Source organism: Myripristis murdjan, chromosome 2 (assembly GCF_902150065.1).
Source record: "Myripristis murdjan chromosome 2, fMyrMur1.1, whole genome shotgun sequence".
NCBI lineage: Eukaryota > Metazoa > Chordata > Actinopteri > Holocentriformes > Holocentridae > Myripristis > Myripristis murdjan.
In genome coordinates, this window is record NC_043981.1 from 3116720 (window position 1) to 3260898 (window position 144179).

Here is a 144179-nt window from a genome sequence, read left to right on the forward strand (position 1 = left end):
ATAGAATTTTTCTTGCCTCCTCCTCTTCTCTTCATTTTTAACACAATGACACTCAAATGATCAGATTATTTTCTGTGATTGTCTGTTTTGTATTATGAATTTGAAATAAAGAATTGCTATAAAAAACTTTTGCTATCAGCTGAAGTTTCACCTTATATTTAATGTGATGATTCCACCGAGCAATTTCCTAATTTTCATATTATAAACATTGTAACACAGATTTTTTTTTTTTTTTTTTTTTTTTTTTAAAGAATTTAGTATAATTTCGAAGGCAACACGGCCTCACTTCCTGTATTACTCTGGCTGGTTGTGTGTAGCTTGGCGCAGCTGTATCTTTCCAGCCCAGGCTCAGGAGCCCGTTCAAACACTTTTCCAACTCTTCTTCCTCGCTGCCTTCCTCCCTGCATCACCACACCTGGAGCCTCCTGTCAGCACCGAGCGGCTCCGTGCGCACACACTCAAAGTGTCCGCAAAACTATTCAACCAGCTCAGAGTCTCAGAGACTGGAGGCAAACAACAGAGGAGACGCGACTAAAGGTTGCAGTACATATTGGAACGGATCCCAAGGCAAATCATGGCTGTCTGGACAGAGACAGAGCCTATTGGAGGCTAGGTGTCACGTGCTCTGAATACGCTTCCGGATCTGAATATCAACAATGATTTCAGCAAATTATCACTGATCACTGACGCATGGCACAGAGTGATCGATTACTGAAGAAAAATAGTAGAGCAGTCACTGGGAAAAAAGGAAAAATTAAAATTAATAAAGTGATGTTTTTAGAAAATTATCCATCAGACAGAGAGAGATGTCTAGAAAGCTACATTTGGAATTATTATAATTATTATAATTATATATTTAAAATTATATTCTTACTCATTTTTGGGTGGGTCATTTCTTGTCAAGTGAATCTTCTGAGGTTTCGAAGGGTTAAAAATTAAAGATAATAATGATAATGATTATGTTAATAAAAGGTCTTTTATGTTGCCCTTTGTTTGCTCTATTCAATATTATTGTATGAAATAAACATCATCTACATTAAACTGCCCTTCAGTCAGGCTGTTTGCATTTGAACTTCCCAAAATGCATAGTAAAAAAATGTTTTAGCTCAAATTCATCCGTGGAAGAAAGGCTGGAAAAAAGGAAAAAAGCAACGTAAGAGGAAACCATCTCTGACTTTATTAAAGCTGCTTTTCATATTACATACAATTGAGAATTACATATTTACAGAAATATACACAGATATGTAGGCATATCTCATTGTCATTATAATATCTTTATATCGACACAATACTCAGTAGGTACAGTAGGAAAATAAAGAGGGTAGGTGCTGCAATGTGCTGCATAACATGAAGAACAAAAAAATACAACCATCTCTCCAGCCTCCGAGCCAAAAGTACAAATAATCCAATAAGCTTAATTGTGTGATTGTGATCAGGCGCTGACAATTTTAGTGCCCGTGTTGGCTTCCAGAAGGGGGCAGAGAGGAAACTCTTAGAATATATAACAGGGCCTGTTAAAAAAAAGGCCTTTCTTAGGGCTTTACGTTGAAGATTTGGGGCTTATGAGGAACATGCCACAAACAGTGAGTAAAATCCTACACAGAGAAGACAAAGATTCACAGAAAGCAGATGATCCGCTTCACGATACACACGTCCTGACAGGATAACAATGTGAGGTATAGCGGGGGAACATCTGTACACATGGAACATACATTTTGCAGTCTTACACTTCAACTTACACTGATGGACAGGGAGTGCCGTCCACAGCATGCGCTCTGCTGCAGCTCACAGTCTGATACCAGAGGAGGCCTGTGAGGCAGGAGGACTTGTGATAAACTGGATTTGACCCGGAATACCTGAAAGTGGTTCTCAGTGTTCAATCACTCAGGAAGTTAAGGCGACAAAACAGGAAACAACCAGGAGCGCTGGTCATGGTTAAAAGGAGTTCACTCATTTTCAAAAGGTTGATAATTCACGTCCTGTAGCTGCTATGTAGGACAGTAGTGGGGGTTGTTTTTGAGAACGTTAGCCGGGGGGAAGTCAAGCTCAATGGCAGGAGGCTAACAGTTAGCATTTGGAGCATCCAGCCAGTATCCAGCACTCAGTAACAATGAAAGGAAGATAGCACTACTACTGTCCTACAGAACAGCTAAATAGTTAAATAATATCATTTAAAATGGGTGAAGTACCCCTTTAAGAGGACTTTGACTTCCAACATGATGATGATGGTACACACAGTTTTGTTTGAGTTTGGGGAGGGTTTTAGTGCAACAGTGCATATACTGTGATCATTATTTCCCCGTTCCATAATACGTGTACGACATTAACCCTTTGAAACCTGGATGGGACGTCAGATTTCTTCTGTTTAAATTCTTGGTAAAGGAACGCAGCCTGAGGCGCTTCGGAACCGGAGCAAACTGGCTTGATTTCTTGCAAAAGCATGCATGAGGAAAAAAGGTGAGGTGCTGCACAGCCAGAGATGACCAGGAAATTGGCAGAAAATTTGTAAGATGACATGCAAATTAGCTCAAATGAAAAAGGGGTAAATTTCTTGTAATGTTTTTCTGATTTCTCACAATGTTTTGGGTCACTGCTTATTGCCTTTTTCCCCACATTTTTAAAAGAAACCAAATGCATCTGCTCAGGTTTCAAAGGGTTAAACATTAAGGATGGAAAAGGGAAGAGCTCATTTGTCAGTGCACCTTCTGGATACAGTACAAATGTAAAAAAAAAAAAAAAAAACATTTGTGAAAAGAAGTGACGCCCAGGATTCAGAACAGCAGAGATTCACTGTGCGTGTGTGTGTGTGTGTGTGTGTGTGTGTGTGTGTGTGTGTTTTGTCCAGCCTCCAGTAAACAACATAGTGCAGGTAGCATCTGTTGTTCCATGGCCTGACACGGCTCCCCAGGTTTGGCTTTATTCCTCATCATCCCCATGAGCTTAATTCACGCTCAAATGACGTTTTTCTCTCATTTTGGCCGCTCTCCAGCAGACGGCCACCATCTCCCCGCTACATTTAGGTGTCAAATAAACAGGTAGTGCTGTCAGGCTGGTGATATAAACATGTCGAGCAGGTCTGCCTGTAGAGAAGTGGCTATTGTCACATGTCTGAGTGGGGCTGGGAGCGCGCTGGCAGAACAAAGCCTGCTTTTGTTCACACACCACAGATAGGTGAGCACGGGGCAACAACTGTCTACCTAGATCTACATGGGAGGTTGTTGCTTTGGCTGAAAACACAGGTCCCGGGATCCTCCAGAGACCGGGATCCAGCAAAAGCTGCATTTTAATGACTTGAAAGAAGTCATTTAAATGTATAAATGTTTCATTCTGACCATTATTCAAATCCCAATACAAAAAAACAAAACAAAAAAAAAAAACATCCCATATAGATCCCAAGGAGAAAGCTTCACCAAATGGGGGTGTGTAGCCTATTTTGGGTGTCCGTGGTGGAGACACACCCACACACATATGCAAGAATGCGCACACACACACACAAACACACACACACAGTTGTTTGCAAGCAGGCATGCAGTCACACCCGCATACCCGCACAACTTCTTGGAGTTCCTGAGAGATAAGTCCATGATGGATCAGTCCTAAAAAGAAGCCTCCCTCTTACAGGAAGGTAGTTTGCTCTGTTCCAAGATTCTCCACTGTCTGCCACCTCAGATGTTTGTGTGTGTGTGTGTGTGTGTGTAGTTTGAGGTGCGGGTTGTTGTGAGGACATATGACCACCAGGTAGTGCTTTAGGTTACAGTGCAGGTCTGGATTCATCTAATTAAAAAAAAAAAAAAAAACACACACACACGGCTGTTATGTTGCATTCAGGTCATACGGTTTAAAAGATTTTCCAGTGCACGCACGTCCAAAAACATTGGCAAATATAAAAGTGCCATGACTGCAGTTTTTGTGTTCGCTCTGGTGTTTTCACTTGGAATACATTTCCACTTCCAGCCAGATTCACTTTTTACAGTAACCCAAATAGTGCAGCAAGTGGCTGCGTCCTGCTGTGGCATTTAAAGACCTGCAATTGTGTGACAAAAAGCCAGACTCCTAAGGAGGTGAAAGCTGAGGTAAAGAGTATTTCCCAACAGGAAGCTCACCATTACCATTTTTCCGGTATGACCTGAACGCAGCATTATGTCAGCATGCTTGAACAGGGGAAATGAAAAGCCGGCCACAGAGTGATGCCGCTCTGTGAAACAGAATCGAGTCAGAATCACCTGCGTGCTGGACGTGTCGGACCACGGGAACGCTTTAGGATTTCCAGGCTGATGCCCTGCACGTTTGCCCGCTAACGCTGCAGGGCGTGCTCCAAGTGGCTGTTGTTGCAGCCGGCTGCCACATTTCACAGCGTCCCATTAATATTTGACACGAAAGCCGATGCAGCATGTGAAATACCATGTCTGATATCTGCAGGATGCTTCACACTCCAGTCTGTCACTGGGCTGAAACTCTGAGCGGGGCTCCAATCTTTTTTTTTTTCCAGGGTTGGTAGTTGGAGAGGAGGGCACGCTGTTTGGGACGGGGGTGCACATACAGGTAGGGTTGGACTGATAGATGCTTTTGACAGTCAATAAAAAAACAGACATTTTTATATTATAGGAAGCTGCCTTCAACTGATAATATTTAGCTTCGACAGTCTCCAAATTTGACCATTTTGATGCAAAACATTTATTTTAAAAAAAATCATTCACTGTCTAATTATTTACTGTTTTGATATGTTTTTGTTGTGTAGTGGATTTCATTTTTGGATATTACCTTGTGTTATTGTCTGGAAAAAAAAACAAACAAAACAAAACAAAAAATAATAATAATAATAATTAAAAATAATAATAATGATAATACTAGAGAGTCCTAATTCTACTGAAAGAGTTTTCAGTAGGATTCAACAGGATTACAGTGAGGATACACCAAAAGTTAGTTGACTGATAAAATTTTGGATTTAAGTCGACAGTATCTGATCTCAAGTATCTCTTTAATCTGATCATTAAAAAATAATAATAATAATAGAACAGCATTAAGGCCATCATGTAAAAGTGATCTGTCAGTCTAACCCTGGCACACCCTGGTGCAGAGGGGAGCTGGATTTCATGTGGGATCAGGCTGACTGTGACTGTCCAGGAAAAGATGGGTGTGGTTAACACTGGAAGATAAAACGCCGGGGGCTCCGGCAGGTAACACTGTGGACGCTGTGGGACGGGCACAGTGCTGCCATGTCACCGTCCTGGTCGGGTTCAGCTGCAGGGGCGTCCTGCTCAGTTCAGCTCGTGGGTTTCCATTTGAGTGACGGAGCTCGATGGGAGCCGGGGTCAGGGTTTGATATCGGAGAAGCTGGTGTAGGTCTCGCTGCAGCTGGAGGAAGTGCTGAGGTTCCCGGACACACTGCCATCTACAGGACAAACATACAAACAACAGCAAGCTCACGTCACAGCTAATTTTTATATATAACTGAATTTAAGATTTTAATGGTCTTCCATAAACCAAACCTGCACCTGTATTATTTGATTAACTGTGCCATATTTAACTAAATGCTTTTTATTATGCAATTAACCAAATGTTTTATTCTGTATTTAACAAATTGAAGCCTATTTATTATTATTTTTGTTATTCTTCCTTTCTTTTTACTATATGTACTTGTGTGGATGTGTGGATGACTATGTTTTTTGGTTGTTTGCGTTTTAACATTTTTATTCATTTTCTCATGACAATGCTTACATATCTTCACACAAGGCAAAGCAAACAACCCAAACTTATTCAAACAAAAAAAAAAAAAAAAAAGAAAAGAAAACAATGTATAGATTTTACAATTTTTACTATGCACTATCTCAGCTACTCTCTGCTGTTTGCACACAGGGAAAGAGAGTACCAAACTCTCCTCAGGCCACCTTGTATCCACCTTATTTTGGAATGCGGAAGGAAACCAGTTGGTCGAACTTGTAAATGAGTTAGCTAGCCAATGACTTGAAGTACCTGACCAGATGTCTACCACAAAATTTAAAAAAAAAAAAAAAAAACTGAGGTGGCTGCATCTGTATTTCTATTAAAAATAAGGTGAATAAATAAAAGTTAACTAAAATAAAAATAAATAAACGGGGTCAAGGGATGTTGTAAGATAGTAAGCCAGCCTTTTTTTTTTTTTTTAGCCTGACATGAATCTTTATGAAATGTATAAAGGTATTGCATGACACTAACTCATTTCAAACTCATGCATGTTAGATGAAGATAACGTAATCCAATTCAGTCAATTATGCCCTCCTTTTTGTTTACATCACTGATTGCAATCTGTAGAATTGTGATACTCACTACAGGGAAAGTAATATTACTCAAATGCATTTTTGAGGAAAACATCCCCAACCATCAGTGTTGAGGACCTTATGTAAATATGCCCAAACATTTACATGTCCAGGTAAGTTGTGATTTGTATCGTCCCAGTGTCGTGGGTCATGTGACCAACCTGAGCTGCTGAGGGACTGGGAGGACTTGGACTCAGAGATGAGGGTGAGGAGGTTTGCTGCTGCCACCCAGCCTTCCTTGGTGGTCCGAAGGTTCTTCACAAACCTAGAGGGAATCATACACAACGCAACATTGCCAGAAATAATCAATAAAAACATATTCAGAGGTTATTTATGAATCACATGCAGTTTTTGTTGAATTCTGTTAGATGGAACAAAGACGTTTTCAAATCCTATTGGCCTCCTAAAAGCATGGTCCCCATGTGTCCCTGATGTCAAATGTTCCATGACTTTCTGTGACTACGTTGGTTTGCTTCCATGACTGACAAATGCTCTTCACTTCTGGTTTGTTAATGTTGTTTTTCTTCATGAATTAACAGTCTGGTTCCCACTGCAGGCAGACTCAAAACCTCAATCTAATGCAATGAATGTGTGAAATAAATTCTAAAAGACATCTGTTATGTTCTTGTAAAGGGATCCATTTCTAAAATTCCAAGATATCCTCTAACTCCTCCCAGAATGAATCAAAGTCCTTGGCTTTCCCTGCCTGGTCAGGAACACACTGTGTAACTGTTTTTGCCTAGAGAAAGAAAGATGTTTACCACTGTCCATCCTCTCCTTCTTTGATTAGCTGAACCATGTCTCCACTCTTGACGGACAGCTCCTGAGGCCCGGCCTTCTCACAGTCCGCTACCACTGTGTACTTTCCTGGAGCCTGGAGGGGGTCAAAGGTCAAAGCAGTCAGGTGGCATATGTCACCGTAGGCATCCTGGTAATACTTAGGATGTTGTTATTTGATGTTAGTGTTGGTCTTTGAGGAACTCATAGGAAACTTTAATGAATCGTGTGGAGAAATTAGGCTGTTGCATGAGCAAATACTGATAGGACACAGTAAAAGTAAAACTAGAATATAAAACAAAACAGGGGCATGTAAACATCCACAATTGACAACTGTAACACCTCAAAAAGAATATATGAACGAAAAGTTTGCATTACAGCATTTTGAAGGTGTCAGATACACCAAAAATCATAAGTATAACAGTATAGAATATAGGAAAAAACATAATCAAACAGCCCTGCAGTGCTGCTAGTAATTGAAAAAAAAAAAAAAAAAAATACAGTCTTGCCATTGGAACACTGTTTTGGAGCACCACAAAAGATATCACCATGTTTCTTCCATGTCGGTCATCTTTAGTCTGTGACAGCCCAAAATCGGCTTTAGGTACTCTTTCAGATTAATGGTTTGTTAATTAACTTAAGCCCTGATAATCTGTGGTTCTTTGGCTCTGCCCATTGAGAATCAATTAGAGTACCAATAAGAGAACCAGTGAGAGTACCTTTGCCTATAGTGCAGCTCTGGAAAAGCGATGTATGGCAAAAACTACACTCCAACACAGAAAAATACAAACTACAGCAATTGAGAATCCACATATCCACAGCTATATCTAGAATCCTTCATTTTCAGGCTCACCAGCTTCTTTCCTGCCTCGTCCTCAGGGTCAGAGTTCATGGGGTCCTCGCCACTGGAGTACCCATCATGCTCCTCTGAGGCATCCACTGAGAGAGATGCCTTGTTCCAGCCTGGCAGTGAGTGGGTGGTGGGGAAAGGGTTTTGAAGCAAGAGGTTGTAGAGGAGAGGGTAGAGAGACGAGAGGGTTAACATGTAATTATGTGGAGGAAGTGTGACAAACATAGCACTTGCATAGTCCCCTTCCCAAGTGGCATTAAAATGCATTTGTGGTGACTCCATGAAATTCCACTGTAAATGAGCCTAAAATATACTGAAAATGGCATCATTCAACCTCAGAAGCAACAACGTCCCTCCAACCCACATACACACACAATGAAAACAGAAATCTACTTGGGTGTGCAGAGCTAATCAGGAGGTCATGTCAGTGAAAAGGTGACATGGAATAAATCTTTAATGTGTAATGTAGATGCATTTTTTTGCCCAAGGAAAATCTGGTGCAGCTACATCCTATCTACACACAACAGAGACACATGAGATGCATCTTAATGCCAGGCGGAAAGGGGGTCACAGTCATGCATGGTAAATCTCTCATTAAGACCACAACACTAAAAGACCTGCTGTGAAAGCAGATTTGGGAGGGATTGTCTGACAAATGGACACATTTATGCCAGCGCACATGCACACAACCCAAACTCCTCCAAAATCCCAGCGAAGGCTGATTAGGAGAGCAGACAGACTTGAGAGTCTGAATGAAGAAGAGCAGTAACTCCACATGACTGGAAATCAAACCCAAAGACACAATTAAGGTCAGAAACAGTGATTGGTCATAGTCCCTGGAAAAATATGTCAAGGACACAAAACCAAGCCCAGGGTTGATGATCAAACACTACAGTGATCTGAATCACCCAGATCCAAGATTCAAGGCTATAGTCTAGACTACATAGTGTCTAATATTCAATTTACCAAAGTCAAGTCAAAAGCCCCCAACAGTGTAAGCAGAAAAAATACACTGATTCCAGGTAGAGAGGGTACCGTGCAAAACCATCTTAACAGTTATTTTAGTCTAATGTTGAAGTTTAAAGTTGTTTCTCTTACTGCAAAGGGAAAATTGGACAATGGGATGAAACCGTGACATGAATCCCATGCAATTAATCTCTTTACCAAAATGTTATTGAAGCAATGTTCTTGAAGTGTTCTTCAAGTGATTTATCTGCCTTTTGAGGGATTGTCACTTGTTTCAAGATGATTCAAATTTCATTTGAGTCACCCCACTGGCAGATATTCTCACGTTTTGAAAATAGTTTTTCAAGAATCAATACTAGACTGAAAGGCTTATTAAGATGGATTTTTTTTGCAAAGTGGTACACAATACTAGACTTTACCTCTAGCCAAATAAAGAGCAAACCAAGACCACACCAAACCACAGCAAACACCCACAGTGGCTGATCCTCAGAGTGGCTCTGTACCTCGCCTCTTACTTTGTAACAGGCTAGAGGTACTCATCCATTTGACCCTGCTCAAAGTGACATGAGGACCAGGTTCTAGACAGGGAGACACAGCCAGCAAGTCAGTAAGTCAACCTGTCCTGAAGTCAGTCAGCTGTTTGGCAAGTCAGTCAGTAAGGGTGTGCTCACACCAACCATGTTCAGAGCAATTTACAACAACTCTGCAGTGTTTCCTTCTTTATTTTGGTTCATTTGGCCAGGAAAGAACAATGCTCTCTAAACTCAGGTCGCACCATATGATGGCACTGAAACACCTGACAATGGCATATCATTTCTTGTCCAAAAGAACAGCGGTGCAGTGTGTTAGGTGTGAGGAAGTAACTCCAACCAACTACAGCAAATGACCCCAAAACCCAAGGTATTATGGATGTATGGAGACAATAACTAAATCCCAAACCAAAATCTGTGTGAAGCTGGACCTGTACTGATGAAAAGTGGGTTGTCTGGTCTTTAGTGGCAGGTGATGCCACCTCCTGTTGTACCCTATGGGTGGTGACATCACTTGCCACCAATGTTGTACTAGGGGAGACTGAATCTGAATGAACCATGGACAAAAATGCAAAAAAGTAAATAGTTCAATTACGATGTGGATCAAAGAAAATCAACTGTAGGTGTGATCACACCCATAGCCATCAGCATTAGTTACCCACAGAAAATCTTCAGTCTGACAGGTAGAGAATGACCAGTCCTTAAGTAATCAGAAAACTGGTTGGTTAGTACATCAGCCATTCATTCATTCATTCATTCATTCATTTGCTCCCAGTAAAAGTCTGCTATAAAGAGGGACACAATGGCTCCACAAGTCAAAAGTACAAAACTGTCAGTCGATGATGATGATGTCACATCTGTGGATGAAAGCAAACACTTGTCATTCAAGACGTTACGGACAACAATACAGGATGGGCACTCTACATCTGATGAAAACGCATTCACTCTTCATGTGTGTGTCAGCACAAACTGAATGAGAACGTTTGAACTGATAAACCGCATGGTGAACAGAGGATGGGATGGATAATGGATTTTAAGCCTTAAATAAAACAAGTCACTTGAATGATCTGCAGATACCCTTTATGAGGACTATGCATTTTCCCCTTACACAACACTGAATAGACAGGGTGATTATCAGCTTCTACTGGTGAGATCTACACACTGAAAACACCCAAATCCTCAATATCTACTACAGGATTATGGTGGGGTGGTGAGATGAATTATGATCTGATAGGGTGATCTGAGCCCCACAGAGTTAAATGGCTTCTATGATGGCAGTACATTGTACCTTTGAACCCAAACGGTGTAGGGTCACTCTTGACCAAATGGCGTTTGGAGCAGTGCTCGGGGCTCAGGACTGAGCCTGGCCACAGATGCAGAAACACGAAAGAGAAGAACAAAGACGGAAGTTAGGTGAGAGAGGAGAAGAGGGGGAAGAAATGCAGAGAAGTAAGCTTTAAAAGCAGCTATGCGATTTAAAATACCACCTTAAATAATATCCTAATAGCTTGCATGAGTTTTATACTGCTTACTATAATGTATACTGTGAAATTCATATCCTGAAACTATTCCATAAATATATAAATAAATATTAAAAGTTGGGTACAGATGGATTGGGTAGGCTCACCTTTCTCTTCACCCCTGGTCTACCCTCATGCTTAGGTCATTCTTATTCCCAGACTTTGAATCTTTCAGGAAACTACAATATTTCAATTACAAAGACAGAGGGAGAATGTTTGGCGAAGGCTTTGGTTTTAACACCAAAACCTTTGGGGAATTTGCAACCAATGCAATCGCCAGACAGTGGGTGGATAAGAGTACAACATGAACTAGCTCTAGCTAAATGTGAGAAACTCTCTGGCTGTGATGTACCTGGGGGGCAGACCATGACCAGGGGCAATGTTAGACTTTTGCCACCAGGAGGCAGAGAGTCTGCAAAACACAAACAGGGATTGGTTCACCTCACAGTCAAAGCAGATTGTATTGCATTGGATTCTTAGTAGGGTCAGACTAATTTATTGATATGTACAAGACTACTATTGGTCTTCTATGAAAATGGGATATCAGCTAATCTTTGTGGTACACCTCCAGTATGATGGCTGAAATGATTGATTACAGTTTATTAAATACTATATTGGCTTTTTAAGTGAACTGGTTCAAATGTAAAATTTTGTTTCAGCTTAGAAATACTGATTTTAGTTTTGGCCCTTCAAAACTGTCAAACCTGAGCTGTAGGAGTCAATACACTTTTTTTCTTATAATCTTGTTGTGACTGATAAGAGCCCCACTCTATATGCACTCTATATGCAAATCTAAATGCCAGTGAACTACATCTACAGCATGATGCGCCTTTTCTAAGAAACTCCTCCAGTCTGCGAATGTTACCTTTCTGACTCTTGAGATTGCTGAAGCCCTGCAAAGTAAAGCGCTTTTTAGCCACTGAGGACCTGTCAGTGGTCGGACTGGTCACTGGTTCATCTGGAAGCCATGGTTTGAAATGCAGAGAGAGGGGAGAGAGAGAGAAAGAGAAAGAGAGAGGGAAGAGAAAGGAGTCGAGGCATCATGGATGTGGAGAAAACGAGAGCTGAGATTAGGAAAAGCAGGAAATACTGGCACACTCTTCATTAAAACTGCTAATCAGCTCACTTCTGGTGGGAGAGGAATTTGATAAGGAATTTTAATTTGGTCCATGTGATAGTTTTTTGGTCTCACAGTTCAGCTTTGATCAAGCACTCACCTTTGTGTTTTGGTGAGGAGTTGGGGTCAGAGACTGGGCTTGGCTCCGCCTTCTTCTCCTCTTGTTTCTTCTGGTTCTTCTGATTGCTACTACGGAATGGGCTGGGGAAGACAAGAAGGAGAACAAGAAGAAGAAGAAGAAGCAGAAGAAGAAGAAGGAGAAGGAGAAGAAGACGAAGGCGAAGATGAAGACGAAGAACAAGAAAAAGTGGAGGAAGGAGGAGGAGGAGAAGGAGGAGGACAATGAAAGAGAAGCACTGCAATATAAAAAACACTTACATCACATAAAATATCAGACTAATTGCATATTTATTGAAGACTTGACACATGAATAAGTTTATTATAATTCATTGTTTTGACTTATAATAGAGAGTCTAACTGTCCCATGATGGTCTACATGCTAAATGCATGAGTGACTGGAACCTCCACTCCTCCCTGTTAGATTCATTGTATTTTTCAATAATTTAAGCTGATTATTTTCATCCTTTTTGTAACATATATTAATGAAACCTATCTGGTGTACACAATAATGATTTATCATTTAAAATATGGTTATTTGTGCGACACATTTTCAAGTGTTTTTAACCAGTAGATAACAGGTATACTTACCATCAAATAAAACATGCAACCCGACTCTAGGAGCTTCCAAACCAATTCTGGACTTTGGCTACAGACTAGCAGCCGTGCAAAAATCTACAGTAAACAATAAGCTAAGCATGTATATATCTCTCTTGCCTACAAAATGCCTAAAAAAATCAATTTTCTCAAAAAGTATAAAAAGTAAATAAAACTTTGAATGGGACGGTATCAAAGACAAGATTTTTGCGGAATACGTGTAATATGTAAAGATGAAGTAATTTCATTGCAAAGATACGGCAAAAAATTCAACTGACACAAGTCATTTTTGACACATTTATGCATCTAAGGGGACTTAAAAATGTCAAATTCTAATTTAGTTGAACACGGGCACAAAATGTCTATTTTCTGCTGCTCTTGTCCAAAACATGTCAGTATTGGCCATCAAAAACTAAGCAAAAAGACCAGTAATTATAGTAAAAATTACAAGGTACAAATTTAAAGATATTGGTTGTTTATCAGCAGAACAGTATCAATTAGTGTGTGTGTTGGGTCATGCATAGGTGTGTTTTTGTGAGTGTATGACACCAACCTGAGGGAGATGGTGGTATTGTTGCTGGTGGGACTGGGGGAAACAGAGTCTGAGCTCTTCTGTTGACTGGCTTCTGAAACAAATGCACAGTTAAAAACAGTTAAACAATTAAAAAGACTCACAGAGACAAATAAATGTGTGTGCGCGCACGCACGCGTGTGTGTGTCTGCATGTGTATTCCTACCTCTGCATGCTTTGAGCTGTTCTGTCAGAACTTTGCGGATCTCGTTCACCCAAGCCGATTTAATCTCCGGTGTTGCAGCCTAGATAAAACAAAAGATAATATTTTTGAAAACAATCTAACTCAAAAATGACAGTCATTGATAAAATAATCCTGTCTGTTTGTTTCTACAGAGATCATTGGACTGCCAAGAAGAAAAAAGTGAGGCACATCCTAAAAAATGCAGATTTTTACTTGGGCTTGTTACCAGTCTGAAAAACATCATTAAACTCAATTAAGCATAACAAACACACAAATACAGCTTATTAAGTTCTCTGAGACAATCAGATTAGTGTCTGCTCTCGACTACAATGGATCCCTTTTGTTTGCTAGGGCTGTATTTCTGTTGGTGCATTTGTGTATAAGGGGAAAGAAGAGAGAGGACATGAGATTGAACATGACAGTTAAATAACATGAGCTTATAAAAAAGACTTTAAGTTTCATTCCAACCTAGAGTACATCAAATATATGGTATTTTCCATAAAGGTGTGACAGTTAAACATCAATAAATCATTGTTACATTAACATTAGCATCATTACCATGAGCGAACAAAGTCATAAGTGAGAAGACTGCCAGTTTCTACATTGCATTTATACTGTGAGCCACCAGGTTTGGATTTGGAGGAAATCTACAGGATTGATTTGTGGCACAAAACAGGACGAGGACACTGTTGTTCCAGAGCTAATGGAGCTAAGGACTTCAGAGTTTAAAGGTCAAGAGGGAAAAGGACGGGAGACAGGAACCAACAGAGTTTATGGGAAATGTGGTTTTAATTCTGTGAAACACTACCATGAACAAAACCACTGGTGTCTGTTTGACTGATAAATTACTTTATTCGCTCTTTCAAAAATTCTTTTTGTGCCTTACTGCAGTCACTTTACACAACATGACGAAGACAGCAACAAGATAGCACATTTATGCATTTAGCAACATCATTATGTAGAAGGTGGCATAATTACAGATAGAAGCTACAAACTGTCTATGGCACTGTGTCACCAGTGTAGGTTGAATATGGGACCGGAGCATCACTGCGTGATGACACAGTGGCAGTGCTGTGGCAGAAAATAGTTCCATCATTTTGGAAGCCAGTGGGCTAGAAAGAGCGTTGAAAGTTAAACCAAAATAAGCACGTGTTGATGTGCCTCCTTCAAAACAATGTTTCAGCTTTGTGTCGCTGCTCATCGTGTTGTTTTCGCGTCTGTATCTACTTCATTCATTTTGGAGCAGCACACTCCCAGTGTAGCTCTCATTCTTGTGACACAGAAGGTCTTAAAGGACCAGATGTGTTGGATGTAGTAGACTCACCTAAATAACACTATTTAGGCAAGAATCTTAACTATCACTTTATAGTGATTACATCTGTAGACTGAGTTGCTGATTATCAACACCGATTCACTCCTGGCTCAGCAACCTTACCTGAACAATAAAAACCTCTTCTCTGGAGTTGCACCAGATTTCAAACTTCTTGTTGTCTCCTTTCGCATTCTCGGTAATGCCCACCGCACTCATCTGAGAGACAGGGAGGAGGAAGAGAGAGAGCTGAACCACTCCTTCAAGGCAGTACAGGCATCTTATAAGCAGCCCTTAATTGCTGCCACAGGAATACTCTGGAAAATTCTGCTCAGTTGATGAAGGATTGGTGGAGAACTTCATTACTACATTCATTCAAGTGCTGTTTCGCGGCACAGGCACTTCACTCAAGTATTAACATTTTGTGAATTTTTAAAATGTTGACCACATGCAGCATTCTAACCATATTCTCTACCATAGGTTCCCTTCCCCATCCACCCTCCCCCCTCTCTGAACTTACACTGAGGGAGTGTTTGAAGCTGTAGGACGGGGCTTTCTCGTAGCCCTCGCCATTCTCTTCTCTCCTCTTACAGAAGAGCAGGGCCTTCTCGTGCAGGAACAAGTGCCTCTGCATGGGTTTGAACCTAGCCAAGTCCTTGACCTTGGCATGACCTTTCTTGTGCTCCGTCCACACACTGAAGGAGCCCTGCATCAGCAGGCGACCAAGCTCAGACAGGTTACCCTGAGAAAAGGAAAAGAAAGCCAGTTATTTAGCATAAATACACATGCAAGTGTAATTCAGGTATGCATTCTATATAGTTTTCGGGTTTTTATCTTCACATTTCTGAGTTGGACACTGTGTGTGTATGTAGAGATATACTTATATTGATACACTTTTCTCAGCATTGCTTTTATGTCACATAATGAGTGAGCCTCTCTTAAATCAAATATTTAATCTACAGACACATCTGAGAACAGAAAAGCCAAACTGAGGGCAACACAGCGCTGCATGTGTGGCAACTTACTCTGTCACATCTGTTAGTCAGCTTTCACAGATTTTCAAGCTTGAAATACACATGAATACATGAATAACAAAGTGTGAAAAAGGGAGATTACAGTGTGTGTGCAGGTGTGACTTTCATTCAAGCGAGTAAGAAGTGTAGTGTGCTATCGTGGTGATAGTGACATATTCAAATGCTTCTTCCTAGTGGAAAATGTATATAATTAATATGTAACTGCAACAACACAAGAACGCACAATGGGTCTTCACTGCGCAAATGCTATAGATATGATTTCTCTAACCTCATATCCTGTGATGGCGATGAGGTGCATGGAGTCATTAACGGCCTTCAAGATCCCCAGAATGGAGGAAAGTGCTGCCTGTAGGTCATCACAGCCATCACAGCCTCTACTGTACTTCAGTAACTCCTGGGAAGACACATGACAAGAGAGAGAAAAAGAGTAAGCAGTCCCTCTTTCTCACACACACACACACCAACACACACAACACACAAACACAAATATACCTCACCTTGAGCAGTAGCTGGTACTTGGTTATTCTCTGGACAGGTTTAAGGAGGTAGGAGTCCAAGCCCAGTTTATGTTCCAGCTTCTTCTGGCACTCCTGATACACACCAACACAATCTCATAAGCATACTGATGATTCAGTACTGCAAACTAGATTATTACAGGACCATACCAGCAATTTTGAATGTTTGCACATTTGACACTGCAACAAACCATTTTGCAGATGTTGTGAAAGTACTAAAGATTTAAGAGCATATAATCAAAATTCCGCAATTCTCAAATTTGAACCTTTGCTTGAAACACCAACCATATAAAGTTGTTGCCATTCATAAACCATAGAACTGACACTTGGCTGTAGAAAGCAAACCTTTCCACTGGGGACTTTATTCCTAATCTAATGTGGACGACTTTATTACGGTGATGGAATACTGGTGTGAAGAAAGTTAGGAGTCTCTGAAACGTCATTTTTCATATCGTAGTGGGATGAATGGAAATAATGGCTGGATAAAAGGGATCGGAATTCTAAAATACAAAAGCTTGCTTTGGGAAAACATTAGCAGAAACATGAAGTGCATACATTTCGTAGACATTAGGATAAACATGCAAAAATTACTGGTATGGTCCTTTAAAAGAGAGACAATGTAATGTTTTGGGTCTGTTAGGTCCTTGTGTCAGAAATCATTAAGAGAAGTACAAGTAAAGAAAAAGGGTAAAAAAAAATCACAACACTTAATCACAAATAATTCCTGGAACCCACTGAGCCTCCAAACTGATGAGATCTAACAGTGGAGGAGTATTTGCAAATGAATTTTTCCTGTAATAGGCTCATCTGTTATCAAAGCAACAATGGTAACAATGTTGCCTTTTTCACACCTATTTAGTGTTGCTCTAATTCACTGCCAGAAACTGCTCTCTTTCTAGAAATCAAAAAACATTATCTTTTATCTTAAAAAAAAAAAAAAAAAATCATGTTGATCTAGCAAATACGTAAAGTGTGACTTCTGCCCTGAGGAGAGTGAGATGTTAGGGTAAAGGTCAAAGGTGAAAGTTAAGAGGTCAACCTGGAAGAAGGCACAGTCAGAGCACTGTCTCCATAGGCTCTCGGAGCGAGGTTTGTTCTGGCAGTATGCCTCGTAGATCTGCAGGTCATTCATCTACACAGAGAAGGAGGGAAATAAGGAAATAAGGAAAAGCATCAGCAAATCACTTCATTAACAGCAGTGTCTAGTTCTGGAATTTTTTTTCCAAAACTTTTCATGCCACAGAATGAGCGCTTTTATTACCTAAATCTTTGTTTGGTTAGTGTCCAAACCACGCATTGGCGTTCAGGCCGCACATACAACCAGCGGATTGATACAATGGCAGCGATATGACAGAAAATATTTCCACTATTTTGGAAGTCAGGAGATTGAAAAGAGCATTAAAAGTGAAACCAAAATAAGAATGGGTTGTTTTTCAACTTTATATCACTGCTCAAAATGTTTATTGGTCTTTATGTACTTCATTCATTTTGGAGCAGTACACTCCCAGTCAAGGGTGGGTAGAGTACAGAAAAATTCTACTTGAGGAAGAATGCATGTACCCATCCAAAGTTGTACTTGTACAGTATGAGTAAAAGCAAGAGTAAGAGAGTATTCAGTCAAAAACACTGCTTTGAGTAGTGAGTACTAATTATATTTTTAGTTCTATTTAGGTCTGTTTTCACGCCATGTTATAAAATAAATAGTGGCTGTAATTCAAAAAGAACATTAAACCTCATTTATATTTGGTGTACAGACTATTCATCGACTGTCAGATACAGGTGTGGCCAGGGGTTACTCTCAGCAGCCCCTGATTTGAACCTCCATTGCCTTTTATTACACCAACAACAACAGACAAGATGGTGTATCATTTCCAAGGCAATGACTCTATGTCAGTGTTTCTGGACCAAACTTGGTGGATCTATTACACTCAAATGGAGCAAAAATAACACTGTATGGGTAAGATTCTTAACAGTGATCAAAAATGCTTTTAACTGCAGGACTGAGCCACCAGCACACATCAGGCAGTACACATGAGGCAGTACTGTAAAATACGCTTTGGTCTCGCCCAGCTTTTTTCCAGTGATGCCAGTAATTCACAGTTTGGTGTGAATTTTCATCCGTGCTTACCCTTTCTAAGAAGCAGCGGCCCACCAGTTCAGGGCAGTCAGTGTACGCTTCCAGTTCCTTCAAAAATGTCCTGCAGACAAACAGCACAAAACAGCTGTTTACATCCCAGAAATAAAATGCACCGGTTTTATTTGCTGTGTTTGTCCGACATAAGAAGCCTGACCTCTTGTGAAACTGGTAGATCTCAGGCATGTTGCCAAACAGGACGTCTTTCTTGGCAAGCAGGGTGCTGGGGATGAGATGAGCCATGGCTGGGTTGTCCATCTCTGCTGCATAACCCTGGAGTTTAATATTAGACAAGATATTACATAATGCAGACTATATTGTAAGCCCCCAAACAGACAGACAGATTTAGTCCTATGGTCTTCTGTAGTGGGGGTTTTCAAACTTTTTCATGTTCTGGAGCACAAAGTAAATGAGGAACAAGACACACACACAGAGAAACATTACCCATTATGACAGACTATATGCACTAGCTCTGTTTCTAGTTATTATAGACTAAAGTTAAACATCTGCACACAATATGAACACGTAGTAAAAGTATCATACCCTACAGAGATCCTGTCCTGAGGTGAGTAATAAACACACTCAGTGAAATTAAATAATAAAACTAAATAGCTACATATGATTCATAATGCATCTATCTGCTCTTCTTCTGTGTGTTATGTGTGGCATGAAGTTTACACAGGTTCACTGGGACGCTGGCAGCCAGTGAAGATGACACTCACCTCCAGCACACACAGCAGCTCCTCCACATACGCTCTCTCTGTCTCCAGCAGCTCATTCATCACATGGCTGCAGCGTGCACACACACACACACACACACACACACACACACACGCACACACACACACCACCACCAAAACAAAATTATTTAATATCCCGTATTTTCCAGCTTAAATTTAACACTGACAGTGTAAACTGACACACTTAATAATGTCAAACTGTTCATTGTTTTATCTATGGCTCTGGGTTTGACCTTTGACCCCTTACCGTCGGAGGACTGCCAGGTTTTCTTCTTCTTCTGAGAGGGAAGCATGTCTGGTGCCGCCGTTGTGCAAAGGAGACTCAGCCTGGATAGGCACATATACATATGCAAATTTCTATATATGACATATACATTACATATGTGACGTGCATATTTACACACAGTATGTATACATGAACAAACACACATGAATACATGTACACTCATTTTGATTGTCTCACTTTGACTATTAGATCATTGATTGTTATTGATGATTATGCATACAGTGACGATTAACCACTGTAAATAAATAAATAAATAAATAGCTTCATAATGTTTATTGCATTTGATAACATTCACTCATAATCAGTCAGTATCTTTTGATGCATTACCTTTTTGCAGATTCCATTCAACACATTGTCCTCAGAGTATCTCCTCTCTTTTCTCCTTTGATCTGAAGGGCAGAGAAGAAATCTAACTAGAATTGGCTAAAGTTTCTAAAGAAACTTTAAATCTCTGTGCCGAAATTGTGACCATGTTTTGAAACGTTACGCCTTTGTTTTGCTACGCACTGAAATTTGGTGGAATAATAATCATACAAGAGAATAAGATGTGTTGCCAAAGACAAGCACATAATTGTTATTTTCTTTATTCAATTTTGTCCTTTTTACTCTGCACTGAAGCATCTCTCCTTCCTATCATTCGTCCATGCAACTTCTCACAGACACCAGCACTATCTAGTTGCCCTGCTTACCAGGAGAGGAGAGCGGGGACTTGATCTCAGGCCTCGGTGCTACTGGTTGGACTGGTCTGGTCTGCTTGGCGGCCAGTTTCTTCAGGCTGACCCGTCTCTTCTCAAACATCTCCTGGACAGAGCCCTGCTTCTGGAAAACTTTCTCCACCTGGTCCTGATAGAAGAGCAAACACAAACAGTGATGTGGTGCTGAATTAAACGCTGCATCAGCTATGACACTGGTCGTCATCAGGGTTTGAATTTCACATCTGCCAAATCTGGGGACAATTAAATCCAGTAGTTAACTTTGTGAAATTACCACCATTATTTCTTGAAGGCTAGGTTCAGATGCTTTCACAAGCATCTAATCCTTTGAAACCTGAGCAAATTGGCTTGATTTCTTTCAAAAGCATAAAGGACAATGAGCGCTTTACAAAAAATAACCTGAAAATTAAAAAAAAAAAATGAAATAAAAATAAAAGATAAGCAATCAAGCAACCGAAAAATGAAACAACAAGAAAATCACATGAAAATTAAAAATTAGCAGCTTTCAGATCATTTCGTTTCTTTTCGTTTCCTTTTTTTTTTTGCCTTATTTACTGGTCATTTTCTTGTAACTTTTTACTAATTTCTTGAATTTTTTCACATAATTTCCTGCCAAGTTACTCTTTTCCTTTTTGCCATGTATTTGAAAGAAATCAAGCCAATTTGCTCAGGTTTCAAAGAGTTAATTATAAAGGTTATGACTATCACAACATCATTTTACACAGGGTGAGGCCACATTCTTTCATAGGATATAATGGGGTGGAAAATACAGATTTTCAGTTACTCGTTGTTTTATGGCTGCAGCATCATATCAAATAGAAGAGATCTTCATGTCTTGTGCATCATTTTATAGACATTTTCCCTGGAATTCAGCAGTGCATGTATGAGATCTTTGGAAACCTTGGGATCTCTAAATATAATAAAGCTCTGTGGGTGTGAACAAAGCTTGTGCACACAGCATGCATTTGCAATAAAGAGCCCACTTTTGGAAGCGGTAGAACTGATTAAATTAGACTGAATTTGTTACTGACCCTGAGCTGAGGGGTGAGCACCGCCTCGTACTGGCAGCAGATGGCGCTGAGGTCAGTGAGGGTGTGCAGCGGCCCGGTGTCCAGGTAACGCTCCAGCTCCTGCAGGGCCGCCTCCGCTCCATCCTGAGACTGGCAGCGGTCCACCGGCTGGCAGGCCAACAGGTAGATGCCCTCCTCACACCACCGCAACGCCTGGGGACAGGAACCAATCACAGCAACCAAGGATCAGAAAAAATATATGATCAGTTCATTTTATTAATGTCCCAAAGGGCAATTTGGTGTGCAGCGGCATAGAGGCACAAAAACAAATATAAACAAGGAGGACAACACATAACATTAAAAACAACACAGGTAACATCTACAAAAGTTAGCAATTACAGAATAAACATGTTAGTGTGCACCAAAACATAACCCTAGTGACTTCAGGCAAGTTGATGCTACCTGAATTGATATTACGCTCGGTCACATGACTGCAATCTGGCTCCAATTATAAGAGTATAATAGTTAAACTATTGAGATAAAAAAATGATTGATTAAAAGTAATATACACATCTCTCTATAGATATCTATATACACACACACCTTCTCCAGAGCATGGTGGAGCTCCATTGCTTTGAGGAGGAGGTTCTTCTTGCTCCTCAGAGTGGAGCTGATCTCCTCACACACTCCTCTCAGCTCACTGCACTTTGGCCTGATGCAGTCCTCAGCGTAGTGGGAGTTTTCTATAAGACTGTCACCTTCACTGGCCAGGGACAGGGCACGGTCCAACACATCCTGCAAACACACACACACACACACACACGTCACAAACACATACTGCACAAATGTGTACAGCACTTAAAAGAAACCCTTAACATTTTAAGCTGATATTGGTTATTGCATTGAGTATTTTTTATATTCTTCTGCCCATTGCTATTTATTCTGAAACCCCAATAGTCTGACACATGTCCCATTAGACCAAAGGCCCATTAGTCCAACAGCTTCTTATCCCAAAAAACAAATGCCCATTATTCCAAAACCCCAAACAGTCTGAAAAATGTCAACACCAAAAATGTTGTTAAGTTTAGGCCGGGGTTTCCTCAGGTTAAGGTTAGGATAAACAGGGTGGAGGCATTTCTTAGCAGGGATGCAAAACTTGGCCCGCAGTCACTCTACTCCACAGTGTGTATTTTCAGAGCAGTGTGTGTTTCTTTTCAGGATAACAGTCCATTGGACCAATGGCATGCCACTGCTAACTAGCTAGCGCTAGATAAAGGAATTTCCATTAAAGGCCCACTAAAATATTGTACTGGGTGCATTACTCCTGTAAGAACATTAAAATGATGAACAGCAATGCTAACAAGCCCAAGACTCAAGAACCAAAGTACAAACAATTTTTTTAAATATATTTTTGCATACGGAAACACGTTTAGTGTCATGAATAAAAAAAATGAAATGAAAATGCTTTCACAGTTTAACAGTTATAGACATAGACAAGTCCATAGAGGGCCATCCATATGTACAGTAAGTGTAAAGACGTGCAGGGATGCACTCCACCAGTCACCTTCTCAGACTGAAGTAGCTATATATATATATATATATATATCTATCAGTCTAACTACCACGTACCACCCCCACTCATCCAGCACATCCCAGTACATGTGGGAGGGGCAGGACATCACACAGATTACATCATTAGAAATATGGCTTCAGGATGCAGCAAAGACAAATGCTGAGCATGTGTTTTTACTCACAACTGCAATAGGATCATGAGTATGAGTGTGTGTGTGTGTGTGTGTGTGTGTGTGTGTGTGTGTGTGGGTGGGTGGGGGGGGGTTAGGTATACATGTCCAATATTATTGTTACAGAAATATATATATATATGTATATTTTTAATAGCACACTTTCATACAACTTATTAGGGCATCAACAGAAATTTACTGAGACAAACTTAGTAGTGAAGGTTTGTAAAATGAGATTACCATCAATGTGAATATTCATATTTATTCATATTGATGGTATATGAATAACTTTACTTACACAGGCCTTCTCCTCATGGCTGCTGAGCTCTCGGAGGACGTGGTCAGCGTGGGCGGGGCTTATGCTGACCTCAGAGAAACCACACAACCGCTCCAACATCACATCCAGCTGGGCACGCACCTACACACAAAACATACATATTCTTGCTTATAGCAGCTATGCCATAGACCTTTCTTCCACAGCAGCCGCGCCTACATGACCAGCAGGTGGCAGTAATGACAGTAGTTAAGGTTCTAACAGAGCCGCGGTCCTGGTGTTGTGCATGCTGGCTAATTAATGTCATTAACACACCTAATCCACTGGTTTGTAATGTAGTGCTATTTATCTAACTGTTCAAAAACTACATTTCCTTCCCTTTGATTCCACTCACTTCACGGAAGTGCTGTTCAAAATGGCGGAGCTGCAGGCACTGTTCAAGCTTGGTGCGGTGGCGCTCCCAGAAATCGTCGAACGCCGTCTCCGTCTCATCCAGCTGACCCAGGAGTCTGCGAGGGAGCGGGAGAGGAGAGAGGGTTCAGTCATGTATTCAGCCATGGCGTCTTTATCATGTCATGTGTTTCCTCATCTCTACCTCTGTACGGTGGCCAGGTTTTCCAGCTCGTCATGGCTCATGCTGTAATCAGGGTCCTCCTGCAAAGGTTCGTTGATACACCCCAACAGTCTCCCTCCCTGAGACAACGCCACCTGCAGGTCCTCCTGAAAACAACACACAATGATGTTTTTTAGAAGGTAAGGCTGTAACAACGGAAGATCGAAAGAAACAAGAGACAAGAGAAGAAAACTATCTACAGTCAGGTCCATAAGTATTTGGACAGTGACACAATAGTCATAATTTTGCCCTTGTACAGCACAACAGTGGATTTGAAATGGAGTAATCAAGACATGATTGAAGTGCAGACTTTCAGCTTTATTTTAAGGGGCTGAACAAAAATATGGCATTAAACTTTTAGGAATTACAACCAGTTTTATACATTGTCACCCCATTTTCAAACAAGGGCTGTCAAAGTTAACACATGCCATTAATTTAAGGCCTTATTAAAAAAAATAAGGCAAATTAACACGATGTTGAACTTTCAAAGAATTTTGACCCTTGACTCCGTGTGGGCTGCTTTATTCTGCCTTGTTTCAATGTTTTTACCTCTGCCAATAAAGTTGGACAGGGGTTACATTTTTGCCCCATTCTGTTTCTTTGTTTGTTAGCAGGATATCTCAAGGAGGGATGGATTTTTTCATATTTTTTCACACTTCGTGGCTAAAGTGGAGCATGGCTTCACTTAAAACTGCAGTAATCTTCAAACAGATTCATGCAACATCATAAAACTCTCCAGTGTATGTACACTGGCAGGAACTTGAATTGGAAATGCAAACTGTACATTTCATGAGCACCTTATATAGGAATAAAACTTATGAAGTAACCTCAAAGGAAGACATTTAGATCTCTTGGCTGTCAATCTTTTGGTGATCACAGACTGACCAGATTAGTAAACATGCACATGCTGTGAGCAGTTTACTGATGCCTTGCTACATAAAAACTCAAAGTTAAATCTTGTAGCCATTTGGTGCCACCAGTGCATCTGATTACACTAACAAGAAATGATTTCAGCTGGAAGCAAATGAACCTTGTTCAGGCTATGTATTATGCTATAATAGGATGCATACTTGACTATCAAGAGGAAGACATAAACACACACTTTTGTTTTAACCTTAATTTTTCCTATTTTGATATTCAAAAAGATCTGAGGGATTTTTATTTCCAACCAAGGTAATAAAAAGTACCACATTTGAGAGACATAACATTAGTTGCATGCATCTCCTAGTGTGTGTGTGAGAGAGAAACAGGAGAAAGTGGGAGGTTTAATTGCCTGAGGAACACAGAAAAGCATCTTCTAACCTTCATGTGATCCTTCTTCAAGGTGTGTGTGTGCAGCAGGTTGGTGGTGGCCTCGGCATCGTTGGGCAATTCGGTCTCTGCAAGCTCAGTGCCAAACGCCTGCAGGGTCTGTGCTGTGGTCTTCACCATGAGGGCGAATGCCTCGATGGCCTGAGGAAGACATAAACACACACATTAATACACACGTACACAAACTGGTGAAAGCACATAGACATATAGTACAGTTACAGATGCAGGAGTACAGAGTCATTCAATTTGTTTTACTGCAGTGGAGAGTTTTTTTGCTAATTTGTTTATCGTCTTTTTTCCCCATGTTTTTGAAAGAAGTTGAGTGAATTCTCTCAGGTTTCAAAGGGTTGCTTGCTTCCAGTCTTAAGCTATTTGTCCCCATGAGAAATTAATTTAACTGCCCCATAACTGAGACATAAATTTGGCAAAGCAAACCCAACACTCATATTTTGTTCTCCCCTCTCAGCCTTCCATCGCTTTTCATTAAATAATCCTTGCTGTTTTCACACCATAGTCATTTTTATTTAACCAACACTGTCTGGTGGACTAAAATAATCTATCCACCACTGCAAATATTAACCTGCATTTGGCAGTTGCTAATTTGCCATCCTGATTGTGATGTATCAACATATTCTGCAGTACAAGCTAAATGTATGGGGTGTACAGAATGTGTACCAAAAGGAGATAAAGTGTGTGTACACACAGTGCGGTGTGAGATCCAGGTGTCATGGCAGTACTCCTGCGTGCCCCCCAGCTCTGTGGTCAGTTGTGCTGGGTCGATGTAGGCATGGAGCTCAGTCACCGAACTCAGCATCACCACCTGGTCGACACACAGCAAGGCAACACGTGATCGCTCATATTTTGTCATTATCACAAAAAGACACTGACTCCCAAAAACATAGGGTAGGAGATACTATACCTTCATTTTAAACTCATCCTTGTTGAACTTGAAGAGGAAGTCCGACAGAGTCCGCTGGAGCAATGTAGTGGGACGCAACACCAGAACCAAGTGTAAGTTCCCTGGAAATGAGCCCTGAGAGAGACACACAGACCGAGATGAATTAGGTTTACATGAAGATGATCTTCTTCTGCAGAAATTATCTCCCAGTGACAGAAAAGGCTGAGCAATGAATAGAAAACAAGGGTAACTTAACTAGATTCACTCCCATTCATGGTCAAAAAATATTTGAATACAAGGCTTATATATACTTTCACTAAAATGACTCACAGTCAGACCCACAGAGAACAGGCGGTGACATCACCTGCCACGAAAGACCAGGCACCCTACTTTTCACCACTAGAGGTCAGCCTTCATACAGATTTGGGTTTGGCATTTAGTTACTCTTTAAGAATGATTTTGAGCAGGACACTTGGACAACACCGACTAGTTATTGTATTGCATATAAGTGATACCAGACCCTGCAAAATTCAAAAAAAGAAAGGTTTCTATAATGGTGTGAATAGGTATCTAAACTCATGTTGAAATAAATCTTTTCATCAAGTACAGTGCTACAAGTCTAAAACAGCATGTTCACACAGGAAGGTCAGGATTCTCCATCTGAAGTAAAAGAAGCCACATGAAAAAATAAAGACAAGAGACAAGAGCCAGCAGTATTTCTCCACTTCTACAGGTTAAAAGTGTAAAAACTGCCCTTACACAAACAACAGCCGGAGAAGCCATTGAGTCATACGGCTAAATTGGTCAGGGCACTTTAGAAAGCTCTGGGTGAATTGCTCTACCCTGTTAGGGACTATAAATCGATGTGGGGTGACATACATGCACACATAAACACACACTTGAGCCACACATAGAGCCAGCGGCAATCTCAGAAGTGTGGGACAAGCACATGAAATCCAAACACCACCATAAATAAAGCCTGAAACATTTTGAAAGCGTACAGAATGCAACAGAAAATGGTGACAACATCCGAGACAGGAAGAGAGAGTGTTTCTAAGCTTAAGAAATTGGGCAGAAAAGCAGATCCTGGTGGTTAGGCAGTATATTACATCCTTGATTGGCAATCTGAGGAAAAACTACAACATAAAAAAAGATCACAGGTATACTGGAAATACAGAGGCCCAGCTGAGGAATTAAGAAAAGAACTGGAGGATCTAGCAAATTGGTTAAGTGATATTAATGATAGGGGTTTAACTGTATAACAAGAAACAATGCACTTAAATGAACTGTTTTTCTGATGTGACCTATTGTTGTGTCAGACAAGCAGGTTTTTTACAATTTAAAAATAGCTACAGTTTTTGACTGCCTTAGACCAGAGGAACTTTGTCTTTATTTGTTCAGGTTTGTATTTTATTCTTTTCCTCCATTGTTTGAGAAAAGATTCATGAGAACAACAAAGGCTGAGTCCTAACCCATATGGGAAGTGAGGTTCACCATAAAGGACACACTGATTTACATTCAAGGATCAACTAAGGCCTTAAATGGACCCTTAAATGGACTCTTTATTGTGTGACAGAGTCATTTGTTTGCTCAATCAGAAGGTACTAAATTGGTTCCAGTTGAGTCAGTCAGGGGTTTAGTTTTCAAGGGGGCTGTTCTTCACTTAGGACAAAAAGGAGAGCAGGACTGCAAATAAAACACAGGGAAACAGCTAACCTCAGGCTTGCCATAAACATGTTGACCACCCAGGCTGTATCCTTAATATGTAAAAGACCAATACAGGTGAGGTGAGATGCACCATCAACTCTTTGATTCAGTCACATTGTTTTATAAAACCTATTAGTTCATATAAAAACAACTTTGTGCTTGCAGAAATTGAATGCAGTAACAATCTATGACATGGTACATTAGCCGTTTAAAATTAACACACTTTTCTTTTCCACTAAAGCTGCTTTAACCTAGTTTGCAGCATTTAAGAATGCGTACAGTGAAAGGTCTGACTGATGATGCTGACCTGCTAGGTTTGCTTGTTTGCAGATGTTGACTGGATCTTGCTGACAGTATTTGGGATGCACCAATAAGGAAAATCTGGGCCAATACAATAGCTGATTTTTCAGTCACAACAATAGGCAAATGCTGACTCTCTGTCTATCTATTTAACTATTTTTCTCTAGTAAATACATAATGCACTTAAGATGACTTTGCAGTGATTATAGATTCATAGACAATCTGTAATTCACAGCTCACATATAACTAAAAATGTCATTTTTTTTTTTTTTTTTTAATTTTAAATGAAGCAAATAAATCTGTTGATTACAAAGCCACTGGACACATAGATATGAGGGCAAACTTTTATTAACATCCAGTACTTTTGTCCTCTCTCCATAGCTCCAGTTTGCTTGGGCTGAATCTGGCATTAAATGTTAGCTTTCTGTTGCTGTTAGCTGCTGTGGTTTTCATGACCTCATTGCATTGGGCAATGTGTCGAACTTTTAGATGGTGAATTAGATTTGCTGAGTTAAAGTCCTTGGTTGTATTCCTTCCCCTTGAAATTTCGTTGGAGTGTATGTTGCAACTTGCATTGCTTTTGTCTTGCTTGGACAGCTTTTAATGCACCTATACCAATGATTCTCAACTTTACAAGTAGACATCGACCTAATTAGGAGCTGCTGATTTGACTTTACATTAAAATTTAAATGGCTGGGAATTGGCCATTGAAATCATGCTAACCTTGTGTGACACAACAGGACGCACAGAATGAAATGGAATTTTTGCTTTGAAGCTGCAGCCACAGTACAACATATCTGCACAGTTATGTGACACACTTTACCGTCCTACTAACTTGTTACCACAGCAAACAAGTATAATCCATTTGATTCTGTAGGAGTCAAATTACCACAGCAAATACAGCAATGGCCATTACTCTCTTCATTTAAGTTCTGCGTTTGCACAATATCCATGTGCATTTAGCTTCAGGCAAGTGCACTGCTTTAACGGATAATTTTGGGACATAAAATTGTAATGAAAGGTCCCCCCAGATGAGCCAAACATCTAATGAAGTCTGTTACTGTAATTAATTGCCAGATAATGGAAAACGCGTTCAGCATGATGATATTTTTTCTGGTTAAAGGTGCTTATTGTGTGCTCAGACTAAACATGATGCAAAAGTCAATGCAAAGACTTGATGGGCGACACAAATTTATGAGTTATCAATGACGCAAATATGCAAAATTCACATCTTTCGTGTATTCACATGAGAATTCACAACCATATTTGCTCGAGTCTGCAAGGTGAAAATTCACTTTGTATTTGATGTAAACACAACTCAACTGACAGAAAGGTAGAATAACGTCGAATAAGCACATATTCTAAAGGGTCTTCATTTCACGCGGCCAAAAATCCTTGATTATGTGGACTAAAATCCTTGATTCCGCAGGCTAAAATCCTTGATTATGTGATTAAATATGCAGGGTTTTCATGTCATTTTATGCGGTGAAATTGCAGGAAGTTGCGAAGTATGTGAATAGTTGTGAAAAGAGGTGAAATATGCGGGAACTGGAAAAAGGTGATTCTTCTCCCACACCCTGTTACTAGGCTACTACTGAATGAAAAAGACCAATTTTAAAGATATCCTATGATAAACAGGCATACTAGAAGCAAGCTACATCACAGAAAGTGCTGGTAATGTTTAATTTATTTTATTTTATCAACTTAAGCATGGCTTAAACATTCCTCAATCACAAATTTGTCAAAAATAAAACATGCTTCCTGCTGAGGTATAAATTGCGATAGAACCCTGTTCAGTGCAATATCATCTTTTCTCTCTCCTGTGGGCGCCGTTCTTCCATTAGCTCGTTGTTGTGTTGTGTTGTCTTGTGTTGTGAATGCGTGAGCTGATGATGTCGGGCCGGGCGTCACATATAAATTAACATCAGAACTCCATTTATTTATTTTAGTTATATTTTTCTTATTTTATGCGGAAAAATGCAGAAATTGTGAAATCAAGCGAGACCTGCATATTTTGCATATTTTCCATGGGAATTTGCGATTATTGCGGGGATTATGCACCCTTTTGGAAAATAACTGACCCCCGCATAATCAGCGACATTTGGGTGATTTATGCGGGAATTCATGCAATCGCATAATTGCGTTTTTCTGGAGGTTCTAGTATTTTTACTAATTAACATATTGTGCCATCACCAGTTGCTACATACCTCAAGCACAGAAACCAGAGTAACAACATCTGCAACATACTGATCTTTGCCGCTGACTACAAAACGGTGCTGTCGATTTGACTGCATCTGTCGCCATGGTAACCAAGCTGATATTACTCACAATCTGAGGGAATACCTCATAATGACACAGCTCACAAAGAGTGTTGTGTTGAGTGTAGTAAAAATAGAATGGATTGGATGTAAGTCATCTCTATTAGCATGAGACCTTCACTCACTAACACAGGTAGTGCAGGCACACACACACACACACCATCATCATCATAAATGCCTGCATGGGTTGCCATGGAGACCATGCTCCTTGGAACAGAGAGAGAGAGGGAACACGTTTGAGAGAGAGAGAGAGAGAGAGAGGGAGAGGGAGAGGGAGAGGGAGAGAGAGAGAGAGAGAGAGAGAGAGAGAGAGAGTGTGTGAGGGTAAGTGATTTTTGCATAGAGGAGTCTTCAAACATTGCTGATGCTTTCATGCCCTGTCAGATGTTTTTGCCTGAAACACACAGTCTGTTGTATTGTAATGTCGACAGAATGACAATGAGGTTTCACATCAAAACGCTGTTGCATGAGCTGCACGCACTGGAATATGCTCTATGATGTTTGATGCATGTCATTTGCTCGACATGTGAAAAACATGGATCCAGCAAAACGGATACAACCTGTTTTCTACGGGATATACATAACAATAAAGCAAATATGTTACACCTACATGTGTTTCCATTCTAATTTCCACATGAATAGACAGCGTGTTGAACAGGTTAGATTTGATGAAAAACTGGGTCATTTCAGCAGCAAGTAATGGGGCAAAGAAAAATAATAAAATAAAATAACACACACATAAACATAACACGGATGACAAAATAAAATAAAACAAAATAAAATAAAATAGAGAGCAAATAAAGTAGAGCAAATGTATGGTGGTAAATTTAACATCACTGACAAAATAATAAATAAATTAAATTAAATTAAATTAAATAAGTAGAGCAAATGTATGGTGGTAAACATGACACGCCTGACAAAATAAAATTAAAAAAAAAAAAAAAAAAAACATATAAATCAAATGTATAATATCAATGTCTTTAAATACACATATTACAGAACTGGGCAGATGGTTAGACTGGATTCTGTGCTATCTTGGGTAATATGAAGGCTTCATGGAATTGGACAAAAAAACATCTTTGTTTAAACCAAAAGATAATATCTGTATACATCAGCACTCTATAATGCTTTAATGCTTTTACTGAGCATATACTTCATCCATCAATAACGCATCACTCAACATAAGCAATATATCTGAAATTCTATGTCAAATTCATGGCCACAGATGAAACAGTGGTGATAATTCATTTCTAGTGTTTCAATGCCTGGAAGTCATAAATCACAAGAAAAACCCCTTCGAGGTCTTGGTTTCATCTGTGCTCCTGTATTAACATGACAATACACACATGCTGCTCAGTGCCTCCCCTGACAGATCAACACACACATGTAAATGCACACACACACCCGCACTTCTCAAAAAATGCACACATAAATAAATGATAAGGATTAGAATAACATTGTCCCTTGATCAAAGTGATTTATACTCTTTTAGAGAAAGCAGGGGGAGCATGGAGAGATGAGTGAATGAGTGAGGGGAGGGGAAAATGACAGTAGAGGAAAAGGAAGGATGGGTGGAGGGGGGAAAAAACCCTCCATGTCCACTAATGACATCTCCATCGTTCTCTTGGGAGTTGGATAGCCACCTTATGAGAACACATCCCTCCACAGCACACAATTAAACTCCCTCCCTTTTCCATCCCTCCCTCTTCTAAAAAGAACATCACTGCTCCTGGGATATGGAAGATATCCTATCTGTGACAATGTATCAACTTTATAGCTGAAATGTTACAGCTAAAATGAAATGAAAAATGACTTTTCACCTTGTCAGCTATACAGCCATGTAGCAATAAAGCCAAACATGTGTTTTTTGTGGTAACACTATCACAGAAGGTAAAAATATTATCCGGCATATTGTTTTCACTCTAGTAATGTAACAAATTGCCCAAAAGATGGAAAGACAGAAAGTGGCCCAAATGGCAAAATCTGGTTCATTTACACTACATTCCTGTTACATTTATTAATGTACATTGTCCATTTTAAAGTAATGAATTTGTAAACTTGACACTGAAAGTGAATATTATCATTTTTTGTAAATGTGCCAGTGCCAACCAAAAAAGCTAGTTTTAATTGTTAAAGCTGCACCAGATGACCACTAGGGGGCAGCGAGAACATTTTGCATTTGTAAACACACAAAGCCATTCCCTACCAATGGCAGATCACAGAAATTAAACTTTTTTTCTCTTTTCTTTTCTTTCTTTCTTTTTTTTTTTTTTTAAATGGAATTGAGGGGTACATTTTACTCTGCAATTCTCCTCTTGGACTGAGCTTCAAATTAAAAGTGTGGTGAAGCTGCAGACTTTCAGCTACAAGGTAAGCTTTGAATGAACTTTCTCTGTCCAGCTCTTGCTCCACTGATCTGAAATTTGAATACGATTATGTGCAGAATGTGCAGTTTAAGAGAAGCTTTGAGTGAAGATACTGTTGGGCTGCTACAGAAATTTAGAAAACCAGGGAACAACCAGGCTGGCTGGAGATGATGAAATATTTATCTCAGAATTCTGAGAAAGGTTTTCATAAAAAAAAATCTGCTATTTTTCTGAATTAATGAGATAATTACCTGGGGAACAATTTTCTCTGAAATACGAGAAAATAGGATTGATTTTTTCCCCCCATTATTATTATTATTATTTTTTTTTTTTCAGAATTGTGAGATTCACAATTCTGTCACAAAGGGGCCATTTTACTGCAAAAAAGCTGAAATCTTAAGCTGAAAGTCATGAACTGTGACGTTAAAATTGTAAGAAAATTTTATAAACACAAAAATTGGGCAACATCAGTAAATGGTAGCAAACTGATCTGTAATATGATGATAGATTTCTGATGGCATAGATTAAGTCTTTCCTTAACATCTAATTGCATTTAGTCAGTATCGGTGGATGTTGGCTTCATGATGATTACCCATTGGAGGTTTTCCCAACCTTTACATGACAACACTGCCCACTCCTTTAATCTTTGCAGAAAATGGCAGCAGATGACCTTGAACAGCCTCGATGAGCAGAGTGTCTCGCGGGAAGACGAACGACCTTCACTCTCCAGTAAGACTGCACATTATTGGCTGGTGGGCAAAGGAAGCGCACCCACTGAGGAAATTTACTATCAGGGATCTTACTGAGGGGAGTGAGAGGGAGGGCATGTGACACACACACACACACTCCTCTCACCACCTGCTCTCTATGCCTTAGGGTTAAGTTATAATGCTGCCATGCTTTCACCATGGAGTCTTGTGCCAAAATTCACACTGGTTATTACACACACACTCACACGCTACTCACACAAATACAATACTCTGTAAATTAAAACAAATAAAGGGTCTTGTGGGAGCCTCACTTGATTTTCTGTCCTTCTCTTATGGTTCCATACATTACCCACTGTGTGGTGGTATCGGGAAATAGACACAAACCAAATACAAATCCCATTTGCATACAATAGATGAGAGCTATCAGAATTGTACATATATTTGACCATCACAATAACATTTAATAAGAACAATTTAAAAAAAGAATTTAGAATTTCAATACAAATGGATGGAGTTTACACCATCTCATCTGTCCTCTGTCTTGTAAATACATTTTCTGAAGATTAGGAAACTGTTACAATAAAGAGCTTTCTTTGTGTCGAGTCTAGATGTGAACCTGCTGGTTCACAAGGATTTTTTTATTTATTTGTTTATTTTTGGTAATTTTTAAATAACATATTGCTCCACCTTTATCTTTCTTATATGTGACTTCACTGTATATTGTCAGTGTGCACTGTGCACCTTTTGTGTTTGTTATGATACTGCTGTTATGGCCAGGACTTCCATACATGTGCTACAGTAGCCTCCATGTAGCATTTTAACATCAGAAAGTCATGTTGGGACATTACAGTTACCACAAACAGAGGATTGCCTGCCTCTGCCTGTCTGTACACTGTGTGAACCACCAGGCTGGATTTGGTAGAAACCCCCCTTAACTGCTTTATGGCACAAAACAGGAAGAGGGCTTTCAGAGCTTCTGGCAAACAACAAAGAACAAGCACCTGAAATCTTTTGGAATAGAATGTGGATCGGGCCACATATTTTTGTCCAAACTCGACTCAAGCCTGAGATTTTGCTTGTCCTCCATCGCTAGGTTACATTTACCACCTGAAATAGCCTCTGTGTTGCATTCAATGTTGTCATGTAAACTCCAGCACCATACAGGGAAGTTCCCTAACAGACAGCAGGTCCATCATTTTTATTTATTTTACACAAGTGTTCCTCAGTTTTTGTCTGAACCTGTATATCCACAATAATTTGGAAGCCATTAGGGTTGTCAAAAGGACCATTCCAATGCTTCTTTCCAACATCATCTTGAAATCTGTACTGTTTTCTCTAAATAAAAAATATGTCAATAGGTTAAATTACTCTTACAGCTTAACATTACTGCTTTCACTTTTGGGAGTGTAACCCGAAGTACAAATTGCTGGCTAAGCATGTTAGGTTATGCAGAGCCTCCCTGAACAGTTTGTCAAAAAAGATATATATATATATATATATATATATATATATATATACACACACATATATTGCTTATGAACATGGAAAGGCCAATGATGTCAGCAGACCAACACACAAACAATGCTACAAAGTGCTGATCAAGGGGACCAACACATCAAAGTTGACAAAGCACCTTAAGGACCTTCACCATGATCTACATCAAGAGTTTGGAGAGGCTGGTGAAAGCTCCATTTTTAACATCACTGAGGCATTAAATATTTGCCTTTAAAATGTGTGTTATCCAGCATAGTGCCATTTTGATTTAGCTAACCTACCTAAAACCATCAGGTCTGCCTGTTGAGTTGAGTCTAAATTGGAAAAATAGTATTCACTAGTAAATAGAGTGACAACACACAGCCCCTCTATATTAAATACGCAAACACAAATAGACTACTTTTACTTCTAATACCCCTTAATATACCGTCACTTTTGCAGCGTGGTACTGATGGTATTGAATATTGATATTTTTCTGGGTATATGTCAAAGATAGAAGAAACCATATCCATATCAAAATCATATCCAAAGACTAGTGTCCCTTTAAACTGACAGTTCAGTAAACCTACATCTAATATTTTATCTCACTGAACAAATAATATCTCGTCTCTTTCTCAAACTCAAATTTTCCCCACAAATTTACTCAATTTTGTAAGACTTGGATGCAAATGATAATAGCTATAGGGGACTTCATTGCCATAATGTAGGATAATAAATCCATAACCTAGCTGTGAATCAATTTAGAGTATTTCAGACATAACACAACAATAGTTCATGCCTGTAAACATTTTACAGCATTTGCTTTTGTATATTTTAGCTCATGTCTTCACAATCAAAATACTATACTAATAAATCAAAATACAGTGACTGATTAAGCAGCTATTAGCAATATCAACAGTCCATCAGCCTCACTTTCAAGGACACGGACTGGCCAAATGGACTGGAACAGGACAACAGGACTGGAATGGTCCATTATGATTAGCTGGGATTATCTGAGTATGCAGGTGGGACTGTTTCAGTGTTTGTGTGTGTGTGTGTGTATGGGTATGTGTGTGTGTGTACATGAAAAACTTATTTGGTAGAATTCAATTACTGAAGCAAATAGCCCCAAAATGAGGTACTGTCACTGTGGGGCCGGTTTATTGGAAATCCCATAGACAAACCATTATCCTTGATGTTTATCAGTGTCCAATTACCATAGATTAGCATATATTTGCATAAATTACGAGGTTAAATGGCATAATGTGAGATGAGCATCCTCCTAACAGATGCGTGGGGCCTGGAAAAGCTTTGTGTACATGTTGGCAGAACTGGTTAGCCGCGTATCACAGCAGGGATTTTATGAGGACAACACAAAAAGCAGGAGCCCATAAGGACATGGAGACAAAAATAGGAATCTTCATTAGAACTTAATGAGTTACGCATCAAAACTTTAGTTGAAAACCAAAGTGAAATGTCATCTCTGCTTAACTCTTTACTCTGTACGAAAGGAGGTTGAAGGTTTTGGAGTCCAGAATAGGATCCAAGCCAGTCCACACGCAGTGCAAGGAAATGCATGCAGCAATATGCCAGTCTTTCATAAATCAAGGAATTGATTTTAATAGCATTTAAGAATTTGATTGATTGTTAATGATAGCTGATTAATAAATGGTTGAGTTATTATATGGATATAGGCTCTTTTTTGTACTTTTTCCATCTGTTTTTCAGTAATGCAGGGTCCTTCATGATTTTCTGCATTCTAACAATTTCCAGTGAATTCAATTACAGTGAAATTAAACTATTATTCATTTTGAAGATCCTTGAAGACCCTCTGAAAGACCCCAGACCCCATTTGAAAACCACTGTACTAGAGGGTCTTGTGAGTGAACACACTTTTGATTCAGTACAGCTGCTCCAACACACAAACCATTCATGTTCATGTGAACTTGGGACTCCACCACCCACTCCAACATCACCTCACTGTTTTTAACTTTTTTTCCTCACAACTTAAAACATTAGCACTGATAACAAAAGAAAAAAAAAAAGCACACACACACACACTCACGTTTTAATACTGACTGTGAATTTTGTTAAAATATGTTAAGATAAGTGAAGAGGGAGATGGTAGAGTTGAGAGTGAAATGACTTGAACAGCTGTACAGGGACAGTTACACAAACTTGTCTCACACACTTATGAACAAAGACAAGCCTTGCTCGCCCTCTCTCACTTGCTACACACCAACCAATCACATTCATCACCATCAAAACTGCTGTTTTTAGCCTTAGGACATATTAAATTTCAAATGATGCACACACATATGCAAAATGATTCTCCTCTCTCTCTCTCTCACACACACACACACACACACAGGGTCTTACTGCGATACGGAGCAGGGTGGCCTTGACAGCGGCCCATCGGTCCAGTCGTCTGTCGATGACCAAGATGAAGCCCACTCCACTTGATGCAACACTGCAGAGGGAGACACACACACTGTTATCACCAGGGTAACCACTTGTAAATATGTGTGTGTGTGCATCAGATTTATTGCCCAGTTTGCGTGGTGTTGAGTTTATCATATATTCAAGTGAACATGAACGCCATACCAAGTCCCACAATCCAGCCTGGTAAATCAGGATTGTGGATATAGCAGGAATTGAAAGAACAAGTTGTGATGTTTCAAAATGTCAGCTCACAGAGTTTTCTGTGACTGATGATAAGTTTGTTCTGATAATTCCCCAGTGAGCCACAGGTAAAAAATTAAAACATAAAGTCTATCTAAATCCATGTAAAGTATGCTTTGTTTTCAGCTGTGCTTGTTTTAAGTGCTTGTCAAAGGTGCCTGAACGCAGCTTCAATCCAGCCTCATGCTAAACACAGGAAGCCTGACGTCCGTCCAGGTTCCAAAGGGTTAACAGAAGAGTGAGAAACCCAAGCTTGTTGATTAAAGCTAGCCTTCATGTCATTAGCTTAGTAAGTTAATCAGCTTATCAAGCTAATGACAGCAACCTTTCTGTGTCCACATTAAAAAGAACATGAATGCAGTGCTATTTTTTTCCATCAACCAGGAAGTGGGAGCTTCTGAATTATCCCATGAATCTGATGAGGACATGAACGCAGCATAAGTCTGGGTCTATAATGTGGGGCCACAGTATGGGGCCACAGCATTTCAAAATGTATGACCTAATGTGTCACCATCTGGGGGTCCATATCACCTGTCAACCAATCAGTGTGTCCAGTGCTGTGATGTCTTATGCTCTGGATTTTCTCTTGATAAACAAAATGTCTTTACATTTCATTATAGCTTTGGGCAATAAAGGTTCATTTTGTTTAGTTTTTGTCTCGTTTTCATCCGAGAAAAAGTGCCGTTGACAAAAACCGACAAATTTACAAGGGCAAACTTGATATTTACTTGTCTGAAAGGTTGAGAAATCCTTACAAGTATGTAAAACAGACAGGGGAAAAAAATTGAATGATGAAATATTTTGGATTAGTGGCTGTGGATTCAGTGTCAGTGGTGTCTTCTCACACAAGTACAGAAGTGCTAATGTACTGGTATTTGTATTTGTGCGTGTTTGTGTGCATGTGTGTGTGTGTGTGTGCAGAAAGCATTTGTCATCAGTTTGTCTATGTCATGATTTGTGAGAGACCCTTTTGATTACCATGGCAACCCTGGCTCTGTGTTTGTGTGTGTGTATGTGTGTCTCTGTGTGTGTGTGTGCGTGCATGCAAACATTTATGGCCATTCATTCCACAGGCACCGCCATATGTTGAAACCTCATTAAGCACTATGTGTGAGTGTGTGTGTCTGTGTGTGTTTGTGTGTGTGTGTACATCTCCTGAAAAGGTCCTGCTGGACAAATTGACTTTATTAAGCAAATTAATCTCAACAACACAGTCACACACACTGTACATTTTTAGAACTTATGCATTTAAAATCAGCCAATTGGAGCCAAGAATGCGAAATGTTGCAGAACAATACACACACACACACACACACACACGCACACACACGCACACACATGCACACGCACGTACGCACAGTAGAGACAACATACCACTGAGGTGCTCCATCTGGGCATCAATATTAGCCAATTGTCAAATCATCACAAACACATTCATTCACACAAACACACACACACACACACACAAACACACTACCAAATAAGAAAATGCATGCTCTATACTACCCAGAGAAAGCTGTGACTGTAAATCCTTAATCCATTCCTACTGGAAAAAACATTCACACCACATGAATCAAGCTGGCCCAATCCCCAAGATCTTTCTTATTCCAGGGACAAAAACCAAGAAAAAAAAAGAAAAACTAAAACACGTCCTTAATATTCCATCGCTACCATTAGGAAACATGCCATTTTTCATGATTTTTTCCTTATTCCAATGCTGCCGTCACTCCATTTTCATGCCCGCGCTCACAATCATCTGTTTGGAGATGGAGATAGGTGAGCGTTCGAATCCTTAAAGAGCATCTCCCTCCTCCTTGTCCTTCACCACCACCCGCCTCCCATCCCCAACCAGTCAGAGCCAAGCCCTGTATCTTGCTGTTTGCCAACGGCCAATCAGAGCTCAGGAAGCAGGTGACTGGCAGCTGGGTGTGCATGGCTGGTGTGTGAGGAAAGGGAGGGGGCAGGGAGGCGGGATATGCAAGGTGATGAGCTGGAGGGGAGAAAAAAAACCTGATACACTGAAGCACCGCCATGACATGATTGTATACACACACACACACACACACACACACACACACACACAATTGAGAGTGCGGTGCTCAGCGCTGAAGGAGAGGTGAAAGAAAAGGAGAGGAGGGGAGAGGGAGGAAGGACAGGACAGAAGGAGGGGGGAGAGAAGAAGAAAATAAAGGAGGAGAGAAGAGAAAGGGTGATGAAATAGCAGATAAGGAGGAAAATTATATGTTTTTGTTTTTATTTGAGGAGTTCACTATTTAATTTTTTGTTTTTTGCTCAGACAACATCCTGATTCTTACTTATAGAAAAATCAGAAAATGAATGAAATGAAATGAATGATCAACGTGAGTTTCTGAAGGTGGATATCAGTACTGGACTGAAGCCACTGATAGAAATTTTATGCTGATATCAAGAATGTTTATATTTGCCCATTTACATGCCAAAGTTGACAAAATAAATAAATAAAATCAAAAAAACAAAACAAAAACACAACAAAAAAAAAAACATAAAAATAAAATAAAAATAAAATACTTAGTGTTTGGTCCAAAATTGTATTTCCTCTGAAACCAGTGAAATTCTCCATTGAAACCCAGAAAAATCTAACTAAAGCATGTTGATGCACACCAATGTGGCATTTGGTCATTATGTCTCATTAATGTCAACTCGGGTTAAGGGCTTCCCATTGACAGCCAATGTAATATTGATCAGCTTCACAATAAATAAGTAATCAAACAGTCATACTGACCCAAGAAGAGACAAAAATTAAAAAAGAGAGAAAATACAGAAGAGAACAATAAAGCAAAGATATAGTACAAATGCATCTACATTCAAAAAAGCTCACAGCATAATAAATAAATAAATAAAATAAATAAAATAAATAAAATAAATAAAATAAAATAAATACTCCACAACTCATAGCAATAAAAATTACATAAAATAAAAAACACTGGATAATTTGTCATTCGGTGACAAAGTTTAGAGATATTGGACAAGATATTGAAGTAGAAATGATTTTCTCCTTCAGAAAAAACAGCATATATTACTACTACTCCAAACAGCACACAATATACTACCACTGTCATCACGTATGGGAAAATTTAAAAAACTCATTTTTAGGTGGAAATCAATATCTTTTTATACATTGCACGCACCTTTGGCTTTGGATATTTGGGACAGATGAATTTAAGAGTACAGGTTTGTATCAAAAGAAAATTTCATCTACAATGGACAACAAAGGCAACTACTGTAGATGTGACTATGAGGCTGCAGTATTTTCCTTTATTTTCTCTTTCTTAAAACCCGTCTTTCTCTGGTCTTTCCTTCTCTGGATTCCAAAGAGAAAGGAAAGAGAAGATCCATTTCTTTGGCACAAAGGAAAGGATGTTCGCACCAAGTGGGACAACTGGGACAAAACCAGTCAGAATACTGGGAATGTGCTGACATCTGTTGGTTTTAGATGGCATTACACCACAAATTTGTTTGGCTTAAATCCATCCAATGAACAGCTGGTCTGCTGTGGAAGCAGGTGTATGTGTGTGTGTGTGTGTGTGAGTGTGTGAGAAAGAGAGAGAGAGAGAGAGAGAGACAGAGAGAGAGACAGAGCAAGACTGACCTTGGGACATTGGTCAGGTAGTTGAAGACATTTTGGACCTCCTCCTCATCCAGCTCGCTGAAATCAGGGAATTCTGGGAAGATGATGATGGGGCTGCCATTCGCCCCGCGGCCCCCTGGGAAAACAGAGGTCAGGGTGAGATCATGGAAAGGTCAAAGGTGACTGAAACAGATAACATCCACACATTTTTGTATTTCACAATACTACATGATAATATTTTTTCAGCATGTTCAGCCGATGGAATATTTTGTGTTCATTAAGGTCAATACTCTGGTTGTGCTATTCTGGTCTAAAACAGAGGATTTCCAAACTTTTTCATGTTCTGGATGAGCTGGAGGGGAGAAAAAAACAACAACTTGGACCCCCGAGGTGACCCTCATTAAGCCCCAAACCCCCACTTGAAGTGATTTTGACCACAAGACTCTGATATAAACATATATTTTGGTTTGTGTTAATTCTGAAATTCAAAGAGGTGAGACATGTAATGTATTAAAATGTAATGTTAAAATAATCACACATTCATATTTTGAAGTCATAGCGATGTCTCACACTTTGAAACCTGAGCAAATTCACTTATTGTTTTAAAAACACTGCAAAAACTGTGATTTGCAAAAAATGCCAAAACAAATGCCATAAAAAATTAGAGAGAAAAAATTAGGAAAAAATCTGTTTGGAAATGACAAGAAAACTATATTTAGTGATGCTGGATTAGATTTCTTGTGTTTAAATGCTTTGAAAGGCGTTTACTCTAGTCCTCTTTTGCTGAGGGCCCCCTAGAAGACTCAAGGACCCCTAGGGTCTCTGGACCCCACTTTGAAAACCACAAGACTAAGGAAACAGATAATGCAGTAGATTTCCAAAATGGTATGACATCAGCTGCTCCCTTTTTTGATTGGGTCTCATCCCTGATGCATGAATGCTGCACTACACTGCTGAGGCTAAAAGTAAAAGCATCTCACCCAGAACGAGGAGAAAAAAAAATGTGAGGTCAAGTGAATGGATTAAAGCTGGACTCTGTGTCTCTCACTGTAATCCCATTTTCCAAACAGAGGTGAGGTGACTGAGAGCTTTGACAGTATTTCATGGACACTAATGTCTTTGATATTACAAAATAGCAATGTCAGGGATTAGCATGGATGAGTTCTGTTTAACATGAGCAGGTAGTCTGCTCTATTGTATCTATTTCTATCATTTTATCCCTTATTGTGCTGCCTTGTCTGGTTTTACTCTGATCACGCCTTGACTTCTCCAGAGAGAATGACATGAGGCTAATTTCTTCCTGGTGGAGGGAGTCTGTCATTCTGCCCATTTTCAAGTCATCAAAACACAACAGTGCTGCTGCTTTTAGGATGTGGACAACTTTATTACAGTGATGGAATGCTGGTGTGAAGAAAGTTTGAAATCTATGAGAGTTATATCATAATGGAGTGAATGAAAACTAATGGCTGGATAAAATGGAGGAAAAATGATATCACAGTTATAATATATGACTGCTTGCTTTGGAGAAAGATTGAAGATGAAGATATTACACTAAATATGTAAACTCTTTGGTATGGCCCTTTTAAAGTAAATTGCTATATCACAAAAAGCAACAGTGTAGCCAGTGTGTGTGTGATGTTATGGAACAGTTGGTGCGAGTTCAACTAGGAGGCCAATCGTTTTGCTAAAACATCCTTCCAAACATGCTCTTCCTTTTATGAGGCACAGCTGATCCTCTTAACAGCAGTTTCACTCCCAAGCTTTTTGAATACAGTTTGGCAGGTAAACACAAAAAATGACTGATTATATGGATCAGCCCAGGGGTTTTCAACTTTTTTGACACATCTAGAACCCGGACTCAAATCTATGACACCCAGGGGCCCACGGGCAGGCTTTAATTTGGATTTTTTCAAACCCCCTGAATAAAATTCCCTTTTTTTCAAAAGTAATAAAAAAAACTGCTGCAATTGCTGCATTTTGTCTCCATTCAAAAGCACAGAATGAAAAAAAACTAAACCTAAATTTAAATATAAAAAATAAATAAAATAAAATATTAAATTAGTCACAAAATACAAATAAAGAAAACATAAAAAGAAAAAAGGGACAAAAAGAAGCAAAGTAAAATAAATAAATAAAAATAATCAGTAAACATAACAACATGAAAACAGTAAAAATAATTTTGACAAAATATATAAAATATTTAAAAATATCAGACTTTATTGTGTTTCTTGGAGGGAAAAAAAGCATCTCCATAGACCAAAGTCAGTACTTTTGAAATTAATCAAACAAATTTCATTGAGGCTCCAACGGGTCAATAAATGACAATACACGGGCTTATAACCTATTTTGGTCTGAACCCAAAACAAAACGCTATTATGCGATAAGGCCGGATTTCATAATCTTGTTTATTTATTAAGTTTCCGAGTTGACTCGTTTTATAAATTTTCCACCAAGATCTTCAAACAAAACAACTGGCCTGACCACATGACTAAAGAACAATCAAGGGAAGAAAAAAAAAAAACATGCCTCGTGATAAGTATAATATCAAAAGGGTCCACACACACACATACACACACACACACACACGCCTGTGTGCACACTTGGCCGTTTCTTCCGTTGGTGGGTCAAATTGCAAAGGAGATCATCATGGTGATGAATTATTCACACACTGTCGGCGGGCGGGCATTGTCATCATGGTAACCTGACACGGGAGCCCTAAGTGTGTGTTTAATGTGTGTGTGTACACATTTCTGTGTCTTTATTTTGCTCTATGTGTGGTTCAACATGTGTGGATGTGTTTCTGCGGCTAGAGTGGCACATCTCACTCTCTCTCTGTGTGTGCCTCTGTGTGTGTGTGTGTGTGTTCTATCTGGGTCAACTTGCCAGTAGTAACCGATCAGAGCAAAACTTTGCCTGTAGAGAGGTCAAGTAGTGTCAAAGTGTAGGACACACTTTCCAGTTTTTAGTGGGGTTTTTTTTGTTGGATGATGAGACCTACAACAGATTTCCTGTCCTGCTCTCCTTCATTACGCTTCACTTAAAGCTGTAATACACAACATTTTCCTCATGACAAAATGACAAGGAATAAATAGAACACACATGACCAGGCTGTGTGTGTCTGTGACCCTATGTGTTTTCATGCCAACATGCCTGAAATCAGCTTTTCAGTGACGTTGGGGACACTGTGGACTGTGTCCCACTTTATCTTTTTGTCTTCCTTTGTTTTATTCCTCGCTTCTACGTATTTTATCGCTCTTAGCATACTTGTTCTTGCTATTTGCTCACTCTTTTATTGTTTATTATTGATTTAATTGCTTGGTTTTATCACCCAGTATCTGCACTTTGCCTGTTTTTATTTAATATCTTCCTTCTTCACTTTATTTTAAAGCACTTTGGGCTTTTCCTCTTGTATCATAGGCATGGTAAAAATAAAAATTGGTATCATTATCATTATTTTTATTATTTATTAGCTAAAAATGAGTCTTTGTAAAAATGACTAAGCGAAATAAGAACTGATACATGTGTGAAATGTATACCTTCCTTTAGTCACAGAACCAACCAAAGCTGGTGACTTAGCCAATGAGAATGATGATGATGATGATGATGATGATTTTAAAATCCATCAGATTAGTGGCACAAAAAGGTTGAGGTTAGGGTTTGGGGACACCAGTGACACCACAAACTAAAAACACAATACCTCTCATGAACTTTGGCCTTGACGTCTACAATTTTGCAGATGTAGTGGACATAACGTCAAAGGGATATGGGGAATTTTATCGCTCTAACATTGAACTAAAGACAAGAACCAAAAATATCATTTTTCCTTCATGTTTGAGCTGATCCCTATTAAGAAATGAATTTTCTAAACACAAAAAAGGACACAATTATCAACTTGCTGTTCTTGAATGTCATATTTAGGTTCCCAGACAGACTTGTATAAGACAGTATAGGCCTTGATTCGGAATAGCTAATCATGGCCTGCAATAAGGTGTCCAGATTTTTGGGAACACGAACACAAGAATTCTGAGGTCAATCCACCATCACTGACCTGATGTTTAAATATATAATTTTAGTAATTGTAAATATAATTTTCTTGTGAATGTTTTTCTTTTAAAATATTTTTTTGCCAATTTTAAATGTTTTTTGCAATTTCCTTTTGCTTTTTTTCTGGTTATCTTCCTGAAATTTTAGAACAAAGTTTTGGTCATTTTTATTTGCCTTTTTTCCCCATAGTGTCTAATGTTAGCCCAGCCTCACTGATCTGGCGTGTAACGTGTCTGAAGTCTGCAAACTGAGGACCTGACTTCCACTTTTGCAGTAGCCAATTTATTCATACATTTATAAGCAGGACAGAATACAGAATACCAAAAACTACAAATAACAAGAAGTTCCCTGGTAATACCGGTGTTGTGCAAGTCAGGTCACCCTAGCTTAAAAATGACTTTCAAAGATGTATCTTAACTTCAGATGAGCTACTTCTGGACTCTGGAGTCCTTGATTAAATTTAAGATGATAATGCACCAGATCCAAGTTTTTCTTTGTTTGGGTGCCACCTTTGCAGTAATTGTTTCATTTTTATTTTATTTATTTATTTATTTATTTATTTTTGGAAAGATAAAGTGAATTCACTCAAAGGGTTCATTTGAAAAGCCAATGATGCTCATAATCTGATTCAAATCTAATTAAATTTCCGATCACAAGTGGACGGCGCTAAATGCACTCAAGACATTTTGTAAATGCATTGAGATCCAATCACCCTGAAGGACCACCTAGTCAAGTTCGTCCTTTCCTTATGTGTGTGCACATATTCAACCATCACTATTATCACATGGCATAACAACAGACCACACTACAACTGTCTCACTGCTCAGAGTATTTTGTTTTTTTTTTTTTTAAACTGAAAAACTGAATACTGTCTAACATGATTAGTTTTTTGTCAGGGTAATTTCTACTCATTCTTAAGTACATTTTTAGATGAGTAGTAGATGAGTACTCTTACTCAAGTAAAATTATTCTTTAATGACCCACCGCTCAGTGTATCTTGACCTACATGTGCTTTACTCAGTTAATAAAAGCATTTAAACATTTAAACTCAGTTGCATTGTTTCATTTAACTGGTTATGGCAGTTTGGAAGTGGGTCAGGTTGCATTTTTATGTAGGTTGGGAAGGTGGAAAAAAGTCAAGACATTTAGTTTTGGTTCTAAATGTGTCAAAGGCAAATGTTTGCTTCTAATTTCCCTCACATCAGCACACTGTGCTGTGGTTAGGTTGTTCTCGTGTGTGGTGGTATAGATTGTTCTCATTCAAAACTTGTGATTCAGCCATTTGTGTAATTAAGATCTGATATCAGGTGCCTTTAGTTAGAAAGGATTCATAGCACCAACACTGAGTGGAATGAGTGGTTCGCTTGGGGACAGAATGTCAGTTTGGCTCCTGAGGTTTCAAAGTCAAGTTCATACAACAGCACTGTGCGCTACTCTACAATCAGCAGAGATGTTGGGCCCACTACAAAAATCAGGCACAACACCCAGGGCCCCCACAACCAATTCATGGGGGAAAAGTTATGAGCAAATTAACCCCCACTAAAATAAAAACTACTTATAAATACAAAACGTTAATGTGAAGTATCGCAGAGGGTGACATAAAATCTTTCAGGCTGCTCATCTTTTGGACCTACACTGATATATTCATGATAAAGCATACATGCCTTTTGCCTTGGGCCCCTAAATGTCTAGGAGCAGCACTGACAATGAGATGAGAGAAGTTACAGGCCCACGTCTGTTTATAATGGTCAACTGTACAATGCTGGTTCCTGCAGTGCCCTCAAACTCCAGGTGTACATGAGGACTAGTAGAGAAAGATATCAAACCAAAACCAACCTGGGAGGAAGGCGAACTGCTTCTGGAGTTCAGAGCCAATTTCTGCTGCACACAGAAGACCATTCTCCCTCTGCATAATGTCATCTGGAGACAGAGAAAAGAGACACAAAAACATATTATACCACTACAGACACAGACATGCAAGCACCCACTCACACAGAGGTATTAACAACTTCATTAGTATTTTCTGGCTTTCAGGTGACACACCACGACCTGCACCAGCCATGTTGGAGGTCCTCAATTAAGATAAGACTGTAGCATTTGCATTTCTAAATTTTTAACACTCAGTCATCTGACATGGCTCACAGTTGGTCTTTCTTTGTGTTTAGGTAATATCAGCTTGTTTGTTAGCTTGCATGGTACAATATCTGGCCAGCTAGCCATCACAGGCCTACTAACACATCTTCTGTGCAAAATAGTATCACCATTGAGTGCTTGGGTAAAATTAGCTTACTGGGCGATTAGCTACAGTGGCAAACAAAGCCAAAACACAACAGTTTGTCCAGGTTAATGCCTTAACCTTCCGACAACCTGACATACTGTCTTTTCAAGGCTGTAGCAGGTTCCATTTTACAGCTAGAGTGAAGATACCACTATCATATGATGATAGACAACCTAAGGAATAGATAGATGCCAAGTAAGCCAATGTGCCATGCTAGGTTGTTGCCAAGTGAGATAAATATTGCTCCAAATTTAGGAAAAATAGCGTATTTGTGCAGACTGGGGCCTAAACAGTCTTGGAGTTGCATAAATTGGGATGACTGGAAAACTGAGACTCTTGTGCATTCAAGCCCAAATTTATGTGTATTTATTACAGATTCATGACTATAATAACTTGTCACACAGTGTCAAAGCCTCTATAGATGATATTTCTATAGGGGCACGTCCACTGGATAAAGGTGGAGATGAGACTTAAGTGGAGACAAAGCAGCACATGAAGCAAAACAGCATTTGGATTTCCTCTTCTCTCTGATCAAACTGGATTACAGTAATCTCATTTAGATCTCTGAGTCGGACAGAGGGAAACAGAGGTAGAGAGAGTGAGACAGAGAAAGTCCCCTGCCTACATGCCCAACCCCCACATGTGCCACCTTCCTGTTGGATGCCATGTCAACACACAAGGAAAAATATTTTTTTTATTGTGTATACATGTATGTGTACATCTGCTTTTGGGTTCCAGAGCTTGTGTGATGCCTGCGTTGTTTCAGGGTGCGTGAGAGGGAATCATTGCAATGCGCAGGCTGGCACTGAGACTGGTGTGAGGGGAGTGTGAGGAGGTTTTCAAGCAGTATGCTGGGGCTGGCAGCAAGAGGTGTTAATTACCACCTAAGTGCAAACTAAACAAACTGTTCACATCTTTTAAAAAAATGGCTAATCCACCCAAATCACCCCATGTAGCTGCTCTGTTGACTGTGTATGAGGGTCCAACTTGGTGGACAGTGACAATAACAAGTGCAATTTCATAAGCAGGTAAGCACATTTATTCCCACTTATCTCTGATCAGGATGGGAATCAAAAGGGACCCCACAATATTATTCACAATACTTGGGTGCCAATTGGATAAGCATTGTGATTCTGTAATTATTGTATATTCTGATTCAATATTGTAAGACTGTGAGATTAGACTTTTCAATTCTAAAAATAATTAATTAAATTAAATCATTTTAAAGTAAATTTAAGTAATAATAAAAATTAAAAATATGTATTGCAATTTCATTTGAACATAATTTTATTTGATTTTTTTTAAATTGAATTTCCATTTTTTATTAAATTAATTTAATAATCAATTAACACTCGATTCAGGTCAGCATGGCGATATAAAAACCATCAAACAAAAAAAAAAAATCTATCTAATTATTTCCCCATCCTATGTCTGATAAAAATAATAATAATAAGAAGAAGAAGATAAAAAAAAATATCCCACAAAAATGCAATGAACGAACTAAAAATGCAACATTTAAGGTTGTTCATCTTTTGGACCTACATTGATAAAATGCATGGGGCCCCAGAGGAGTGTTTTGCCCTGGGCACTGGAAAGTCTAGGGCTGGCAGTGGCCTGCATGTGCTTCTCACAGAGTATACACTTTACAAGAATCAGGTCTGTTCCCAAAGAGAACTGCAAGAAGAGTTACAAATTCAAACTCTCTCATTAGCGGTAACTGAATTGAAAAGTCAGTGTGTAATCTGTGCTCAGACAGAAAGAGAGGCCTTGGTGGGGACGGTGTCGTATAGTGCAGCAGCTCCACCAGCTGAGGAATCCCATAGATTAAGAGCTTAGATCCTCAGTAATGTGATATATGTCACCATACCTGGGGCTAGACAATGCGTCATTATGTATGAGTCTCCCGTCTCGCGTACAGTACATGTGCACACACACACTCACACAGTACTGGCATTGGGCATAATTTTAGATATCATAGCATGATGACAAGATGGGATGTAGACGCCATTTAGATACAAACCACACAGATCAACAGCAGGGTCTTGGACTGAACACCACATGTAGCATTATTACCTACTGCAGACCAGAGAGAAATGAAAGAATGAAGGAAAAGACTGCAAAAAGAAGAGAAGGAAGGATGGTGGAAAAGAAGAAGGACAGTGAGGACAGAAAGCACTAACACACAAAAGGAAGGAAAGAAGAAACAAAAAAAGGAGAAGGGTCAACATGGGAAGGAGGGATGGAAGGAAATGAAATAGGAAGGACAAAATTGAAGGAAAGCAGGAATAAAAGGATGGGCAAAGGAAGGCGGACACTAGGAAGGAATACAGAAAGGAAAGAAAGATTGAAGTATGGATAGACAGAAGCAAAAAACAGAAAAGAGGCCTGAAGAAGGGGATGAAGTAGGAAGCCAAGAAAAGAAATGAAGGAAGAAGGGAAGGCAGGAGTTGAAGAGCGCCACTCTGATGAGAGGACACGGGTGTTAATGCAGGTCTGGTTCAGCAGGATGCAGCAGACCAATGATCTGACAGCAAAGTCACCCAGCCTGTAATTTAACCAATGACAGGAACTCTGCTTTACTTAGCCGTTATTTTAGGGAAAACCATAGACTGGGAGGAAGAGAGTAAAGAGAGACGCATGGGCCTCTAAACAGAAGGTTACTAGGTCAAATCCCTGGAGCAGATTTGAAGTGTGGGTGGGGATACAGTTGTCATATTTATGTACGGGTGAGAAAGTTGGACATCTGTGACCTCCAAGATGGCTGCAAAACAGCAGCACACTGTAGACAAATAGTTATGATGAAAGTTGGAGGTTGTTATTGTATTATATGTATTATAACATTTTCTCAGACTTTCTGACTTCATCTATCAACTCTGCAAGACATCCATGTGCAATTTCCATTTAGATCATCTGTTTTTCAAAAACATTTGATAGCAAGTGAATGCATGGAATGAATGGGAAATAGTCTCTGCCAGGTGTAGGTGTGTGTATTGAAGTGTGTGAATATAACACAGGGTTTTATTGGGAAAAAAAACATCGATGTGCAACTTTTTTTGGATAAATAAAGCTTTAAAAAGACATTTTCAATAACATAATGCAGAGACTCTCTTAGAGAACATACAATATACATGTGCATGTGTGTCTTTGCATGTCAGCGTGTGTGTGTGTGTTGCCGGTGCAACGTAGGCTCACTGGCCCAGCTGTCAGTTGAGTATGTAAGGCACTAAGAACGAGATAAGACCCAAACTCTGGACCGCTTCCAGACATGTGCAAAGCTCTGTGTGTGTGTGTGTGTGTGTGTGTGTAATAGAAAAAGAGACTTAAAGATTAAACCCGATACTGTTGACCCACTGAAGTTGGAACTTAGCACTGCCAAATTATAGCAGGCCTGTCTGTTTATGAAAAATACAGTATCAGTCAGAATTATTAGAAGTCTTTGTAATTTTGTCAATGATTCAATGATTTTTTAAATTTCAAGTTATACTTATAAATTGTAACCCTAAATTTAGTGGCTAGTTAAAGAACAGGATTAAAGTTCGTGTGACAGATTTGCTACTTATTATCACTGATTGATACTGTATAACATAATCTAGTTCAAAGCCTTTATGCCTTGCTCATGTGCTGTCAGGTTTATTGTATTTTCCAGTTTCCAAACAGGAAGTGCACATCAACACTTGACCACGTCCTACAATCTAGTTGGGTAAATCAGGATTTTAAATACAACATAAATTGACGTGATGTTTCAAAATGCCAGCTCACTGCAAGTTTTCTGTGAATGGCAGTAAGTTTGATCCGATCAATCCTCAGTGAGCCACAGATCAAATTTTCAAACCTAAAGTCATGTGTGATATAATCACACCCCAAATGTTAAGGTTGTTTTAAGAAAACAGTGAAAATCTAATCTTGTTGGCCAAAGCTAGCCTTCTTGTCATTAGCTCATTAAGATAATTAGCTTATCAAGCTAATGACAACAACTTTTCGGCATCTGAGCTACAGAGCACATGAACACAATGCTATTTTTTCCACAAACCAGAGGGTGGGAGCTTCTCAATTATCCCATGAATGCTGTTCTAAACTTTCAGTGTCTGATAGCTCTTTCCTAGGAAAAATCCTACGATACACAGGATGTGATGTGACTTATACTTTCAGTTTGTTTTGAATAATGCAGCACTCAAGCCTTATGGTATTTATCACAAGTACCAACTCCTGCCTTGTACATGGTGTTTGCATCAACATCCAACTTGTAATTACAATAAGCAATCATACATTTTTCTGAAAGCTCCAATATATCCAACTAGGATGTCAGCAATGTGGAAGTATCTGGAAAATGGCAACCGTTAACACGTAACGCAAAAGCACTTTTTGACCAACAAACCAGCTCTGCCCGTCATAAAACTGAACATATTTTGCCAAACCATCAGTTTAATAGTGTTACCTTTTGATATACACTCTAAATCTTGTATCTTTAGTTTGTTTTTTCTGGTCACTTACTTTACACCTGAACACTCAGGGCTATATTTTAAAGATGTGAGCGTATGGTCTGAAGAGCAAGAGCATTCAAGGCGTGCCTAAGACCACTTTTGCTATTTCAACAATGGAAAAAATGGTGGCTGCACTAGGCTCCTGGTTCAAAAGGGTTGTACTGAGTCTCTTCATTAATCATGGGTGTGTATTTAGTGTAATATGTAATAAACCAATCACAGTGCAGTCTCCCATTCCCATTAAAAGTCAGGTGTGTCACACCTTGGTGGATTGCTCTTATAATGGTGCATTTTCCAGGTAAGAAGGAAGGCTTCTCTGCAGAGGGCAACACTTTAAGAGCAACATGCCCATGGGCGCGCAGATGGACACAAGAGACTTTGCTATTTACACAGCATGAGCGCTGAGTAGGAAAATGACAACTGCACTAGCTGGAAACTAGCAAAGACACTTGCGTTGCGATTGGCACCGCTTACTTTGCACTGGGTGTAAGATAGGGCCCTTACCAGATGCATTGTTGGGACTCTTTCCAACCTCTACCTTACTTCCTATATAACTCAAATGCAGCATAAACAATAGAAGAAGAAATGGGTGGTTAACAGTGATACCCACAATGGCTTAACAGAAAAAGAAAAAAGCACCACCTGCAGAAACTCATGAACAGAAAATCCAAGAAGAAAGATGTCTGATCTGAAAGATGTCCTGCCCACATTGTTTGATTGACAGGTGATATATGGGGAGAGTCGTCTCCTATGTTTACCAGCAACCCCTTGAGAGAAGGGGGCGTCAACTTGCATTTCATCTGGAGGCCGCCATCTCAGTTTCGCAGCATTTATTAAACATATCAAGAGCAGAGATTTCGCACAGGGCAGAAAAATAGGGAGAATAAATTGAAGGAAAACAAAAATTTTCCTCTTCATCGTCCCTTCCAGCAAAATTGGAACCAACTGCCTCTCCAAAAAAAAAAAGGTGCATGTCCTATAGAGATCAACGGTGCAGACATATCAGACATTCAGGCGTCAGGCTGCTTTTCACCAGCGCTTGAACCTCTAAAACTCACTGCTTTGTCCTCAATCCAGTGAATGAAATTAAACAACAGCGGCTCAGCTACAAGTGCACCCTTTACCACAACAACACACACACACACACACACAGACACACACACACACACAACTGCAAGTGGGCCAATGCAGCCAAACACAAATAGTGATTATGGGGGGCCTAGAAAGAATGTCCCCCCGCCTCCTTGTACCCCTCCCCCACGCCCGGACAGCACCCCTCCAATTCATTCATCCCACGTTCAGGGGCTTAATGAGCAGCGACAGGGACAACATGATATATAACCCAACGCTTTTCCAATGAAAAATTTCACCATTCACCCCTATTCTGTTACATTCTCCTCTATTTCATTTCATTGTCTGTGGCTATCGGGCCACACAAGTTAGACAAGTTAAATTCACACTCAGTTCAACCAATTCCAATGGAAAGTGATGAATTGATAGGTACTTCTAAATTTTTAATACACCGGACAGTGGAATACTAAAATAAAGAGGGAATTCCACTTTCTCAATCGACAAATGGAAAGGAATTAAACCAAGCATGCTTCAGACTCTGAGGGGTCTCCAGCGTGTGTGTGTGTGTGTGTGGGTGGGTGTGTGTGAGAATAAGCCCTAGATTTGGAGAGGTGAAAGCACAGTTAAGAGGAGGAGGAGGAGGGGAGGAGGTTAAACCAGGCAGTCAGAAAAGCAGAGACGTTCTCCTCTCTCATCAGGATGAAATGGAGGACAGGGTCCCTTTACACATGTCTACATATTTGATGAGTTGGCCTGGCTCCAGCTGACCCTGTGAGTGTGTGTGTGTGTGTGTGTTCTCTGTACTTCTTGTTGAGCAGCAACATGGCAACTACTGTAAGTTGCTCCATCAGGGCTGGAAAATTCTTTAGTTAAATATTCCAATTCTGAAACAAGTCCAGTTTTGATTCCAATTTTGAAAGAATGCTTCATTTGATCAACCTCATTCCATCTACTTGTCCAGTGTTCATTTTGAATGTTTAGTAACATATTACAGTTACATTATTACCTTCTAACTGTTTTGAATTTCTCACACACAAGAAAAGACCAGGTTTAAGATACTGAATAGTGATTGTGTGTCTGTAGGTTACTTTGACCCTGGGTTACCTTGGCAGATTTTCATTGGATTTTTGAATATAAGCTTTGCTGCGAACAAAGGCATCTGATGCTTTTGTACAAAATGCCAATCCCCATAGTCCAATGCACATTTTTTCTGTTTCTGGACCAATCATTAAAAAAAAAAAAAACAAAACAAAAAAAAAAAAAACAGTAAAACAAAGGGTCACACCCCACTAGCGTCATATCATCACCAGCTCCCTCCAAAAATTCACCACACTGGCTACTCCTTTCACGTTCACGTAGCTAGCTGTCTAATGCCAAAATGTCAGAAATGTGCAGTGGAAATTTCATAAAGGTACAAATAAAAACCTAACATGTATCACGTAATGTTGTTCAATTACTCCCACAGCTGTTATGTTTTCAGTATTGATCTCATGCACATCACCCATTTCCACTGCTGTCTTTGTATTTCCGGTTGCTGGACTGTATCATAAAAATACTAACTAGCTAGTGCTAGTTTCTTGCAATAATAGCCCCGCCCCCCCGAGCTCAGTCATTTTTACCTCCCTATAATGACCCTAATACACCGTCGTACATACATGTTGTCAATAGCAACTTGTTAACAACTTAATTTTTAAAGTACAGGTGAAAATTTTGTAGTTGGGATATGTCATGTTTTGTGTGTATATGTCAAGTTTTCGGTTAACCAGGGAACTTATTCTGCATGAACCAGAAACCTTATGGAAAAATATGTGCTGCTAATCTGTCTAAGGCTCAAAAATGCTCCCTAAATTCAGGTGCTTTACAGCTTCAAACTGCAATACACTACCCATACTCAAATTATTGGATAACAGCTGAAGTTGAGATCAAATGCCACCAAATCACAGTCACGGGTTTGAAACATACGGCTTGGCTCACCTCGTCTGTTACAACACTTAACATCCACAGAGTTCACATTAAGCCTGATGTGACTGTACATTTGATCAAATTGTAAGTCTGTCTGTGTTCGTCTGTGTGTGTGTGTGCGTATGTGTGTGTGTTGAGGTGGATTTGATTAGAGCCAATGCTCTGCACCATCACTTTTACAATGTGATTTGGGCAAACTCAATTTGTGAACAGAGACATACACTTTGCACACATGGAAGTGAAAGAGAAGCAAAAAACTGCGTTGCTGAACCAAGGAGGAATTTTAGACTGCCCTTTGTAACTCATCCCCAGGAATATGGGAATGCTGAGATACTAAATTATTGCTTAATTTCCTACCAACCATTTTTCTGTACATTTTTCATATATTTTTAATTTGCACGTTATTTAAATAAACAGATAGGCATAAAGACGGCTTCCTGGATTTAGAAAAGAAAACACATTTTTTTTAAATAATATATTGTTACCCTTGTTTTTGTGTGTGCGTGTGTGTGTGTGTGTGTGTGTCATTTAATCTGAGTATGGAAATGAGTATGGCAAAACTGACAATATTCAGAATATCCAAGCAATTTTTCAATTGTTGTGAAATAAAACTTAAGCCTTTGTTGTTGTTTTTTTTACTTAACAAAATCATTTTCTTCTTTAATAGAGCATAAAAGCATTGGTTCTTAGTTCAACACATCATCATTTGCATTACAATACTTGGATGGAAGCCATGCTAAGGTTTTCAGGCATGCACACACACACACACACACACACACCTCTCCCTCCTCTTTGTTCTGCGGTCGTGTTCCTACAGGTTTTCATGCTAAATGCACTTTCAAAGGTGGCGGCCAGCTGCTCTTCGCTTGTTAAATGTCTGCTAGTGCTGGTGGCCGGTCACAGTTCAAAGCCACAGGAGGCTTCTGGGGATTTCTGATGTTCACACAGGCAGTATGACTGACACATACACACACACACACACACAAACACACACACTAGGGTCCCATGTGTAGATGAATCTGTCAGGGATTGGATTGTCAGTCTTTCTGTAGATTCACATGACCCTGATCTTTGGTCATTTAAAATATATTTTAGTGCAACATGCTTAACAGGATTGTGCTAGAACAGGTTCCATTGGGCCGTGAAAATGCTTTAATAAAGTTTGTGGATTTATAAGTAATAAAACAAGGCTTTCAACTTTTTTTTTTTTTTGTAGACTAAATGCATGGTCTTGAAAGCACTTAATTATTTATTCAAATATAACAACCAAATCCATCACTTATGCCTCAGCTGTCTCATGGCCAGAGGAACAGTTCACATCCTGAGGAATCCTGCTGATACTGTGGCATACATGAGGTTGTTCTGATGTCCAATTCTGACTGCCAAATTTGAGTGCCTGGATTTCATCAAAGAAGACCTTGAAAGTCCTTGACAAGTCCTTGAATTTGATGTCCAAGTGACTCTGGAAACCCTGTCAGAGGTTCCCCTTTCCTTTTATGTTCAGAGGGATGCTAAACTAAAACATGTAATACTGCACCTGCACCTGTTATCCTTCCTATGACAAGAAGCACAGGCTGGCAAAGCACTTCAATCTAATATGGAGCTTTAGTTGGTGATTTCTCACATCAACTTTACTACTATAAGCCTTGGATGTTTTTAGCAACTGAGCCCTACAGCACTGCTAGCTAGAGAAACATTAGCTACCATGTTGCTGCAGTGCTGGTAAGACCCGTAGTTCTTTCAGTTCCAACAAGCAGGATATTTTCATTTTGCTGGACAGCTGGTTGGTCTTAGGGTCCAGACAATATTGTTACCCTACAAGAGGAACTAAAGCCCACCCACTCATCCTAACCCAATGGATTTAAATTCCATTTTAACACTGTTAGTGACTTTTAGAACTTTCACATCTTGGTGGATGATGAAGACAGTTCTCCAAAACAATACCAGCTGGGTTAACTGGGTTTACCATTCCTCTAAAAGCCATGTTTCAAATCAAGTGAATCACACCTACATGATAGAGAGACAGACAAACAGACAGACAGACAAAATTATGCCTGGGTGAATACATTTTCTGATTGGCTGGCAGGTGTGCATTAAAACCATGTATCAGCTCAACACTGATGACCGTTCTAAAGTCATCCACTACCCAATATGTAACCATGGCAACATTAAAAAGCAAAGCTTCCTCATTAGCAACTGTGACAGCACAGCTGAGTTATAGCCTTGATAAACTAACAACCGGGAAGGAAAGCATACCAGTGGAATTTTCATATTGTTTTCTCCTCTTTCCTTTATATTGTTGGTAAATGACCATTACATAACTGTAATAATCAGCTCATAGATGTGTGTTAAACAGTTATAAAGCACTCTGTGGAAGCAACCACTCTCTGCTTCATGTCAGGTGGTTCTTTGCCTCCACGGCGTGCCTTAAAACAATTTAACACACACCTACATGTTGATTATCACTTAAATATTCAGTGAGACCCATTGGCATATATACTGTAAGATGGACAGTTGCTCCCTAGGAAGTTTACATTGTAGATGAAGTGTAGCTTGTAGCATTACCATGGTCTGGATCTCAGTGTCCTCACAGCTGGCTAGGCCCACCCAAATGACACCCATGCTAAAAGTCAAGCTTCAAGCCAGGATGATTTAAAAGCCACATAGTAGCCCTGTGTGAGAGCTGGACTAGGCCACTCTGCTCTTCATCTGCTGCTCTGGTATGAAGCAAATGGAAGGGACTGTCTTGGAATGTAGACTTGATGGCACTGAATGAGAGAGATGAGACGTGTGTGTGTGTGTGTGTGTGTGTGTGTGTGTGTGTGTGTGTGTGTGTGTGGTGAAGGGGTTAAAAGTTGTGTTGGTATCGAATGCCAACTGTTATAGTGGCAGGGAGATGGGCAGCTGTGTGTGCATGTGTGTTACAGCTTTGTGTGTGTGTGTGTGTGTGTGTGTGTGTGTGTGTGTGTGCGTGTGTGTGTGTGTGTGCACTCCTGTAAGGGAATCCAAGCTTTATTATCTGGCATTATAGTCAGGGTTTACCAAAGTCCCATCTGTCACTGCTGTAGTGCATCTCTAGTACACACACACATATACACATATGCATAAATACACACACACAGACTGGAGTTGGCAGGCACTCACACACCACTCCAAACAACAACTGGGTCACAGGGAGAACAGTGGCCTGGAATTTGTGTGTGTGTGTGTGTGTGTGTGTGTGTGAGCTTGGATTAGTATGGCAGCAGAAAACATAGCCACCAGCAAAAATATTAAAATATTACTGATGACGATCACGTGAGTTCATGCCTCGCTTTGTGGCGTCAAAACAACAATGTCTGGGTTGTGCTGAGTGGGGGCCGGGGACGCCCAGGGGTCCCAAACAAAATCAAAAATAGTTTGACTTTATTCTCTAGTTGGTATAATTTGTAGAAAATTAAATAAAAATGACTATTGGAATCAGATGTTTTAGTCCCCATTTTTGTTTCCTGTTCTTTGTGGCTCCTCATCTCCTGTGTGTGTGTGTGTGTAAATGAGATTGTGAAGCAGGGCTTTGCTGAAAATGGGCATTTGTGCTCAGGGAATCAATCCAGTGTAAATAAAGGTTAAAACAGCTGACATTACACAAGTTTGACCAAACAAGAGGCAGATTACCTAAATACATTTTTCCTTTAAGGATGTATGTTATCTGCATATTTATAAAATGACAGACCCCCATTTAGCCCGCCAGGACTGTGGGTTGCACAGGAGAGGGTGTTTGTTTTTGTGTTTTTGAGTGCGAGTGTGAGTGTGAGTGTGTGTGTGTGTGTGTGTGTGCATACGAGCGTGCCTCCATCTAAAGCCTTTTAGCAAATAATAGGCTAAATATTCAGCTTCTGATAGAGCCATATGCCCCACTGCCAATGTTTCTGTTTGCTGTCATATGCCTGTCTATTACAGATACACACCTCCCCTAATATATTTGGCTATTAGTCGTTTGATGTCTTACCAATTTTGACAAATCTTGTTTAATTATAAAGGTTTGAAATTTCTGCATGATGTAGAATATTATGAATAAAACAGAATGACTTAATTTAAAAAAAAGGAAATACATATATAGGCCAAGTTGTTTTTTTGTTTTTTTTAGCAGAATGAACAACGTATAGGTCCAATAAATGATAAGTACATATTTTCCTAACATCCTGTTTTTCATATACATAATAAGGCAACAAATGCCAGACTGTAATGGGCCAATCTGGTCAAAACTCTAGGACAGATTTTTTTTTTTGTTTGATGCATCTATATGGCCTTGTTCAGACTGCCAACCTAAATTTTTTGGCATATCTAGATTGTATCCAGATTGATTTTAGAGAGTCTGCACTGCCAAGAAATCGGAAAAAAAAAAATGTGATTTTTGCAAATCGGATCCAACCACATTTGGAGGTGGTTTGAAATGTAATTCCGATCTGATTCCTATGGATGCGTCACAGCCCGGATGTTCTGGACTCTCAAATTAGATTTCACTGTCTTTTCCATCATTTGCAACGCGACACACAGCAACGACGTCCAATCCGTCCAGAGCGGCTGAGCAGAATCCATACTGCTGCTAGGAGAGCGGTATGGAGGACAACTCAGAGACAACAGACAGAAATAAACTGTCTGCTGGCACTTTGGGGGAGGCTTCTGGACATTTCTCCTGCTTCCATGCTGGAAAGCCACATTATCAGCGTATATAGTTACTGAAGCCTACGTTGTTACCACAGCAACCCATGCAAATACTGATCTGATCATTTGCAAACAGTGTGTACAGTCTGTCTTAATGATCTGATTTGAGAAACAAATCCAATTTGCCTGCAGTCTGAATAAGCACTAAATAAACTGTGTTGAATTGTTTGGCAGTGCAGAAATCTGGGCAATAAGTACTGTACTGACTGTACTGGACTAGAAAACAGTAACATACACACTATGCCATAGGAGCAAACTTAATTAAAAGTCATCACCAGAGTAAAGAGAAGCATAAGTGTTCATCTTTGCTGAAGCGGCTGGCCTTTCAGCTTGTAGTGTGTCTTCGTCAGAGCACTGAGCTCTGTCTGTACCTGTTGTCCCATATCATGGCATAGTACTTTGCACTGATACACTTTCACTTGAAAATTGTCATCTGGTTATGTTTTTATATATCCATTTTCTGTATTTTCATTATTTTCTATTTTTGTTTGCTGCATCCCCTTATTTTTTTACTGTAACAATCCATCAGGGATCATTTAAGTTTTAATGATCCCTAGCTCTGTTACAGCTATGCCAAATTTGTCTTTCAAGAACGATGCAGTGTGTAAGATTCAACAGCTTTTGGTCCACTTCAGAAATGGTTGGAAATACAGAACAATGGTGTACAGGCTTGACTCTGCCACTGGCAGACTGCCGTGATCTACTGAATAGATAGTGGCATCATCATCACAGCAAAACAACACACTACTGTCCCACTGTCTGCAGTCTGCGCTGCTGTCACAACACACAAAGACGTGCAAACACCCTGAGGCTGTGGGTCCACCCAACTGTCAGATCAGAATTAAATGCACTGTTTTGAAATGCTGCAAAAATAAAAGCTTGTTGGAGGAAAATCAACAAGTTTCCCTAATGTCTGAAAGGGTCAAAATGGAAAACTGAATCAAAAACTGATTAGTAAAGGGTAAGCTGTTATTGTTCCTTATTATCAGTTAATGCTGGTCATATTTCATTATGCCTAAAGGCCAAAACAAAGAAACACACTTGGTATCCCAGGGTATCCCAGCTAATGGCCATACAACCACTGTGAGCACATCGACCTGTTGTGCAATGACACTGAACCAGTTACTGGACTGACCATGTCAAGCCTACATCCTTATTTACTAAAGCAAAGAAATACTTTTTTGGATTGCCAAGGAGCTTGTATCAACTGCTAAGCTAAATGTTTAGTAATCATCACATGAAGTCTGGAAAGTTTGTGTTGGGTATCAGTGAAATTACATGTAATATGATATGCCAATACTACTTTCACTCAGCTACCAGGGTCAAATGGAAGATTTTGTTGTTTGTGTTTCTGTTATTTAAAAAGGACCTGTCACCAGATCACCAGTGATTTTGAAATGTGGGCCCATTTACTACAGTTTCCCCACATTTTACATTGAGAGAAACCATTCTGAAAATCATGAGGTGGTACTAAAGATTTCAGTAAATTTAATCAAAATCCCCCATGTTCAAATATGAATTTTGGGTTGAAACAGCCACCTTACAATGCTCTGTTTTGGCAGCTAACAAAGTCGTCACCATCCATAAACCAAAGAACTGATAATTGGCTATGGAAAGCAAACCCCAGGGACTACTTTCCAGGGGAGGGAGCGTCTCACTCCGCCGAAATTTAAGCATTTAATGGACCATCACTCTGAAAGAAATCTGCCAAAAACTATGTTTTCCTTTTCTTTGGTGTGGCTCTGGAGGTAGAGCGCCCACAAAGCATGTTGAAGTGTCCTTGAGCAAGACACTGAACCCCTAACTGCTCCTGATAGGCAGCTTGGCTCCCTGCATGGTCCCCTCTGCCATCAGTGTGTGAATGGGTGAACATTGTAAAGCGCTTTGAGTGCTCAGTAGACTAGAAAAGCGCTATAGAAATGCCCTCCATTTACTATTTCCTTTAAGGGGTGAGGTCACTTGTTCAGGTAAGTCACAAACACAGCTGTTAGTTGATTTGTAGTACAGCTGACTACAGTTCATCTATCTCTCCCTCTCTCTCTCCCTCCCTCTCGCTCTCCCTCCCTCTCTCTCTCCCTCCCTCTCTCTCTCTCTCGCGCTCTCTCAAAACCAGCGTAAAACCAGCAGTTACTACACCACCCTTTTTTTAGATGCTTCTGGCCACAGCTACCAGTCATTACACTACTCAGAGAAGAAAAAACAAAAATGACAGAGAGAAAGAAAGGGAGGGCAGCCAAAAAGCTAAGAATTCAGGAAGACTGTGTTTTTACTTGCCCCAAAACAAACAAATGGCTAGGAAAAACTAGACACTACTCTTTTGCACAATGACATCATGCAACTGAGAAACCAAGTCTTATAATAGTCTCAAAGGTCACCGAGGCTGAGCCGGATTCACCTCAGGACATGCAACATCAGCTCTACACACCATGTATCGGGGTTAGGAGAAAGCCCCAGTGTATTCATGAGTCTCTAAAGTGAAATAAGAAGTAGGTCAGTAAATAAGAAGACTGACCTTTTAGTAATCAAAAGCTGTTCATGTTTTTTATTATATGGCCTAAACAACAGGTTTTTTGAAGTGTTAACTGATCTCAGTGTTTAGAAGACAACAGTACTACACCACCACATATAATAACAGGATGAACAGCCGAACTTCTGGCTGCTAATCAACTATTTTTAAGAGTTGCTTGCAAAAAACATATCTCCAATTGTGTTCATTTGCATAATCAATGTGTTTTCCAGGTAATCAAAATATTCTTAAAAAACAAACAAACATACTAGTAGGGTAATGCACAGATGATACTGGCTTTTGCAAAATTGGCTTTTTTGGTTTCATGAAGTAAGTTTTGTGAAGCATAACATGCAAAACTTTGTTTCTGCCCTTTTATCCAGGGTTAAAATTTCTCCATCCGCTTGCAACAGATGTATCCTCAAATATACACTAGTGGCCTCTAAAATACTGAGACTTTGATTTACCAAAACCAGTAGTGGGTACTAAAAGTTTTCAGCCTTCAAAGTCAGCATTGTTACTGTCAAGTCACAGGGTTATGTTATTGGTTTTGCACACACTACTGACGATATTTTTGTATAAAAAAGCATGTTTTTGCCACTTTAGCATACATTTGCACATACATTTGTTCATATATTTGTACATACAATTGTCATGCTCTCCTGCATAATTTATATTTCTTGTGTATTGTATTTTTTTTTTTTTTTTAAATATCATTATTGTATTTTTTTACTATTATTATTCTTATTGTATAACTGGCATTCATTGTGGGCAGCAAAGTAAGAATTTAATTGGGCAGGGAAACTCGTTTCTTTCTGTGCACATGACAATAAATACTTTGACTTGACTTGAAAGTTGGCTTGACTCTGGGGTGGTATCCTTAAAGGGACATATCAATATCTTTAGTGGGAACATTTATGTAGCATAGCATCAGAGTATATGATTGTTCCTTTGTCAATACAGGTATTAATGGATTGTGTCTAAGACCCTGTTAAACCTCTCACTAACATGCGTCTTGGCTGATCAGATACCTACTGAACACACAGAAAGACAGGTGTCAATGCACCCAAGATGCATTGAAAACGAATTGCAATCTGTTAGCCCAAACCACCTTCAGAAGTGGTCAGAGATGCATTTTGACCACAATGAACAGAGGTGTAAATACAGATGTTTTTGTAATCCACATCCAAAAGTGCGCAGGTGGAATACGGAAAGCCATCATCTTTAAAAAAAAAAAATATACATACTGGTAGAGTATGTGACATGTGGTATAGCGTCATCAGATTGCAATCAGATCTGAGGATGCAGAGTAATACCAGGTGTAAAAGTAATCCAGCTAAATCATATCTTCTGGATACAAGATGCATGGTAATACCAGGTGTAAAAGGGGGTCTCAGTGTACAATTTTCACATCCTAACCTTTTTATGTACGCAGAACTGATTTCCAAAATAGGATTACTGGTATTCTAAAAGAATTGAAGAACCTTACTTAATGTTATTAGTATCACCTGTATTAGTAACACCTGTATTTACCTGCTATTTCATGTGAAATGGCACCTGTGAAAAAGGTCTATTTAGAAGAGCAGAGATACGTCTTCGACCAGCACCCTGGTATTGGCTGCAACAGACTTTTGGCTGAAATTTGTATGCAATATCTTGACACAGTTTTGTGATCACAGTGAAGTTGAGAAGGTCATGGTCAAATGGTTGGCAGTCCTGATAGATAGTATTACTTCCTTTGAGAGCCTCCATCCATCCATGAGGGCCTTCATTAATAACATGGTCTTGAAATAGCATAAATCCGGTCTTACCAGGGTAAAAAAGAAAGAAAGAAAGAAAGAAAGAAAATATTGTACAGCAAGAAATTACTCAAGACAACTGGAATTGTATTTTAGTATGACAAAGATGCTACATCTTCAAACATCAATATGTTCGATTTGTTGTATTCTGTGTCATGTGTCTTTCCCCCTGCAGTCATCCAATTCCCCCTGAGGGATCATTAAGGATTCATTTCAATCATTTTACCTCATTAATCATTGTTATTGATTTTTAATTCAGTTTATTGATCATGTTCTCTCTCTGGACTTTCCTGTTGCCATTGTTCATCTGTAATTACTGTCAAACTGTTGCTCTTTGTCATGCATGGCCATTGACAGACTGTTTTTGTGAATGGGTTGTGTTTTGGTGTCAGGTAGTATCTGTGAGGAAGTGTTTCTTCTTGTTTAATGACAGCGCTGTTGCTGTTGAGACAGGTATGTTAGAAACAGCTTTCCTAATGCAAACACTCTCTCGCACGCGCACACACACACACACACACACACACAGCAGATTGCCTGAGGAGCTTAGCCGATTCGTTGTCAACTTCTAATCTTGACTTGGCAAAAAGCTGGGAAAGGTTAATATCTCAGTCGTGCTGCCAGTGTGTGAGCAGCCTGTGTGTGTGTGTGTATTTTAACCATCCTCATGAGGCCGACTCAATCCATCTCCTAGCAAGGGAAACAGTGTTGAAACAGCACAGCAAAAACCAAAATATGCTACACACCTGAGAAAGCCCATGAGGTGCCAAGAAAAGCATGGCAGATGCTCCTAGGATTATCACCAACATTGTGGTTAACGGTTTTGTTATTATTGCACACAGTAATACACAGAGAAGCAAAATAAATAGGATTGGGTAAACCTAGAAACACACATTCACACACATACACGCACACACACTGCAGACAGTACTGGAGGGAAAGAAGGGGGAGGAGATGTTGACATTCAAACTCTCAAAAGAGTTTTGTCCCAACTTCGCTCCCAGCTGAGAAGAGGCCATACTGTGTGTTAATGAAACTGTTCGATTAATATGCTTTGTATGCGCTCTGTGTTTGCTCTGTGAATGGATCCCCCTCATGCTAACGTACTGTTCACGTCAATACAGGGTTAGAGCCTCAGGAGAAATCACACAGTCTACTTTATAGTGCATATATAACCTTTTCATCAATAGAAATGCAGGGGGAGGATCAGCAGGGATGAGATTTTTGGGTATGTGACAAAATCTGAGTCAAAATGGTCCTCACCTCAAACTTTAAATTTGACCACTGTCATGCCAAAGAAATCCCAAAAGAAGCAATTAGCATTTTCCCTTTTAGCTGTGCCTCATTCTGAAACAGCATACAGACCATCATTCAATCTTAAAACTCTCCACTGAAAGCCAGGATGACGAAAACAATAATAACAGCAGTAGAGATAAAAACATATGTGGAATATATATTGATTGATACTACCAGTGTAGTAGTAATCATTACAATCTATAAAACTAGATCATATCAGAAAATAACCATAATTACTGGACCAGATGTGATTTACAATAAAACAGGAAAACTGACTTCATATCAGTGCAGAGCAACACTGCAGGTTACATGGAAATTAAATTGTTGGTCAGAATGATGATCTCTATCTGTGTCCAAATGTAGGCAAGGTATCAGAGCTGCAACTAATGATTATTCATTTATTCATTAATGATTAATCAAGCCATTATTTTCATGATTAATTGATAGCTGTTTGGTCCATAAGATGTTAGAAAATGGTGTAAAATGCTGATCACAAATTCCAACAGTCCAAGGTGACATCCTCAAATGACTTGTTTTGTCCCAACCAACAGTCCAAAACACACAGATATTTAGTTTACTGTCACAAACGACTAAAGAAATCAGGAAAGCTTCACATTTTAGAGGCTGGAATGAGAGAATTTGTGAATTTTCTTCTTAAAAAAAAAAAAAAAAAAGAGTACAGATCGATTATTCAATTAACCGTTGCAGCTCTACAAGGTATCATAACGAAACAAAAGCATGAGAAAAGGTGACCCCCTCAAAAACACACACACAAACTGCACAAATACACAGAAAAGCAACTGTAGAATAAGTCCAGCCTCATTTGTCTACATAAATATGCAATGTAGACACAATTAGCCAATACTCACACACTGATGACCATTCAACAGCCTCACTTTACCTTACACACTTGCCACACACACACACACACACACACACACACACACACTCCCTACCTGTCAACATCTTGAGTTGCAGCCATAGCCGGGTGATATCGTGGCACAGTTGGGACACTCGGTTGAGAGCCATCCTTTCCCCAATACATTTATGCTACTTAATACACATGGGCACACATTCACAGACTAACACACACACACACACACACTTAACACACATTCACACACACATGCCACATTGTCAGAGAAAGTCACGGTGGAAGTTCAGGCAGCCCATTCCGCCACAGCCGAGGACTTCAGCCGCTTACTGAGCTGTCACTCTCTTTCATCGCAGCACACATATACACACACACACACACACACACACACACGCTCGCCAACCCCCTCCGCACACTCTAACGCACACACACTTGCAAACAGTTGGGCCAGCCAGAGAGGCGGGGCTTCAGATGATCCGCCCATAGCTAGTTTCACATTTCACATAGACTCTCTTTGCAGACAGGCAGAGTAAGACTAGATGCGATGATAGAATTCCCTTAGATCCTGTACAATAGCCAACAAGTACACACACACACACACACACACACACACACACACACACACACAAAGTGGGTATTCAGGGTGAGTTGGGCTATAGCTTCTTGTCCCACCTTATGTCAAATCAACTTCCCAAGACTGATTATAATTATAATGACAATAGTGACTACAACAATTACACTGTCATCTTTCAGTCATCATTTGAAAGACATTTGTCAGCTATCAAATGCAATTTCTCACATAACAGATGCAAATAATGGAGATTTGAAACCTGACCTAAAGTTTTGTCTGTTACATTATGTATTGCAATTGTATTGTAATTACTTTACTTTAGGTGATCTTATTTTATGAATAATGTCAAATAAACAAACAAACAAAATGAACAAATAAATAAATAAACAGGTCAGAGTGGAAAATACATTAATTAATAGCCTGAACAGGCTTATAAATAGCTTATTCTAAATTCATAACTCGATTCATAACATTGTATTGTATTATGGCATTTCCATGTGTCACAATGAAGTACTTCTCATGTGTTTCTGTTGAATTGTGAAGAAAAAGCCCCAGAGGTAAATCTTTTAGTCTCATAAACGGCTCATGCCAGATTCATAGTCCATAATAGAGTATGATATCTTCTGATGCAGTTATAATGTAATTATAATGTATTTGTATGATGACAAATGCTGTGTTACAACAATGAACTCAAGTGTCATCAAATTACCTCATTATCACAAAATATTTGTATGCTTGCAAGCAAGATAAAGCAAGCAATAAATAAAAGCAACAAATAAATAATGACTTGGTTCAGCGTCACTGCACTGCAACTGAAATATTTGGCCACTCCCTTGAAATATAAAGTGCTCCATCATCACCATATCCACGCCGCCATTGTGGAAGTATGGCCATTATTGGGGAATTAGATTATTGCCAAATGCATGTCTTTGTTTTCATCTTTGGACAGAATGAAATATGGCCAACATTAGCCGGATACGGTAAAGAACAACTTGCCCAATACTAATCAGTTCTTGAAAGATGGTTTTCATTTTTCTGAGTGATTTTTTTGGATGTAGTTCCAGTCTACATTCAGAGTCTATTCATTTTCCTGAACCCAGCAGAAGGAAACACACTTAATTTTTATTTTGTCACATTTCAAAATTGATTAACACACTGCCACAGTCAGCAGATACAGCAAAATATGTGCAAGTAAACATAGCTGTCATCATAGCAGGATAATACAAAATACACTTTTAATTTGCTCCACCGACAATCTCAAAATGCATTAAAGAGCATCAGATGGCGGCTGTGGATCTGTGTCTTATATCCACCTCTCCATTTCATTCAATGTCACTAAAGCTGAGTATTCAAGTATTTTATAGACTACAGCTGATCTGCTCCAGTTACAGAACTGGTACATTGGAAGGTGATCTGAATCATATCCATTTTTGTCATGAAGGCAAATCTTTCTCCCAAAATTGGTAGAGTGTTGGGTTATCTAGTTCCCTGGTGTGATGTGAGTCCACATGGCGGTGAAACCTCCTCATGAGCTGCTCTGTGCTCCCCTGGGCTGCTGATCCACAATACTGGATTTCTATCCCTCTGTTCATTAAAGAAGCTGGATGACTGCATTCTGATATTTTTCACAAGCACTTAAACAAGAAATATGACCAATATACAAATATATCAATTAAGAATCACTGATCTGACCCTTTTTTTTTTTTTTTTTTTTGCTAATTATCAGGCAATTTTTGCTAACTGGCTGGTATTTGTTTTGCTGTGTCTGGTAATTTTCATGCATTTTATTTCTCCTTTGTATTTATTTTTTTTCTTCTTCTTTGTGGCTGATATTTTATCGGTGTTCCAGCACTTTTTTACTTTTTTCCTATGTTTCTGAAGGCAATCAAGTGAATTTGCTCAGGTTTCAAAGAGTAAAGGGGACACGTATCACATCCACAACATGAAGGACCTATTTTCTTAAACATTAAGTTAAAAGCCAAAGCCAAAGCAAAAAGCCATTTTCCACATAATTATGTGAGATGTGTAAAATGAAAATAAATGTACATTTTGTAAAAATACTAAAAGTAAAATACTAACATGCTTACTGAAAGTAAAAGCAGTCCTGCTGATGAAATCAGTTTGCAAAGTGTGCACATTTATCTTAGCAAAAACAATAATCTCCATTCCACCTGAATAAAAGAAACATCATGGATCACAATGATTCAGATAGAGCAAAAGCATAAAATCCAGGTGTGGAGTATCAAAATGTCTTGAAGATCTGATCACTCATACCACCTCTGAAGCTGAGCAGTGACGCATTTGGCCTCTGACAAAACTATGAATGCAGCGTGTCTCCACTCCACACATTACAACAGTGACGACCAAGATAAACACAAAAATCAAGCAAGGAGATGAACAGGTAACAGGTATCTCGGATGGCTAAATGCAAAAATGAATAACCAGGATACATTTAGATGGCGGAAAAGGCAAGATGAGACGCTTACTGACGTGCATGTCAATCTGCGTTTTTGCCAAGAGGAAAAAGAAATCTCATTTACTGGAGGCGCATTTTAACGTCAGGTGTACATCTAATCCAGCCAAATCCTATAGACACAATCCCAATACAAGACACACATTCTGCCAGATGGAAAGGAGGCCGCTCAGTCTCTTCCTCAGCTTTACACACACACACACACACACACACACACACACACACAGTGCCAATGGTAACAGCAGGGGGACCCAGTGTGCCTCACACTGAACCAGTGAGAGGCTGGTGAGGGTGTGAATAAACCTTGGGGAGCTCAATTCATAAACTCCCTGTCTGCCTGCTTGGGAAAACACACACATTTCTAAACTGTCATTCTGTTGCTCACATTCCATCTCCAATTCACTTTCTTTCACAAATACAAATACAACTGCTAACATTCTTCTTTCCCATACATAGATGGCAGCACACACACTCAAGTCTTCTCTAAAATGTGTATTTGAGTGTAATAATGCAATAATAATGAATATTACTGACACTACATGCCCGTATATTGTGGTTTTGTGCATATGCCTCTGCCATCCTGGGTTTTTCATAAGGTGTAATAGCTAGTAATGCACATATGCAAACCTTCTGGTTGGCTAACAGTGGTTGTCTCAAGATTAAATACCCTAAATTTGCAGCATTCTCATTTCCCTGTATTGTATTTTAATATTATCAAAATTTTCGGATGCAGGCTAATAATGTGTAAGATGGAGCAAACTTTCAGGGTTGTACCTCAGATTTACTTCATAACTTTTTTTTAGGTAGTTTTACCTACATGTAAGACAAAAATATGACCTGGGGCTTCACATTTTAAGTAGTTATTGAGGAATTCAATTACAGTGATTTTCATAATTTGATCTATTACAATATGTTCCAAAATGGCTTTATATTTGGATGTCTGTATCTCTGGAAAAAGCTGGACAGAAATCTATTGTTCACATTTAAAACAACATTGATATTGTGGTTATGAACTTTAGTCTAGCTATGGTCACATTTGGGATATGCTATTTCAATGGGACTCCCACAGCCTGTTTATTTAAATGCCTGTTTACATGCATATATCCTGAGGTTTTCTTGTGTGCTCCTTGATTTTCAGAAGGAGCTTTTACTTGCCCTGCTTAAACAGACTTAGTAAGAATGAAAGCATTTTATTATTGTGGTGTCTTATTCTGCAGTTTTACATCTTTCAGTTCATCAGCAGTGATCTACAAGAGAGTTTGATTCCCATTTCGACCTTTTGTAAAAAAGCAACAATGCCCAATGTGTCGAGTCCTGATGCCAAAGGGTGTTTACAACGTCTGTATCAGACGCAAAAGCGGCGTGACTAAGCTGCGGCATTTGACTGTAACCTGACTTACTCAGCTCTGCTTGGGTTTTCCACATCTTTGGGTTTCTCATAATGTAAACTGAGCTTACAATAAATGGGATAAGGTGGTTACATGCACCCGAACATGTAAATATGCTCACTGATGTTTCAGAATTAATGACTTATTGATGTAAATTGACACTTTACAGCCCTACTGACTTCTTCTTACCACAGCAAACAAGTGCAAACAACATTTTATTCTGTACCGGCCAAATGACCATGGCAGAAAGAGCAATGTCTGTTTGACTCCATCCAAATTCTGTCATTTCGGTGAAAAATGGTACTAGGAATGCCTGATTTGTGTATTAACATGAAAGACAAGCATGCGTTCCAGGGACAGAGCAGTACAGTAAAGGTCTGTCAAACGTGCGCATGCAGACGACCCTCCAAATGCCAACAAAGAAGTCCACTTAAAGAACCACTGTTGTACATTTTATTTAGTGAGACACCTGAGACAGAGGCTGAGCTGATTTTAGGTCAAGGGGAATAAGATTCATCAGCGGAGGACCTCGCTGACTCACTGCTGACTGACACATAGGGGATAATCCTCTCCCATCGCTATATGATACCATGGCTGGACACATACACATCCACAGAGGAAACCCCCACTGGCCTACCCCTATTAACCTGTCTGTTTCCGTGACGTCTGTACCACTGAAATCCCATCAACCGTCTCACTAGCCTCCACACACAGCAGACAAGCAAAGAATATGTGAAAGAAGGTGATTGTGTGTGTATGAGTGAGAGCACATGAAACAAGTCTCTCCTCAAAATAGACACATAACAGATGGATCCGCTGATGGGTTTTGAAACTAGGCTAAAAATATGACATGGGCTTAATTCCTGTTGTTGTGTGTGACAAAAACAGCATTGGCTTCATAATGGTGGGTCTGTATCTCTTATTTAAAATAAACTCTTTACTCACAATACAAAGAAATTAGTTTTCTCCACTTAAGCCCTAATGCAATCCATCCATCCACATAGCCTCTATGTGATTTGGCAAGGTTTCCAGTCTGTCACAATCTTCCCTGTCTACTTGTATCATAACACAATGAGGCTGGATGGGTGTTCTTTTGGAGCTCAAACTATAAACATTTTTCATGTGAAAAATTTTCCATGTGAAAAAGTTTTCATGTGAAAATCAACAGCAACAGCTCTTTGCTTCACAATACAAATACCTGGGAGCGAAATGTGTATTTCCTGTATGTTTGTATGTTATAGATATCAGAGATATATTTGACCTCGTGTCTGGAGGATGTTAACTGTGCACAGCATGCTCATGTTTACCTGTCCAGCTGCTCTGTGATGCTTTGCAGCAAAGACAAGCGAAGAGACGAGAGAGACAAAACATCTAATATTGATGAGTAAAACTTCCGCAGCTGCTCTTCTGGATTTCAATTTGATGTTAATTCAAAGTAAAGTTATTTTAACGTGAGCCTTTTCTGGAACAAAAAGAGGTCATTGTTCTCTTAAACCTGGATGATACAGGACAGTGTCACTTATACGTGTGTGTGTGTGTGTGTGTGTGTGTGTGTGTGTGTGTGTGTGTGTGTGTGCGCGCATATATGTGTGTGTGTCTAATGTCAGATTTAGATGATAGAGCATGTTGACTCTAGGACAGGAAATGGCAGAGGGTTTATAATAGTTCATTTCCCGTCTCTGGTGATTTATCCTCCTGCTGTGGCCATGGATTTACAGTTTCACCCTTCACATTCACATCCTTCTGTTTCTTTGCTATTACTATTTCCAAAACTTCAAAATCTGAGTACATCCACACATGTACAGCTAAAACCACTAAACTTTAAAATGTCTGAGTGCTTTAAATTCAACTCTGTTCAACTTCTCTTTATATGTTAGATATTTAATTTTTGTTCTTAGTAAGCAATGATTGGCAACTGTTGGCAACTAAACTTAAGACATATGATGGTAAATGCACTTCAGGGATTTAACTCAGTTACTTTTGAATACATTAATGATCCAGTTCAATTTTTTAAAATAGGATGGGGAAAAAAAACATTTCTGAAGTCAGTGTCCATTGTGTATTAGCTGCTCTTATATATTTTATAGATAAGCTCTAATTACACATGCATTTTCTATCAAATTTTGGATTTCAGCTTCTTGACGCTATTTTTTTATTCTGACACTTTAAAGTATTTATGATAAATGAATTGGAGTTATTGTGGGTGTTTCCTAGTTCCGTTTCAATTTCACATCACTAGTATGTCAAGCAAACTTACACAATAGACCTTTAAACTGCCAACTGCTGCAGCTGATGAATCTCAAAATGAAGAAAACATCCCCTCTGCAGCTTTCAGATCCGATTTTGTGTGTGTGTGTGTGTGTGTGTGTGTGTGTGTGTGTGTGTGTGTGTGTGTGTGTGTGTGTGTGTGTGTGTGTGTATTAGTGGGGGTCAAGCAACATGAGACATGCAAGGTCTTCAAAGCTCCTGAAATCCAAACAGTATGTATTAAAAATATTTTGAGATGCGCTTATGTTAATGTGTATGTGTGTCTATGGGATGCTGGCTAGACTAAAATGTGTGTGTGCAGGATGTAAAGGAGACCTGTGTGCCTCTGTGTGTGTGTGTGTGTGTGTGTGTGTGTGTGTGTGTGTGGGATGTAGTGCAGACTAGGACCAGACTAACTCCCAGATGGATTATTTATTTGAGGAATCGCACCCCCAAATCCGTGTCAGTAAAGATGAAACACTATTGGCTCCTTCCGTTCCAAGATCAAACACTATTGGTCAGCTGTAGCATAAACAGGAAGAGACCAATTGAGAAGTGACTCACAGGCTGAAACAACCAGCAAAGCAGAAAAAGGTGGGAATTAGAGAACAGGTTAAATTAGGTTTGCTGCTTTTGGCCTTTAATTAAACATTTGACAATCCATGTCATCAAAACTCTTTGATTACACACTGCAGTTATTATTAAAATGATCAATATTACATCATTTGACTCTAGGCTCTAATCCGAATTAATTCTGTTGAGATAATTTGATCAGACTCCACCTGAGTATGCATGAATATGCTGATGTTATTAATAAACAATTCAATGGAAAATGTCCCATGCTGGCCTGAGTGATGTTTCATAGGCTTTTGCACCCTGACAAGAACACAGTCTACAGTTTCAAATCAATAAATTCTTATATTTTTTGTGCATGAAAGAAGTTACATTAGAAATTACTGAAAATTGTCCTGATGTAACAGCTATTTGTAGCTTCAATGAAAAGATAAATGAACCAGGGTGAACCAGGGTGAGAAAAAAAGAAAGACATAGTCTGAATCAGTTTTGAAAACAAAAGAATGCTATGAGTCATTCTGTTTCAACTTGCCCCTCATACCAGTGATTTTGCATGTGTTGCATAATATCTACCTCACGTTTCTGCTCATCTTTTCCTAAAGTAAGTAGGCGTATATTAGAACTCCAAATTTCATTTTTCCTCCCTTTTATCCAGCCACTGGTTTCAATTCATTTCACTATGATATGAAAATGATCTTTTAGAGACTTCAAACTTTCTTCACACCAGTATTCCATCACCGTAATGAAGTCGTCCACATTCGTTTTCCTAAAAGCACCAGCACTTAAAGTATGTGGCATCAAAACAAAAGACAGTTTAACTTCATATCTAACTAAGTTAAAGGTTAGGTTGATTTATTATCTTTAGCTTATGTTAAAGTTATGCCCTTAGTGGGGTCAGGGTTAGGGTTAGGGTAGTTCCTTAGTATTTTCATATCGTTGACTCTGTTGAGGCTATACCCTTTTTCTTACCAGAATTGTCTACTCTGACCTTACCATTACATGGCCTAAACTCACATATGTGGAAAACCGTTTAAAAAAGTTTTTTTCATCTGAGCCCTTATGTCCATGCCACTTTTCAACACAAAGTGACGCCCTTACAAAACAGTAACACTCAAATCTTGACCCAACTCCCTGTACATTTTTTTCCCCTTTCACTCACACTTTCTAAATCAGAGTTTACAAATGATGCATGTTGTCCCAGACAGTCATTAGACCAATTTGCTGTTGGCTTCAGTCACGTACACTTCACAGGCAGCAGTCTGGGTGGCACTGTGGGATTTGAGTGTGTGGGTGTTGTGCTTTCCAAGCACACATGCTGAAATGAGGGATAAGACACTCCCATATCCCACCGCTCAACATGGGCAGTTTCTCTAAATGTCCGACAAGCAAAAGGCACAAGCTCCTTTTCAGTTGTAGCTGCACTTAGAAAATTTGCACATTGGCAACTTCAAAACCCAGAAATCCTATAAGTTAATGTCTGTAAACTGCACACAGCACGCTCACATTTACTAACCTGGCAAGTCTGTGATGTTGCACACTAAAAGAAACCAATATGACAACAGAAGCACAAGATCTAATGTGGGTTAGATCTTGTGCTTCTCTGTCCAGCTTCCTCTGGACGGAGCTGCTCATTGCTATTGAGGACTCACTTTGGCTGTCAACCTTAAAGGACCATAGCAATGAATGCTTGACTACATACCCACATTTTACATTACATCAAAACATTTGGAAAATCTTGCAGGGGTAAAAAAGATTTTACAACATCTAATCACAATCGCTCGATTTTCAAATTTGAATTGTTAGTTGAAACAGCCACCTTATAATGTTCTGCTTCTGCAGCTACCAAAGTCATCACCATTCATAATCCACAGAACTGATAATAGCCTGTGTCAAGCCAATGCTTCCTCGGGGACTGCTTTTTCTGGTGGAGGGAGTGTTTCATCTCGTCCAATTTCAAGTCATCAAAACTAGTGTTAATTCTGTTGAATAAAACTATGACTAAAAATATTCATCAACAACACTTTTTCCAGGAACAATACAAGAGTGAAACTAAACAAAAAATTAACCTCAGCTGACAAAAAATATGACAAGATATCATGCCAGAAATAGAGAAATGAAAGCACAGCTCCTGACCTCAGTTTCAAAGGGAACAGATATATGGTAAACTTTAATTTGATTCGTGCTGGACCCAAATATTCAACTATTCAGTTCCCAACCTTTTTGGACCCCCAAATTGATAAGCATCAGGCTGTGGACAATCATCCCCCACCCTTAGGCATCCCCATCTGATAAGATTTAGTTATTCCATAACTGTGTATACTGTAAAGTAACCATGAAGAGTGTAAAACCTATGAACAGAATAGTCATTCTTATATATTCTCTCATTGGGCTAATGTAAAATATTCCCCATTTTTCTGAGGACCCCCTGCAACACCTTCAAGGACCCCTGGGCATCCCTGGACCCCAGGTTTAGGACTGCTAGTCTAGGTAACCTGCCCAGGTTGAGGACACAGAGCCCAGAGCAAACTCTAGTTACTTGCAGAGCATGACTGTCAGGAAATTACATGACCTCCATTAACCAATAAAAACAGATATAAATAGGACTGATTGTTTTGATGTGAAGAGAATGGTACATTTCAACACAATAACAAGATCCAGTCCTTATTGAGTTATGACTACAGTGCTTTTTGTGGTCTAACGGGACAACAAAAAGAAAGAAATGAATAGAAAACACCAGACGGGAAGAGGAGAGTATTTCAGTGGAGAGTTGGAGAAAGAGAATAAAATGAACATGAAATGCTATTCATTCTGCATCTTTGCAATACTAAACAATAGTTTGTAATGTATGTTTAATTGTTTTTCATGAATTGCTGAGCCTATATCTAAGAGAATTTTCAGTCCGTACGATACAGATCATAAAGTTTTCTGAATGAGAATTCCAAACAATTCAAAATACCCAGTGTTTCCACTAAAATGTTGTTCTTGTAGGAGGGGGGAAACTAAAACTCTACTGAAAACAATAAAACTGTTTTAGGTGGGTTAGTAGCTCCTTATGGAAGGGTGAAGGTTTTAGAGATTTGCCACCCACCCGTGATGCTATTGGAAGCATATCCTATGTTCTCCAGTTCAATATTCTAACAACACACATGAACCCTAACCCACCTGAATACAGAACTGGGGAATATCTTTTCCAGGTTTTCATTAGGTGCTACATAGAGCTGGAGAAATAGGACCTTGGGAACATGGGACCCTGGGAACACAGGACCATGGGAACATAGGACTCTGTGAACATAGGATCTTTTGTCATGATAGATAGATAGACAGATAGATAGATAGATAGATAGATAGATAGATAGATAGATAGATAGATAGACTTTATTGATCCCAACCAGGGAAATTCTGGTACTTTATGACATGGGGTACTGGAAACTGAAAAAGTACCCTTAAGTAAAAATAAGTGATGGGACAGCAAGCTAAATTGTTTTTCTGCAAATGTCTTTTGATGTAAAATCCCTATTATGTTGTGGGTACTTACAAAAAGACGAAGTTGTTTGACCATACATGTGACAGAGGAGATGTAAGAGGTGACTCACATCCAGTTTTCTGGATCCTGTGACTGACTGCACACATTTTACTGACAGTCATTTATCTCACAGCTTCCAGAGAACCAAGCAAATGCAATACTGCTGGGAGGATAATGATAAGAATGCTAAAAAAAAAAAAAAAAAAAAAAATTATAAAAGTGTATAAGGTGCATGTAGTATCACCTACTACAGCTAAAGGTAAAATGTGACAAAACATTGTAAAGTAGCACCATTAAGTATTATGGTGCTACAGAGATGTCCTGGCCTACAATTTCCCAAATGTAAGACAGCACAACACCAAACAGACAACTTGTTTGGTACACACCTCAGTAAAAACCATCATAAATTATTGTCATTTTAATAGTTCCTTCTGTGAACATTTAAATTATAATACAAAAATTCATTTGTCCTAAAACTGTGCATCATATGGCCCTACCACCTATAATGTGACCCTCCAATAAAGCTGTGTCAGTTAATAAGCAATGTGTTTTATTGGGAAGTGGGTTGAGAGGGGCATGACAGTTGGATGATCAAGAAAGCATGATCAGGAATACTGTTTCGGTCATCTCAGTCACCAGCTGCCACTAGGGCTGAAAGTTAGTGGAAATCCCCATTAAAAAATTTTAGTTCCTTCTATAAACAAGAGACACTTGACCTGGCAAATGTCCTGCCATTTTTCTCCACTGTTATACAGCAAGGTGCTCCAAAATCTAATTAGGTCATGTAGTCTATACTGGGAACCGGTGGTGTATTTATAAAGTTTCTATTATGTATTGTTCTTTAGTGACTGTATTGACCAGAATGTGCCTCCAGGCCACCTGACAGCATAATGAGCCTACATAACACGTACGATTGAGGTGGAGGGACAATACAATTAAAACCCTTAAGAAGTAAAATTCAGTACTAACTTTCAAGAGTGACTGAACCCCAAACCTAAATCTGTATGACGCCTGATCTCTTATGATGAAAGGCAGCGTGTCTGGTCTTTGGTGGCACTCAGAGAAACAACAGATGATGACATCATCACCCATCAAACACCAGACAGTAGTACAACAGTAGTACAGTAGTACAATTCTATTTTACAGTAGTCAAACAGAATTATTTTCTTTTATTATAGGTTACATAATAAAACAAATGAGGTTTCAGCCTCTTCAGCACCTGTTCACCAGAGCCGTCATTAGATGAACTAATGGTTAACTAAGGCCAAGAACTAAGTTTATCGTCCTCATAAAATCATGACGGTGATCACACTTCCACCTGACTGCCTCCTTGACCAGAGCTCCTTAACTTTTGTCCTTACCTTTTCAGCAGAATGATTGAATTGCTTACCCAGTTGACGAATCAGCAGCAGGCACTATGCTGTTTGACCAATGAAAGAAATGCCTGTTACTGACTCATTTATATAATGACTATCCATGAACCCACAACTGGCTACAATGCAATGGCTACAAACAACTATGTTTCCTAGTAGGTAAATTTGCAACTAATTTTAAACAAAGTTGTGTATGCTCTATGTTCTGTTTTTCTGTTGAAGCACTGCAGATGTTACTATGGTTACATTGCATTGACCAAAATTTCCATCTGATGTAATTATCCCGACATGGTACGCGGCGAGAACAGCAGCAAAGTGAACTTGAGAAAGAAGAGTGTGAAAGTACAGGCCTGGAAAGAACCAGGGTCTTTCTCCCTCTCTCTCTCTCTCTCACACACACAAGTCAGATGCTGACAAGGCATTGAACTCAATCAACTTAAGAGGTCACCAAGGGTCCCAGAGGTCAAAGAATGGTCTCCGAGAGAGAGAGAGCAAGAGAGAGCCAGAGAGAGAGAGAGAGAGAGAGAGCAAGAGAGAGAGAGAGAGAGAGAGAGAGAGAGAGAGAGAGAGAGAGAGAAACTGACCAAGAGGGAGGAAGTTTGCCTCATGGGAGGGAAACTGCGATCAGTCACGATGGGTTATCAGTCAGTGAAACTCCATGGGAGCCTTGAAGGAAACAGCTGACAACAGGGTTCCATGCAGGAGAATTAGGGGCTAGGGTGTTGCAAAATTAATGTTTGGAATTAAATATTGCCAAGTTCATGCAATTCTGACCAATTGCTTCACTTTTAAAGTGCAAAGGCTCTAATTATTTGGGCTGATTCTGTGATGATTTTGGATATGAAGCCTAAACAAATGACTACAGTATATTCTAGAGAGAGGAAAATTAAATTCTAGAGGATAATGGTGCATGAAGATACTATAAAATTCAAATAGTTTATTTTTAGGGACCCAAGGCCAGCAAGATAGGGTCTTTAGAGGCCTTGAAAATCCTTGAAAACTTGAATTTGGGAAAAAAAAAATAAAATAAAATAAAATAAAAGAGCAGAAGGGCAGAGCAGAGGAATAAAGGGCAGGATGTATGATGAATGCATCAGTCACTCTTAAAAACAAAAAGGCAAATAAAGAATTGAACAAACAAAATTAATTTGCTTTACCATTATACTGTCCCAAAGTGGGAAAAATTTCAGAATTTTTTACTGTTAAATAGAAAAAGGATTGATCTGAAGGTGCACAAATTATGAGAAAGTATGACTGAAATGACAGAACAGTTCCAGTTCAAATACTTAAAGGCAGAGAATAAATACACCTCCTACGAACTGAAATGTGCATCTGTTCAAAATCAGCCTCTGAGCAACATTTCTATCTATTTGGGAATTTGAAATATATTCAACTACGATTTGGTGGTATTCTGAAGATTTTACACTTTCTCATAGTCATTTTCATATCAAAAAGAAAAACTGACATTTACTGCTCAACTCCAAAACACATTTTTCATCTTTGTGACACAGTATTTCAAGAATAGCTCATACTAAAAATACACATCAGACATGCTCTAAATACACACCTACACCCACAGGGAATAGGCAGGAACAAACGTGGACAGTTGTGACAGGCTGAGGAGATAAAATCACCAGGTAAATATTGTACACTTGCACACACACACATCAGCATCATCAGCGTCTTTTACACTGTAAACGCAAACACACCGTGCTCTGTCAGTCCTCCTTTCTCTCACATGCACACAGTCTACTGGGCATTGTACAGCGATATACTGTACCACCTTGAGTAAATAAGGATGTAGTATATTATTGTGTCATTACAGAGCGTACTTTGGTCTCCAATCCGGACTTGGGCCACAGGAGGAGACATGAGTGAATCCTCAGACATCAAACACATGCAGAAGCAATACAGATGGGAAGCTTTGCTCAACAAACACTTCTCCCAGGCAGCTTGTTGGCTGAGTTCAATATTGGGGGCGGGGCCAAAGAATAAGTTTGGAAAGATGAAAACACCAATCTGCAGCATAAGCCACTGACAAATCAAAGAAGCTTGTACATGAGCTTTGAAACCAAAAAGATTGATTTAAAGCAGGGGTAGGCAGCTTTCTGGAAAAGGCCAAAAAAAAAAAAAAAAAAAAAAAAAAAAGTATAATACAGCCGCCCTCCTGTGTCTCTCCCTCTCCCCAAATCATTCCCTTAGGTCGTCTAGCCTGACTTTATTAACACCCCAAAAATGATTTCTATGGCAAAGCAGCCTTCTGTTTTTAATGCTCATGAGGCTTTTGATTCATCACTTTTTTGCTGTATTTCTTTCATGTCATTTTATTTATTTTAACTAGTCTTGCATTGTTTTATGCCTCATTGCTCTCATCTTAACATGCCTGATGTTTTTATTTGCTCGACTGCAAAGCACTATGATGAAATGTGCTACATAAATAAAGCTCATCATTATTATTCCATGCGGAAAACACCAAAACTGCCCGAACAAACAAGATTTCCACCTCATAATCAACTCAACACACACGTAATGCAGTGACACATGCCTTATGCAGCCATCACAACTCACACACAGGCCTACAACACTCACTGTGCAGTCGCTGACAACACTGTGTGTACGCGAAGTAGCTCTCCATCTCCTCCAGCGAGATGCAGACAAACCTCTCGCCTCCATGCTGCGTCTTTCCCAGGATTTCCTTCATTTCACCCCTGCCTGCGCTCATCTCCTCCTCTCCTCCTGTCTGCATCTGAGCAGGTAGAGAGAAGAGGATCGCTGTCCTCGTGCTCTCCTCATTTCTGCTTCCTAACCCTCCCTCTACTCTCTCTCTCTCACACACCTGTTTTTAGTCTCTCCATTGATTGCACCACTCCTTCTCCTTCTGCCTCGCCCTCTGGCTGCATTTGTGTTGATCTATGTGTATGCACATGTTAAAATAAAGAGTACACATTTACTTCTTTACTGTGTATACAGCAAGCTTTGTGACTGCAATTGTCATTAACAACAATATTTAGTCATTTTGCATGTTTAGTATAATATCTACAAAACGCACACACTCAAATTTCTGCTAATGTTTTCCCAAAGATAGTGTTTAGCTATTTACTACAATTTCTCCACATTTTACATTGCAACAAACCATTCTGCAAATCATGCAGGGGTGCTAAAGATTTCACAACATATAATCAAATTTCCTCCATTGTCAAATTTGAATTTTTGGTTGAAAGAGCCACATGATAATGTTCTGCTTCTGAGGCTAACAAAGACGTGACCATTCATAAACCACAGAAAGCAAACATTCCCACTGGGATTATTTTCCCTGATAGGGGGACCATTTCACTCCAAACAGGAAGATGAAATGATCTCACCCCATCTGCAGATATTGTTGTTTCAATTAAAAAAAACATACATGTTAAAACCATTTTAAAAACAAACCACATGAGTAATTAAAATCAACACTTCACTGCAAAGAAATCTTCATCCTTAGTCATTTAATCTCATATCAATATTCAGAGTTAAAATCTTGATTTTCTTCAAACAATGCGAAAAAAATCTAAGTAGGATGAGATAATCCCACTTGTTTCCAAATGCTTTTCAACTTGTTTCCAGATTTTTCTTTAATCGCACCTTCTTGATTGATTGATTGATTGATAATGGGCTGACCTGTCTTATTCTGCCTTGTTTCAACATACTTATACTTGTTCCCAGAAAAAAATCCTGAAACAAGTGAAACTGCACTGGAGACAAGTGGGATTATCTCATCCCACAGGTGGATTTTTTCACTCTGAAGGTGAAAATGTGATCACGCTGAATGTGATCCTAAAGGACTTGTTAATTTTTTACAGTGTGGATCTCCTTTAAGTACCTAAACCTTAACCTCTAACTCTAAAATGAGGATCGACAGGTTGTCAGAGGTATTATAACAAAAATTTGCACACTCATATCACATTTAGAGACTCAGTCCACTCACCTTGCTCGTTAACCTGGGCATGTCTGTAATTCGGTTTCCTCTCTGCCGGGGGACGGCAGCAGCACAGGCTGGCAGACATGATAAACATACACGCTCTCTGGCTTTCAGACAGTTTGCTCCTCTAATCGATTTGTTTGCCTGTCTGTTTATCTGTCTGTCTATCGGTCTTATCTGGCTCTCCCCCATACATTTGGTGAGTGTCAGTCAGTCAGACAGTCGACCTGCCTGTGTGTTCCTTGCATTGGTGTATGGAGACACATGGTAAGTTATCAATTAGCCAGTCACTAAGGCTGTTTAAGTTAATCAATTAACAAGGTCACACAGAAAAGAGGGGGGTGCTCAAGGCCATAAGGTTCATAGGGAAGTGACAAACACTGCCCCTGCTGGTCATTCTCTACCACAAACACATGATAACAGTACTACTACTAAAACCACTGCTACTAATGATAAAAATAATGGTAAATGATAATTTAATGTAATTCAATATCAACATTTGGTTTGTTTTGCACAAATAAGTTTGCCTACTTTAGCCCATATTTAAAGGAATACATAAACCTCTACATGAAACTGTACAACCAAAAAACAAAGCATTTCTTTAAGCTGTTAACAAAAAACTATTATCTTGTACAAAATCAATGACACTGGTCATTAAAAATATTATAATTGCACAAGAGGAACAATTAAATCACGTGTGACTGAGCAAATGTGAAACTGTATAAATGGCAGTGTTTATTTATTTCCTTACTCATATATTTACTTATTTCTGATATTTGGTTACTGTTTTATTCATTTATGTATTTTGTTTTATAATAATCATTATACTTTTATTATTTTATTTTTTATTATTTTTATTTTATTTATTTTTGCATGAAAGGAAACTGTCCCACTTGTGAGCTTATGTTTAATTTTTTTTTTTTTTTTTTAAATATATATATATATTTTTGTTAGGTTCTACATGGGAATTAAATGTGGTTACATTTCATTATATGCACTTTTTTATTTAAATATGTGCTTTGTATGTTATGCAATTTCCCCTTTCATGAAGGTAAGCAGAGTTTTGACTGCAACTGCAAGAGGTTCACATTATAATTGAAGTTAACAAATACAGCCACACCACATATACAGCAGCCAGAGAGATTTTCTTTCTACATAAACAAGAGTTCAGGTAACCAGCTTGAGAGGAAACAAACTACAGCACTTCTGTTTGAATAATGAGGGGGAAACACAGCTGGAGGAATCTCCCTGTCCTTATAGGAAATCCTGTCCTGTCATCCTGTCACGCTGATTTCAATAACACTCAGTCTTACACACACGCCAATACTGTCCAGGCAAAAAATACAGTCCCAACCTGTGCGTTCATTATCAATACACACACATACACACACACACATACACTCCTAACCTGTTCTGCAGCTCAGTCCATAGCTCCTGCGTGTGTGTCTCTGGGTCAACAGGCTGACAGACACAGACACATTGTGAAGCAGGCGACTCAGCACGACTTGGGCTTCTTGAATTAACTCCAGAAGAGACATCGTCATATCTGCGTGTGTGTTTGTGTGCATGTATGTGTTTCATAGTATCCCTATGTGCATCTGTGTCGGTGAGCTAAATCAAATGCAGTCTCCCCGAGCCGCACGTCCCTAATTTAGGCTTGTGTGTGTTTGTGTTTGTATGATTGTTTATCTCACTTCATGTCCGCTGTGTGCAGCAGAGGAAGTGCAGGGTGGGAGTGTGAGAGCTATAACATAAACGCCGCTTCAGCTAATTATATTACCATGGTGAATGTGTGTGTGCTTGTGTATCTGTGTGTGTGTGTGTGTGTGTGTGTGCGTGTGTTTGTATATCAGGGTCATTCATTAATAGACACAGACTAAGCACTGAAATGTGTGATGTGGTCCTTTGAAGACATGAAAGCAGTGGCGACTAATGGTGTTCTATTAGCATCTACAGTGAAAAACGCTATGACTTGATTTCAAATGTGCACATTTGTTTTATATTCATCTTTCAATCTGAAACACTAATTTCATGCAGAAATAGGAACCTATTTTCCGACAGTGTCCCATGATTTGTCACGATGTGCATTTGTGTCACAGATGAAACTTTGAAATTGGGTCACTACAGTACCAATTGTATTAGAAAGGGATGGGATGTAGCTCAGGAAAAAAAATGGAAGCACAAAAATATCATATTAAATAAGCAATAAAACCAAATGGTAACAATATTGGGGTGAACATGTGCAAACAACACACCTACGTATAGGATTGTAGGAGTTGCAGTGAATTGCATGTTCACTTTTTGAAAGAAATTTTAGCCATTCATATGGACCTGGTGTTGGTCAATTCAAGTGTGATTTCTCGTTTGAAAAAACTACAGGGCCAGGTTAGGTCAGACCAAGAGGATCTCTTTAGAGAATGTTTCAGTCTGATAAAACTACATAGTTAGGGAAAGAAATTCACCAGTTGGTAGAAATTGCAAATGTAAATCTGACGATTGCATCATTATCATGTCTGGTCTGAACCACATTAGTTATAGGTTTCTCCAAAATGTCAACTTTTCAGGAATAAGAAATAAAAAAAAATGCTTTCAGGTTGATGACAACCTGTTTTTTACCTAATCCAGTGGGTTTGGAAGGGGTTTCATAAGCCTCTGAGCCCACCGATGAATATGCAAAACAGATGAAGGGGAAAAATGAAAATCGCCTGCTTTCCCATTCTTTTTCACTCAATAAAGGCATCACAGGATGTCAAGGCCAGACTAAAAATGTGTGGACCTGTTCCCAAACAACTTATCTGACAAATACTTAATGTATGCGTTTTTCTGCCATTAAACTCCACTGAAGATGCACTAGCAATATCTCAACTTGATGTCACACATCTGCATTTAGCCAGTTATCCACAGAAATAAGAAAAATATGCTACCAGACAACAGAATGTGCACAGAGATGCAAGATAAGGTCTTTAAACACTGTCTTAAAATGATGACCTGCTGTAGGGTGGATTTTCCTTTGAGGTACTGGATGCAACACAATCATCTATTTATAGCAGGAAAAAAATTATAAAAGGTAAGAAAAGCTCGTGACTTCAGAGTGCTCTGCTCAGAGCCCTGGGCTGACCTGCGAGAGGCTGCTTGGGGAAAGTGAATGAGTAGCCCTCTGAGGAATTACCAAAGGCACATACATATACATCTGCCCATGTTTTTTTTTTTTGTTGTGCCTTTCCGCAGTTTTGGGATTTCTCCCATTAATCTTTTGACACACATTTCCAATCTAATGAGTATGTTGTGTGGAATACAAGTTTCATATTAAGACGGAAAGACAGTCTAATCTCTTTCACACATTAATTTGGCTTCATTCTTCCTGCGCTATCTGGCAACCCACAAGAAACATCATCTTCAAAAATGATCAGCGCACACTGGCTCCACACTGAAAATGGATGTGACAAATTTTTGATTTGAGATGTGCGATTCATTCTCACTTTGGAACATTTTTATGTTCATGTTAGTATTAGCTGGCTACCAATATGACACTGTAAATATGGAAGACAACTCATTTTTCCTAGGAGTGTTTATACTTAGAATGAAGAGTACAATATATTTTGTATTGTAAATTGATATGTTGAACATCTTGTATTCTCCTCCTCAGGCTAATACCAACCCAGTCACCAGAATAAAACTGACATTTTCTGTTTCTGCAAACCATGGTTATGATGAAATGTCTGTGTTTCTGAATCAGTTGTCAGGGCCAGCATAACGCTCAATGCTTGACATGTGCAAATGTTACCTATCATTAGCTTCAGCCACTTTTTTTAACTTGTTAGCTGCCTTAACCAATTTTGTTAGTTTCTTTAGCTTGCTGCTCACATTAGCTAATGCTACCTTTAGCCATCCTCATTATAGTAAAGGTTAGGAAAAGGTCATGGTTAAGGTTAGGAAACATTAGCAAATTTTCACTAGTATTAACATGCGAGCATTAGCTAGCTCCTGAGTAAAAATCATGTTTTTCATTGATCCATCCATCACCCTAGAGTGCAGATCGGACCACATATTTTTTTGTCTGCCCCAAGACGAGAGCATGGTAATCGAGCCTGCCCCGAACCTGACAGGCATTCATTTTTTGTGTCCGAACATCATCAGTATGGTGCATTTGTGTGTGTGTGTGTGTGTGTATGTGTGTGTGTGTGTGTGGTGGGGAGTGAAGTATGAGCGAACAGAGTATTGATAGGGCATTTGTCTGTGTATATTATACCAGAGACGTTGAATATGCTTTAAGCCTCCCCCTCCCTGCTGCATCACATTACCTTTGTTTCACTGCATTTATCATCATCACACACTCACACAAACATTCCCAATTTAAACTTCAAAAGGTAACAAGGCAAGGCAGTCATGCACTTTTCATTACATTACATTCCAGCCTATTAGATTTATTAATTCATCAGGCAGAAGAGTCCCAGCCAGAAGATCAGGACGAGCCCTGTAAGCTCTGCAGTGGCTTCAAGACTTACTAATGACACCAAAAACAAACTGAATTATTCTGGATCACTTAGGGTAAGGATCGCTCTCCAGAAGCATCGCGGCATTGATTCGTTTTACACTTGAGTTTTCTACATAGTTTGAAGAATATGTTCATGACATTTCAATGTAGTTATTAACTACTTGTGTCATTAATAGAGTAGGTACTATGAACATAAGTAAATGCAAATACATTGATAAGAACAAAACAAAAGCTTTAACTCCTTATTTTACAGTAGTTTTCATGCACACATGATAAACCAATTCCTGATGTTCTCCACTGTCTAAAGACGATGGCTTTACGTAATCACTACCATCAACAGCAATAGAGAGTATCATCGTGTTTTTTTTTTTTTGTTTTTCAAACACCAAAAAAAAAAACCCTGCCACTTGGATGAGGAATCCCACTTGTTTCAAATGCAGTTTCACATGTGACAGGATTTTTTGTGGGAACAGGTATAAATATGTTGAAACAAGCCTAAATAAGGCAGATCAGCCACTAAGACCCCCAAAAAATGACATTTCATTTGTTTCGAGAACATTCTCGAAACAAATTGATTAGCACTGGAAACAAGTGGGATTATCTCATCCCACTAGCAGAATTTTGACCTTGTTGGAAGAAAAACAACATTTTAATGCTGAAAATAAGACTGAATGGTTTGTTCTACCACTGTTCAATTCTGTCTTGTATGGAGAAATTATTACATGCCAAAAAATATAATTCAAAAAAACATCTGTCCCATTTTCCTTTTAAGGCACATCTGTCTAGGTGACCTCAGAGAAAGCCAATCACCTTCCCTGCCTTCTGTTCATATCTCTGAGAACCAATCCATTCTTCTAGGCCTGTGCTATGCCATGTCAGATCTGACTCGTGCACCCCTCTGCCTAACCACCACAACGAAGGTAAAGGCTCTGGAGGGAAGGAGATCAGCTATTCTCAAAGGATCATCATCATCATCATCATCATCATCGTCAGCCCTTTATTTCAAGAAAATGCCCACTCTCAGAAAGACTTCACACTGCTGGCCTCCACCCTGCACAATGTCTTTTGGTTGAAGAGAATAAAAGCTGAACCAACTCTATCAGTGCAAATTTTACAGAGATAAGTGCTTCCTGGTTACTGGATGCTACTTCATCAGGGGTTCTCAGCCTTTTTCATGTCAGGGACTTTCAAACAGACACACATCACCATCACAGACGCACCATAAAGGAAGGTTTTTGTTGTAAAAGTTTGATTGAACTGCCTTCACTGCATGGGAAATAACAGTGGTGCGAGTGAAGCATCACAGTGGTCAGTTTTATACATTCTCTCATTAGATTTAGATTAGTTTCTAACTGAATTTCACAACATTGATGTAAACCAGGGGCTTTCAAAGTGTTTCATGTTCTGAACCTCCAAGTTAACTTTCAATAAGCAAAGGATCCCTATATGAAATCATTTTGCAGTATTAAATGTTTGTGGATGCCATTTCAATATAGGAACGTTGATCCAGCATAACTAATCTGACATTTAAATTAATAATTTTAATTAATTATTGCAAATTTACTGGAATTTTTCTTGTATTTTTTTCTCTTTATTTATTTAGTTATTTTTTCTTTTTTTAACCGATGTTTCTGGTAATTTTTTTTTTTTTTTTTTTTTTTTTTTTTTTTTTTTTTTTTTGCTAATTTGCTAGTCTCCTTTTTCCCGTGTTTTTGAAAGACAAAGTAAATTTTCACAGGTTTCAAAAGAGTTAAACTGATTTGATATCACACATGAACACTCACAGATTGTGGTGAGATTAAAGTAGAGAGAAGAAAATGTCCAAATGATCCCTTGTACATTTTCTGAATTGTAACAATTTCTACTGAATTAGACCCTGGGGACCCACACATATCGCTTTGTGTTCAATAAGCAAAGTCATATTAACTTGGCAGATTTTTTAAGTGATGGAATTTCTGACAACCATTCGCAATGCTACAGAAGGGATCCTGGCTACATCTTTGCCAGAAACAAATCTCCAACAAGGCAGACACGTGACCACACAATTAATATACGATCAAAGACTATCATCAACAAAAAAGATTATCCCGTTTTCTCATTCTGACATAAAAACAGGAAATGTCCAATAAGTGAGTTTTGTATCAAGTAAGTGAAGCCAGAGATCCCCTTTTCAAATAAAATGAATTACTAAACATGCCAAGTAATAGAGAAACACACTACCAGAATGCAGCATCACAGTTGTAAAAGTGGAAAATGTCTAAAAAGGTGAAAATCCTTGTCCTAACAAACAGGCAGAGCAAATACTAGACAGAAGTTCAACAAGGAAATGTATGTAGATTAAACATACATACATGCGGCTCAGATACTAACATACAGGTAAAAATCAACTGACATTTGAATTTTGTTAGTTTTAGTCCAGTCTTTGTAATCAAACTTCAAAAACTACTTCCACTAAATCATTTTTCCTTTTTTCCCTTATAAGTTCATAATTAAATTATTTGCTAGTGACCTTCATGCACTGATTGATCTACATTCCTCATCAAAGCTTCTTGTTTTTTTTAATCCAGCTTTTCTTTTTACACTTGATATCAAAAGTAAAGTTTGCTGATACATCCGTTTCCTTCCAAACTGAGATCACGAGCTGTGTTTTCATTTCTCTCTTTTGGGCATTTTCTTTTTTTGTAATTTGCTGATGAAAATGCCATCATATTTCATTGCTGTTTTTGTTAAGAATAGGCTCTTGTATTTTTAGTTTTTGTGAAAATGTGTCATGGATCAATTCTTTAAATCAACAGTCATAGTTTTAGTCAGCAAAGTTATGAGACTAGAGTTCCCTCAATAATCAAAGAAGAAACTAGATCAGAATATTCAGGGTTTCCTACCACTGACTGCTTCCACTGCCTCCTCCGCTGTTTGGTCCACCTCCTCCGGGGTTGACAGCTTCTCTCCCATCTTCGTCCCGGGACACCAACGCTCACCAGACCTTTGCTCCTCTTCACATGTACTTCACACCCTGAAGATCACAGATGCCAAATGATACTACACCTAACAGCTATTAGAATAAAGCTATACCACTCAAATATCACCTAGAAATGGCCTAACTGATCTGTAAAGAGAAGAGTCACAGCAGCAGGAATAATGACTACAGAGAGAGAGAGAGACTGATGCACTGTCTGTTTGGCTTGGTCAGCAGCACAGACAGAGAAAGAGAGAGAAAAAGACAGGGAGGGGAGAGAGGAGGGCACACACACACACACACACACACACAGAAGCAGCACTGAAGGCACTTGCGTAACATCTAATAAGATACACACTTCTGCTAACCACACACACACACATACGCACATGTGCTTGCTTCCTCAGCAGTGTTATGTTCTAGTTTCTTTATGACAGTCACTGACCATCCCAGTGATTTTGAATGTTTGGCCGTTTTCCCTACATTTTACATTACAACAAACCATTCTGCACTGATTGCTTTGGGAAAAGATTCATAGGCGTATTCTGTGGATATTACACTAAACATGCAAAATCACTGGATGGTCCTTTAAGCTCCAAGACTATCGATGACGGAGTTGTGTAGAATTATCTGTGGAGTATGGCACAAACACTGCCAGCGCAGAGGTTTTATTCGCTTTAAGGCCAACAGTCTTCAAAATGTAGTTAGTGCACTGTAAGGCACTTTGGATACAGATCTCCACTAGGGATTTGCCAATAAATCAAACAGTAGTCATAACCGACCAATGGACGTTCATCAACATTTGACTTATTACCATGTCTATGTCAACAGCCCAATCACATTATAAGCCTACATTTGATATTTATGCTCATGTGCTATTTGCCATTTAATTGAATAGGGCCATATTTGATTATTATAAACACCAAGGCCAGTTAAAGTACAGAGGAGCTGGTATTATATTTCATTTAACTGCACCCCTCTCAGCAGTCTGACTACTAGATTTATTAACTTCTTTCAAATGAATTTGGCAATGAAAATGCTATTTGGCACTGTGCTTCAATTCCATTGCCTAAATGATCCAATAGTTTAATGTACTAGACAGAAAGCACAGGCTAATGCAGCCTATAAACCTTTTGTGTGTGCAACTGCTGAAAGCTGCTGAATATGTTTGGATAAAAAACTGATTTACATCTAAATGGGCAGGCCTACAAAGTCAAACATATTTAAGAATAATCTCACAAGCACAAATCTAAACTGAAAATTTTCTGTTTATGCTTACTGTGAACTCAGTGGTATAGTCTAGTTTATTCTAGTGGGTATACGTGCACGCACACACACACACACACACACTCACAGAGACACACACACACACAGGCTCCCTTTCTGAAACGTTAACGTTAGCTCCAGCTGTAATGTCCCCCGAAACGTCACGCCTGATGGAAGACCCTATGGTTAAAAAGAGCCCGCTTCATAACACAGAGAAGGCGACTTTATGAACGGGAAAGTGAATGTTATGTCAAAAAAACATACTAATACGTATCTTTGCGCATTTTTCAGTGGTTATATGGAAATTTGGGACATTTTCTAGTGGGTATACGGCGTATAGCTGCATATCACGTAGACTACAACACTGTGTGAACTTGTACATTTTGTGATCGTTCAGGTAAAATGTACAATGTCACTGAATTAGTCACAGTTTTAACAACAGACTGTGGCACTTTTGAGGTCATTTAAAAACCTGTGTGAGTGGTTTGGGGTATTGTGTATTGTATGTGAGCATGTCCAGTACGTATAATGAATGAAGAAATCCCTGACCTGTTGTGTGTGTGTGTGTGTGTGTGTGTGTGTGTGTGTGTGTACCTTGCGGGCCTGGTCCATGGTGATAAATGAGGAGATCATGGACTTCCTGAGGGAGTATTTGTCATGCCACAGAGACTTAGTGGCATGTCTTTACATTGCGGTCCGATGCCCCGAAGAACTGTACAACAAATACACACACAGTTATTTAGATCAGTGGTTCCCAACCCAGTCCTCAAGTACCCCCTGTCCTGGAGGTTTTTGTTTCAGCTCTACTCTTTCACACCTGATCCATGTAAGGGCTTCATACTGATTGGCTGAAACAGATCTACCTGAAGAGGGTGTGCATGAAGGTGCAAGGGCCTTAATTGGATCAGTGGGGAAAGAGTAGAGCTGAAACAAAAACCTCCAGAACAGGGGGTACTTGAGGACTGGGTTGGGAACCACTGATTTAGATGACAATATTTTCTGTCATTTTACAGACTCTTGTACTAAATACATCACAGGGCCTTGGTCAGGCCAACACTGAGTAGAGCTGCCTAAATTTATCACACGTTAGGTTTCCCTCTCTGGATGAAGAAGCTCCTGGTGTGGTTCTCCAGGCTGATGAGAGTCCACTACCCGCTGAAGTTCAACTTGGACAAAAATTAAAATAGTAGTACTCAGAATTATCAAATATAGGTGTCGTCTCATGAGATTCCACTGTCCATTGAAGTTCCACCTTCTGTGAGACAGGCATCAGAACAGTGAAAAAAAGTACCCAAATTTTCACAAGTTTGCTCCTCTGAACAACAAAACTCCTGGTTCTTCAGCATCATGAGCTTCCTTTGCCTTCAAGCCCACTGCCTGCTGAGGGTCCACTCACCAACAGCTCATTTCCAAAAAAAAAAAAAAAAAAGCACACAGATCTGTCCAAAATACACTTTCTCTCTCTTGATTATGAAACATCATAATGATAGACTGAGAGATAAAACTTTAATGCAGTGGTATATTTACTAAATCAATAGCATTATCAGTCACTTTTTAGCTTCTTCTCTCTCTCTCTATTGTTTGAAATCATTTGAAATTGAATTTAAAAAGTGTTGTATTAATTTTTTTTCTTCTGTTGAATCTACAAGTTTCTCAACAAATCTGTGACTGTGGGCCAAGTGTGTACAACAGGAGGTAAACACCGGGAAATGAGGCTCAGGCTGAAAGAACAGAATTTTTTTTAGTCCTTTTAATTAGAGTAAAATGCAGAGAAGGAAAGGGAAAAACAAGTTCCAGGGGCCAGAGTTGTGTGCGTTACTCAAAGTCCACAAGCAGCTCGTCCCAGTTCAAACTGAAATCCACAGGCAGATTCATTTCTGCAGCAACTTCTGCAGCAGCCTCGTTGTACAGGTCAACTATCAGGTTGGAAATCGTCTCCTCTGGAAGGTGAAGCCAACTTGAAAACGGTTTTGACCTGTGCTTGTTGACACGCTCCTCTGCCTCCCTCTTGGATGAGGGTCCGGCAGACTCGGCTATCTCAGACAGGTTTGGGCATGAGAAGGACAATTTGCACGGTCCAAACGTGGTGCCGACATCTCGTTTGACATCATCATCGTCGGAGTGCTGTGTGCCAACATCTCTTTTGAGATCATCATTGTCGCTGCACTGTACACCAAAATCTTGTCTGGTCCTTCTACGACGTCGGAACACAGAGCGGAACCTTGAGGGGGCAGCCTCTGGCTGGGGGGCAGCCTCAGCCTCTGGCTGGGGGGCAGCCTCAGCCTCTGGCTGGGGGGCAGCCTCAGCCTCTGGATGGGGGGTAGCCTCAGCCTCTGGATGGGGGGCAGCCTCAGCCTCTAGCTCAGACCCGACCTCCTCACAGGCCCAACAGGATTTGTGGTTTTTGCTCATGTTACTGACAGAACAGAGCAAGATGTTGCTCCTCTGTGTCAGAGCTGCTTATGGAACCCTTAATGACATGTTGACAGTTTGTGTCTTGGTGTCTTTGCGCTGTCATCACCAAGTCATGACGTCACAATCTGGCATCACAGTGTGCCAGAGAGGACTGATCTCATTTCATCAAATCCTAATGTTCATTAGTTTTATTGTTTCATTTCCTTTCTCTCCATTTCTATAACAATGATCATTTTTTCAAGATATATAATGATTTTGATTGTCTGGCCCATTTGCAATAATTTCTCCACATTTTACACTGCAACAAACCATTCTGAAGATCATGTGGGGTAGTTAAGATTTTACAGTGCATAATCAAAATCCAAATGACAACATACTGACCAAACATGTCAAGATAATGCAGCAAAGCCACATACATTTTGTGTAACCTGTTAATGAGGCCTGGATGAAAATGTAGTTCATTGCTTTGTGGTATAGACAGATGTTAATAATACAAGGCAGTTTTCCAGGCCTGGCCCAGTACATTGTGCCATGTGAATGTGCGGTCATTGCGCTGAATAAAAAGGTGGTCGATGGATGCTGTCGTAGGCTACTCTGAACTCCTGCGCCAAACAAGATGCTATCAATATTACACAAAACATCCTTTGTTTAACGAGGGGCTTATGGAATTATAGTTTGTTCCACTGAGGTCTAACAGCATGATCTGTTCTGCCCGACCCTGGTAAACTGTGCAGCCGTAGCGCTGCTACGTAGAAGACGCATCAAATTGTAAATGCATGGGACACTACAGACAAAGACTTAAAATAACACTGCATGCAAGAGACAAATAAAGGTTTATTGGTGCATGTACATGTACACACACTTGAGAATTCACCATGGCAGTGTTTTTCTGCCCTTTTGGAAAGAAAAAAAAAACATTGACTACTGGCAGCTAAATAGGCATTTCTGATTGATTAAATCCATTGTCAATAAAACAGTGCACATGCTGGCTGAACATTGTACGGAGCTATAAATGTGTGTGGGAATTTCCTGCATAGTAACTGCTAGATTTCAATGAATGAATTTATTCACAATACCAGAAATCTTGCATTGAAATTCAGGCCCTGAAGTTTATATACACTACTCACAAAAAGTTAGGGATATATGGCTTTTGGGTGAAATTTATGGAAAATATAAAATGTTCACACTACAGTGATATTATATCATGAAAGTAGGGCATTTAAGTAGAAGCATACACTGGTGATTTCCTCATCTCAAACAGTTTCTTGAAACAAAAGCCAACAACAGTGGTGGATATACCACAACAAAAAATGTCAGTGTCAATAACTTGTCATGTGCCCTTGAGCATCAATTACAGCTTGACAACGACGTCTCATGCTGTTCACAAGTCGACTTATTGTCTGCTGAGGCATGGCATCCCACTCTTCTTGAAGGGCGGCCCTCAGGACATTGAGGTTCTGGGGTACAGAGCTCCGAGCCTCTACACGGCGACTCAGCTGATCCCGTAGGTTTTCTATGGGATTCAGGTCTGAGAAAGTGCAGGCCACTCCATTTGAGGTACCCCAGTCTCCAGCAGCCGTTCCCTAATGATACGACCTCGATGAGCTGGAGTATCAAACACCTGATGTGAATTTTGCCGTTAAGCTCCTTGTTAGAGAACAGCAACTTGTGCAAAAAGTACTGAAACATTGAACAGTTGGACATGTGCATTCAAAAGTTTACAGAAGGTCACATTAAGTTCACCTGTAAAGGTTATAATGCATTTTAGGTTCATCCTGAAATTTCACCCGAAAGCCGAATATCCCTAACTTTTTGTGAGTAGTGTATTTTGTAGATATTATGCTATGCATGTAAAATCACTGATCTGGTTCTTTAAATTTACATGACACTGGGTATTTTAGAAATAAACAGGATTTTTCACTTCAACAAACTCACTTGTTCAGAGTTTAGCTCCAGCACCAAACTTGAATTAAATTGACTGTCACTCCCTCACACACACACACACACACACACAAATCAATCAATGGTAGGCATTTTAGAAATCCAAGTTGTATATGTGTTGTTTAGAGCATGTCTATATAAGGCTCATACAGCTACCATGTACTGTAAGTCACAGTTCACTTCATCACAGTTGCAGAGAGATCACCATGACAACAGAGGCAGTTTTGGATCGGTGGTCACAAAGCACAGCAGAAACCGTCTTCTTTTGGAGAAAGACTGGTGATCGGGGCAGGGAAGTCACTAGAACCTACTGGAGATGCTTTCTGTTCCATTTGATACATTTCATTCTATTGCTCATGTTTGCACCTCATCCCATTTGCCCATATGCAAAGACTGTGTATTGACATAGTTTACAATGACTACACTTTACATTGTCTGCAGATATTTCAAACAAACAACAAAAGATACATTTAAATAATTGATTCTGGCCATTTCTTTGATATACAGCTGCTATTTGCTTTTTTGCCCTTAATGCTTAACGATATTTTTTTTTACATTAGCCTCTTTTCCAAATTTACAAACTAATTTACTAAATGATTGCTAATTGAGGTCAAACAGACTCCAGCAATTTAAGCCTCCAGATCATTTTTCCCTCCCAAATGTTATATGAAGTGGACTGGTTCTCACACTACTACAGGTATGGTTATGTTTGGTTAGGGCCTTGGTTAGGGCAGATTTTTTGTTTGTTTGTTTTTGGATAAATGCCATGATATAGTTCTTCAGTGTCCTACAAAGCAACTAAAGCAAATGTTTGTAAAATGTTAATTTTTCATAGATGTTTTATACAGCTAAAACAGCCTGGGGTCAAACTGACCCCAGAGAAACACCGATATGTACAAAACATGTCCAGACCTTTGAAAACACATTATCATGTTAATTTCATGTTTAGCCACTTGTCCACATTAAATCAGGAAAATTCATGAAATATGAAGCAATAAAACGATGTCAATCAAGTATTTAGAGATGTTAAACACTGAATGAGGCCAAATTGACCACTAAGATAATAGGAGGGTTAATTTTATGAATCAAGGTTATAAAACAAAACTTTTTGGACAATATATTCAAAATGCTTTCAAAGCTGTAAATCCTATAAAAAATAGGAGATGGACTTTTAATATCCACTGTGTGCAGTGTGCATATTACACCTTTGAGAACTAGCCTACCTCGTATTAGTTAAACCCATGCTTAAGGAGCAGCAGAATGACCCTTGTCAAAAATCCATGTGAAATGCAGGTTAAACTCTGATCCACTTGGGGTCAAAGATCAGGACTAATCCACTTTACTGGCAAAGGAATTGCATTGATGGACGTAAGTCAGCACTTCATAATATTTCTCAGTTGTGAGCTTACCATCAGCCCTAAGAAGGGATGCAATGGTTCATTTAGCACTGTTTTTGAAATCTTAATTCTAGTCCTATCAAATAAAACTTTAATGGAATGAAAGCACATCAGCATGTGGAACAAGGGTGTGTGGAAACCCAACTGGCTGCTGTTCCAAATTTCCCTGTCTGCTCAGCTCTCTAGGAAATAAACTGACTTGTGGTAACTTGCTGGTCATGTTGTTCACATTGTGAACACAGGGATTTGTGATAGCAGGGCCTATTAAGAGAGAAAAAGGATATATAAGGGCTTTTGTAAATATAAATTATATGGGTTTTTGTTCAAGGTGGCAGCCTTATGATGTTCATCAACAAGACGCCATAGCTTTGTGTGTGTTAACACATCACTGGCTATCATCTAACACACACACACACACACACACACACACGCACGCAAACACCTGATGACACTTGGTACAACAATCAAAGTTAATATGTCCAATTCCCTGTCCAATTACCAATTCCCCAACAGTGGCTCCTTTCAATGCTTTGGACAATAGAGAAGCATGCCCTTAGTCATATGTACAGAGATCTTGTGACGTGCTTCTATGCCAAGCTAAATAAAGACTGAGGCAAGTCCCACATGCGCCGCAATGTGACACTTCTAACAGCCCGGCTTACTGTCAGGACCGAGGGGATATCCAGACCACATGGAAGTAAAACACGCAAGAGTGCTGACTTCAAGGCAAAAAAGGCTTGTGCACTGCCTAATGAAAGTGCACAACAAGAACTCGCAACTCACAACATATGAGCATTTAGTTGCAGTGCAAGTAAACGCCCCTTGACAACTATTGCTTTGCATGAACTGAACAAGCACAACAAAAAAACGATAAAAAATGCATATAGAAAATAAAAATGCAACACTCAACCTTCTATGACTTTGTATAAGTCTGTGGTTTTATTACTTTGTGTGTGGAATCAAAAATGAAAATGAAACTGAATGGGCTCCCAAAAATCCCCACTGAGCCAGCCGAATATAGGATGCACACTGGGGCATAGCTACGCAGTGTGTGAATGCTGGTAGGAAGGGCTGGGACGATATGTTTATCTCCAGATTCGATACTATCGTGACACTTGGGTGCCAAGTCAATATGTATTGTGATTCTACAAGTATTGTGATTCAATATTGTGATGCAATTTTTGAATCATTCTCTAGTTTGTGGATGTGAAGTTTCATGAGGCTGTGATTATTTTATATGTCACGATGGGTCATTTTATACAGTGATATCATGTTTAAGAAAAAACGGTCTCACTACAATGAAGTGGCTCCTGTGGGGGCTAACAAAATCACACATTAATCAAATGTGGTTTATTGAATCTACAAGAGTCTCAGCTTTCCTGTCAGACCGAAGTTATGCAACTCCAAGACTGTTTAGGCCCCAGTCTGCACAAATACATCATTTTACAACAGGCCAAAAGAACACATTTGTACTGCAGGGTTTGTGGGCCAAACTGCATGGGATTAGCATAATGTGGGCATGTCTGCAAAGGGGAGAGCCATGCCCAGAGAACCCATTTTCATTCAGTTATCTCAAGGTCAGTGGTCAAGGAACCCCTTTGAAAATAACCATACCAGTTTTTCCTTCTCCAAAATGTTGCCTATCTTTGGAGCGATATTGAGTCCCCTTGCTGACAACTTAGCATGACCAATGGATTCCTTAGGTTGTCTATTTTCGCGCTGACACCAATATCTTTACCTTTCAAATGTAAAACCTTTAAAATAAAAAAAAAAATTTAAATCTATTAACAAAATCGAAAAAAAGAAAGAATTGTGATACTTAAGTGAATCGATTTTTTCCCTACCTACTGGCAGCACAAGTTTGATCACTTGATTAGCACACTTGAATACTGCTGGTTTCACTGACCACCATGTCAGCTTCATCATACTGTTCTAGCAGAGTAACTTGTGATGTTATTCCATCACGCTTGTAAATTAACCACAAAGAGGAATCTTCCATCTGGCTTGGGTAAACCATTCTCATAACAAGAACATGTATCTGTGACATACTAGCAGACAAATCCTATGGCGAACATTACATTACATTGTTAAGACATTTTGTCAGTGATCCTTCCTACTCAATAGATAGCAGCAGATAAAACAGAAAGTAATCATATTTTCCGATATGACTTGAGATATATATTGCCAGTGGACTACTGTGTTATCCACTGCTTTGACTGCACCCGTTCACTACACCAATGCCACTGTGAAAATAAACAGACTAAAACTAAGGTGGAGTGAACTGAAAAGTAAAACCCTTAGGTAATTAATGAATGATAGACAGGGAGACAGACAGATAAACAAACACAGGGACATACAACTAATGCTATAAAGCTAAAAAAAAAAAAAAAAAAAAAAAAAAAATCTAATAAAAAAAGACATAGAGCCGATCATGTTTTGGCAAAGGTGGTTGGTGCCTTTTAACCCCATCATGCATTCAAAAATTATTTTTTTTTCCACCTCACTATCACTTTTCAATCATCTTTCAATCATTGTTTACTTCATGAATTGGTGAAAACACACGTTCAAATCAGCGTGCGTTTAAATTTCTTCTAAAATTGGCTAGCCTCAGAATCCCACATGGACCTTTTTTAAGCTACAAAATTAAGCATTGTGGATCATTTATATATCGAATGTACCACTAGACTGTACCAATTAAAAAACGTCTCAAGTCATGTCTTTGTGTGTGTGTGTGTGTGTGGGTGTGTGTGTGTGTGTGTGTGTGTGTGTGTTTGTTGATATGCCAGGCATGGGCATCGCCAGTAATTTTGGGCCCCATGAAAACAAAAATAAATATATTTACTCGATGATGGTTTAATAATTTGATATTAGTATAACCTATTTTTGTGGGGCCCTGTCAGGCAATGGCCCTTGGAATTGCCAGGAAACGTTCCACCGCCAAATTATTAATGGGGTTTAGGATGAAATTCTCTCACCGGGCTGAGATCTGACGCAGTCACAGAACTGCGCTGCCCCCGTGCGTTCAAATGGTGATATTACACTGATGGGACTATGTTGACTTTTGACTCGACTCTGGATCAATGCAAGACTGACATGTTTTACTGAATTAGCCAGCTTAGGTTAATTAAGTGGCATGTTTTGCTGAATTAAACAATTTATGTTACTAAATTATCATGTTTTACTGAATTAGCCAACTTAGGTTAATTAATTAGCATGTTTTACTGAATTAGCCAACTTAGGCTACTTAACTTGTGACAACCGGCTATAACGTGGCGTTTTACATTTGATTCCGCTAAGCTAACAGAGAAGCCTCAGCTCAGGGCTCATTTTGAATACGTAACATTAAGGTTTTATGACTTAAAAGATGCAAACTCGAGTTACCTGTGAGTTTCCTTTTGCCTGAAGCCAAGCCCGGTCCGCCCTCACTTGACAGCTCGGAGTTTCCCACGTTTCCTTCCCACCTGGCCTCTCCTTAAAGGGCCGTGACCTAACAAACCAAAGGCGCTAGGTGTGTCTGCATGAGGGATTTCTCCTCCCTTTTATCCAGCCACTGGTTTCCATTCATTCCACTACGATATGAACATGAACTCTCAGAGACGTCAAACTTTTTTCACGCCAGTATTCCATCACCATAATAAAGTCGTCCACAATAATTTTCCCTACAAGCAGCAGCACAGTTGTGTTTCGATGACTTGAAATTAGGCGGAGTGAAACGCTCCATCCGCCAAGGAAAATAGTCCCCAGGTAAGCAACGGGCCGATTTTAAAAATCGAAATTTGAAAGTTAAGTTATTTTGGTTAAATGCTGTGCCTGTAACTTGAGCTAAGCATTCAAAATTAGTGGTATGGTCCTTTAAGCTGAATTATGTCAACATTCAGGCAATAAAACATTATTTCCAACTAGACTTTATAAAGTTTCTGAAGAAACTTTGATGTGCTTGCCTTGCGAGCGCCTGGACATGCGCTAAACCGCCAGCCCTATGCTGTTTGTGGGCTGTGTAGTGTTGTTGCTCTTGCCCAGGCGGGGAGTTGAACCCTGGTCTCCTGCATGGCAGGCAGAGACACTATCCACTGTGCTACTGGGGCTTGTGTGGGCGGAGCCAGAAAAGAGGCTCTATGAAGCACACAGCATGAGTGACAGTGCTGCTTCTGTGAAAAATCACCTAAAAGTAGTGGTCAAACAAATGCTTTTTTGGCAATGATAGTAAGTCCGAGCAGAAAATAAAATGTACCATGAGAAAGGTAAGGCTTTGGGCTTTCAAACTGTGTCAAAATTATTTTCCAACTCCCAAAAATGCCCACCCTAGAGCGAGTTGGAAAAGTGTGTCTTTCTGCTTCTCTCCTGAGACTTTGCATTCCAGATATAATGGGAGTCTATGGGGGAGAGAGCTGGCACTCCTGCCTCGTTAAGGGTCACAGTTTAAAAAGTTGAAGCTACTTTGCTTTTGTATTTACATTTTTCAAAGCAGAACTAGTTTTCCTACTACTTTCCAAAAAATTATGCATGTGGAGTGAAAATTGTGGCCAGGAGAGCAAGTTAAAGACAAAAGTTTTAGGCGAATTTTAAGGGCTGCTCCACTCTAGCCCTCAGGAATGCCACTCTAGCTCACGCAATACACACTCATTCAAAAGTCAGAGGCGGCTCAAAAATAACTCCAAACTTAAACTGTGTTTTATGCCAAACTAAAGCAGACATGAAAAATTGAAGATGACACACATAAAGTTGAACATCTGCTGAGTCATTTAAGCTTTGAATGGAGTCTGTGAGCCAAAGAATGAGGGAGCTGTGAGGCTTTGAAAATGCATGAGTGTCTGCCGATTTCCCATTATTTTTCTATGAGGGCAAAATCGTGATTTAAATCGTGAATTATGAAAAATTGCAAAGTCTGATCGGTTTGAAAATTGACACACCTCTTCATCTCCACAAGATGCACATTTTTCGTATTTGATGCGTGGATGCAGGTCAAAAGCTCTGGGCCCTGGAGCCTTCTGAAGTTTTGGCCATTCATTTCGGATGGCCGGAATTTTCAGGAAAATTGGAATTTTGAGAATTCCGTGGGTCGGATTCCTTATAAAAGTAATAGCACACTTCTCCCAATGGGGCCACACATTTTCCCAATTCATTGTGTGGGCCTAAAACCAAAGCTGTAGGAGGAGTAGCGCGCCGAAAAAGAGTGGAATAATAAAATATAATAATAAAAATAAGAAATATGCAAGATAATAAGATGTGTTGCCTTTTCAAGGCAAGCACATAATAATGGCTATTGCTTCAACAATAGCCTGCTGTTTCTTCAGACATTTTTTTTTTACTCTAATCACTTGTGCACTACTTAAAAGATGTATATTTTCAGCTTACCAAACCAGCTTCAATTTCCTTTGGACCAACTGAACTATGTTGTCTTATTTTAAGGTCAGACAGACTATAATAAACTCAACATGCATAAGCAGTCCCAACAATTGCTAACTGGGGAAAGTGGAAATTTTCTGTAATAGGTCTAGAGTCGCTGAGATGTGACATTTAGGGTGAGGTGAATGGAAACATTATAGAAAGAATAATGTATTTGATTGTGTGTTATGATTTGGTTATCAGGAGATTAGTAGGCCTGTTGTTGTACATTATCTAATTTTACCGATGAGCTCACAGGCTAATAGGGTTAAACATCATGTTCTTGTCAAGAAAAACTGACCACGGGGCAAAACGGACCTTGGCATTATTATGAAACTCTTTTTTTTTTTTTTTTTGAAGTATGCAGACCAGACTGCAAAGAATTCACCTTAAATTTGAGATGGCGAGTTGTTCATGCTAGCAAATTCCAATCAAACTTTCCATCTTAATAGAATGAGTCATACAAATTATTCAAAGAAACAAACCACAACTAACATTAAGAAGACCAGGCAAGTGATTGGAAAAAAACAAAAAACAACTTTATTACACGTCACATTTTATAAAACGAGGCAAGGAAGTCAAATGTAGCATCAGAAAAAAAATGTGTTTAAAAAAAAAAAGTCACACAGATTGGGATGTGTTGTATGTATTTGTGAGTGTGAGTGTGTGTGTGTGTTCAGAAGGGTCTCATGCGTGTGCTGAGGGGCGGGGCTCTGTTAGGTGGTGTGATGGCGATGTCCAGATAATCTCCAATCTGGAAGCGCTGAGACTGAAGTGTCATGGAGTCGTCTGCCCCCTTCCTGCCAGATACGGTACTGCCGATGTCTTTCACTCTGCGTGGACAAGAGAGGCGCTCATGTTTTAGCCAATAACGACGATGGTCACAGTCAGCACAGATCAACAATGTCAACTTATGATGACAAAGCAACTTTCAACAAGTGAAATGTGCTCTGGTGCAACTTCAAAAATTATGTCTGACCCTACCAACTTGAGGGTCTGAAGCCAGGCTAACTCTGTCCCACTGGCTAGTGGCTTTTTCTGTAACTGGAACACGCTCTGTTGAGCACTCAGTGTGATACCGACCTGTAGACCTGCCTCTTGGGGTCAGGGTAAACTATGGCAAAGCTGAAATGTGTCCCCTTTTTCCTGGCCTCTGGATATACCTCCTTCACCAAACTGGTCAGCTCCTTCAGAGTTGCATCCATCCTAGGACACACACACACACACAGTCAGACACAGGCTGCCTATGCCTAATTCTACAGTCATACCTTTCAGGAAAACAGCGGCCACAACATCACCATTGCTTTTGGTTCAGCTTTCAGGCAGTTATTTGAAGGTTACTTGAGTTTTGTGATGGCTGCCATTCTGACATCACCAACAAAGAATTACTAATTGAAGAGTAAAAGCAAACAAAATCTAAGTCACTGTAAAGAGATGATAAAAAAAAAGACATCATTAAGTTGTGACATTCAAAGAGGCTGTCTCCATCAACAGGGTTGAAGGGAATAAAGGGACTTTCTGAATGAAAAACTGTCAGAAAGAAAACACAAGAGAAAACATGTACCGAATCAATCATTTTGTTGCTACTGTTATTTTCATATTATTATTATTATTATTATTTGATATTAGTTAATTTTATATAGCCTGAACTACTTAAAGCAGTATTCAGCTTTTCCCGTTTTAATTCATCATAATCCAAATAAAAAATCAATAAATAACTCAGCTAGTGAGAGTATTCTTCTAGCATTTGCAAAAGCAGATGGGCCTTGGGGCTTGCTGGTGTGTTAGTGATCTTACCATGTGTATATCTGAAGTTCACTAGAAGGGACGTTTCCCCTGGCAAACTCATCCACTCTGTGGTGTCGGCCGCTGTTGGTGGTGAAGACCCGCAGCAGTAGGGGGCAAGTCTGCAGCACAAACAAACACACGTGTACACACCAGAACAGAACAGACAGGTCAAACAGAGGATTGACTGACAAGTTTTCTGCTAGTTTAAAGCCAGTTTTAGTGAAGAAATCAATTTCACATGTCTTAATTCTGCACACAGAAGCAGCTCGTATCTGCAAATAATTCAGCTACAATGCATTATTTAGAACACTGACTGAGCCAGCTGAGATTCAGCAACACAGGATCTAGAAAGCCACCAAGTTACCAGTGTGTACTCCCTCATACACACAACCAGTACTACTGACTTATTTAAACTAAAAGCTTGACTGTTCACTTGAAATATCTGTCACAGAATTTTGAAATGAGTGCCAGGCTTGTGCAAAAAAGAAAAATCTGTATGGCAATATATCATGGCAAACTCCATGCTGATTCCTGTATGGATACAGATGGTCCAGTATCAACACAGCAGCAGGTGCCTTGACACCAGTCTTTAAAAATAAAGGCACTCATTGCACAATGCATAAAAAGCCAATAGGTGGCAGCATACACTGAATACACTGTTAGTTTTTGGGGTTTTTGCAAATGCCACACAGTCAGGATTTCAACCGTAGTCATGTTGAATGCAGGACGTGCACTTTAAGCCAAATAAATATGCATTGTTATCACCAAGGCATAAGAGTAAACAAAAAGGCCATTTTAAGTTAAAACAAAATAATAATTTCCTTACAAAAACTCTGCGTCAAAAAACAGAATATTTTATTTTACTTACCGATATACAGTTAATAATAAATAGTTGTTGCACTAAATTCTCTGTGGGACATGGTCAGTAGTCAATATCGGTGTGTATTGTGATGTTTATCCCTCTGTATCGTGATACCTATCCTCTTGTGAAGCTGTTGACAATGCCCAGCCCCAATGAGCGCTGTTTAATAAGAATGCTCCGCTCTCTTACTTATACAATTCTTTTTGTACGCCCTCATGTAGACATCGCACCAAATTCCATTCACATTCTGTTGATTTAATGTCGTCTGCAGACCACCGAGGGGACACAAGTAGGAAAACAAAACTTGTAACGTTTCACAAAGCACTGGGTCCATTCTTCATTTCGGTATTTGTTCGACACATTAAGAGCCACTTATTTTTCAAGTGATGATCAATCCAATTTATACATTTAGTAGCAAGGACCACAACAGCAAATGCACAATTTCTGAATGGAGTTTGGTGTGACCATTTGTCCATTCAACAAAGAGCGGTAGGTGTTAGAGCAAATGTTTTATCATATTTTTGATCAGAGTTCAAAACAGTGTCGATGCTTGCTCTCAAGGCTAGGTTACATCTTTCCCAATGTCCACAGCAGTTTGGGTAGCTACTAGCAACTGAAGTGAACACTGTTGACGAGTTGAAATGTAACCTCAATAATAACTATGATTAGCGCGTTTCAGTGGCTAACGATTTACTTTTCCATTTATTTATTTTTGGTGTGTCTGTAATTGCCCACGTGGTCTGTAGCTTAACATGCAATGCAACAGCACAGATATCCGACTAAAAATTGCGTTTTGGAGTTTGTTTTACACACCAAAAGTCTCTAGGCTGTTAGCCTCGCTGGCTAGCAGACTAGTGAGCTTAGCACTGCTCCGAGCGCCGGTCATCAACGTTAAAATCAAAATTTAAACCCGCTGCTTACCTTTTCTCTGTCAATTGGCTTCTCTGGTTCTTTCTTGATTTCCTCCTGTGTGATTCTTGATTCCAGAGCCATGGTTATATAGACATATAAATGTATCAGATATATAAATGTGTTCTGCTAACTGACTCGTTCTGTTGCAGCGAAAGCCGAGCGGGCCCGCTTCCGTTTCCGGACACAAAGGTTAACACGTGGTGCCTTCCCTTATTGTCGGAAAAAATAAAACTTCCACCTTTAACTTACTAGGGCAACTCAATAAAATGCAAAATACTAGAAAATTAACAAGATGATGAAAACATCGATCATATCCCATTTTTTCATCATGTAGTTATAGTACTTGATTCATAGCAAAGAAACATGGTTTCGGGGTACGTTTTATTTTTTCGTCCGACCAAAAACGCTATCTACAACATAAGAGGTACGAAGTTAGCTATGTGGGACATTGAAGGCAGCATATCAGTCGAATTGAATCATTCAGCTCCTATGGGCATAACTAGATTTAGCCTTGTGCTTGTAGGAAACTAGCGACAAAAATATTTCTAGCGGAAAATACCAATAAAATAGTTAAAAAAAAAAAAAAAAAAAAATCTTTACCTTGTTCTGCTCCTGGTGGTGACAGGGAAGATTTATGTTTAATGTCCCAAATTCATAAAATTCTAAAAGAAAGAGCTATTTTGCCTGTAAAAGTCTGTTGACTGAGAAAAGCTTTAAGATTTTTGTGTACTGTAAAGCTTCAGTTTATGCACCTTAGCATTGTATTGCTATTGTTGTTGTTCATGTTGTTGTCATTTTAGGACCAGTGGAGTAAAAAAAATAAGCTACCAGTTAAGAACATTCCAAATAGGTTTATATGGCAGGATCCTCAAAAATGTCTTTAATATGAGCAACACTGAAGTAATAACATGTAGCATTTTTACGAATATGAATGTCTACTATGTGCTACTTCTCCATCAGCAACTGATGTAATATTCAACCAGTATTTAATCTATATTTGGTTAATCAAATCTTTTCTGATTCCTGCTCTAAACACCCAGTGTCAAGTAGCTCTTTCCTTGGCGGATCCACTGTTGTGCAGGAAGTGATGTAGATGTATTTTTGGTTTGGATGAGCTTCAGCAGAAGAACAACTGGGCATTTAGCATGTGCAATGATAGCCGCATGGCCGAACAGAGAGAGAAAAGACACCAGTGACAGAAACTCATACTTCATCAACAGAAAATCCAAGGAGAGAGATGTCCCGCCCACACTGGTTTGACTGACAGGTGATCTCAAGGAAGCACAGGGAAGAAACATCCCAGCGATCCAAAACTAAGTGCCACTTTGGTAGCATTCGAAACCTGCACTGGGGTTTTTCCCAGGTTCAAGGAGTCCTCAGGACATCCTGCAGCCGGACAGAATGCGGCTGATCCTGGATCAGTCAGCCAAGTCCACCTACAGCACTAAGACCTGCCATTCAGTCACATGCCCAGCTGCACTCCCCCTCTCTGTGTACAGCATCGTGGATAATATGGGTCCCATATGTGTGTATTGTATACTGTGCATACTATACAGTGTGAGTGCAGACTGTGTGTTTGTACAGTGTGTGTGTGAGTGTGTGTGTGTATCCTGACACTGGCCCCCTCTGTTCTCCTGCTGGCTAGTTGACCAGGAGCTACTCGGCATAACAATCAGCTCTATTTTACCTCTCTCTCTCGCTTTGTTTTTCTCTCTCAGCTCATTCACTGTGTGTGTGTATGTGTGTGTGTGTCACCACCACCTCTCTCTCTCATCAGGATGGATGGCGTGGACCCGCTTGAAAGAATCTGTCGGCCATTCTCTCTTTTTTTCTTCTCCTCTCTGTGCAACAGTGGCTCTTTCAGTCCGGCCCTGACACTGATATCCATTCACTGATATGCATCGGGAATAAGCGTTGCTGTTATTCCCCTAATGACTCCATTACAATCACTGACGCCCTCTCTGTCTCCCCGCTAACCCGGGACATTTCCGAACCCTCCCAGATCATTCCTGCTTGCCTGTGTGTGTTTGTGTGTCCTTCCTCTCAAAAAAGCATGCTTTTTAACTTCTGTACTAATTTTAAGAGGTCATTGAGCCGGTACAGACACATACAATGCATCCTTATACAATGTCCAGGGTTCAAATTCAGCCTGAGGATTTTGTTAAATATCATCCCGTCTTTAATGACTAAATCTACTGTAAGTTAAAGAGAATTTAATGAAAACATCATCTTAACCTTTTACATTCTGCCACTCCCACAGGTGGTTTCATCCTTGATTTCAAACCCACAGAACTTTGTTTGAAATTCTAGAGCCGATCCAGAGGATTCTCAAGATCCCACATACACTACTCACAAAAAGTTAGGGATATTTGGCTTTTGGGTGAAATTTATGTAAAATGTAAAATGTTCACGCTACAGTGATATTATATCATGAAAGTAGGGCATTTAAGTAGAAGCATACACTGGTGATTTCCTCATCTCAAACAATTTGTTGAAACAAAAGCCAACAACAGTGGTGGATATACCACAACAAAAAATGTCAGTGTCAATAACTTGTCATGTGCCCTTGAGCATCAATTACAGCTTGACAATGACGTCTCATGCTGTTCACAAGTCGACTTATTGTCTGCTGAGGCATGGCATCCCACTCTTCTTGAAGGGCGGCCCTCAGGACATTGAGGTTCTGGGGTACAGAGCTCCGAGCCTCTACACGGCGACTCAGCTGATCCCATAGGTTTTCTGTGGGATTCAGGTCTGAGAAAGTGCAGGCCACTCCATCTGAGGTACCCCAGTCTCCAGCAGCCGTTCCCTAATGATACGACCTTGATGAGCTGGAGCATCAAACACCTGATGTGAATTTTGCCGTTAAACTCCTTGTTAGAGAACAGCAACTTGTGCAAAAAGTACTGAAACACTGAACAGTTGGACATGTGCATTCAAAAGTTTACAGAAGGTCACATTAAGTTCACCTGTAAAGGTTATAATGCATTTTAGGTTCACCCGAAAGCCGAATATCCCTAACTTTTTGTGAGTAGTGTATGTTCCGCTGAATTCCAGGGAAATGTGAATAAAATCTGTCCTCTGTCCTGGGTGGTCAAACACTCTCCACTTTCCAGCTGCTATCAAATCATCAGAGATCCACATTAAATACCTTTTCAAGCCATCACCCATGGTCCCATCAGTGGATTGCCATTCCTAATGCATGCTGCTTTGTTCAAACTTACAGAAATGTATTTGAAATTCTAGTGGAGATCCCGAGGTTTCCAAAGATCCCAAATATGTGCTTCTGAATTCCAGGGAAATGAGTCTAAAATGATGCACAAGACATGGAGATCTTTTCTGTTTGATGTGATGCTGCAGCCATAAAACAATGACATCTTTACTTTGAATATATCAGTCAATGTGAGTGTGATGGAGCTTCAATGAAGCTGCAACCAGCAGATATGGAATATGGATGAAGGTGTTATACAATATGGGGATAATTTAATTTCATATAATAAAAATTGTCTAAAAGGTGATAAATTGACTGAGTTGGCTTTTTACCTCATTTAATCCCAACATAATGGTTTACAGGCCATACCAGTGATTTAACATGTTTAGTGTGACATCTGCAAAACATATACTTCATATTTCTGCTCATCCTTTCCCAAAGCAAACAGTCATATTTCAGTTATCAGTTCAGTGGTTTATGAATTTGTTAGCCCTGGTGTGATCCTTTAAGCAGAAAATATGTGGAAGAAATTGTAATGTCTCTACAGTGTAAATTAAGGTAATTTAGTTCTCATGCCCTTCCTTTAGCAGTAAAAAAAAAGCCCATTGATGGTCCCTGTAAAGTGATCGTGTTTCTATGTCTGAGCTAGTATTTATATCATTAGCTGGGTACAGTGCAGCATTGTCCTACTTGCTGTGTGTTGCCCAGTGCTGTTTTGTCTCTGAAAAGTCACACTGACTGTACCTGTGTCCAGTTACAGCCACACTAACCCCAGCACACAGATCAGAGAGGCAGGGATCCCTCAGCCTCTTCCCCTCCTCCACACTACAGTCGAGCTCTGTTCATTCAGACCTCTCACTTCATCTCTAACTGCTGTGCCAAGTAAGAGCAATGCGCGCTGAGCATGGTTTTTGAAAATTTTCAAAAGAACCATAACAGTGATTTTGAATGTTTGGCCCATTTACTACAAATTTCCAACATTTCACATTTCAACAAACCATTTTTCAGGTTGTGTAGGGGGTATTAAAGATTTCACAATGTAACATTACCATAATCAAAAACCATAATCAAAATAGCTCCATTTTCAAATTTGAATTTTTGGTTGAAGTACCCACCTTATAATGCAATGACGTGAAAATGAACTTTCAGAGAGTTCAAACTTTCTTCACACCAGTATTCCATCACCATAACAAAGTCATCCACATTCGTTTTTCTAAAAGCAGCAGCATTTGCTTTCCACAGCCAGTTATCAGTTCTGTGGTTTAGGAATGGTGATGACTTTGTTAGACACAGAAGCAGAACATTATAAGGTGGCTGATTCAACAAATACTCTTATTTAAAATTTAGGGATTTTGATTATATGTTATGAAATCTTTAGCACCCTCACATGATGCAAAAATGGTTTCTTGCAATGTAAAATGTGGATAAACTGTAAATGGACCAAACATTGAAAATCACTGGGGTGATTCTTTAATTTAGACCATTCTAAAGCTCAGACTGAATGAAGGTCTCATTGCCCAAAGAAATGAGTGACACTTGTGGAGAGTTTGCTTGTATTTATTGGAATGTGTAGGATCTATCAATCAATAATCCCATCTTTTATTATCCTGAAACGGAACTTGGATGAAGCATCAAACTCCCCAGACCTCAGACTGATATCATCTTCTTAATACGTTGCAACCGCACACCCTTAGATTTAAGAAAAAAAATCACTACAAATTCCCTGTTAAATGCAGTCTTTACTTCCACTTCTGTGCTTTCCTGAAGGAGGGTTTATTCTGAAAGTGGCTACAGGAAGTTAGGATATTTTCTTCAGCCTCTCTTGACACTGGAGTGTCTTCAGGCGCCTCTTTTATTCATGAAAAGGGAAGTACCGCTGCAGATTTCTTTCTTTTTTTTTTTCTTTTTTCTTTTTTCTTTTTTTTGGTTTAGTGTAATAGGGCCACATTTCATCAGTTATCCCCATGCCAATGTGACGGTGTGCTCTGACAGGGCTGTTTGTCTGAAAAACACAATGTGGAATATTTTCCCAAAGGCATCCTGAGACTCAAGACAAAAGGTGAGAGAGAGCAAATATTGTTTATCTATTTTCTTCCAGAAATAAAAATGGACATAAATCATTGTTTGTGTGACATTAATTGATTTTAACATTTTTTAGAGATTCACTTTTTGGGTTAAATCTTAGACTATCATCTAATAGAAGGAAATAGTGAAGGTATAATATATGGGTAAGCTGACCTAATTAAAAATGTAATGCAATTAAATGGTTTTCCTCTGTAAAGAGCCAACTCTGAGCACTGAGGTTACTACAGAATTGCAAAGAAAGCTGTTGTTCTTTGACTAGAAAATCTTTAGGAATCTATAGAAACTTCTCTTGTTGTGTCAACCATCGTAGCCTTTTTTTTTTTTTTTTTTTTTTTGCAGTATTTTTGCAGACTGGAGTGAACAAACAAGCAAAATGTTTTAATATTGCTGTACATTTGCTTGTTGGAATTGTATTTTATCTCTTTATTGTATGCATTTTTAATTTCTCCTCTTTTTTTTTAACAAAGCTCTATAAAGTAAATTACTAATGTAAAGGCTGTTATTATCATCATTATTATGATTACAGTTAGTATTACTAATAGTCGCAATAGTAGTACTGGTAACTGACGTATTAAAACTGCAATAATCAAAATTTCCCAGTAGTGATAATTTAAAGTGAGAGCCATTTAGACTCAACTGTTTAAAACTTGAAATATTTATATAATTTGTCAGTTGGTCAGGCTGAGAATGAGAACCATGTAGACTCAGCCATCAAGTTTCGCGCTTATTGCACTTTTTTTTGTCAGCTGAGTCTAAACGGTCCTCACTTCAGTCAACCCTCAGTTATTTAATGATTGCATCCTCATGGCAAAGTGCTTCTTCCACTTTGTTGTCACTGGGGTTGAAACAGTCCTCGTTTTTGTGATTTTTAATTATTGTAGCTTCAGTGGAAGTTGATGCAGATGCTGCTTGGACGGCAGTATCAGTGTGATGGATTCATAGTAGCGCATAACACATTTTGATGCCAGTCAATCAGTCAATCAATCAGTGAGTGTTTGAGCAGCATCAGTGTTGAGTGCTGGCCTGTAGTAGTGTGGGTTTGTACAGTGGTTCAGTGTGTTTTTAGTTGCGTGGGCTCCGTTCAGTACAGTGCACCATGGCAGTGGGCAGGGAGGTCCAGTAGTTCACATGAATGTTGGCACCGGGCCTCCTCTCCTCCTCCTCCTCCTCCTTTCCTCATTCCTTTTCATCCTCTCCCTCTTTCAACTTTCTCCGTCTTTCTCTGTTCTTTTGTTTCATCTCCCGTCTCTTCTTTCATCTCTTGCCACTGCCTTCGCTCTAACTCTCCATTGCTGCCCTTCTCCTTTAATGGAATTATTACAATTCACTCCCCAGATAAACCCAGATAAATACAGAAGGGGTCAATTGATGCTTAAACTTCTGCACCCTTCACAAGGTGCAAAAGAAAAGTGCATGAATAAACATTAAAAAACATTTCACTTACTAGACTAGGGGTGGGCAAACCTTTTGGATCAAGGGCCAGACAGATTTTGGAAGACCAGGTGAGGGGCTCTTTATAGTGTCTTTTTGTCCATTTTCTTTGTCCTACACACATATTACTACTAACCCATAAAGTTTCTTTTTTGATTTGTCCTGGTAAAAAGCCTCATGCACTTTTCCCATCCCACATGTCCCATCCCATATTTTCATTCATACAGATACACAGATTCATGCTTGGAGGTATCCAGTACAACCAGTTTTCTGCTGATATTAAAATGTATTATTCTATTATTCTATTCTTGTTCTTTAATTTTTCTCATTATCCAAGATGTCTTGGCCCACTCTATACGCCCAGTTAGTGGGGGTGAACCGCTACTCCACCAGCCTGGGGAAGATCTGGCTGTCCGTGCTGTTCATTTTTCGGGTCATGGTGCTGGTGGTGGCAGCTGAGAGTGTCTGGGGAGACGAGCAGTCCGACTTCACCTGCAACACACTCCAGGCAAGGCTCTGGATGCATGCTGTGCAAAACAACCACTTATATAAATTTTTCGGTCTGTGCACCAAGGTACATGGTATGCAGGATATGCTGTGGTAGAAGCGGTGTCTGTGTCTGGTTGTGTCTTAACACATTTTGGAACACAATAAAGCACAAACAATGCATGAAATGCATGAAACAAACACTTAGAGCACTTAATCCATTATTGAGTCAGGCCTGATGATGATGTTACTACAATTACTATGTAGAGCCCGGGGTCGAGTCCTGGTTCAAGCAAGAGCCATGTTCTTTTTTAGATAGCGATGCTACCTTTCCTTATCCTTAACCATTACAACAAACCCTTTCCTAACCTTAACCATGACCTTATCCTCACCTTAACTAAGACCTTTTCCTAACCTTCACCATGATGATGAACCCTTTCCTAACCTTAACATGACGTTATCCTAACCTTGACCATTACCTTTTCCTAGTCCTTAACAATGACGACAAACCCATCCCTGAACTTTACCATGACCTTATCCTAACCTCAACCAAGTAGCCATTGAAAGCAAAGCTAACAAAAGCCAATGAAGGTCTCTAAGGCCAACGGTTGATTTGTTAAGAGCAGCTCACAATAGGGAATAGATAACAGCCGGGGCCTACTAACTCATTCTTGTGGGGGTGATTAGGACTGATAACGTCCATTCAGTGGTGTGAAACGGTCAGATCAGGTGCTCCAATAGGTGGTCTGGGGCTTATTGACAGTGAACATGGGGGTCCAGACCATGTAACAGTTTGAAAACCCTTGGATTAGACCACAGACTTTCTCTACAAAGTAGATGATGGAATTTGATTTGGGAACACTTTGCTGCATAAATCTTTAATGCTTTCAAATACACAGTTCATACACTGCCACATTAATATATGTCTGTCTCTCTGTGTTCCAGCCTGGTTGTGAGAACGTCTGTTATGACCACTTCTTTCCCGTCTCCCACATCCGTCTCTGGTGTCTTCAGCTCGTCTTTGTCTCTACCCCAACCCTCCTTGTGGCCATGTATGTTGCCTACCGCAACCATGGTGATAAGAAGAGGATCCTACAGGTTTGCATGTTGTTTTCTTTTGTCCTGATAAGCAAGAAACAATGAGTTTTAAAATCAAATAATAGTCAGACTATTATGAATGAAAGGTAAAGACATTAACAACACATAATAAAATGTTGTGTCCCATGTAACCCATTTTTTTTAAGGGCTAAAATACCATGGGTCATATGATGGGATACCATTTCATGTTACATTAGGATGCTGTCATGTCTTACATTGTGTCATCATGTCATGTCAGTTCATATCATGCCACATAATGTCATTCCAAGATATGTTACATCATGTCATATTATCTCACATCATGTCAATCTCTGTAATAAAATCTTTAAAATAATCTGCTGGCACTACTAGCCTTGGCTCAGTTAGTTAGAGTTAATTTGGAGTGCTGGTCTCAAGGTGAAATCACATGCATGTGTTAAAGATAGTCCACAACTCTCAACAAACAGGTCCACCACTTGGGGGTAGTAATTCCTAAGACATAACTATGTGTTCTTTGAAAAAATACCAATCTGTCCTGCCAGTATACAGTAGAAAATATGTTTCTATCTTCAGAGCGTTGTAGAGGCATGGGGTAAACCTCCAGACAGACGTTGGCTCCGAGGCGCTAGGTTAGGTTCTGGAGATATGGGCCTGTTGGACCCTCCACTATAAGGGAATGGAAGATATGTGAAATTGTCTTTTCTTGTCTTGTCAAAAGTAACTGGTAGTAAATTAAGTAGTAAATTAATTTGTGGTATTAGTCGACGGATCGTCTGACCTGTGTTTGCTTAATTTTTTATATAAGGGGACCCAAGTTCAACTCTACATTGAGTCCATGAGGTACCAGTGTATCCAGTTTTATAAACGAGTAAACCTAAGTTTGTAGTCATTTTTTGTGAAGTTGCCAATAGACTCTCTTCATTTTTTCAGTTACCACTTTAAAGTGCCTCTAACTTCTCCATTTCTAAATCAAGGAAGTACATTGTTGTGGTCTTGTGTTCAAATGTGCTCTGAGGAAGACTTTTGTTGTCATGTCATATTCAGTTTGTGTCATCTTGCTATATCACATCATCATATGTTATATTATGCCATGTCATGCTATGTTATACCATGTTGAGTCATACTGCATGGTACCACAGGGTTCTGGCAGATCTGGTGTCCTGGGTAATAAGAGCTCAGCAGTCCAGGAGGCTGAGCTGGAGAGCCTGAAGAGACGCAAAATGCCATTAGCCGGCGCCCTCTGGTGGACGTACGCCTGTAGCCTGCTGTTCAGGCTGCTGTTTGAAGGAGGGTTCATGTAAGATCAGTTCATCTTCCTGTCTTCTTGTTTGAATGTGTCACAGTGGTGCATCATCCAAGTGCACACAATAGAAAGTAGATTTCTTAGATTGTTTGGCCCCAGCTCACTCTGGTATCACACCTGATGTAGCATGTTCAAATTAAACATTATGTGTAATGTGTCATTTTAAATCAATAATTGATGATTAATAAATAATTGGAGGGGTTGCATGCCACTGTGTGATGCATATGCATGATTCATATATTTACATGGGCAGTATTGGGAAGGTTACCTCTGAAATGTAATAAATTACAGATTACTAGTTACACTGTTAAAAATCAAAAATCAAAGTAATGTAACTTATTACATTTTGTTACTTTTTGATAACTTTTTTTTAACAAGAGAACCAATCAAAAACAATGCTCAAGATTTGAGCACATTCTGGTGAATGAATAGAGCCTGTCCAGACGTAGAGACAGCTCCTGGTAAGTCATCCCACAATTGATGGTGTTGCACTCAATTTTGTCTCAACAGCTTTGTTGGAAAGCTGGCAATAGAGGGGATTCCTGCATGACAAAAAGATGCAAGGCAAAAGTATGAATGTTATATTCTATATGTAAGCTTTTTACCAAGAAGAATATATTCAGATGTAACCCCTTTGTAATCACCAACAGTTTCACTAGTAACTGTAAATTTAATTACATTTTTTCTCAGTAACTGAATACAAAAACAGTTATTTTGTATTTTTATTACATGTAAGTATACTCCCCAACACCGTAAATATATGTCCTCACAATCACCCAAAAGTAACCCAAAGTGCTCAAACTATTATTAAAAAATGCTCACAAATACCCAAAGTATACCCCAATGTATCCAGAAGTACTCAGAGCAGTTACACTAAGGGGCCCCAAAGTACCCAAAAATTCTCTGTTACCCAAAAGTGAGTGGTCACCCAAATGTACCCAAAAGTACCCTCTCTCATTCTCTCACCACCTTTCAGTAAATATTCTTCTTGTCTTAGACATTTCTACTTTGTTTTCATTGTTTGCCGTTTTAATAGCCTCAGTGGCCTTTTCATGTTTGCCACCCTGCTTGTAACGTAGTACATGTGTCTTTCTCTGTGCAGGTATGCCCTGTATGTGGTGTACGATGGTTTCCAGATGCCGCGGCTGGTGCAGTGCGACCAGTGGCCGTGTCCTAACCTGGTGGACTGCTTCATCTCCCGTCCCACAGAGAAAACCGTCTTCACTGTTTTCATGGCCACCACCTCCTCCATCTGCATGGTCCTCAACATGGCCGAACTCGCCTATCTTGTTGCCAAGGCTGTCACTAGGTAGTGCTACAAACCAGCCAGACAGTGGGCCAAACAGTCACTTGATGAATGAATGAACCAATCAGTCATCATGATTACTATAGTGGTACTTTACTGATCCAAAGTGTGTGAAATTGATTCATCACTGTACATAGGAACACACAGAACCAATCAGAGGTTTTTGTCTTGCAGCAATATATCTCAACAACCAATAGAGAGTGGCGAATACATTTTCTTTCAACAGGTTCTGTACATTTTCCCTCGGTCCTGCTCAGCTTTCATTGGCTATCACTGGCTCCTCTGTTCAGATTCGATTCATTGGCCACCGGAGGACATCAAGACTTTGATGTCAATATCATTTTCATCTGTGGAATATTTGTGTGGAAGTGTAGCTATCATGCTTTGCCCCTGCAAAACCTTTGAACTTTTGATCGTTCTTTGATCAAACTACATGCAGGAACGATGAGTAAAATAACAGAGGTAATATTTATCCTCATGGGACCACACCCCTTGCCACATTTCAAGGGGGGCACAATGAAATATCACAAATGTTCCTGGAGGAATAGTGAACTTGGGCAGATGACTTAGCCTTGTGGAGTTTGTGGCCTTTTCTGCTCATGAAAATCCAGTCGGTGGTTGCCTCTTGGTAATAGATTTTATTAAAACCTTGTGCATCTTTGCTTGAATGTGTGTTTCTGAGTGTGAGTGGGTGGGAGATAATTATATGGCGAGCTTCTGGGTACAGCAGCCTTTCTGCCTGGGAGAAACACACATGTTGTTTGTACGTCAAACTAATCATGTTACCATCACATGTCCTGACTGGATAAGAAGGCAAGAAGACAAATTTGTGAACCCTTACACATTACAGCACCACAAACATGCGCCTGTTTGGCTCAGTTATGATGCCCAGTCATGATTAGAAGTTATGTGGGGTGTACTGAGTCTAAGCTAGTCTCAATGCCGCCCCACAATGACCAGAGTGTAAGACCCTACCCCTGAAATACTTGCACAGTCATGCTATTTGGTCTGTCTTTTCAAATTCCAGGAAACCCTAAAAAGACCAATCAAACGTTCTCCTCATCTCAGGTGCCTCACCTGTCAGAGGGCCAGGAAAAAACGAGGCAGCGGCTCCAGCTGTTCTGGCAGCAGAGAGGAGAGTATGATGCAGAATAAGCTGAACCAGAATTTGCTGTTATCTTCAAAGATGACGGTCTCACCCTGAGGAACCTTCTCTCACAGCTTCTTAATCCTTTTCTCTTGTCTTACCTCTTTCAGTCGTGGAGACAGTCATGAGGAGACACAGTTCAGTATCTGGGTGTCTTTAGGAGAGGACAGTTACTGTGTTGCTCTGTCCATAACCAGAGTCTGTCCATTTTAAATGTTGGACCAGCATTTGTTAGACAGCAGCTGAAACTGCTTAAACCGATATAAACAAATGGTACAAGTCATATGCAAACCATGTGTTGGTAACCTGAGGTGAAAATACAGACAGAGCAGTGGCCCAGAATGCTGATCAGGCACAGCGCCAAGGGCCCCACCTTACTCAATATAGGGCCCTCACAACCAAGCACCACAACCTTTGCTGGGCACTTAAACTCAAGAAATCTGATCCAGCATCACTGTGTTTTTCCCACTTTTTTTCCCTTCAAATTATTTTTTCTTGTAATTACACGTAATTTGGAACAGAATAATTGTACATAATCTTCAAAGTCAAATTCTTCATTTCAAGGGAAGTCTAGCTCACTGGTCTCCGGCTGACCTTTTCATTCCACATCTCTTTCTATATCTGAACATTTCTTTTCAGCTAAACAGCTGAAACCTGCAGAATTTGGACCAGAAAGAGATGTTTTTTTCAGCTGCATCCTATGAAAGGCCATAGGTCACAGTTTCTGGGCTTTTCCCAATCACAAGTAGTTAGTCTGACACTCAAATGAAATTGAGCTCCTATAGGCTACAGGCTTACGCAATGACGGGAATTATAAAGCATGTATTCCATATAGAGCTGCCCTAGGCCTTATGCATTTGTTGATAATATCATTGTATTGTTGTCTCTGAAAGAGGCTGTATGTAAATAAAGATGCTTTACGTGAAACGGCAGCAGAGTTTTGATTTTGAGTTTTCACAACAGCCAGGAATGAGTGTGATACAGTTCTTTAACTGACTTTTTTCAATCGCTGCTAAAAGCTCTACTGTAATGCACCTCCATTTAAAAGAGGTTTGAGTAAGAACAGGTGAAAGCAATCAGCAGTCAGTTACATTGAATCTTCACTTTAGAACATTTACATTGTTTTTTTTTTTTTTTCATTCACAAAGTGCATAAAACAGTTGAAATATAATAATGAAAAGGTCAATGAATGAAAAAGGGTGTGGCATTCAGGCCAGTGCAGGATAGTTGACTGGGGAGGGGGTTGGGGGGGGCAGCCACATCAAGTTCAGAAATGCAATAACACTGGAAACTGGACGTTTTGGCCTTCAAAATAAAAGCATGCAATAAGTCACTTTGGTCCATACTGAGGCATAAGGGACAGCAAGCCTTTGGGAAAGAAGATAAGTGACTGCATTTTCAGTTCAGCTCCATCCAGATGTGATGATTTTAGTGGCTTAGTGCCACACACCAAAACTAAGCCTGCAGGCATATACCACCTTACATGCTTTCCTCTTTTTCACTTGTGTGCTTTGCACTAACTGTAAGTTTTTCCTGCCTTTTTTTACTAATTGTTCAGAAATGTTGCCTGTTCTGTTTTTGGCTTATTACCTGACTATCTATCTATCTATCTATCTATCTATCTATCTATCTATTTTGTTACTTTTTTCAGAGAAAACAACTGACTAAAAGGGAACACAGAAAATAGAAACTACACATCCACTACACCTTTTTTCAGAAAACACATTTTTAAGTTATAATTGAGAGCAAATTATGGACCAGAAATTTTGCTTAAAAACAGGCCTACAGTTTCTGATTTTACGTGAAGTAAGTTCTATATAATTTTTTTCTTCATCATGCAATTACACTACTACTACCACTACTACTGCTACAACTACTTCTATTAGTACAACTGCTAAGTAGCAGTTGTAGTATATACAGTGTAGTCGTACTATTATTACTATTACTACTAGTGCTACAACTACTTCTACTACTTCTACTACTACTGCTATTACCAATAATAATAACAATATATTATTAGTATTGTTGTTGTTGTGAAATATGATGTATTATCAATACTGTATTATAATAATAATGAGGATAATAAATATTTTTATTAGTAATAGTAGTAGTAGTAGTAGTACTTGAATTATAGTATTAGGCTATTGTTTTGCTGTTTTTTGTAGGGTGTTAATGAAGTTCTGATGACTTGAAAACAGGTGAAAATGTGTGTGTGTGTGTGTGTGTGTGTGTGTGTGTGTGTGTGTGTATGTACGGGGTGGGATGGGGTGGGGTAGCCCCCCCACCCCACCCCACCCCCAGGCCCCCCTCGCGCTCCACCCGCCCGTGCCCTCCCCTCCCCGCGTGCGCCCCAGGCACGGGGACAGCACTGTGTGACAGTGGCGGATGGCCTTGGCCACGCGGGACGCAGCCGCTGCGCTTCGCCTTCGCGGGACAGGTTCCACACGCGCCCTTTTTTTTTAGACTAGACTCTCCTCGTTTTTTCATCCTCTCTCTCTCTCTCTCTCCCTCTCTCTCTCTCACTCTCTCTCTCACTCCCTCTCTCTCTCTCTCTCTCTCTCTCTCTCTCTCTCTCACTCTCTCTCTCTCTGTAATTCACTCCCTGTGTCTCTTTTCCTCCCCCCTCCCTCTCTCTCTCTCTCTCTCTCTCTCTCTCTCTCTGTCTCGCTCTCTCTCTAATCTCACCCGCTCCTTTTCCCTCTCGCTCTGTCGCGCCGGCCACGAACCCCCCGCTGGAGGAAAAGAAAAGAGGAAGAGAAGAAGTGAGAGAAGCGCGCCTCCGGGAGGGGACAGGTGGTTCAGAGGAGCGTGGTAAGCAGGTGGACGCTGTATTGATTGTATTGGGCGAAGTGGGAGGGAAGAGGAGGGATTATCATTTTTCCACCTGCTGGATTATCCGGCACCTCTCATGCTGCGTTCACTTTCCTTTGGAAAAGACGGTACATGCGAGGGTCCCGGTGAGAGCCCTTTTGTTTAACACTGCGGTTCATATGGGAATAACTGGAACAGCTTGATATGTGCTCTTCTGACTCACCTGAAGCTATCACTGTGTCATCATTCAAGTTCTCTTCATACCTTAGTTGCTCCTAATTACACTCTAATATTCACACTCGTTAGTTAAGAGCAACAAGTGATACTTTTCAGTGAATGTTTCACAGCAAACCACATAATGTAAATTAACCACAATGGTATTTTAAGAGTTTTGACTCCAAAACTGAGTTATGATGAGAATCACTGATTTGTTCATTCCCTTCAATTGACTGCCGATATTTCCTTATTGATTTCAAACGCACTCAAGAAGATGGAGAAACTGTTGTCTGTAGTCAAACCACAACTTTTACAAGTTTTAATTCAGGTGTAATTCAGGGATGTGAATGCTATTTTCAAAGAGGAAGCTTGTTTCTTCCCATTTGTAATAAATGTATAGCATAATATTCTGACACAAAATCGATAATAGAAAAAAATTTGATCATACCTAATGTAGACTAGTTTAAATGTTCAAATATCATTTATAAGTCATCTCCTTTGAGAATTTGGAAAATCAATTGTTAATCTCAAATATATTACTGTTTAAATATTTTCAGTTTCAGGTAAAATATTAAACTCATAAACATAACTGTGATTATATTATTTGTCTTAAAAAATACCCTCTACTTTTCACCGTGCTATAATAGAAGTTATTTATCAGGCAATTCCTGACTATTTGTATAAAGTATAAAGTTTTCAGTATGTTCCAATTTCTTTATTCCCTTTGATGCTGGTGCTGATGGATGGGAGAGAGGTGCACACTGACTTAAACAATTTTGTGGTTGTTAACTCTGCAACTACCATGGCACAACACATCTACATGTGGAAATCTTTGTTTGGTTTAAGTTGCACTGCTTAGTTTGCTGGGCTGTAAATGAGGGCATTTATTCAAAGTATGAAAAAACTGATCCAGAGAAATCAAACAGTCACAATGTCTTGACAGTTTCAGCCGAGCTCTAATGCATTAACATTCCCACATTAACCATCAGCAAAGTTTCTTATATGGAATGAGTATCAAAACTTGGACTGCTACAGTTATTAATGGATGCTGCTTTCTCGGGGGTGTGGGTTTGGACATCCTGGAGCTGATTCATGAGAGTGTACCTTTACATGCCTAAACGCAACTTTACATACCTTTGAGCACTTTTATGCTCCTAAATGCACCTTTATACCCCATTAAGCACCTTTAAAGATTTGGATTCTTTAAAACACACCTTTACACACTTGCTCCTAAACACACTTTACGCACCTTTATGCAATTTTACACTCGCAAACATACCTTTTTGCAATTTTATGCTCCTAAATGCCCCTTCAAGCACCATTACACACTTTTATGCTCCTAAACACACCTTTAGGCACATTTATGCAATTTTACGATTGTAAACACAACTTTACATGCCTTTACGCAATTTTATGCTCCCAAACACACCTTTATGCACTTGTTCACACTTTTATCCTCCTAAAAGCACTTTTACAAACTAAAACAAACCTTTAAGCACTTTTATGCTCCTATACACACCTTTACACGTCTTTACACACCGTAATGCACCTTTACATGTTTACTGAGCCCACTTTCATGGCCTTAATGCACATTTACATACCTTTAAACACTTTTATGCACATTTATACACATTTACACACCTTTACTGGAAGCATATTTATGCATCTTTCAGCACCTCTACAATTTCATACACCTTTGTGCACGTAAATGCAGTTTTATGCACCTTTACTTTTATGAACATTTATGCACCTAACTGCATATTTCAAGCACCTTTTTGTAGCGTACGTTTTAGCACTTGGTGTAGATGTGCTCTTAGTCACCCATAGGCAATTTCTCCAAGAAGCAAGGCTATGTTCACATGAACAAAGTAATGCAGCTATTGGCCATCAAGGTCTAATTCACTAACAGGAAAAAAAACTCTTATCAGCAAAGATTACTCTGACTGTCCTTATCTCTATAAGTAAAAAAAAAAAAAAAAAAAAAAAAAAAAAAAAACCTTGTCTACATCTGATGTCCCACCCAGTGGCTTAAAAGTCCATCAGCAAAGACATATGAAAAGATACAGGCAACAGCTATTCCTTATTTATTTGACTATAGCAGGATATTCTTAATACAGAAGAAATAAGTGATAATCACAGTTTAAAAACTACTGTTCATTGCCACGTTGACAAAATCCACTCAAAATTCTGTGCAAATCTGAGTTTGCATGGTGAAAATGCCGTGGCAGTGAGCTGTTCCCATGTTTTGATTATACGTTACCTGTAAGGTAACTCATGTAACTTGGTTATCAAAACCATTTCTTGCCAGCGTTGCCACTGTCTACCTACCTTACAGTAAAACTTTTTTTTTTTTTTGAGGTGCAATCGGCAGGCCAAGAGTTAACCGTCCTGGCAGTTTTAGCACAAAGACCTCTGATCCATCAAAAGCACACGCCAGCCGGGACAATGTCCATCTGGCGGCTTCTCTATTGTCTGCCGTGACAGACGGTATTTCATCACGTCAACACATCATGTACGTGTACACATACCGCCGCTCCATCGCCCTATCAGTACAGTACCCACGCCATTAATTGGCCTCTTTATTGGTTAATTGATCATTTAGCCATTCCATTGGTCTTTGTGAACTGCTCAGGGAAAGACAACCAATGTGTGTAGATTTATTTTAGCAGAGATGCTGTGGATGTACATTTGCAGCCATGGACTCCACAATTTACAATTTTTACTATAACAAACAGTAACCCTAATGGAAAACACTCTAAAATGCCACTACAGATTTAGGGCATGTCTGTGATGACCTTGTCATACTTAATATTATTTTTTAATCTCCTGTAACATTCTCACTGGAGATGCCGTCTGTCTGTGTATTTTTAGATTGATCTTTCTTTTTTCAGTATTGCTGCTTTAGTTTTTTTGATAAGGGGAAGTCAGATAGGCATTATAAGTTTATCATTAGATGTGGATGAATTTTTGAAGTGTTGCAGTGGACTTAACTGTGACAGTTTGATAGGTGGGAAAAACAGGAGTGGTGTCTGCTACTGTAACTTTGAATGTGTGTGTGTGTGCGTGTCTGTGTGTACATGTCTGTGGGTGCGCGCATATCTTTCGATCCCAAGCAAACATTTGCCTTCCTCAGCATTTCTGGGATGTGATGAGCCCAGCATTCGACAGGGACGACCTGTTATCCACTCATTCACTGCCCACAGATGGCCAGCCATTGTCTAGCCACTAGCCAGCCCTCCAATTCACACTCACACACACACACTTACACACAAGTACAGACAAATATGTGCAGGTCTGCATGCAAGCCCGATACAGACATGCACCCCCTGTTTTTTCTCTGTCTCTATTTCACACACACAAATATGCACGCATACACAGACAAACACACACTCATACATTTGCAGAGACAGACAGAGTGAGATATATAGGCGGATGCATTTTTTCTGTCTTTAGAATCCCTTTTAATCTTACTTTGCGCACAAATCAGTTGTAATCAGCCCGATGATTTTTGAACACATTTTCTGAATGATTCCTGGGCTGGGTTTCCAAAAGGCATTTTACTAGAAGGCAGAGGCTTAAGAAGCTGCTTGAGGCAGCTGCAAATCTTCTTTTACTACATTTTACACTGATTTTAACCCATTTGCCAGTTATGCCCTATGTCGTTAAAGGTTAGCCCTGGTAGAGAAATTTGGGTCTGGCTCTACAGGGGCTGAATTGAATCCATATCTGTCAAAGTGACCCGTTATTGTTAGAATGATAGAGTGCAATTAAACTTTGTACAGAATAAAGCTGGAGAGTTTCAGATATTTGAGCATTTCCTGCCTCAGAATAAAGCACATCTTTTGTCAATTAAGGGTGAGGAAATATTAGTATTTAAACATTTAGCCTAGGTATTTGACTCTGGTCATGTCTGGCTCTCAGTCTGTGGTGTATTATCTGACAGCATGACTGCCAAATTAAAACGTAAATAAGAATATTGGTATGATTTGTGCTTCTCAGTGGGCCTATAAAGTTGACAAGAGTTTTCTCTTTCCCTCTTTTCCAGATATTGTTTTTCTTCTGATCTCTGGTCGATGGATTTATCACTGACAATACAACGATATTTTAGTAAGTCTGCATTTTCTTGTTTATTTGGACATTGTTTGCCGTTTTAGTGGCTCCTGAAACCAGCATCACTTTCACAAAATGGAAAAACTGGGATAGAAATATCACTGGGATGCTGATCTTGTTCCTTTGGTTAAAAGATGTTCCTAGCCTGAATTTAAATGTATCTGATGAGGTGGATGATGGGCAGATTACGGTGAACAGAACTCTCACAGGTGATTTCCTTGAATTCTGTCCGTAGTCCTCTTGTTTTTAGGACTAGCTTTATAACTGTTGCTTTGAGAGCTGTTGTTCTCCTGAGTCGCTGTAGGTTTTAGGTTTTCTTCTGCTTTTGTGGAGTGTAGCCGCAGATATTCTTTTGGAATCTATTGTTCTTGATCTGTTCTTTAAAATGGCTTGAGATAATTGACTATAGCAATGACTTTCAAACTAGGGGTGGGTCCCATCGTGGAGGTGGGTGGGTTGTGGGAAAGCTACATAAATGCATTCTATTCTTAATAATGGCAGATAGAGATTTCCAAATCATAGCATGTAGGTCTATAATGATAGGTGGCACAATTTCTTCATCCATCAGACCCACCAAAGCTCTAATGACCGTGTTGCCCTGCAAAAGTGACAATGAATAACAGAGCAGCCCTCTTCGATCTTATTTTAAATCAGGAGTGGTCAACACACCGCCTAAAGACATTTATCATACTCCATGAATGTTAACTGAATTGGAATTTATGGAATTGTATTTACCACTTGGCAGTGATATGAGGATGCCAGGGAGACCTCTGTGATATTGTTGATTTAGGTCTAACTCTTTTATATTGATTGCTTTGGACTGGGCATTGGCTGCTTTGGACTGGGTTGTTGCAAGAAGATGGGCTTGGCTATGGTGTTTCCTACTTCTTGTTTATCTTCCATCCTCAAAAATAAAGTCTGTGTTGCTTTTTCTTTATCTTCTCTTTTTCTTTTTTAGTACTGTTAAAATGGTCACACTCTGTCTCTCCTCTTCCTCCTATCTTTAATTTTCCCCTCACCCTGTAAATGCTGTTTTTTTTCTCTACCTTTGGTCTCCGTCTGTGGTTTTGCTGGTTATCCCGCCCTTCTGTCTCATCCAAAAGTGGAAGAAACAAACAATTTTGGATCATTAGATTGACTCAAGTGCTGTGACTGAAGTATTGCACTGCTATGAGTTGCATCTGTCACAGACTACAGATTTTGCAGGATCTCCACAGGCATTGCAACAGAAACTGCCCACTTAAGTCAGCAAACATAACCAAATCCAAACCCTTGACCTGTCTATGTTCAAAGTACTGTTTGAATATGCTGTGAAAGAAATAGTCTAGGAATAGTGTGCACAGAAACAATCACTACGATGCTCCATTGTTCATTAATTCTTTACTTTGTCTCTGTGCTGTATTTTGTGGTGTGTTTGGGGGCCGATGCATCACTGTGCTCATTGCTCCGTCGGTCTGTCAGCAGTTGGGTCCAGAGGGCGTATCTCCAAACCTTTCTAATGGATTGCCATGAATTTTGCTGACAACATTCCTGTTGCCTAGAGCATGAAATCGGTCCATTTTGGTGACCCTGTGACCTTTGGTCTAGCACCAGCAACCAGCCAAACGGTCAATATCGCAGTGGGATACCCCAGAATCTGTTGGGTGGATTGACATTTGGTTACAACACTCATGTTGACTAGATGATGATACCTGTCAGTTTTGGTGACCATGACCTTCCCCCTTGTGCCACCAGCAGGACCAGTGGGTCAGGGCATATCTCCAGATCTGTTTGGTGGATCGCCATGACATTTGGTGGCAACATTCATGTGCTAGATGATGAAATCTGTCCATTTGGTGGCAATATTGGCGAGACCTTCCTTCAAATGCCAACAAAGTCAAACTGATAGTATGACACACAAATAACTTAAAATGTTCTTGCATTACAATGCATTTTGGTGATAACATTCATGTTACCTAAACGATGAAGCTTGGAAATTTTGGTGACCTTCCGTCTAGCGCCACCAGCAGGCCCAGAGGAGCATCTCAGATCAAAATAATGTACTTGTTTAATTCCAAAGAATCACACTCATACTTTGCCCTCTTGTACTTTTTGCGTTGCACAGTAAAGACTGTGTAATAAGACAGCCTTCCTTTAAGTAACCCAGAAACCTTTTATTCTGAAAACATTTTCTTAAGTTAGATCAGTGTCTTTGTATACTGTTTGTATATTGGCCGTTTTCTTAAAAAAGAACAACAAGCTGTTCATATCCAGTACTAACATGTATGTTTGGTCACATATTCCTTTAACTAATTCTAATGAATCATTTTGACTGGATTCCACAAATAGTAGTTGTGGTAGTACTATATTAAAAATTGATGATTGGCAGTTACTTAGTGAAACATGTATAGTATATTGAACTTTAACTTTAATTTCCCACTCTTTTGCATGTTTCACAGTCTGCTCAACTCTTCTCTCTACTCCTCTCTGCCTCTCTTTCCTGTTTTTCCTCATCTTTCTCCTCTCCTGTTCCTCATCTTCCACCTTCTTTCCCTCCCTGTGGCTGTCCTGTGTTGTTCACCCCAGGCTCTCTCCTCTCTCTCCAGGCTAGAAATCGTGTGAAGCATGGGTGACTGGAGCTTTCTGGGGCGGCTGCTGGAGAATGCTCAAGAACACTCCACTGTAATCGGCAAGGTGATTGACTGAGATTGATGAACAACAAACTGTAGCATTTTAAGGCGTTTCTGCCCCCTCCCATAGCGTACAGCAGCACAGATTTTTAGATTATTTAGAATATCATTTTTTCTCCAATTAAAAGTTCTTACAATTTCCAACTTTGAAACGTCACAACCTGGCCAATTCATGTTACATCTAGAATTCTGATTTACCCGACTTGATTGTACAACTTGGCGTGGCGTTCATGTGCGCTTCCTGCTGGGAAACTGGAAGATCTGATAAACCTGGCAGCACATGAACGGGGCATTTCTCCACCCATTGGTGTGACCTAACCGTCCATTTCTTGATCTTTAAACATCCGTCTTGTTTTTCTTCTCCTTTGTCACCATTGCCTCCCTCAGTCTTTCCCGACCCTTCATCCTTCCGTCTATTTCCTTTTAGTCTTCTCTCTTGCTTATCAGTCCACTGCCATGTTTTTTCCCATCTCTCCTTTACCATGTTGTTTACCCGGGTCAGGACAGGACAGGACAGAGTCCTTTTGTCCGGCAGCTTCCTCCAGCTCCTCCTGGGGGATCGTAAGGTGCAGGTAGGAATCCTGGGAGACGTAGTCCCTCCAGTATCACCTGGGTTTGCCCAGTAGGGTCTCGATAAGGTTCCCAGATAGTACCCATAGAGAAGAAGTGAGGTGGACATGTCCCCTCCATCCACTATGTCCACTACATGCCTGACAGCTGATGGATGGTCAATCTCTGAATCCCTTTACAGTCACAAGCCTGAGTAAGATCTTGACATACCAGAGGTCGTCCATTTCGGCCTGCTGCTCCATTTTTCCACCTTTCCTTTAATCAATCCCCCCTTCTTCTCCAGGTTTGGCTGACGGTCCTCTTCATCTTTCGCATTTTGGTCTTGGGCGCGGCCGCCGAGGAGGTTTGGGGTGACGAGCAGTCAGACTTCACCTGCAACACGCAGCAACCCGGTTGCGAAAACGTCTGCTACGACGAGGCCTTCCCTATCTCCCACATCCGCTTCTGGGTGCTGCAGATCATCTTCGTCTCCACGCCCACCCTCATCTACCTGGGCCATGTGCTGCACATCGTCCGCATGGAGGAGAAGAGGCGCGAGAAGGAGGAGGAGCTCAGGAAGGCCAGCAGGCACCAGGAGGACCGCGACCCACTCTACCACAATGGAGTTGGTGACGGAGGAGGAGGCGGCAAGAAGGAGAAGCCGCCGATCCGTGATGAGCACGGCAAGATCCGAATCCGCGGGGCGCTGCTGAGGACCTACGTCTTCAACATCATCTTCAAGACGCTGTTTGAGGTGGGCTTCATCCTGGGACAGTACTTCCTCTACGGCTTCCACCTGAAGCCGCTCTATAAATGTGGCCGCTGGCCCTGCCCCAATACTGTGGACTGCTTCATCTCCAGGTTAGAGTGTAGGACTTTATTATAGGATTTGTTTGTTTCTGTCTTCTACTTTTTGGTTTTCTTTGTTTATTTGCTAATTTGATTGTTTACTTGTTTATTTGATTGTGTACTTGGGCATTTCATTTGTTAACATATTTCTTGTATTAATTGTATTGTTTACTTGTCTAGTTATTCACTTGTTCACTTTGAGTTTGCTGTTCATTTGTTTGTTTGTTTGTTTCCTCCTTCCTTCCTTCCTTCCTTCCTTCCTTCCTTCCTTCCTTCCTTCCTTCCTTCCGTTCTTCCTTTCAGGTACAAACTTTGTACTATACAAATGGGCCATATACATTAATCCACCTGATTCATTTCACAAACCATAGCCATAATTTCCACCTCATTTTAATGTTGAATTGTTCTGTTTCAAAACAAAATGCTGTCAGTGCATTTTCAAATCAGACAACCTTAAGAGCATTACTACAAAAGTAAAACATTGTCATAAAATTAGACAGCAAAACCACATTAATATGTTCAAGAGATTATTAAAGTGTATATATTTTACATAATGATAATTTAATATATTTCAGTGTGTCATGTTTTGCATAACTGCCTCATTATTTGACACCACCTTTGTTGAAAATACATGTAAGAGTGTCTGTATCTGTTACTTATTGCACTTAACTGATCAATCTGTTTCCCCAGGCCAACTGAAAAGACAATCTTCATCATTTTCATGCTGGTGGTAGCCTGCGTCTCTCTGCTCCTCAACCTGCTGGAGATCTACCACCTGGGCTGGAAGAAGGTCAAGCAGGGGGTGACCAGCGAGTTCATACCTGACCGCGAGTCGCTGCGGCTGGGCTCGGACGAGGCCGCCGATTCGGAGACGATCCCCGAGCGAATGTCTCCGCTGGCGCTTAACTGCCTGCCGGCCTACGCCAGCGTGAGCATAGTGGGGGGAGGCGGGGCTGAGGGAGGGGGCTACGCGCCCACCGAGACCTCCCCCAGTGCGCTCTCCTTAAGCCCCAACATGGCTGCCACACCCACCGCCGTGCCAGCTGGACTCAAGATGGATGCCGCCGTGTTCCCACATGATGACTTCCTCTTTCAAGCCCCGGCCATGTCCTTTTATGGCAGCAGCGAGGGGGTGAGTGTCGGGAGCCACGCGCAGCTGGCAGCGATGGAGCAGAACTGGAGCAACATGGCACTGGAGCTCAACGCTCTGGATGGGAAGAACTCCTTCTCCTATCCTCCTCCCTCTCCTCCTCCCTCGTCCTCCTCTCCTTACCAGGAGACCACACCTCTTCCTCCCCAAGAGGAGCAGCCCGCCACCGCCCCTCCGCCTAATCATCACCCCCTCCATCCACAGGAAGAGGAGGCGGTAGATCAGGATAACGTCGTCCCCACGGCACCGTGTGCGGCTGTGGACGACGACTTCACAATGGTTACTAGGGCAGAGATGCATGAGCCTCCTGCTGCCGCGGCAACAGACGTCCGGAGGCTGAGTCGGGCCAGCAAGAGCAGCAGCGTCCGAGCTCGACCCGATGACCTGGCCGTGTAGCTAAAACACACACACACACACGCACGTACATTCACACACATAAAGCATATACACATGAACACACACACCCAAGCACACATTTATACATTCATGTAAGCCTTCACATACAACATCTCTGATGAACAACCTCTGACAGCCACACACACATGCATGCACACATAAGCACAACCTCCAGCGCACCCTGATGCCCGCGGGTCATGTTGCAATGCAGAGGTGTAAGTGCCAAACGTGGAGAATTGGAGCTTCTGCTGAGGTGTTGGCCTGGCTTATCTGAGTCTAAGATAATAAACAGAAGCAGGGATCCATAGATAGACAGAGTTTGGCTGTGTTGCACTAATGGCACCATGTTAATTCCTTATCTGCATATTTGTGAAAAAAAAAAATGTCCTCCCTGATATCACCATGGAGAGCTTCCCATCTTTTGATAAATCATCTTTTAATGTCAGAAATCTTCTTGCGCCACATCTGGCTCCTTCTTGGAGGACTCACTGGAGAACTGGCTAACAGCTAAACACATAAAACGATGCCTGAAAAGACAAATATGAAAAAAATATCACTTAATTCCATAATGTCAGATGTCATATGTCATTAAAGGACCATACCAATGATTTTGCATGTTTAACATAATTTATAAATCGTCTATAAAATGTATAAACATCATGTTGCTGCTAATCTTTTCCCAAAGCAAGCAGTTGTATTTTAGAACTACACTATGATATGAAAATGAACTTTCAGAGACTTCACACTTTCTTCACACCAGTATTCCTTTAAAGTAATAAAGTCGTCCACATTAGTTTTCCTAAAAGCAGCAGCACTGTTGTGTTCTGATGACTTGAAATTGGGCATAGTGAAATGGTCCTTCCGCGAGGGAAAATAGTCCCCAGGGGAAACGTTTGCTTTCCACAGCCAATTATGAGTTCTGTGGTTTATGAATGATAATGACTTTGTTAGCTACAGAAGCAAAACATTCTAAAGTTTCAGGCAAAAATTCACAATCAAAAATTCAACTCTAGTACATTCTGGAAACATTCAAAATGACTGGTATGGTCCTTTAAAATCAGCTAACTTTAAGAGATGCGATCAGCTCTTCTCCACTGTAAGACCTCCAACATGGCCGCCAGAGAGCGTGTTACATCACTTACAAGCCAAATACTGACCTAGCGATGGCTATAGAGCAGGATGATAGAGCCAACATGGCTGCCACTGACAACTGGCCGTTATTAGTGTGAGAAGATGGGGGGTGGGAGGCGGGTCAGGGGTCGGGGGGCGGGTTACTGATAGGGAACACAGAGAATTCCAAAACGAACAGGGTATTGTCCATCGCACTGCTTCCCTCATGTTGGAGAGCATATACACACATGCACACGCATACACACACGCACACATGCACACACACACATTTGCACATATGCAGATAGTCAGCACAGATATGATTAAGGAAAGGTTATGGTGGTGATGATGATGATGATGATGATGCTAATGATGATGATGATGATGATGATGAAAAGATATTGGACTGACTAATAAGTTTGGGAGCTTAGAGGCAGCAATGTTGTTCTGCATATTATTTTATTCTCCCCCTCCCCCCCCATTTTCTTTTTCTCCCCTCCCTTTCTGCCGGGATACATCAGAGGAGAGGTTTGCACTTTTGTTTCTCCCCTTTACTTTTATTTTCCTCGTGATGATGGAGCTGAACAGGCGTCTCCGCGCCTCCTCTCGTCAGAGGGACTGTCTCGTCGGCCCGGTCTGTCCGTCTTTGTGTCGCTCTCGCCCAGCCTGCTATCTCAATGAAGAGAGGGACACGCTGACACTCGAGTGGAGCAGGAAAGACAAGAAGAAATAACAGGATGACCTAGGAGAACACAGGAAAGCAATACAGCTGTCCCACCCTGAGACATAGTCTTTAGACTTCACAGGCTGTGAGTGTGTGTGCGTGCATGTGTGTGTGTGTGTGTGTGTGTGTGCATGTTTTAAGTCTTTTAATCTCGTTTCAGTGTTCACAAAAAAACATCTCTGCAGTTACATCAGGGTAAATTATATATATAAATATGTAAATATATATAATGAACAATAGTATTAATAGGCTACATAAGATATTATACAGAATTACCTACATTTAAACCCAGTTACTTTCTGACCAAGCTGCAACTCATCGCCATTTTCATCCAAAAAGTTGATTGGCCTCGGCCTCGTGCAGAAATCCTAATATTAGTCAGAGGTAAGACAATCAAAAATTGTTGCGATCGCTCGGTTCTTTGAGGATGCAGCGAGTCTTGGGCTTTGCAACTTGGCCAGAGCGTAGAAATCAGTTCTTCCTCTTTCTGATGCTTGTGTTTGCAGTGTATTCCAGAAGTGTCTTCTTTACTGTAAAGAAACTGATCAGATTTAAGACGAGAGTTCCCCTTAGCTGTTCTGAATAGGAGGGCTGTCAGTTCATTTCCTAGACTAGTTGTAGACTCTAGCTTTTATCAAATTTAGATTATTGATAACAAGCAATATGATTTTAAAAGGCGATGACATTTCTCTGTTAGTTCTTAACAGACATTACACGTAGGAATGTTCTTTTTTTTTTTTTTTACCCTGTTCTTTTTATTTATTCCTGCCAAGAAAAAAAAGAAAAAAAAAAAGGAAAAAAACCCCAAACAAAAACAGAAAGTGGCTCCTTTAAAGTTCGGTTGTGTTTCTCTCTAACAACTTCCCAATTTTATTTAATGATTTTCATATTGTTTTATTGTTTCATTTAACATTCAGGAGGAAAAAAAAAACAGGGTACCTTACCAGCAACAGAACGAAGGAGAGTGGTTTGTTTCAAATTCTGTTTTTGGGTTTCGTACATCTTTGTGTTTCTCCCTGGGCAAAATAGTAGTCGGATATATTTTAGATACTTGAAAAACACAAGTGCTGGATTCTGTCACAGGTCATGTGTTCACAGTAGCTGTTTTCGTGTGCAAAGATAACTCACATGCACCTCACGTGTTTCACATACAGTGGAGATAAAATTCTGTGCACCCCAAATTTTTTATTGCATCAAACCCTCAATTGTAAACTAATTGTAAATCACCTTTTTTCATTTGGATATCCAGCAAAATCAAGGTAAAAATGCAACTTATTTCCCACAATATATGAACTAATACACCTTGACTGAATGAGTGTGCACAGGCTTTGGTTAATATGAAATACTATTATCAAACTGGTAACTGCTTTTAAAGCAAAAGGTATTAACTGAAGGCTGTGCACACTGACGAAAGTGTCCAATTTTAATACACACGGTCAGAGATGAATAGTCTTTTGTTTTCATCTTGCTGCTTATTATAACCAAATTTAAGTGGAAAAAGATTCAACAAGTCCTCCAGCCCATACGACTACATAGGTCACTTGTTCCAACCCTCTAATTAGACCAAATGCAAAGTGATTTTTTGCAGACTCGGTAGTCTGCAGTAGACGCAGTATGCTTAATGTCCACTGTATGTGAAACCATATTCAAATCCAGTTTTGTCCAGGTCTGCTAACATGTGCCACAGTCAGGCACATATGACATTTTATTGCTTATGATACACCCAATGATATCAGCAGCCCACTCCCAAACACAGACTGTGACTGTGTTGCAGATGCTTTTTACTGCAGCTGGCTGCCAAACCTTACAGTGCCTTATTAAATATTTAACAATAAAAGCAGTCGACCACAGTACATCTCTCTAATACTGTATATGAATGATTTTTCGCTCATCTTCCTCATATTCATGGCAACTTGGATCTAATAACCTCAGAAACATGAGCTAACATTTGAGCACTTTTGTCAGAAAAAGTCATAAGTCATTAATGCATGCTAATAAATAAGACAGAGCCTTGCTTCTGAGCTATTATTATTATTATTATTATTATTATTATTGTTGTTGTTGTTGTTATTATTATTATTGCCCAACAGCAACCTACTAGCATGGCTATGCAAGTGCTAACTAACATAGTCTCTTAAAATTTTGTGAAATGAGCACAAAGTCTGAAACGCATATTCCGTGTTGTGCACACAAACAATGTGAACATTACATTCCTCCATCATGAAAGGATAATGTGGCATTAGGACAAACTGTATTATGCGACAATAGCACAGGTTTTACATGCTATTTCCTGTGTTTGCCACATGAAATAGTTTGCTAATGTAGAGTCAAACAACGTGGGTTAAGGTTAGGGAATTAAAACAGTTTTGGTTAAGGTTAGTTTCAGGGTAAAACAATGAAAAATTTGGTCAAGGTTCACTTTAAGTTTGGGGAGAGATCGTCTATATAGCCACCTACAAAAATATGTGAGACCACCTACAGGGGGCGACGTAGAGTGCTAAAACGAGGCTAAACAAATGAGTCAAATGAACAGTGGGACTCTCTAAATTATTAATTTATGTCAATTTCAAATCAGCTCATAATTATGTCTTCATTATAAATATTGGGCGGTATAACAGTGACACTAACATTCCAGTCACTGGTGAATATTTGGAATCAAATGCAGTCATCATTTCATAGAACTGTTCTCAGCACTGCCCCTGATGGCCAAAAGACTGTACTGCACACTTTCTCTGACTTACAGAAGTCAATGGTCGTGGTTCTCCTTTCTCTCTCTATAGACTTTGGTCTAGGTCATGGTTAATTGAAAAAAAAAAAATTAAAAACTAAGCTAAAAAGTTGCACTTCCACTTCACTCATAGTGGAAAGCTGCTCGGCATGACTTGGAAAATGAACTTGGGTTGCCAGAGTTGAAGGCAAGAGTATCCGCCCATTCACCACTCTAGTTCAGTGTCAGACTACTACCTCTTTCTAGTCCTGTCTAATGCACGTAGGCTGATCGTTCTGTGGAGGGACGACATACGTATCTCACTTTTCCTAGTTGTATTTCAACATGTGGCTCTTAGTTCACAAATTTTTGAGAGACCAGGTTCTGTTAGCACGGCAAAGCCAGCCACTGATATATAATACATAGAATATAGCCTCTACATATAATTTGTAGCTATTTAAACATGTGCTTCTCTGTGGTAAACTTTGCCTTATAGCACAACAGAGCTAAAACTACTTTATATATGCTGTTTTAAAATTAAGACTAGTTATGCCATCACATATCTTTTTGCTTTGATATATCTGAATGTCAAGTCAGGAATATCAAAGCTTGAGGAGCTTCCTACCATGAGTTCTGAGTTCAGAAGCCACTGAGGGGGTATTTTTTCCAAGTTAGTGGCTGTAAATTTCTGATTTCCAACTTGCCATGAATGCAGCTACTACTGGTGCTGCTATGTATTTGACTTATGGTTGCTGGGAGGCAATGAGCAATGAATGGCACTTCAGTTTTGGCACTTAAGCTCCAACAAGTATTCTAAATTTGAGATGAACCAGATGTTGTACATGTGTTCTTGCTGTTTGCTCACCGTGTCAAATGTTTACATGCTTCTGATTTAGCTTTGCTTTGTGTCTTGGTTCACAGGAGCCTATACAGGTGCCTCAAATATGTTTTCTTGACATATCACGGCTGCTGAAACGCCTAACCTACTAACCTAAAAAAGAAAGTAACCAGCTGTGATTTGCATGATTTAATTAAAATAATAATTATTTTTGAAGCAAAGCCTTCTATCTACGAGAGTTGTGCCAACAAAGCTGTTTACGGCGCAACGCTTTATGAAAGAATCTTTTGAGAACAAGAAGCATACGCAAGTGGAAACAAGTGCAATTCTAGCCAATAAACAGAGAGAGAGCCTTACCTGGGAACAAATTCGGTTCCAGGTGTCTAAGCACAAGATCAGTTTTGCAACTCTTTCAAAGAATAATGCCCAAAGAGAAGTTCACAAGAAAGGGCTAAAGACTTTATGTTGAACTTTGTCTCTAAAAGATAGTTGAAGTATATTTATGGAGGAAATTGCAATCAAAATTAGACTTAAAAAAAAAAAAGTTATATGAAGTGACTGTTTGTTGATTTTTCTGTCCTAACTATGGTGAGGTGGAGCTTTTGACTACTCTGAGAGCATTACTCCATGGATGTGTCTTGCATCAAAAATCCCCCCCCCATGGAAAATAGACATTGTGTATCAGACTGATGGGATCTTCACAGCACTCCAAGAGGCAGGGAAAGAGATACCCACGTGTTCAAAATGGAGCCCCACCCCTAATATGCCCCCCACTGTCAAATGACTGTCTATGAAGAGAAGTGCCTTGCGTCAGAACCTTTTGTTGAGAACATGTTGATGTAAATGTTCATTTACCTCAGATGTTAACAAAACTGTTACTGAATAAATTTTTTGTACCATATGTTTTCTATTGTTCCTTTCTTCTGCAAGTTATAGACCCTACTCTGCGGGACGTCCCGGAAATGTCTCGAGCAATGATAAATTGAGCGATTCAAACTTTATGTCAGCTGTTTGAACATGCATTTCCATTTGCAGAAACCCACTTATGTCACTAATCCATCCTGATAGCAAATCAGAAGTGGAAAAACAAGAAGACCAATGTGGGTTGAAACACAGCCATGCTCACAGTGTGTAAGAATTTTAAAAAGAAATCACAAAAGCATGATAAGAAAACTCTATGCGGTGTGCTTATCCCTATGATTCCATAACTTTCAGACACCCTGTACTCTGCCACGGATAATTGCTGAAGATGTGTTGGTGTTCTGAGAAGGAAAAAATTTAAGTAGTTTGACGGGAATTTTTCACTCCACGCCAGCAACAAAAATACCAGCATGTGGCACAGTTTTTTAGGTTTCATTAAGGGAATACCTGTAAATCATTAGCACTCACGAATAAAGAAAAACACAAATTTTCACACTAAAAATTTCAAACTGTTGTGTTTTCCGGGTAGTGAGATTGGGACTAGTGGCTAGAGGGATTGTCCAGTAACCGGACAGTCCCGTGTTTGTTCCTGGGTTAGCCGTGTGTGCAGAAGTCTCTTTGAATAAAACACTGAAAATCACACATAGAAATCCTAGAGTATAATCCTTTTTGATGTTTGGGCCAAAGGCAGATTTCTCAACACTTCTGCAAATACAGCATTAGGCACAAAAGAAGGTTGGCTCTGGCATTATACACTGCTATGAATGTTGACAACATAATTAAAGATATTGTAAAGTAACTTAAAGGTGCTACATATAACATTTTAAACATCAGTATATTCATATATTGTTTGTTTACCTTGGTATGATTGGCATAACCAGATGAGATTATGGTCAAAATGATTACCCTCCATCTCCTGCCAGTGGTATTGTTATTGCTACTGTTCCTCAAAATTAAGGCTACATAAAACCCTATGCCTTCCTGCTGGAAACACCACCTCCTCTTTTTTCCAGAGTTTTCACTTTGTCTTTGCTGAGGAGGGTGAGCATGGTGGGTGTGATTTGCTCGGGAAGAACAACACCCATTTCCTGTTTTGTACCATAAAGCAATCCAGCCGTTTTCCCACCAAATCTGACCTGGTAACACACAAAGTGAAAGACATGGACTCTGAGAAATCTTTGCGCCAGTGGCCTTGTTTGCTGATGGCAGTTATACTGTTCTTTCAAAATGTTTGTGGTAATGATTAATGATGGTGTTAAAATGCTACATGTAATAGCATTTTTAAAAGATTTCTAAGTGATCCACTGATCTTGTTTGCATTAATGACAGAATGGTCATGCTTGTCAAATAAAATCAAAGTGGTGAGATTAAAACATGATAAAATAATCCCACTAACACATTTTTATGGCGTAGTGATGCCTAGGGAATAAACCCTTTCAAACCTGAACAAATTCACATAATTTCTTAAAAAAAAAAAAAAAAAACATGAGGAAAAAGGTGATGAGCAAATAAATGAAAATGACTGGTATATTAGTAAGAGAATACCAAAAAAAATGACCAAAATAAATGACTGGAAAAAAAAGAAAAAATAATTACCTGAAAACTTAATTACCAGAAATGACCAGAAAATTAGTGAAAATATCACCTGTAATTTAGGAAAAAGTATTTTAAAGAATTACAAGAAAACTATATTTGTAATCATTAAAACATGATCCAGTGATGTTGGATTGATGTCAGATTGCTTGTGGTTAAAGGTGTGACAGGCGTCTGAATGCAGCTGGAAGAGCCTCAAGGACCCCTGGTGGTCCCAGGACCCCACTTTGAAAGTCACTCTCTGACTGTCAGCCAATCAGATCAGCATCTTATATTTTTGCTTGTGCCACATAACGGGCAGGTGCTGTTGGTTCACACACTGAGGAGCTGGTTGGCTCTCTGACTCTCTCCTTCCTTCATCACCGATTTCTTTCCTCTTCCCTCAAGTGGCTCTGTGTGTGAGTGCACGGTCAGGGCACTGTCTGTCCTGTAAGTATATGTGGTGTGTGTGTGTGTGTGTGTGTGTGTGTGTGTCTCTAGGTGCACATGCACGTGTGTTCCTATGTGGGTGTGTGTGTGTGTGTGTCCTCAGGGCCTCGCCCATGAAGCTATGCTGAGGCCAGCACTTCCTTTATGCCGGCTCAAAGTCCCAGGGATTCAGCCTGAACAAAAAGCCTCTCCAGGGAGTGAAAAGGCCCTGTGTGCCCACTAATGCCCCCCCACTACCCACCAGCCACCGCCACCCCGCCACCAGCACCACCCCTCCCTCCCTGGACCCCTGCTGCAGCCTGCTGTGTGCTCATATGTTTCAACGTGAGCAGGGCAAGTTTGGAAAATATATTGTACACGGTCCTGATGGCTGATACCACAAAGTGAAAACACATCTGGCTTCACAGCTGCAGGGTTGTCCACTTCTCTGCTTTCAATAATACATTACAAACATACTGCTAGAAATAGTACAATTTATTTATTTATTTATTTACCACCTAAGAGTCCTATGCAAAAGTTTGTGCAGATATGCTACTTTTCTAAGCATTTTTTTCAAAACAAATGTCTGATGCACATATTTTTATTTTTCTTATTCCTTTTTCTATTTCTCACAGTTTCACATCTGCTTATAAAATATTCTTCTCTTGAAAATCTGAGCAACTGCAACTGACCCAATTTCCCCTCGGGGATCAAGAAAGTATTTCTGATTTGGATTTGGACTCTGTAACCCTGAGTCCAGCCATTGCCCCCAGAACCATTACTGTAATGCAAACATTGAAGATGATGTACATACATACACACACCCATATAGTTCTTTTAAAATTGCTACTTTGCTGGAAAAGTGCAGATTGTCTTCAAAAATATATATATTAAAAAGAGTAATAACCCTTATAAATCAAAATGACCAGTTTTAATTTTTTGTCTTTTAAAAAAAAAAAAAAAAAAAAAAAAAAAAAAAAAAAACTCCCATTTATTTATTTATGTTTTATTTTAGGATTAGGTTATGATTTTTTTTAATTGTCTTCTTCTTCTTCTTCTTCTTCTTTTTTTTTTTTTTTTTTTAGACAAAACTCTATTCTTCCCAGCTAAAAATAAATGAATAAATAAATAAATTGCATATCCATGTTAAAGCTTGTCAGACCTGTGGGTTTCAGGGGGTTAAACTGAACTAAGTAATTAATTTTATTTGAAGTGGGATTAGGATGTGGCAGAATAGTTTAGTTATTTGGGATGGGAAGAGAAAGCGCTGTGAAAATGAGAGGAGTCCCTCTAGTGTTACAAACTGAGAATGCATGCTCCAATCCATCCAATCTCATGTAATCCAGGCTGTAATCTCACAATGTATAATGTTACGGGAACAGATAATCAGCAAAGACAAGATAACAAAGGGAAACAAAGAATCCTCAGCATTTATGCCTCATTTCACAGACACCACTGAAATTTTCTTTTTTCTTTTATGTGATGTCCTGTCAGCTCACATTTTTATTTTGATAGGTACAACCGGAAGTTGTGGTTGCCGATTTGCGCATGCGTATTGCTGCACGTAGAGAGTAAGCAGAGGGAAAGCCAGGTTAGATATTTGCTAAGACAGTTTAGCCAGTCTTTGGCGTATTAAATACATATTAACATGTTTCGGAGGAAACTGACAGCTCTAGATTATCACAATCCCAACGGATTTGATTGCACAGGTAAGAAACTTGTTGTCGGGGAGTTTTTGAATGAGGCAGCAGCGGCTAGCCGGCTAACGTCATACACGCTCACACTATGTACGTGCAGCTGTCTTGAGACGACGTCACACCAAACTGCACTGAAACAAATTGTGTTTCAGCATAACTTGAATTTCTGGCAAAGTCCGTACACATTAGAACATAAGTGCGAACCTTTTACAAAGTGTCATGACTCCCTCTGTAATTCGGCTCACACCTAATACACCGGGCAGGACTCGTTACAGAAAATTTCAGCGGTGACCATCTGTTTGCCTCTTTTTTCAACTAACTACAAGCATGCCGTGGAGGGCGGTGGCGATTTAAAAGATAATATTTTACTGAAAAGAGAAGTACTTGGTCGACTATTTGTATGCCGAATTAACCCGAAAACCACAGTGACTCGTAAAGGACCGCGTTACATGTCCTACCAGCTTTGTAAAGTTACAGATAACCAATGATTTATAATGCTGTCACATTTTTTATGTGGTTTGGTAGACCGGTCTGTCCTACGAGATATCGCAGCGCTTCGCTGCCATCTCATACAGCCAATCACAGCCTATATTCAGTGTCACCTAACTTTTCACTCTACTGCTATTTATGTGGGTTTTAAAGACCTAATGTCATACACAGGACTATATATAGGACTATAAAGAAAGCCCAGTATGTGCTGGAGCTGTTACTTGTTACTTTTTCAGCTTGCCTCTCTGTCCTGTAAATTAAAAGTGATTTTACAGTTGTCAGTGTATTCATGGTTCTACTGAAAGAATTACAACACATGTAAAAGTTTCTATGTTCCCATCTATAAATGTTAAACCTGATTCGATACCTGATTCCGACATCATCACACATGAATCAAATGTGGCTCATGGAATCCACAAGAGTCTCAGCTTTCCAGTCAGAGCCAATTGATGCAACTCCAAGGCTGTTTAGGCCCCAGTCTGCACAAACACACCATTTTACAACAGGCCACGAGAACACATGTGGACTGCAGGCTTTGTGGCCCAAACTGCATGGGATCAGCATAAGGTGGGCATGTCTGCAAAGGGGAGAGCCGTGGCTGCCCAGAGAACCCATTTTCATTCAGAGAGCTGGAGGTCAGAGGTCAAGGGACCCTGCTGGAAATGGTCATGCCAGTTTTTCCCTCTACAAACTTTAGCTGAACTTTGGAGCGATAGCATGACATGGTACCAGCGGATTCCTTAGGCCGTCTAGTTTCATATGATACCAGTATTTTTTTTACTCTTACTCTACTCAGTAATAAAAAAAAATATATATATATAAAAAATACTGTGAAGTGAATCGATCTTTTTTCCCACCCCTAATAAATGTGTATTAATCTGGGTGTCCTGTCTGCTCAGATGAGACACAGTTCAGGAACTGCATCGTGTGGCTTGAAGACCAGAAGATTCGACATTATAAAATAGAAGACAGAGGCAACCTCCGAAACATCCCGAGCTCAGACTGGCCTATAGCCTACCAGAAGGTGAGACCAGCACACTTCTCCCGATTCTCCCGACTTCACAACAGGTATTTTTGACATGAAATAGCAGGTAAACACAGTGACAGTGTTAAAGGATCTGTTCTTTTTAAGTGTCTTTCCAGTGAGTCAGCATGAACAACAGCAGCACCCTGGCTCTCTCAAACCAAAATGTAACAGAATCTGAACTAATATCATTACTAACACCTGTGTTTACCTGCTGTTTCATTACAAAAAGGTCTGAGAAAGTTCTGTAGTGCAGCCAGTGTACATCATGCTCCTTGAAATCAATATGTAGGACATTCAACTTAGATGTCCAAAGATATGTAAATCAGATGAACTGGAGATACTAAATATATGAATGTGTGTGTGGGTGTTTGTCTGCCCCGCGGTGGATTGGCAACCCATCCAAGCTGTTTCATCACGTTCCGCCCCGTGAGCGCTGGGACAGGCTCCAGCACCCCGCAACTCGAATTAGGAAAAGCATCATGGAAAATGAATAAAAGTTGTGAAACCCTCAGCACCCCCTGCATGTTCTTGTCAGTTCAGTCGAAGGGGTCCTCGATTTCAGTCGACTGCAGTCTGTTTTGCATAGTGTGGCTGTAATGTCAGTGTAGTGGAAGTGTTAGGCAGTAGTGTTTGAGCCTGTCTTGTTCCTGTGTGCAGTACCTGCAGGATGTCAACTGTCCGTTCAGCGTCCAGGAGAGAAAAGAGGCTGTGGACTGGTTACTGGGACTGGCTGTGCGATACGAGTACGGAGACAACGGTAAGAGGACAGCGCTCGTCTCAGTGCTTTATTTGGGACATGCCTGTGTGTGTATATATGCTTTTCTTCTGCATGTATTCTGTACTAGACTCTATCTTTAACTATTTCAATATACATCATGTAATTATCATGTCACATTTTAAGACTACTTTTTACTTCTGTATGAAATCTGAATAGAGAATGCTTATAATTACCATTATGCTAATGTCTTTTAGCTACCAAAACAACACAGTGCATGTCTGCTCCGCTCCTGTATGGAGTTGTAATTATGAGCATGGCCAGGAGATGTAGACATTGTAAAAAGAACCACGTGTGGTGGAGCTGCCAGCTCACCCGTCTGCATTCCCTCCCGTGATTTTATTCCACAAGTCTATTTTCTTTGGAGTTTTATTTGGCACCCTCAAAAACAAACAGTACCCATCCAGTGAAAATACATGCTTTCCCCTCTTTCCAGTGGAGAAGCATGGAACTGTCCCACATCACTGCCCGCTTACAGCAGAATACCAGAGCTGCCAGTTTGGCTGTGGTGCCACTTAGGGATGGGAAGATATAGGATTTTATTGTGGATCGTGATAAAAATACTCATAGAAAGCTGGTGAATTTCCATTATCGGGATACTCATAAATCAGAATAATAATGAATATTCTCACATGAGTGATTCAAAAAGCAGTGTAGCTCACTAACGTACAGTCCTATATTACTTTCCTGATTTATATATGCATACAAATATATTTCTCAACAAAATGAAAGGTAAAGTGATTCCAGTGATTTTCAGTGTTGTTTTAAAAGTTTTTATTGATTAGTTAAATCATCAGTTCATTAATTAGTTTATTTGTTCAATCAGACAAAATGATCCAGCATACAGTATCTCCTTCATGTAATTGCAGTTAGAACAACCTGAAGTGTTCAGCTCAATTGTGAAAAGAAATTATGGGACAGATCAAAGTGGCTTCTTTGCCACTTTACTTCTTCAGCAGCACAATCTACCAGTTCAGTGCAGTTCTTTAAATGTCCAACTTTTTCTTTTCTGCTGTGTGAGTGAAGTGAGGAAAATGTCAAGATTAATTTTTTTTTTTTTTTTTTTTGCATCAGGGAATTGATAGTTGTGGTAAAAACATTCTCAATCTTCAGCTCAGTCATTCCCCTAGCCCCTGATGTGAATCCTCACACAGCCACAAGATCATCTCTATGATTCCTAAGTAACAGTGAGTGAGTCCCTGCCTCAGTTACATGCTGTGTTCATAGCCTCTTGTTGTATTTTGTGTGGTTTTTTTTTGTTTTTTTTTTTGTGTGTCTCTTTAGTGGAGAAG

At 39.7% G+C, this 144179-nt stretch overlaps 5 protein-coding genes across 6 annotated transcripts in view; 3 read left to right on the forward strand and 2 right to left on the reverse strand.

Moving 5' to 3' along the window:
- Window positions 1–1154: 1154 nt before the first annotated feature.
- Window positions 1155–83982, reverse strand: mcf2la (mcf.2 cell line derived transforming sequence-like a). 2 transcript variants are annotated; one of them, XM_030068847.1, is made up of 34 exons: window positions 83794–83982; window positions 47148–47231; window positions 41289–41403; window positions 37358–37448; window positions 26126–26239; window positions 25910–26026; window positions 25198–25347; window positions 23878–24002; window positions 23677–23791; window positions 23307–23426; window positions 21870–22061; window positions 21288–21479; window positions 20233–20386; window positions 19871–19932; window positions 19505–19584; window positions 19240–19306; window positions 18675–18790; window positions 18512–18581; window positions 17423–17515; window positions 16366–16458; window positions 16137–16262; window positions 15355–15576; window positions 14961–15053; window positions 13508–13586; window positions 13324–13396; window positions 12157–12257; window positions 11805–11897; window positions 11334–11351; window positions 10708–10782; window positions 9393–9467; window positions 7927–8036; window positions 7058–7170; window positions 6458–6561; window positions 1155–5392 (listed from the first exon to the last, which is right to left on the reverse strand). In XM_030068847.1, exons 1-34 carry the CDS (start codon window positions 83951–83953, stop codon window positions 5313–5315), a joined length of 3672 nt encoding a protein of 1223 aa, XP_029924707.1. In that variant the 5' UTR covers window positions 83954–83982; the 3' UTR covers window positions 1155–5312. The 2 variants fall into 2 exon arrangements, with proteins under 2 accessions (XP_029924707.1, XP_029924697.1); XM_030068837.1 differs by lacking the exons at window positions 9393–9467; window positions 10708–10782; window positions 11334–11351; window positions 83794–83982 and adding an exon at window positions 66362–66656.
- Window positions 83983–102754: 18772 nt separating this feature from the next.
- On the reverse strand, window positions 102755–105997 carry sap18 (Sin3A-associated protein). The gene is made up of 4 exons (XM_030068859.1): window positions 105812–105997; window positions 104038–104147; window positions 103324–103446; window positions 102755–103073 (listed from the first exon to the last, which is right to left on the reverse strand). The coding sequence occupies exons 1-4, from the start codon at window positions 105881–105883 to the stop codon at window positions 102917–102919; spliced, it is 462 nt and encodes a 153-aa protein (XP_029924719.1). The 5' UTR covers window positions 105884–105997; the 3' UTR covers window positions 102755–102916.
- Window positions 105998–111119: 5122 nt separating this feature from the next.
- LOC115373246 (gap junction beta-6 protein-like) lies at window positions 111120–116708 on the forward strand. Its single transcript, XM_030071538.1, has 5 exons — window positions 111120–111130; window positions 112860–113037; window positions 113961–114113; window positions 115265–115389; window positions 116498–116708. Exons 1-5 carry the CDS (start codon window positions 111120–111122, stop codon window positions 116706–116708), a joined length of 678 nt encoding a protein of 225 aa, XP_029927398.1.
- An 8211-nt stretch (window positions 116709–124919) lies between these two features.
- LOC115372716 (gap junction alpha-3 protein-like) lies at window positions 124920–130598 on the forward strand. The gene is made up of 4 exons (XM_030070814.1): window positions 124920–124982; window positions 127571–127658; window positions 128508–129064; window positions 129743–130598. Exons 2-4 carry the CDS (start codon window positions 127590–127592, stop codon window positions 130596–130598), a joined length of 1482 nt encoding a protein of 493 aa, XP_029926674.1. The 5' UTR covers window positions 124920–124982; window positions 127571–127589.
- A 9842-nt stretch (window positions 130599–140440) lies between these two features.
- Window positions 140441–144179, forward strand: part of rtraf (RNA transcription, translation and transport factor) — a 6794-nt gene continuing 3055 nt past the window's right edge. The window contains exons 1-4 of the mRNA XM_030074877.1: window positions 140441–140608; window positions 141985–142109; window positions 142770–142869; window positions 144172–144179. The exon at window positions 144172–144179 is cut by the window's right edge and continues 73 nt beyond it. Of these exons, the coding sequence (XP_029930737.1) occupies window positions 140548–140608; window positions 141985–142109; window positions 142770–142869; window positions 144172–144179 (294 nt within the window). The 5' untranslated portion in view covers window positions 140441–140547. The remainder of the gene's footprint in view (window positions 140609–141984; window positions 142110–142769; window positions 142870–144171) is intronic.

Coding starts and splice junctions, on each gene's coding strand:
- mcf2la (XM_030068847.1), bottom strand. CDS start 83,953: ATGCACACAAACACACACGCAGATATGACGATGTCTCTTCTGGAGTTA. Junction 17,516..18,511: donor GCCGCTGCTTCTTAGAAAGG/GTAAGCACGGAT, acceptor TTCTCTGTGTAG/ATGAATGACCTGCAGATCTA. Junction 5,393..6,457: donor CCAGTCCCTCAGCAGCTCAG/GTTGGTCACATG, acceptor TTTGTCCTGTAG/ATGGCAGTGTGTCCGGGAAC.
- sap18 (XM_030068859.1), bottom strand. CDS start 105,883: ATGGCTCTGGAATCAAGAATCACACAGGAGGAAATCAAGAAAGAACCA. Junction 104,148..105,811: donor AGCCAATTGACAGAGAAAAG/GTAAGCAGCGGG, acceptor TTTGTGCTGCAG/ACTTGCCCCCTACTGCTGCG. Junction 103,447..104,037: donor GAACTTCAGATATACACATG/GTAAGATCACTA, acceptor TGTGTGTCCTAG/GATGGATGCAACTCTGAAGG.
- LOC115373246 (XM_030071538.1), top strand. Junction 113,038..113,960: donor TCACCTGCAACACACTCCAG/GCAAGGCTCTGG, acceptor TCTGTGTTCCAG/CCTGGTTGTGAGAACGTCTG. Junction 114,114..115,264: donor ATAAGAAGAGGATCCTACAG/GTTTGCATGTTG, acceptor CTGGGTAATAAG/AGCTCAGCAGTCCAGGAGGC.
- LOC115372716 (XM_030070814.1), top strand. CDS start 127,590: ATGGGTGACTGGAGCTTTCTGGGGCGGCTGCTGGAGAATGCTCAAGAA. Junction 127,659..128,507: donor ACTCCACTGTAATCGGCAAG/GTGATTGACTGA, acceptor CTTCTTCTCCAG/GTTTGGCTGACGGTCCTCTT. Junction 129,065..129,742: donor GTGGACTGCTTCATCTCCAG/GTTAGAGTGTAG, acceptor CTGTTTCCCCAG/GCCAACTGAAAAGACAATCT.